The sequence below is a fragment of the Meles meles genome, chromosome 2 (assembly GCF_922984935.1).
Source record: "Meles meles chromosome 2, mMelMel3.1 paternal haplotype, whole genome shotgun sequence".
NCBI lineage: Eukaryota > Metazoa > Chordata > Mammalia > Carnivora > Mustelidae > Meles > Meles meles.
The window spans coordinates 175302117-175422259 of NC_060067.1; the positions used below are offsets into that span (position 1 = coordinate 175302117).

Below are 120143 nucleotides of genomic sequence, written 5' to 3' on the forward strand. Positions count from 1 at the left end.
GACTATAAGAATCGTTGTAGGTGACTGAAAAATTGGACAAATAAGTCTCTCCTGTCTCTAATAAACCCACTAGTGTTTTCTCCCCTTCTTCCCTCCCCTTCCCAAGGGCCCTGCTTTCACAGACAGGCTTAATCACAGAAGAAATACTCAGTGAAAAGTAATTACTCAGAACAAACACTCCTCGTGGGCCAGAGAAGAAGCCCAAGTGTAAAAGACAGCTTAAAAACAAGCTGAAGAGTCTCTAGTGATAGAATTTCAGGCCCAAAGGTGCGGGGACACACGTGGGTGCACACACAGGCGCCATCTGTCTCCCCTGGGGAAGGGACCCTCTCAACAAGTGAGAACTACTGGAAGGAAATGTGGGCAACAGAGCTCTCAGAAAAAGTTGTGAATGTTCTCTTAAAAAGTTGTGTGTGAGTCACAATGTGTTAGAGCACAAATCATAATTTCTTGTGGATAAAAGAATGTTTTTAATTTACTGGAGAAGCTTGCTAGTTAAATCTTATTGTGAATTCTTTATTAAAGACTGAAGGCAGGAATTCTTTTGTTAAGTAAATATTCAGGCCCTTCCTTGCCAAAGAGCTTTTGAAACTTTGCAGTAATTACGCTGATGTTTTCTGTGTTTATATGTTAAATGCCTGGAGCTTAATTGTTAATGGATAAATAAGAGAAGCCGCAGGGCCCTTGCCAAAAGAGGCCCAAGAGCTGGGGCTGGGAGAACAATGACTCCACAGGACTCCCCTGGAGCGGGTTAAGGGCAGTTAGGGAAAGATCCCTGGCTTCTCTCTGTGGACCCATCTCCCCGTGGTGGGGCCAAGAAAGAGATGAGAACAGAGGCAGTTCCTCAGGTGGTGGACCTGGGCCTGAACAAATGGGCCAGGCTGAGTTCTGGCCTATCTTCCTGTTTCCCCTCACAGCCAACAAGTCAAGATTTCCTGCTGCCCTCAAGAAAACCAGCAGAGAATTATGACCCTGTCATAGTAGCTGTCAACACAACAGGGGGCCAAGAGAGAGTGTCATGGCTACTTTCTCAAGGCAGGATGACTGGGTTGGAATTCCACGCCCACCACTCACAAGTAGAACAGACTATGGTAGTTCTTTCCTGGGGTCCTCATCAGCAAAATGGGGATAAGGGTACCTACCTCATAAGGATATCACCAAGATTAAATAAATTAATATTGTAGAAAAATACTTAGAACTGTGCCAGGCACATAGTAAGTACTGTATAAGTTAAATATTAACTGAGAGTTCAATAAACATCATGTTAGGTTTCCATATATTAAATTTATCTGAAACAGAGGTGCAAATGACATTACACTGTGGATCCTTTGCTGGGTTACAAGAATTGGTCCTCCTTCACATCAATGCATATTTAAATACAGGGTAGTCTTTCTAGTCTCTGCAGCATATCCTCCAGAAGATTATACCCAGGAGATTAAGAGTTTGTGAAGAAAACATCCAGATACTTCTACTGAAAGTCCAATATGAGGGCACCAAGGTGGCTCAGTCATTAAGCGTCTGCCTTCCCAGTGTCCTGGGATGGAGTCCTGCATTGGGCTCCCTGCTCCGCGGGAAGCCTGCTTCTCCCTCTCCTACTCCCCCTGCTTCTCCCTCTCCTACTCCCCCTGCTTGTGTTCCCTCTCTCACTGTGTCTCTCTCTGTCAAATAAGTTTTTAAAAATCTAAAAAAAGAGAAAAAGCAAGCCCAACATGGCACGTTCAGATCAATTCTGTCTTCATCTTAGAGCTTTTCCCCTTTAGGGTTTGGGGTCTTGGCATAATCAGGCTGGGACCTACTTAGCCTGCCAGGGTGTCTCCAGCATAATCTTAGCTCTTCTAGGCAAAGTAACTTTAAATCCAAAGTCAGCAAATCAGCTGCAAGGAAGTAGTTAACCAGAAATCTCTCTTACTATATCTGCTCAGGCCTTCTCCAGGGTTGAAGTGGGGAGGGGCCCAGATGATATTCAAGGGATACAATCTTGAGGTAGACTCTGTCTACAACTGAGGCAGGTAGTTCCCTCCAGATTCTAGTCCTTCAGATGGATAGAAGGTGGTCAGAGTTAAGTTCTCACACAGAAACAGGGAGAAATGCTCTCAAGGTTACTAGATCCTTAAAATTTCAGAGCTGAAAGCGGGCATTTCAACCCTCAGCCATAAACAGCTAATCAAGAGTTTCCATGCTTCTAGGTTCATAGGGCCCCTTGGTTCTCGGCACCACTGAACCAGCACGTACTTAGATGTGAACTCTCTCCGAGCACAGCCGTGGAGGCGCGATTGATGAGGAAGGCCCCAACTGTCTTCCCTCCTGGAGAGAGGAATTAGTCGAAGCACAGTCCTGTCCAGAATCTCACTGGATTCCCTGGACCACATCTTTGGGGCAGAAAGAGGAGCACCATCAGGGCACTTAACAGCCAAGGAAGCAGCCGCTCACAGTGAATGAGCAACGTGCCCAGGAGCACGTAGATATTAAAGGCTTGAATAAGTGCTGAACATCCCGATCCTGGCCTGATCACCCAGTCTCCACTATACTCGTTCTCATTTTTGAAGACCCACCAGGGAGAGAGCGCTCCATTCCTCCTGCAAGCACCAGGAGCGGTTTCCCTGTGTTCCTCCTAGAACCATGGCCAGGAGTCATGTTTAGGTGAAGGTAGGTCAGTGACAACTCCACACAGACCTTGGTGCTCAGTGAGCCCCTCCTTCCTCCGCCATCTCTCCCCACCTCTAGCCTGTTCCCACTCTGGGGTAGACACTTGGAAAGAGCCAAGGTGGACAGCCCATTATCTGCTTTTGGATGTGCAATATCTTCTTTCCTCTGCACCTTCGGAAACAGCTGTGCTGCTCAACTCCTAGAGCTGAGTTCTCAGGGTGTCCCAACACTTCCCTCGGCCTGGACTCTGGAAAGAGAAGGCATGCTCTCAGAGATGCTGGAGACCACACTCCAGAAGGTGCTGGAGTGTTCTATCATGTAACCAACCCTGGGGTCCCCTCATCGAGGGAAGGGCGCTGGTTCAAATGGCCCAGATATTGGAGATGCTTGAGCCAAGACCCTCTGAGGGAGGCCAGGAAGAGATGCCCAGGTCAGGAGGGGAGGGGACCCCATGGGGAAAGGACTCTGCACAGCTGAGGAGTGATCAGAAACAGAGCCTCAGACTTGGAAAAGACCTTTGGAGATGGTGGGATTCGGTCCAGGGAACTGGCCTTGGAGCATTGGAGCAAGAGACCAAAAGTAGCCACATAGGGGGTGCAAGGGAAGGAAAGGGTTGAACAGTGAACAGTAAGACAAAGAACAGGCAGTTCCAAGGAGCCAAGAACGCAAATCATTTGCAGACGCTGGTGTGATAGTCAACCCAAGCTCCTGGGGGAGTGACTATCACAGGGGCTCAGGCACATCTCCACGTCACAGTGAGTGTGAGCCTGTGTGTGTAAATGTCCCTGATGAATCAGCCTGTGTGTGTAATGCTCCTGTCAGTTCATGAGTCATCGAGTGTGTGTCAGAGCTGGTGTGAGTGTGTGTGTGCGTGCATGTGTTCCAGTGCACGAGCCCGCCTGCGAGGGCTGCCCATGCCCAGAGTGACGCTGGAATGTGAATGAAAGCCAGACAGCACAGCAGAGTGCAGAGCACTCCCAGGGTGAAGCTGTGTTTAAAGGGCACCACGCTTCATTCACACCGTATATCACACACCACATTTCTGAACCCGTTCCAGAGAAAGCCATCTGTCCCCCCTTCCTGCTGAAACCCCCCTATGGAGAGACAGTGTGAAATTCTTCAGGCTTGTGGGGCTGTTTCAGAGTCGGGGATGGTCCAATCTTAGAATCCTACATTTCAACCCCTTCGTTTTAAAGAGAGAGGAACTGTGACAGAGAATGCTGACGCCAAGGTCCTGGAGTCATGCTGTTAGCCTGTAGGCAAAGTCAGGGGCAGACCCACCAACCACCACCCTGACCACCAACCACAGCCACCTCTCACTGCCCAGACCTCCATCCCCCTCCACACTGTGCATTCTTTTTCCATTTTCCTGAGGGATGTGATGAGATCACTCTTTTTAACTAAAATGCACCTAGACCCTCCCGCGGAAAGAAACACCGATGTCCATCCTAAAGGCTGACATCCATGATTAACCTCAAAAGCAAAGGTGGAGCATCTCTAGATGGCCATACACTGAGAGTCATCTTACCTCTTCTCCTATCGCCTGACTCGCACCCCACCCAGGTCTGCAGCAGCCCCGGGGGGCTCCCATTCCTAGGTCTCTGTGTCCATCACTGGCTAGACCATTTGGCAGACTTGACACTTTGTGATTCAGAAGTTGCCTATGAGACATCTATGAATGTCTCACTCAGGGCTCTGATTCTTTCTCTTTTCACATTCCTGATAGTCATTTCACTGCTCAATTTCACTTGCCTCACAAAAATGAAAAAAATAAATACAGGAAGGGATTTATTTTAGCAGTTCTGAGGAAGGGTTTAATAGGTAGAGAGGCTGAACATATTGGGATGAGCTTTGGGATTACCTATGAATTTCAATTATCCAATTCATTCCTTCTCAGATGGCTCAGAGTGGACCTGAACTTCAAAGGGATCGCTTCTGCCACTGGATTTATTGTTCTTATTTCATATTAATTAAGTACTTACTCTATATCCAGCACCACTGAGGCCATTCAGAAGGCACAGACTCACCCCTGCATCCCTGGAGAGCAGAGATTGATCACCTCATTTATCTGGACTTCAAAGCTCTTTGACTCCAATAGCATCTTGTCACTGACTGTGGAGGTGACCGGGACACTGAGGACATAGCAGGGCAGGGTGAAGGAAAGGAACAGAGAAGTCACTGCTCCAGGTCATGTCTGGAGGAAGGTGGTCTTATATCAGAGTCCAAGTTCTGCACTCGCAGAATGGTATTTTTCAAATAGTATTCTGCTTAGCACACAGCCTTGGGAAAGTGAGTGAGGATGTTGTCTCATGCGGTGGACAGACAGGCCAAGTAAATGTTGATATAGTAAGTTTCCCTCACATGGAGCACATGGGCCAAAAGTTAACAGCCAAATGTTTCCTTGAATATAAATAAACATATTCACAAAGGTATTTATTTCAGCATTATATGGAATAGCAAAAGCTGTCCATAACTTGAAAAATCTATTAATACACTAGTTAAAGGGGCACCTGGGTGGCTCAGTCTTTAAGTGTCTGCCTTTGGCTCAGGTCATGATCCCAGGGTCCTGGGACTGAGTCCCACACTGGGCTCCCTGCTCAGCAGGTAGTCTGTGTCTCTCTCTGCCCCTCACCAGCTCATGCTCTCTCTTGCAAATAAATAAAATCTTTTAAAAAATAGATTAGTTAAATAAATGATGGTACAACTATAAAATAAAAAATAATGCAACTCTACTATTGGATATTTACCCCAAAGAAACAAATGTATTGATCCAAAGGGGCACCTGCACCCCAATGTTCATAGCAAGAATGCCCACAATAGCCAAACTATGTAAGGAGTCCAGATGTCCATTGACAGATGAACGGATAAAGAAGATATACAAAATATATATAATGGAATACTACTCAACCATCAAAAAAAAAAAAAGAAATCTTACCATTTACAATGACACGGTTGGAACTGGAGGGTATTAATGCTAAGTGAAATAAGTCAACCAGAGAAAGACAATTATCATATTATTTCACTCATATGTGGATCATAAGAAATAGCACAAAAGGGGGCACCTGGGTGGCTCAGTGGGTTAAGCCTATGCTTCCAGCTTAGGTCACGATCTTGGGGTCCTGGGATAGAGACCCGCGTCAGGCTCTCTGTTCAGTGGGGAGCCTGCTTCCCCCTCTCTTTCTGCCTGCCTCTCTGCCTACTTGTGATCTCTGTCTGTCAAATAAATAAATAAAATCTTAAAAAAAAAAAAAGGAAATAGCACAAAAGATCATAGGGGAAGGGAGGGAAAAATAAAATAAGATGAATCAGAGAGGGAGATGATCCATAAGAGACCCTTAACTATAGGAAACAGGGGTGCCTGGGTAGCTCAGTGGGTTAAAGCCTCTGCTTTCAGCTCGGGTCATGGTTCCAGGGTCCTGGGATGGAGCCCCGTGTCAGGCTCTCTGCTTGATGGGGAGCCTGCTTCCCTTCCTCTCTCTCTGCCTGCCTCTCTGCCTACTTGTGATCTCTGTCTGCCAAATAAATAAATAAAATCTTAAAAAAAAAAACTATAAGAAACAAACCGAGAGTTGCTAGAGGGGAGGGGATGGGGTATGGGGTAACTGGGTGATGAGCATTAAAGAGGGGACGTGATGCGATAAGCACTGGGTGTTGTACGCAACTGATGAATCACTAAACCCTACCTCTGGTACTAAGAATACACTATATGTTAATTAATTGAATTTAAATAAAATAAAATTTTAAAAAGTGAAACAAAACAAATTAAAAAAGAAAACAATGCAACCATGAAGAACAATGAGTTCTATCTACATACGTTGACTTGAGAAGAGATCTGTGATTATCAAGTTAAAAAAAGCAAGTTACGGAGTATGTTCTTATTTTGTATTTAAAACTTAAAAGGGGTAGACTTTATATATATGTTTATATATGTTTGTATATGTAGAAAATGTGGGGAAAATGTGTATATGTAGAAAACTGCGTATGGAAAATACGCGTCAGGTTACACAGGAATCTGCTTACATTGTTTAGAGAGTAGGGATTAAGAATGGTATTTTTTAACATACTCTATTATTTGACTTGTAAGTATGAATTATTTTATAATTTTGATAAAGAAAAATAAATTATTGTAAAATGAAGAGACAAAAAACAGGTTTGTAGGTGCTTACTGGCCATATTCAACCCTGGAGCTCTCCCCCATGTGAAATGCCTCACCCGATGTGACATTTGAGAGTTGGCAGCCATCACTTGAGAAAACATGGCACATTTTGCCTTTGCTGCCACGTCATGGAACAAAACAAGGACTTCAGCTGTCAGCTCCAAAGAAAAATACCAATTTGCATACACATATGTGACACAGATTTAGTCCATGACTTTGAGGTATCTCACTCTAAATAGATAAAATTAATTTAAAAAACTAGTGCAACTTTCTGGCAACTCTGCTCCAACTCCCCATTATTTATCCAGGACACTGAAAATTGGAATACGTCACAGATTCTTAAATCACATCCTGAATCCGGAGGAGGGATGAGAAAGAGGGTTTGCCGTAAGTGCCAGGCCCTGAGCTGGGCACTGTGCCTACATCGGCCCATCTGATCCTTAGGAGAATCCAGCAAGGTGGGAGAAAAAGGGGACATGCACAAGGGCACACACACACACACACACACACACACACACACACACATACACACACACAAGCATGAACTGGAAACTACAGAATGAAGCAAGAGGAGAAAAATAACGGAGGGAGAACCTATGCCTCAGAGAAGCCATACCTCTTTGGCCTTACAGTGGGTACCAGGCAGGCTCCCCATCTGGTCAGGAGAGTAGTGTTTCTGAGGTCCCTTGGGCACCTCAGCCAAGAGATGCTGCCTGGGTCCACTTCATCCCCTTGGGGGACTGCAGCTCTGGGTAAAGAGGTCTAAGCATGAAGGGAAACTTACTCACTTTCACTACAAGTGACTGAAACCTAACAAATCAGCTTAGGAAAGACACTGAATTACTTGGCACCCAACTAAAAATATCTGTGAGTAGATGGCTCAGTGGGAGCAGAATTCAACTAATGTCAATCAGCTCTCATTCTGTCTCTGTATTTCTCAGTTCTGTTTTCCTGTTTTCTGACTTAGCTTCATTTTTCAGGCAGATTCTTTTGACACAGCAACAAAAATTGTCCCAGAAATCCCAAGTTACTTAGTTCTCTGCCACTATTTATTGCAATGAAAAGAAAGTCCTTGTTTTCTAATAGTTTGAGCCAAAGTGCCAGGGATGACTGTCAGAGGCCCAAGCTGGGGTCATGAGGCCATTCCTTAATTAATTAAGTTGATGATGACCCGACTGACTAGTTCCAGATCCCATGGGCTAGGAATAGGGGACTAGTCTCCCCCTCCAAAATTGTAGGGATAGCACCAAAGACCAAAGGTGGGTTGCTGTGCAAGCTGACCACAGATATCCAACATGGACGACGAAACCTACAAGCAAGCTGTAAACTGAGAAACAGGTCTTTATAACTGTCATCTCTTGGCAATCCTAAGACCCTGGGACACTGCTCAACACAATGAGAGAAGTTCTGCTGACTGCAAGAACTCTCTTCTCCATGGCCAAGGTTAAGGGTTTGGGGAAATGCCCAAGAAATCTGAGAACTCTTGTCAGTGACCCTGGAACCATCAGTTCCTGACGCCCTCCCTGCACAGACTGTGGGTAATTCCAGTGGCCTGAAGAGCTGTGATGACAGAAGGTCCTTGATGACAAAGAGACCAGAAGTGTTCTGGGAAAAACTATGGAATAAGAGCCAGGTACCTGGGTTCCAGTTCAAGCTCTGCCTCCAACAAGCCATTGCCCTGGAACAAATGTCCTAAGTTCTTTGAGGTCAGAATTCTCATATGTAAAATAAAGGGGCCAGGGCAAGGCAAAATGACATTTAAAGTTATCTCCACCTTTAAAATTATGACTCTAGGTCAGAAAAAATTGTAAGTTTACAAGTTGGAAAAAAGTTATGCGTGTCTCTGTGAATAAATAAGTGAGATAATAGTAGGCTGAAGAACCATACAACACCCATTGGTCAAATCTGGGACAATCTGAACAACAAAATCAGTAATGATAGTAATGGAAAATAACCCATAGCTGAAATAAGAATCCATGAATTCATACTAATTTCCATCTATCCATTCATCCATGAGAGGGAAAAGGAAAAGTTCTTCTCTACAGTAAAATGTCAGCTAGAAGGAATAATGGAGTTGGAAAACCATCAATGAACGCTCGAACTAGCGGGTGAAAGTTTGATAAGAAAGAGGATATTTACAAAGTCTCGGGCATCTCCCCATAGATTAGTTATTAATCACAAAGGGTAAAAACAGCAACTTTAGAGTGATGAAACTTGGAAGTCACCACCTTCCCCAGTGATCAAAGGGGACCTCACCTATCCTGGGAGAAACCACCCTCCATGTGTTTCTGATACAGAGCACAGAGATGACCACAGCATCTCCTCTGCATCTTTCCGCCCAAAATACATAACCTAAATCTAATCAGGAGAAAACGTCAGAAAAACCAGACTGAGGGATATTTTACTCCACGATTGACTGATACTACTTTAATATGTCAAGGTCTAATTTGAACTCCTTTAAAAAATTTTTTTAAAGTCAACGTCATGAAATACAAAGAAAGGCGAAGGAAGTGTCCAGCTTAAAAAAGACTAAAGAGATGTTATGAAATGCAGTTCAGTGTGTGGTCTTGGATTGGATTCTAAACCAGGGAAGAAATGGTCACAAAGGGCCTTAGTGGGATCATTGATGAAACTGAACATGGACGAGGACGCACGCGTGGGCAGCTACCTGGCTGCAGCCGAAGGTGTGCGCGATCCCCTGAGCAAGACCTCCAAGGAGCCCCGAGCCGAGAGCCCCAACGCCAGCCTCCAGTGCTTCGGAGCCCGCAGGATTTCCTTCCTGTTCGGCTTTCCCTCTTGAAGCTCTCCGATTGGTTCCCCAGAATAGGCGGCTGCAGGAGCCAACAGGAATCTCTGGAAGCCGTCCCAGCAGCCCCGCACCCTGACTTCCGCCATTGACCGCAGTTGCAGCTCTCCCCGTGTGCTAACAGAGGGAGTCCGCCCTGGACCGGAAGTCGGTCACGACTTCTTCCGGGGCGGGGGAGGCCCAGACACGGCGTGAGTTCCCGCGGCACTGCAGCGGACGGCGCTCAGCTCCCCAATCAGTTAGACAAATACCCTCTGGAGAGCTGGCCCCCTCACCTCCAGCACCCCCACCTCTGCCTCGGTGCTGCTCGGGTGAGGCTGGCTCTCCCGATTAGACACACCAGGCCCCAGGGCCGGGAGGGGGGAGTGGTGGCCTCAACCTCTCTGCCTCACGCATGGTCCATGAGAACGGGGAGGCCGCCCACGCCATCAGCCACAGCACGGGCACCGACAGAGGAAGGAACTCAGTTTAAATGTATTTTTAAAATGAGAAATGGTGGCTATTCCTATAACCTCTGGGCGTCGCCCAGGCCAGGCCTCCGTACCAGAAGACACACGAGAAAGGCAGATTAGAGGGGCGCATGGCTGCCTCACTGTGACGAGCACGTGACTCTTGATCTTGGGGTCATGAGTGCAAGCCCCATGTTGGGGGTAGAGTTAACTAAATAAAACTTAAAAAAATTTTTTAATCAAATTTGATTATATTAAAGTTTAAAATATGGTGAAAGATACCTTAAGTAGGGGCACCTGGATGGCTCAGTGGGTTGAGGCCTCTGCCTTCAGCTCAGGTCATGGTCTCAGGGTCCTGGGATCGAGCCCCATATCGGGCCCTCTGCTCAGCGGGGAGTCTGCTTCCCTTCCTGCCTGCCTCTCTGCCTACTTGTGATCTCTGTCAAATAAATAAAATCTTAAAAAAAAAAAAAAGATACCTTAAGTAAAATTAAAAGCTAAAAGACTGAAAGAAAATAGTTACAACCACTATAACACAAGAATTAATAGCCCTAATATACAAATACTGTCCACCAATTGATTAGGAACAAAAAAAAAAAAACAAAGGAGAAAGGCTATAAAGGCAATTTGTCAAACAGGAAATGCAAGTGGACAATTATTGTATGGAAACACAATCAACTCGCCTTGTTGACTGCCATTAGAGAAATGCAATATAAAACAATAATGAGATACAATTATTTAACACATTAGATGGGCAGCATAGCAAAAAGATGGAGACTGCCATGCTGGTGAGGGTAGGGGGGTATAAGCATTTATATACAAGGCCGGTAGAAATGAGAATTACTAAAACATTTTTGGAGAATTATCTGGAAAAAGCTACTAAAGTTAATGATATACATACACAATGACATAACAATCCAACTTTAAAGAATTTAAGTTATAGATATAAGAGTACCAATGCATAATGAAATAGGTTAAAATGTTTACAAAGCATGGGTTGTTGTGTGTTTGTTTAAGTAGGCTCCACTCCCAATGTGACCCTGAGATCAAGACCTGAGCTGATGGGGCGCCTGGGTGGCTCAATCAGTTAGGCAACCCACTCTTGGTTTTGCCTGGGGTCATGGTCTCAGTGTTGTGAGATCCAGCCCCAGGTCAGGATGCATGCTCAGTGGGGAGTCTGCTTCAGATTCTATTCCTCTCCTTCTGCCCATCCCCCTGCTTGGGCTGTCTCTCTAAAATAAATAAATCTTTAAAAAAAAATAAAATATATAAGTAGACTATAAACCAAAAAGTATATTAAGTAAAACAGACCAAGTTTTCTGGCCCAAGTATAGTGTGTATATGAGCAATATTTATGCAAACTGACAGGGGCACCTGGGTAGCTCAGACAGTAGAGTCTCTACCTCCGGCTCAGGTCATGATCTCAAGGTCCCTAGAGCCTTGGGCTCCCTGTTCAGTGGGAGTCCTGCTTCTCCCTCTGCCTCTGCCTGCTGCTCCCCCGGGCGTGTACTCTCTCTCTCTCTATTAAGTAAATAAAATCTTAAAAAAACAAAACAAAACAAAAAAACCCTGAGCTGAGATCAAAAGTTGGATTCGTAACTGACTGAGCCACCCAGGTGCCCTTATAGCATTATTTGAAGTAGCCCCCCCCCAAAAAAAAAGAGGAAAAGGAAAAAGAAAAGACTTCAATGTTCGTAAACTGAGAAATGACTGAATAAATTATGGTACAACTACACTATTGTAACTTTCTAAATAAAAAACAGTTGAGAAACTTCTTCAAGTTCAAGAGGGCACTATATACCCTTATTCAGAATGAGCCCTATAAAAGGATCTGGTAGCAGAAAGGCATTCACACTGCAAACATGAGGGGGTGAAAGGAAGGTGGAGACCCCAGCCCCCAAGTCCTGAAGCTGCAGGGGAGAGTCCTCTCCTACTTAAAAGCCACGGCCATACACTGGAATGGGTGCACGCTCAAAGGGCATAGACATACATTGTTGACACACTCTCGTACGCATCGCTTTGTGTATCCCAGCCATACCTCAAGTGTCCCCTGAGGCTAAATCTCTGCCTGGCTCTCAAATCTTGGTGACCTGATTCCTTAACCATCCCTACCTTGAATCTGGTGCACCCTTTTACTTGTGGGAAGATGAGGATGGATACAGTGGTATGGCTGCCGGGGGCCTGGATGTAACTGGCAGTGTGCGGAAGGTAGGGAGTATGAGCAAGTGAAGGTGTGGGCACACATGTGTCCTTAGGACTGCTGTGCTAGGAAAGCTGAGGTTACGAAAGCTCTCTGCCAGAACAGAACTGCCCTCTACCCTTGTTTCTACACTATGCAGTAATACACCAAAGTCAACCAAATCTTACTGGAGGGAGGGGCACCTTTCTCTAATCCACACAGAATACCAATTGGGCAAGTAGAAACCCTGCTAATAAGTGACAAAGACAGAATACAATCCAGGTCCCATGCCATTATCAGCTGTACGACTTTGGGGATTAAAAATATGATCATGGATGTTACAACACTTTTTGAAAAGTCATAAATGGGCAGTTCTGCAGTTCTCCAGCCAACAGAGGGCTGGAAGTTATCTAATCTGTTCCCGGTCTTGTGGCATATGAGAACACAGGCCACTGGGAGAGACTGTCTGTGGTTCCCTGAAAAACATCACACCCACAGCAACCTCTCATGTTTCCATTTCTATTACATTTAGAGCTGTATTCTGTATTTTTAAGTTAATGTGTTTTACAATGTTAATAACCTTTGAGTGGATGTAGGGTGTGTGTGTGAGCGTATGTGTATGTGTGTGTATGAGCAGATATGTAGGTATCCACCCTCAATAAGATTTGAAACTCCTAGAGAACAAACATTGTCTTTTTTTTGCATCTCCAACAGTCAATTGTTTTCCCTTAGTCACTGCGATTAGATTTAAACAAAAACACTTCTCATAAAGATGAAATTAAATAATATGTAAATGATCACTGTGTAGACTTGTCTATATTAAACATGTTTCTTTCCCCTTGCTCTTCTTCTGATACAGAAAGAATAAGAGCCTTCATTCAACCATATTAATTTGAGATTATTTGTTAAGTGCCAGGCATAGTGCTGGGTGATGGAAATACAATGATACGTAGGAAATAACCTCTTCTCCTTAAGTCCTGTGGTCCATCTGGCCAGAAAAATATCCTTCATTGTAATCTCTCACATGTTATATGGAGTTGGGAATGAGGCACTTTTGGATGGAGGACAATAGAAGGGTAATTTGCTAGTTTTAATGATTTTGGGAGTTGGATGGGGAGTTGGAGATGTCAGTTTGGAAGGTGATATTTGACTAGGGTCTTGAAGGATGTATAAGAGTTCACAGAGACAAAAAAGAAAAAAAGGCAGCAAAAGTGTTACAGGCAAAGGACACAGAATAAGAGAAGCCACTTTCACTATTAAAAGTTAGCTTGAAAATAATAGAACTATGATTCATTGCCCGAGAAAGGACCCCAAATCAAGAACAGTTAATTGGAAGACAGAAGAGTGTTCCAGAGCTGGACCCTTCATCAATCATCTCACACTTAGAGATCTTCGGGGCCTGGCACTAGCCTTCACATACTTTTAGTTTAAGGATGTTTGGAGCTTTTTAAATTATGCATGTTGTTATTTTCCATTATCTAGAAAGGAACTGTTTTGAAAGCCAAAGAGCAAAACCTACAACCCCCAGGAATTTATTTTAAACCTGGGAATTTCCCTGAGGCCTGGAATTTAGTGTTCCAGATTTGGGGGTAATTGTTGGGCTCCCTTCTCAGACCCCGCCTACGTGTGTCTACTGCCTCCCCCGTCCCCATCCACATCATCTGTTTAGCAGGCTGCAGCTTTCCAGAGCCCTGGGTCAGCCTTCTCCTGGTAACCCTACCTGGGCAGAAAAGCAGCTCTATGACCCACCAGATCAAAGATAAAGCCCAAAGTGTTTACAGTATCAACTTTCCTCCCCAGAGAGAAGGACTGTATCTTTCTCTATGGCTGCAAAACCCCACTGTAGCTTTGTGAATGTCTGGTCCTGTTGGCATCCCCAGGCCCAGGAGCCCAGCTGCTGCCCCAGCCCAGCCAAGGGAGGGAGGGAGGGAGGCCACTGACAAGACGCCCTTCCTAAGAACAAAGCTATCAGCTCCATCCTTGCAGGGTACCAGTCTTACACCTCTCACACCTGCCAGGCGGGACCTTCTCTTTCTCGGTAAACTTCTTTGTCTGCCTTAGTTCAGCACCGGGCACTTGGAAGACTCTCCCATGTGGGAGTCTGTGGTTTATTAGCAGCTGGTTTTGTGACAAGACCTCAATAGATGGAATCCAGAGATCTAGGTCAATACCCTTCTTCCAACTGGACCAATAGCTTATCTGGGCCTCAATTTCCCCATCTTTAAATTGGCAATAATAATGATGTCTGATCTGGCTGTTTCTCAGGGTTGTTCGCTCCTTATAAGGATGGCAAGATGGTGTAGAAGGATGGCAGTATGGAAGTCAAGGGCTCAGCTCCTGCACGGTGCTGCCTAGATTCACATACTAGTCTGCTATTTCCTAGTTATGTCTATGTTATAACCCTGGGCAAGTTATATAACTTCTCTTGAAGCCTCAGTCTTCCTTATCTGTAAAATGGGATTAAAACAGTTCATGAGAACTATGGCTTCACATGGTCATTAGAAGGATTAAATGAGATATATAGTACTTAGAAAGAGCTTAGTACAGTGTCTAGCACATAATAAAATTTGAATTTGTCCATTATCTACTCTGTTCTTGGTGCTGTGGAAGGTTCTAGAGATGAAAGACACAGAGCTTACAGTGTGGTAAGTGAAGCAAATCAGGTTAAGTCTCCCCACACACCTCACTTCAAAATCTCACGTGTGTGTGTGTGTGTGTGTGTGTGTCTGTGTCTGTGTGTCTGTGTCTGTGTGTGTCCCCACTGCCTGTTGTGGCCCCTGCCAATCTCTCCGGTCCTTGTCCTTCACCTCCCAGCCGTGTGGGATTCCTTCCCAGTTCTTGAAGCCACCAAGCTTTCCTGCCTCAAAGCCTTTGTTGTCTGTCCCTTCTGCCTCCAACAGTGGTTCCTACCAGAAACATCAGCATCTTCTGGGAACTTGCTGGAAAGGCACATTCTCTAGATAAGAGGCCAGTTTGGGACCCCACAGGAACGGTTCTGGAGGGATGAAGTTACAAGAACTGGGGGCTGGTGCTGTGACACACATAGATTTCCTGTCCATTTCAGAAAGAGAAAGAAGAAAGCACAGGAGCCTGGAGCAGGTGACCTGGCTTAAGTGGGGAGAAACCAAGTCACTGGGGGACATTTAGCACCTGATGCAAAAGCAGAAATGTTAAGGAGGTGATTAACACCTATATTCTAATCTCAATAGCAGCTAAACACGGACTTAAACATAAACTTGGAAAAAAAAAAAGAAAATCTGGAAAGATTAACTAAAATTAGTTAAGTTAGTGATACCTTGTAATTGGGGTTTTTCTCCCCTTTTAACATATAGTTTCATTGTAGTTTACAAAAAATCCAAGTTCACCAATCTTTGGCTGTGGTCTAAATATTTGTAAATGCACAGATAATTATATTCTTGACATACTCTGGGTCTGCGTCATCCAAGCAGACACCCCCACACTCGCCTGACAAAGAGCAGCTTCCTCCCAGTGAAAGCAGAGAGAGAACCTGGGAGGAGCAGGACAGGCTCTTCAAGGTGCCATTTTAGCCCCGAGAATGAGCAAGGTCAGGGAGCAGGATTGCAACACAGGCTGGCAGGCGTGGAGGGGGCCCCGAGCCACTGATGCACACAAACAGACCTCCTCATCCGGTGACTTCTGAAGAAATAATGCAATTGTGAGGGGCCAGAGAAGCCACAAATAGAACAAAGAGAGGAAAGGAAAAATCAATACGCAGGAAAGAGGAGGAAGGGAGCCAGGCCTGACGTCTGCATCGTGCTGGCCAGAAAAGGGAACCCTGCAGTGGCCTGGGGCAGTGCCCCTTCATGTCCCAGGGCCTGGGACAGGTGCCCAGTTCCCAATCACTGCCTGGAAAGTCTGCACAAATCCCTTGTATGGTCATCACTAGTACCCACCTTCCACCTATGGGGGATGGAGAGTCAGAAAGATTATGTAACTGGCTTCAATTCACAGTATCAATAAAGGCACCGAGATTAAAACCCAGGGTCCCAAACCCTCAGCCCAAGCTCGTTCTATCTGGTCCAGGAGGGGAACTCGTGGAATAGGAACTGGAGGAGTTTGGAAGGGGAGAGGACCACTTTACCTGTGTTTATGGAGTTGGCTTCCCAAGGCTGATTCACCTGGGAAACAGCCTCTGGGGAAACTTGATTCCCTCCCTCTCCCCTCACCCCAGCACAAACTGATGTGTATCTCTGAAAGCCCTCAGTGTGAGATCAGCAAGTGGCCTTCACCAGGGCCTCAGAAGAGGTACACCTGGCTCCTTGGGATTCGCTCCTTATTCCCCCTCTTCCTGGACGGCATGCAAAAGAGAGAGGGGCACTCAGGAAAGGGGGCCTTGGCAGCGCATGGGACTCCCCAATTCTGTACTCACCACTGGGGGCTCCCAGGAGGGAATCAGGGACTCCCCTCATCCATCCACACCCTGAGCCTCTGGGACCTGACATCCCCCTTCTCGCTCTCTCCCATTCTGCAATATTTTAGTTTGAGAGTAAGACAGAACTCACTAAATCAAAGTGGTTTCCCCAGCAACAGTGGGAGAAGCAGGTTTACTTATGCCAGGTAAATAATGCATGAGCTTGGACTGAGAAATACGGCAACCAAGTTCATGTTACTAACGGGTTCACTGAACCTCGCGGCTTGGTCCTGAGCCAGAGTCCCAGGGGATAAGGTTGCAATTCACCGCCTGCCCCTCCTCGCCAAAGGAATCCTTTCTGTATTCGAGTTGTGTTTTGGGTTTTCTTTCTTTCTTTCTTTTTTTTTTTTTTTCCTGGCTATTTCGTATTCCCTAAATCAAACTGCCTCTGCCTTCAAGACCTAATGGAACTAGGCATCCATCCTCTGTGTGGCTTCCCCCATCTTCAAAGAGAGGGTGCTGGGAAAGGCTCTACTTTGAAAAGTCAGACAAGGCAGCACAGACCTGTATGGCTCCCCAGTTTGCCAGAAGATGTTTGTTCCCAGATCCAGTAGGTACACCTGACAGGTCGGCCAGGTCCCCAGGCTCCAAGGTGCAGACACACTATGCGGAGAAGAAATGTAAGCAGAACCAGAGAACATCTAGTGATCAAGATGGGGTGCTCCTCCTGCCCCCCAAGAACCGCTGATACAGAATCTACAGCTCTCCACCCTCCTCAGAAAACAGGGTGCCTTCCCTGACTTTTTGTACTCAAAAAGTGCTTCTTTTCTTTAATTTCATAAATACGAAATCACAGAATAACATAGAAAAGCTTTTTCAAATGACACAACATTGTCCCAATTGGACGCGTCCCCCTCTGCCCCACCCCAACTTACTCCAAAGAGAAACCCTCATGGAGATGACTGAAAATTCAGTTCAAGGAGACATTTTAAAACACCCATCATAATAAACTGGAAGATTTTACTGGGGGGAAAGGCAAAGATTTAGTCGCTGCACAAAAGGACTTGCAACTTTCCGGGGTCCTGTAGGAGGGTAGTTAAGTCCCGGAAGTTGTGTAAGAGGAAGTGTTTACAACAGTTGGGTGCACCATCCGACCTGTTGTCTTGTCCATCTGTCCCAGAAGATGTGTAGAGTGGCGGGGCCTCTCTTTCCCTTGTGCCCCTGGTACTTGGCCCACTGCCATGAGGGCAGTAGATACCATCTAGATGAATAAGAAAGCAAAGCTGATGGACGCTTCTAGTTCCCGTGGAAAAACAAAACTAAGAACTTCCCTCAACACAAGCAATGAGATTGAGGCAACCATCGCCATTCATGTGTCTGTTTGAGCATATTCACAGTATAAGAAAACAGTCTGGTCCAGACATTGTTTAGAACATCCCAGTGTTTAAAAAAAAAAAGAAAGAAAGAAAGAAAGAACATCCCAGTGTTAATGATTAACTATCTGTGGAAATGCTCCTATTGAAAACCTCCCTGTTTCTCAGGTGGAAAGGAAGTAATTCACACTGACAATAGATACCGCCGCACGATTTGCAGAATGAGGCAAGTCTTCAGTGAGTATCATAGCAACCTCGCTGGTCTGTGAAAATTATGGCAGTTTTGCACGAAAACCTGAAAACTGCAAAGCCAAATTGGTTAGGAAAAAAAGTTGGGTTTTTTTTTGTTTTTTTTAAAAGATTTTATTTATTTGGCAGACAGAGATCACAAGTAGGCAGAGAGGCAGGCAGAGAGAGAGAGAGAGAGAAGGAAGCCCTGCTGAGCAGAGAGCCTGGATGCGGGGCTCAATCCCAGGACCCTGGGATCATGATCTGAGCCGAAGGCAGAGGCCCTAACCCATTGAGCCACACAGGCACCCCAAAAGTTTTTTTTTTTTTAAAGAGGAAATTCTGACATACAAAGCAACACGGACGTACCTTGAGGACATTATGCTAAATGAAGGAAGCCAGCCACACACACACACACACACACACACACACACACACACAAAAGGACAAATCCTGCATGATTCCACTGGCAGGAAGTACATAGAATTGTCAACCCATATCCCTGTCAGAAAGTAGAAGGGTGTTTGCCAGAGGCTGGGAACAGTTACGTGGAGGTCATTGTTTAATGGGTTCAGAGTTTCAGTCTTCCTAGCTGAAAAAAGTTCTGGAGAGGGACGGTAGCAACGGTTGTACAACATTGCAAATGTATTTAATACCACTGACTTGTACACTTAAAAATAGTCAAGATGGTAAATTTTAGGTTACATGTATTTTACCACAATAAAAAGATGGGGGAGGGGAAGAAGGCTCTAGCAAATTATAAACTGGACAACTAAAGACCTTCAGGTATCTACTAATCAGCTTGGGCAAAAATCACATGGATAGGGGACGCTGGTGGTGCAGTCAGTTAAGGGCCTCACTCTTGGTTTGACCTCAGGTCATGATGTCAGGATCATGGGATCGAGCCCCACATCCGGCTCCACACTCAGATGGCGTCTGCTTGAGATTCTATCCCCCCACATCCACTCGTGCTCTCTCTCTCTCTCAAATAAATAAAACAAATCCCTTTTTAAAAAGATTTTATTTATGTATTTGACAGAGAGAGAGACAGCGAGAGTGGGAAGCCAAGCAGGAGTGGGAAAGGGAGAAGCAGGCTTCCCCACCCGGCAGGGAGCCCGATGCCGAGCTGGATCCTAGGATCCTGGGATGATGACGTGAGCTGAAGGCAGACACTTAATGACTGAGCCACCCAGGTGCCCCAAATCTTTTTTAAAAAATCATATGGATGAAACAATTTCTGACTTGTGACCGAAATAAAGCAAGGTGTTTAGTCTGGATTGAAATTCTCTTTAGTTGATCCAGGATCGTGCTTTTACCTCTGAGCATTACGACAGGTGCATAAGAACTGAAAACTCGCTCCCCAACAACCAGCTGAGGAAATGATGGAAGGTGTAATTGGAGGGCATGAGCACTGTCTGCCACAGGTCATGCAACACGTATAGAACGATTACACAGCGGCAGTCAGCCCTCATATGTGGGCTGATAAATGGAGAGTGCACTCTGACAGCACACACTGGAGAATGCTTTGGAAAATAACCACCACAAAATGTGCTGGGATTGAGCTCTAACAGCACCTCAACAAATCCTGTCCAACTGAGCAAACAGTCTGTCTGTTGGAGAAAATGAATAATTACTGTGGAAGTTATTGACAGAAGCACCCAAGTCTTGGGAGAAACATCACAAAACCTATTTAGAAAAAGAAAACAATGGGTGTCCCTGGCAGAATGGCTCCAGCGAGGCTATGGAACCTGAGAAACTCGTGTGCTAAGATCTGCTACCCTCTGGAAACTGGAGAGGTACCCAGATACTCACTGCCCATCGTTTGGGTATCAGGCCCTAACATGATTTGGCATCGGTTCAAAAGGCAGCACGTCCAGACGATTGCCATATCAGTATGACATTCCTGTCCCAACAACAGATCATTTTCACGTTCTTGGCTAATACAGCGGAGGCTGGCCTAATAGGTTATATAAACACAATAATGTCATACTCAAATGTTTTATCATAGATATAGTACTTTTAAAGCACTATTGGACCTTTTATCACACGTATATTTTTTTTCTATCCCTTTATTTCTGTTTTGTTTTTCCCTTTTTACTATCCCAAGAAAGCTACGGGACTAAAGAGGTGGCATTCTACAGGAGAGAAAACTAAACCCACCGGGACTTCCAGTGCCTTCCAGTCCTGTCTCTGTGACCTGGTCCATCCCTGCAGATACGCTGGGACACTCACCCCTTCATGGACATGTACCTACAGGTCAGGGTGTATTATCCAAATGATATTCTCCAACACTTTACATTCTTTCCCCTGAATCACAGCAATAATTGAGGGGGAAAACCAGTAATGTTTGGGACCCCAAGTTGCTACACAATGGCCAAGTGTCCACCTTACTTGGTGCCTGAGAGAGAGAGAGAGAGATCTGTTGGCTCTGAGAGATAGTAGAATAGACCCTCCCTACCATCCCTTGCCCTGCTCTGCCACATCCCCTGTGGGGCACACACCCCTCTAGGATGACCTTGCCCTGGGCTCTGACTCACCTCACCACAGCCCTGTGCCTCTCAATGAACTACAGGGAGTAATTTAGGAGTGTGGGCCTCTGGAGTGTCAGTCATTCGGGCCACGGGGAGAGCAGGCCCCACAGAACTGCCAAGGCTTCCGATCAGGGCAGCAGTGAGCTGCAGAGCAGACAAGGAAAGGCCAGCAGCCAGCCAAGCAGAGGGCCAAGCAGGAATTGGGCAGTGCTCACGACAAGACTCCATCCTAGGACACAGAGACCCCCGTCCGCAGCATGTGCCTGTCGCAGTGAAGAACCAGGGGAGACCTCTTTGGAGGCAGTAGGTGTGGCCTCTGCTATATTTTGAGGGGCCTGAGGAGTCCCCAGTAACTGTCAGGAAGAATTAGCCACTTGCTGTATGGCCACAGAGCTTGGGCCTTCCTCTCCTGGGCCAGATTTCACTCCACCCGCCTCCAAGCCTGGCTCCCAGCCCAGTTTTTCCAGAATTCTTTTCTCTTCTTAAAATATCAAGAGGTCCAGCTTAACTGCACTGACCCCCTCCTCTGCCCCAAAAGGAAAACCAAACTGCATTCTCAGATTAACCCCCCCACCTCTTAGACCCCAGTGCCTTGTGCTTCACCCGTCCACCTGCCCACCCCCCGACCTCAGAAGAATTCGGAGGACTAAGAGAAGGTGGAGGAATCAGAAAACAGATTTCTGGGCTCCAGGACCAGGATCTGCTCCTCTTGATGCTCCTATGGTCCCAAGCCCTTGCAGGAGGGACCCTGCTCTTCTTTAAGGCTCCTTTACCCCTTCGGAAACTGGGCACAGCTTACTTTCTTCCATATGCTTGACCGCCAGCCCAGCCGTGAGTATAAATTACAGCAGCACCAGGAAGACGGGCTCTCTTTTGATCTTGTTCATAAAGAACATGCGGAGGTACCCCGAGTCCACTTGGGGGAAGGCAGCCAGAGACGTGTGGGAGAGCACAGCCCTCCAGAGATGTCAAGTCCTGTGATGGCCGCTGTGCCCCCAGTGGGGTCCCGCCTCTGCTGGCATCGGCACCCCCTGCTCTGGGTTCCTTCCCAGGGAAGGCTCGGGCGGCGCTGCTGGGCCTCTGAGACTTTAGCGGCTAATAGGATGTAAATTGGAATGTGCTCCCATAAAGATGTATTATGCATGGACTTTCTATTAGATTTCACTTGGAAACTCATCATCCATCACCCCAGTGGGGCCTGCACAACCTCGGGCCTGTGTCAGCAGTTTCTTGTCATCCGGGGTCTAATGCCAAATTCATCTCCCTCGCTGGGGGGCCCGGGGACTCCCAAGGTTTAGAACATGGCCTGACTGGATGGTGAAGCCACTTCCTGGCATCCTACAAGGTTGTCCTGCTCCTGCTAGAAGAGGGCAGGGCCAGGCTGGGAAAGAAGTGACTGACCTCTTTAAAGATGCCCCGGTGACCCCTGGAGCACAGGTGATTCATGGGAGAGGCTTGCAGTGGGAAGGGAAGAGAGACTGAAGGGCTTGCCCCTGGGGGCCCAGACTTCAGTCAAGGAGGGTCAGAGCCACACAGCTTTTTCCTCATGGGGGTAAGTGAAGCCCTGGGTCTTCCAATAGCATTGGTCTGGAGGACTTTTCCTCCCTTACATACACACCCACGCGGACAGGCATGTCCGACCCATATCCCTGTACCACTCACATTCACAACCCCCACACATACACGCATACAACCCAGTTATAACCCCACACTTACATACACACACACAACACACACATGCTCACACTCTCACTCACATACGTACAGTATACACACAGCACACCACACTCATACACGTCCCTGATCACACCCCCCGTTCACCCCCACCCACTCACACCCACACAAATACACGCACCCTGCAACACACACACTCACCCCTCACACATCTACGTTCCCACAGTAAGCACGTGCTTATATAACACACATCCCCAGTGCCCACTCCCACACATAGTGCGCACACACATACACCCTCACACACACTCATTCACACAGAGTCATGCACGTACACAAAGTCACAATCCAGTATCACTTCCAAAGCCACAGAAGGGAACTTTCCTTCATTTATGAAAGGCTTGGGGATGCAACTTGCCAGAGTCGCTAGGAAACAGAATCTGTGGGTGTTATTGTAGCGCCGGCAGACAAGTTCCCAGGCTTCTTGGGAGCAATGATGGGAGAAGTGAGAGTCATGTTTCCTTCCATACCGTCTTCCCACCAATGGAAGGGCAGAGGGTAATGAGGCACAAGAAACCAAACAGGAAGAATCAATTGGGCATTGGAAATACGATAAACTGCCAGGTGGGAAAGAGAGGTTTCAGCCCCCGAAGACTGTGAAGCCAATAAACCCTTCAGCCACTTTGACCAGGCCTCCCCTCTATGCTAGGGCTGAGCTGGGTCCCCAGGAGACCCAGAGTCGGATCACCAGGAGGAGACACACGCCAGTTGACGTTCTAAGCCACAGTGCAGGGGAGTGTGGGATATGCTAAACAAGGCTTTCAAACCAGAATGCTAGTGTGCATGGTCCAAGAGGGGGACTCACTGTGGACTGGAGTGATTGGGGAGGAGGGGAAAGAGAGACTGTTGTGAGCCAAGATTTAAGGGTAGGATGATGGAAGGTGTGGGTGAGGAGCTTGCCTTGAGAAACTGAGTAGTAAGGGTCTGGCCCCTAGGTTGTACTGAGGCAAAGAGTCTTCCCTCATCTAAGAAGAAGAAAGGCCTCTGCATGTCCTCTTTCCCGGCTTGCCGCCTCTAAAAAATCACCTGAGATCTCTCCCTTCTCAGAGCCCAGCACATGTGTTGCCTACAAGACTTCAATTTCTTGTGGTCTCAGACTGAGACCAATTCAGTACCTTGTTAGTGAGTCTCGATCATAAATCCCTGATTTAAGAGCAGAATCCCTATCCGCCAGGGCCTGTCATATAAACTAAGAGCTACATTTGCAACGTTAGTGGCACTAAAGCCATTTCTTAATCAGGGATGATAAGGGTTCAAAGGAGGAAATGAGCATATCCAGATGGGACAGTCACAAAAGGCTTCATAGAGGAAGTGATGTCCAAGGGCCAGTGGAATGCGTTTTTTCCCCCTTTCATCAGCTTACATCTTGTCTCCCACAGAAAATTTTGTTTTCGTCTTGTGCTTCGTGCCTACCACAGAATTACACTTTAGTAAGGATGCATTTGCATTAGTGACTATGCATTAGTTAGTTCTCGATAATTTTATTACCTTGTTCATTCATTCAACATCTACTTTGCTTTGCATCATCTACTGCAATGCAAAGCAACATCTACTTTGCTTGCTTGCTGGTGGAGCTTCTAGGAATGCTTCTTCAGTCTCAGAAAGTAGGAGCCACATCCAGCCTGCTCCCAGCTACATGAAGGTGGCCACGAAAGATTGGAATGCTACCCTGGGCAGTCCTAAGGCTGCTGCCTCTACTATGTAGGTCAGAGGGCAGTCCTGGGGTGCAGTCTAGATCCTAGAATTAAGACCTCAGAGTTGTCCCATATCTTCGTTTTGCAGCCAGAGGCTAGAGATACGAAGTGGCTCTACAAAGTCCCAAAGGTTGATTAGATTAGATCAAAGGAAATCATACATTAAAACTGTGCTTTGAAAAAACAAAAACAAAAACTGTGCTTTGAAGTAACTTGACAGTGGGGAATCCTGACTGCCTCAGTCAAGGTCTCAAGGTCAACATCGACACTGGGAAGTCATACCAATAGGATGTACCCTTGGTTGTGATGTGCCGAAAATGGTACTTTCTTCTGTGACAGGCTTCCTCCCCAAGCTCTTAACTCCAGTCTCATCATAAGAGAAACATCAGACGAACCAATGGAACCTTCTACAAAATACCTGACCAATATTCCTTAAGGGGCCCAGGTCATCAAGAAACAAGGAAATTCTGAGAAAGCCATCTCAGCCAAGAAGAGGCGAAAGAGACACAACAACCAAACGTAACGTGGATCCTAGATGAGATCACGGACCAGAAGAAGGACTTTGGGGAAATCAGAATGATGTCTGGACTTTTGTTACTCATAAGGTAGCATACATTGGCTCATTAATTGTCCCAAACAGACCGCACTAATGAAAGATGTTACTAATCAGGGAAACCGTGTGCAGTTATGTGGAAACTCTGTCCTATCTTTGTTTTTTTTTCCCTGTAAATCTAAAACTGTTCTAAAAAGAAAATTTTAATTTAAAAAAATTATGCTCTGAAGCCATAAGAGCACTCTGCTCATCTTAGATCTTACTAGTGTTGATAATAGGCTCCAGACCAGTGAACATCCTGTCCTATCACATGGTTACTGGACATATTAATGTCTCTTTCAAGCTCCTCTTGGTTGTGACAGTTGCTCAGACTTTCCTTCTTTTTTGATGACCTTAGTGGGTTTGAGAAGAGCTGGTCAGGTATTTTGTAGAAAATCCCTCATTCGAGATTTATTTGATGTGTTTCTCTCGACTTGATTTCCAGTCACTGAATCACAGTAGAGCCCCTAGAGCTGAAATCCTCTTTCCCCATGGCAGGCATGAGGGGGAGGCGCCTCCACTGGCCTCCATTCTGAAGACTCTGTCGAGGGCAACTGAGGAGGCGGGGAAGGCAGGTAGAGCCCTACTCTGGAGGAACACAAGGGCTGTTCAGAAACCAGCTGGGACTGATGTTGCTCTCAGCTTCCCCTCATGTAGAAGGAGCAGCCTTCAGCAAGGATGGGTCCGAGAGGGAGAGAGTCTTGGATTGGGACTGAGTATTCCTGAGGATTCGTCTCTCCTCACATCTCCAATCTGAGGCACAACCTTCTTTTCCACAGCCAGCTTCAGTGGCCATGAAGACGGATGGGACTATGGATACTGGGGCCGGGGAGAAGTTGCCTTGACAACCCATCCTCAGGTGTGTGAGAGAAAGGGAGGGTGCCTGTGTGAGTTCTGAAAAGGACAGAGTTCTAGAATGCTGAGCTGCCTCAAAGGGTGTTGTCATCTTTATCCTCCCCCGGGTACCTTCATTATACAATTTCTTAGCCTCGGTCTTTGGTTCCAGCCACTCCTCCTGGGACTCAGCCCTGGTGAGGGGGAGGCAGCCACAGGGCACTGAACTGTGTGGGTTTGATAGAGCTGGCAGGCAAACTCAGCATGCTAAATCCAGTGGACCATTCGAGATGTCTAGACAGGAAGCCAGGCTGAGAGAAAAGCAAGGATACTCCCCTCACACTGGAGCCCAGAGGCTGCCAGGCGCGCTGCTGCCTCTGCCTCAGGAGCCAAAGGATGGGTCCTCTGGGGGCTGGGTGCTAGTTCAGGGCATGTCCCTATGGAAGTAAGGGGGGGCGTGCAAGCAGGTGAAGGAGGTGAAGGAGGTGAAGCAGACATATATTGTCATTGTCAGTGGTGGTACTCAGGTTCAGACGCGGCCCAGCGTGACCTTGAAGTGGACACTGGGAGAGTGAACCTGGCATCAGGGCTTCAGACCTGGTCCCAGCACCAGTACGGGACATGCTCTGAACATCAGGTAACACTCCAAGTAGGGGGAGTTGGGGGATCTAGAGGGTCCAGCTCGGCTCAGCCAGTGCCACCAGCGTCTAGCAGGGGACCTTGAACAGGTGAGTCTGCTCTCAATTTCCCCGTGTATAAAATGGGGCTAATTGTATACTGGCCCCATCTGCCTCGTGGGTCATTCTGAGATGCAGAGAGAATGGTATACGGGAAGGCCCTGAGTGGCGCACATGGCAGGCCCGACTGTTACGAACGATGTTTACACTGCAAGCTCTGAGACTGTTGAGATATTCAGTTCCGCTGAACTGGGAAACTTGGCTTCTTCTGGCTGTCAGTTCCTGCGTTGCTTGGATTGGGAAGAGTCTTACAGCTCATTTAGTCCAACATACCCTTCTCGTCCTTGAGCAACGCTGGAGCGCGCGATTCGGCGACCTCCCAGAGTCCCAGCACAAGCTGGTGTCTGCATGGGACGGCAGCCCCGGGCTCCTGACTCCCACCCAGGGCTCGTGCACCGCACCACACCGTGGGCTCCTGCCAGGGCCCAACGTCCATACAGAACCCCAATCTACATCTCACCTCCAGCATCAACCACCGGTCCCTCAGGCTTCATTTGCATTTTAGCACACACCCACTCTTGACAGCTTATCATATAACCAAATACCCGTGCCAGATTCTGGGATCTTTAAGGAAATACAAAAGAGTGAAAGACACAACAGAAAAGATGATAACCAAGTGTTCCTCTGGAGTTGGGCCAGCGTGGATCGGCAGTATGCCTGAAACTCCCACCCTCAATCTGTTCACCAACCTGTTTCCCTCCTCATTCAAGCTGCTCCTGAAAGCCTCTCCTCTGGGAAGTCTTCCCAGATCAACTAAGCTACTGGCAGCTTCCGTGGGTTGGCCCTGTCTGAACCAAGTACTTCCCCGGGTGTTCCTCAGCCACCTTCCACTTCAGTGGGCACTCAGCCTCGTCCGCCACTCCCAGCCACTGGGCCAGGCTTCCGTCTCCTCTCCCGGCTTCGGTGAAGGAACACTCCCCCTTCTCGGTCCCCCTGCCCCTGCCCCAGGGGGCCAGTCTGCCCTAATTCCAGGCATGTGCTTGACATATATTTGAGGTTGATACTTTATTGACTCTTGATGTATTTGCCTCCTGCTTTTATTTGGTCACGAGCCTGCCCTCTCCTTATTTCTTCATGTCTGAGACACTTATAACCCAGGGGTCTCGTTATCAAGAAGGGAGAATTGCTTGCCCCTGCCCTTCTGTTGATTCAATCAGGAGGTGACTGGACTCCATGCCCTGTGCTTTGAACAGGTTCAAATTCCAAATTCCATGTCTCATCCGCCTGGCTACAAAGCTGAGTTTCTGTAATCCAGACACTCTTCTTACTCATGACTGACAATTCTGTCTTTGATTTTTTTTTTTTTTTAACTCAATTCCTGGACAGACAGACAAGCCCATCTTTTTCTTCCTCAGAATTTCTTCTTACCCTGATCTTTTACTATCTAATGATAGTGTTGTTGTTGTTGTTTTAAGATTGTATTTATTTGGGGGTTGGGCAGAGAGAGAGGGAGAAGCAGACTCTCCGCTGAGCGGGAAGCCTGACATATGGGGCTTGATCCCAGGACCTCGAGATTACAAGCCAAGCTGAAGGCAGACGCTTAACTGACTGAGCCACCTAAGCGCTCTAATAGTGTTGTTTAAAGGGAGTTGGCAGAAATGTTACCATTGCATAAAAAGGAGGGGAGGTAGAACACCCCCACACACATACACACGCATGTGCAGGCATGTTTTGCTGTCGAATATAGCTTATCTCTTGATGATGTAAATATAAATCGTCTCTATAAATACACATGATCTTTGAACAATGCACCAAAATCTGAAAATATTAGTTGCCTCAGAGGAAGGTTCTCATTGTGGTTTTTTTCCAAGATATTATTTATTTATTTGACAGAGAGATTGCACAAGCAGGGGGAGCAGGAGAGGACGGTGGGAGGAAATGCAGGCTCCCTCCTTAGCAGGGAGCCCCATGCAGGGCTCGATCCCAGGACCCTGAGATCATGACCTGAGCTGAAGGCAGAGGTTTAACCCACTGAATCACCTAGGGGCCCCAGAAAAGTTCTCATTATATACCTTTTTCTACCTTTTGAACTTTGAAAACTTTTTTTGTAATGAATTACTTCATATATACAAAGAATGCCTGAAATCAGTGTATCTATTGAGCTAGAATAATAAATAATTCTGCCCTGCGGAACCACCATCCATAGGAAACGGAGCATTACCGGCAGCATGGAGACTTCCGCACCTCCTTCCCCGAGTCCACGGCGGTAGCCGCCATCTTCTACCTCAGTCCTGTTGGCTTGTAGGTACTAACACAAATGCACACATGCCAAATTAATACATTATTTCATTTTACTTGTTTAGAACTTTATAAAATCCTGTCACATTGTCTGTATTTTTCTGTGACTACCTGTTTTCTCTCACCATGGCCAAAGTTCATCTGCGCCGATGCTTACAACATGAATTCATTTTCATTGTTATCTAACAATCCATGGAGTGAATATACCCACATTATGTATCTATTTTCCTGGCATTAGACAACAGGTTATTTCCCATTCTTACTGCTGCAAACCATCTTAGGTCTGCTTCTTGGTGCACCTAAGGTTTGAGCCCCACAGTGGTATTGCTGGGTCAGTGGGTAGATACGCCTTCAGCTCAATGACCATTTGCCAAATGGTTTCCAAAGTAGTCGTCCGAATTTACATTCCCACCAGCTTCATGAGGGGATTTTGTTTCTCTGCCTTCTCCCCAATACTTGATATTAATAGACTGACTTTTTTTTTTGCCAACCTAGTGGCTACAAAATGTTATGATATTTTGAGCTTAATCTACATTTCTCTAGTTACCAGTAACATCAAGAGCCTCTTCTTAATGTTTATTGTCCATATTTCCTCTCCTATGACTTTGAATGTTGAAATATGTGACTATATTTACTTGTTCAAATATATATATATATATATATATATATATTAAAAGGGGCCTATAGTATCTCATTTCTCATATGCAAAGGGCCCCCCACTCTCCCCCCAAAAGACACAAACACCATATCTGAATAGTGTCACAACAAAATTTCTAACAACACATCAGTGAATGTTATGGCCTGAATTGTGTTCCGCCAAAACCCATAGGTTGAAGCCTTAACTCCCAATACCTCAGAATGCAAACATATTTGGAGATGAGGTCTTTAAGGAGGTCATTAAGTTAAAATGAACTCTATAGGGTAAGCCCTCATCTGATCTGATTCATGTCCTTGTAAGAAGAGATTAGGACACAGACAACACAGACCAGCAGATGACCACGTGAGGACACAGAGAGAAGATGGCCATCTGCAAGCCAAGGGGAGAAGCCTCAGAAGAAACTGGACCTGCCCACACTGGGGCGGGGGTGGGTGTCAGTTAAGGAAATGAGGGTCAAGCTTCCAAACAAGGTGTGCTTGGAGGACATGACACCGAAGGGCCCTTCCCACACAGGGAGTCAGTAACGTCTCTGAGACCAGGTGACTAGTAAGTAGGAAGCCTGGAACAGAGCCTGTTTTCTGGATTCTGATTCTCTTTCTACAGCGTCAAGCTGCCTCTAAACAGATTAGTGGCGGGACAAGCGAGTTGTAAAGACACTCAGCTGCCTGGGGACAAGACACAGGGACAGGGGAGTATGCAGCTTTTGAAATGAGAGAATTAAATACATCTTTAAGGTTCCCCTTTCAAGGGTCTGATTACAGCCAGGTAGATAGTAGAAAACTGGAGGGAGCGAGCAATTTTGAGAACCTAGTAGGCACCTGATCTTTCATATGCCTCAAGTTATGTAATGCTTTGCCTTAGCTCCAGCTGTAACATTCTTCTTCATCTCCACTCCACAGATGTGGAAGCTGAGTCTCAAAGAGGCCAGGCAACTGTCCAAGCTTACGAAGCTAAATCATAGCGGTGACCTTGACCAAATTCCCTAACCTCGGTATCTGAGCCAACGCCTGCCTGATTCCAAAATCCATCAGCTCTTGTTACCTAATGGATATTGGAATGTAAAAAATTTGGTTTTTTGGTTTTCATTTCTGTAAATCCAGACTACTGTCCTTTAGTACAAAACCCAGAATAAACAAGTTGTCCCGAATAGGACTTAAGGGCCAGGAGGTGTTGGGGGTGGGGGCGTTTCCTTCATATTTAATTTGGACAATGGACACTTTCTCAGCCTAAGGTCAAGTACTATGTTTCGAGCCCTGGCTTCTGACCAGACCTGCTGCCGCTGCACCTAAGCTCCTCCATAACGAAATTCTCTACTAATATAACTAGCAGTTCCTCGTGCTGTGACGCTCTTCTTTCCTCCTTCCCTCTCTGAACACTTATTTCAGAAGATAGTATGGGCCCACTTCTGGCAGAATCTGTCAGCAGAGAAGGGCGGTACCTCTGGCCACAGCACAAAGGCCTGAATGGGCCCCATTTCAAGCTGAATGATCTATTCAGTCCTCATTGATCTGCAAACTGGGCTGAGAGCCCTTTAAGCTGGCAGAGAAGCAGGCCTCAGAGTGGGGAGAGCTCTAGGCTCTTCTTTTTTTACTTTTGTTTTTTTGCCTCAAGGCAAAATGTAACTTCTGTTTTAGTCTGAGCCCCACCCTCCTTTTAGTAAACACAAAGCTGGCCTTGGTTCCCCCAGTAATGCCAAGGGGGAGGAAGGAGATCATTGTTTTTTGCTTAGGAGCCGGAGGGCTGGGTGAATCCACTCCCCAGTTCTGTAGCCTAACCAGAGAGAGAAAGCTGGGCAGGTTCTAGAATATGAAGGAGCCTTCCCCGTCTCTCTCAGCCTCTCTCTGACTTCTGGGAGCTTCAAACTCCCTCCACCATGTTCAGAAGTGTCAGAACGTAGGTCCTTTCCAATGCAACCCTGTCCTGGGGCTCTTTAAGCTCTGGGGGTTCCTAGGACTAGGGTTTCCTCTTTCCCCTCAAGCTTTGCTTCAAGCATCTTTACCTCCACCATTCACTTCTCGCCTCCCTGTTCCCGTCTGCCACATTCTTCCATCCATCTGACCTTTACAGAACGGAACAGAGTGCATTGCATTGTTAGAGACAGATAATAGGCCCAAGGGGGTGGAGAGTTAGAACAAAGAGAAGAAACGTTTTTTCCCCTCTCAGGAAGTTTAATTTAGATCAGGTGAGCACAAAGCTAAGCCAGATAAATACAGAATTTATGAGGCAGTGAGCGTAGCACAAAGCCCATGTAATGGCAGGTTGGACCTCAGAGCACTGCTGACTTGGAGTTTCGTTTCTCCTTCTCAGGGGTGACTCTGAGGAAATGCCCCCACGTCCATGACTCTGTGGTCATGAAGGGGAGTGCCAGGTTGCTGTCCTGTTTCGAAGGGGAGGCAAGGTGAACACTGCAAAGAAGCAAATGCAGGGAGCCAAAACCCGTGGCAGCGGGTTAGAAAAGAAGGACTGGGCTCCAGTACCAGACCTAAAGAGAGAGGGAAAGAGTTGACAGAAGGAGGCCATGGCACTTCCGGGGACCACGCAGCGTTCTGCCCACGTGCCCACGTGCCACGGGCCCTGTTGCACAGAATCCCTATGAAGGGAAACAGGAGGAAAACAGGCCCAGCAGGGCAGAGGCTGCTTACATGCCCCATGACCTTGGAGAAGTCCTTTGCACTTGTAGGACCTCAGTTGTCCTTCAGACTTAAGGAAGGTCTGAAGCAAATGATTCGTAAATGATCTGAGCAAATGATGCGTAGATTTTGGACAGTCCAGTTGACTCAAAGTTGACTAAATTTTATTGCCCACTAAGAATTTTTTTTCTTTTATTTATTTATTTGACACAGAGAGAGATCACAAGTAGAGCAGCAGGCAGAGAGAGAGGGGGAAACAGGCTCCCCACGGAGCAGAGAGCCGGATGCGGGGCTCGATCCCAGGACCCTGAGACCATGACCCGAGCCGAAGGCAGCAGCTTAACCCACTGAGCCACCCAGGCACCCCCCCAATAAGAATATTTTTAAAACAGCACCCTCTACTCTCACCTTAAAAAGAAAACACATTTCAGTATGAACAAAGGTGTAGAGACACAATCTGAGAATACTAAGAGTCCTTTAGAGAAATAGAGAAAAACCCACTCCACGATCTTACTCTTCTCATTTCATTGCAGATTGTTGAGAGCTTCATCACAGAGAGAAGCCAGTTCCAGAATTGGGCAACTCATAGGTGACTTCAGAGGAGCTTCCTAGCTCCTAAGAGCCTACGATTGGAACCCCAACTGGGCAAATTAGCCACCCTCCCTTGGACCCAAGCTTGGTGCTTTCCAGAGCCTAAAGCTTAGCGATGCTTACGAGTGGAGCCCGACACTCTCTGGGCTGATGATTCCCGACACATGGACTGCAAGTTCTCATTCTCCTTTAGCCACCCATCATTTCCCCTTGTCTCCTGCGGGGCAAAGGAAGCTTCCCCTGGGGGTTCTGTCACTGGGAAGTGTCCTGGTGGGGTGCTGGCGGCAGCAATCCAAGAGGTGACTCGTCTCCTCCACTAGAGGCAGTAAGCCACTCAGTGGGGAGAGCTGTGTCTCACTCACCTTGGACACCTTTGCCACGAGTGTACAGAAAGTCTTTCCATTGATAGGCACGGGTTTTAATTTCTGTACTCTGAGGTCCAGAGATTCTAGTTCTATGTGCACAGTTTTAATAGACTCTCCCCACCCCCAAGGAGGTGACAGGCTCTAGAATTTAACATCCCATCAGCCAGGGGTGAGGGGGCTGCTTTGCTCCAGGGCTGTCATTTGGTAACTGAGACAATTCGGGGAGCAGCTCCCCACACAGCCCCACGAGCCTGAGCCCTGCAGCGGGACAGCTGCCCTGGCTGCCCAGACTGCCCTGGGATCGGGATCGTCTGGCAAACTGTTTTCTGGAGAGAATACAGCCCATGTGACAGGCTCTAATGAGTCCCTTCTGGAATCCCACAATGGCCAAGTGGCAGAGGCTCCCTGAATAGGTCTCTCTCTTCTCAGCAGTGTCTGGGCGGCAACCTCCTCTCTCATTCTCCTCCTGCATTTCTCATCCCTCTCTTCCTTTTTTTTTAAATAGTATTTTTAAAATTAAATTAGTTGAGAGAGAGCAAGTGACAGAAAGAAGCAGACTCCCCACTAAGCAGGGAGCCCAATGCAGGACTCAATCCCAGGACCTTGGGATCACAACCTGAGCGGAAAGTGGATGCTTAATTGACTGAGCCACCCAGGCACCCCATGTCCCTCTCTTCCTTTCCTCCTTGTCATTTTTGTCTTTTAACTACTTCAATTCTCCTGTTCCCCTTGGACCACTTCCTTCTCCACACCCCTCTGCACTCCGTCCTTTCTATCACACCGTCTTAGACACAAAAACACCTTTCCCTGTGCCGTGTGGCCACCCTACTCCTAGATCTCATAGCTGAACAACTACTCCTCCAGGCATGCACCCCTTCTCCCTTCCCTGCCACCCCAACCCCAAGGAAACTGCTCTTAGAGCATGCCTTCCCTGCTGTTGGGAGTGTGGGGGAGTCAGCAAGGTTTAGTGATTGAAAATAAAAAGCACCTATCATGTAAGTTCATTGTAACTACTGTTGGTCCCCCCAAGTTTTTTTTTTTTTTTAAAGTTCCCAGGCACCAGCAAGATGGCTTTTCTCTGCCATTAAGAATTGGAGAGGTCAGGGCACCTGGGTGGCTCAGACGGTTAAGCCTCTGCCTTCGGCTCAGGTCATGATCTCAGGGTCCTGGGATCGAGTCCCGCATTGGGCTCTCTGCTCAGCGGGGAGCCTGCTTCCCCCTCTCTCTCTGTCTGCCTCTCTGCCTACTTGTGATCTCTGTCTGTCAAATAAATAAAATCTTTAAAAAAAAAAAAAAGAATTGGAGAGGTCTGTCATGGGCATGAGGTCCCATTTAGGGTATCTCCTAGGGGAAGGCACCTACAGACTGGCTGGCTGGCTTGGGGCTGCCAATGGGTTTGTAAGAAGCCCCACGGCTGAGGAGGGTCAGCCTCTGCCACGTCTGCCTTTTCTTCTCCATTCACCCCTCAGCCTGCACTCCCCACCCCCACTCCACCTCTTAGGAACCAGAGCTGTGGAAAAAATCAGCCCTGATGAATGGGGATTATGGGGCTCTGTGTTTTACAAAACGTGGTCAGGAAATACTGAGGGTCCTCCTTAGTTCACTGATAGATTCCCTAGAGAAGGATAATGCAATTGAGGAGGAATTGAAAGGGGTCTTCTGAAAGGAGAGGAGCCGCAGGTTCTGGCCAGGAGGAGAGAGGTGAGGGAAAGGGCAGCAGCCAGGGACAGGAGCATTGTGGACACTTCATAAATCTTCAGCTTTACATCATTCATTTAAAAGCTGGCTGTGAGGCACAAAGAGAACAATCTGAAGCCAGAGAGAGAGAGAGAGAGAGACTGCCAAGGAGTTTATTGAGAAAAAGGAATTTGAAGATCACCAGTCTGTTTCACTATCCCTGACTGTTTACCATTTTTTTTTTCTCTGCCTCAATCACTTTCTTTGATATCTATCTGCCTTTATGAGACCTGGGTGCTGTGGGTGCATTTCAGGATGAAATGCTGCATGGGTATGGTGCGGCCGATGACAACCATTGATGGTGGTAAGTGAGTATAAGGAAGGTAAAGGAAGCAGGAACCACCACCCCACTCCCACCCCTACTTCTTTAAACCCAAACTGGGATAAAATCCAAGGATACCCTGGGCGCCTGGGTGGCTCAGTGGGTTAAAGCCTCTACCTTCGGCTCAGGTCATGATCTCAGGGTCCTGGGATCGAGTCCCACATTGGGCTCTCTGCTTAGCAGGGAGCCTGCTTCCTCCTCTCTCTCTGCCTGCCTCTCTGCCTACTTGTGATCTTACTCTGTCAAATAAATAAATAAAATCTTTTAAAAAAATTAAAAAAAAATCCAAGGATACCCTTAGAATTGCTCAGTGGGATGGCAAGCCTGAATTTAAGCTAGAGCACTGTGCAGGCCTTCTTGCCTCTTGGTGACTCCCAGCACGCTGTCGAGTAGCTCAGGTCAAGACCGTCCACGTTTACTGAGCATCTACTATGTGCTGGGCACAAGGCACAGGGCTTTAGATGGATTGTTTTTTCTGTCCTCACAACCCTATACATCCATTTTGCAGTTGAGGAAGTTGAGGCCGAGAGAGGCTGTTAACCTCACCAAGGGGACAAAAGAAAAAAGTCACCAGCTGGACAGACCAATGTTTACCTAGCCCCAGGGGAATACAGGAAAGTCAGTGAAGCAAAAGGCTAAAGAGTTCTCTGCTTATTCTGTATTTTTGATCAAGGCTTGAGAAAGTCTCATTTAGATCCTCCAACAGGCTTTAGAGCTTAAATAAAAGGTCACCTGAAGCAGAAACAGGAAAAGGAGGGCAGGCAGAGGACATGACCGCTCATCAGTCCTGGGACAAAGTGCCTTCAGTCAGGGCCAGGGGCAACACAACGCACCCTCTGGACAAAGTCGGGCGTGCATTCGTGGTCCCTGTGTGTTCCCAGCAATTCCTTACCTGTCTTCAGGGCTCTGGTTCTCACTGATTTGGAAGGCAGAGAAGGGAGTGGAGGAGAATCTGCAGAAACAAACACCATCAAACGTCCTGGCTCCCTTTCCGGAGCGTCAACAGAAAAGCAGGAAGGAAGAAGATGTGAGGCCACATCAGCGAGTCTGTCTGAGTCTCCCCGCAAGAGAGGACTTGGTAGCTCCCCGGTACTGCCTGCCAGGGTGCTACCGTGGAGGGGAGTCCTCCTGCTGCGGGGACAGGCTTCGTGACAGACAGGGACATAGAAGCTGAGCACTTGTCTTCCTGAATTGTTCTCTTCCTCCTCCCACCCCTGCAATATTCAACTTTTTGCCACAACAAACATTCTCTCTAATTGTTTTAATCAGGCTTACTGCACTTCTTTCTTTTTTTAAGTAGGCGGGGCTTGAACTCATGACCCAGAGATCAAGACCTGAGCTGAGACCAAGAGCCAGACCCCTAACTGAGCCAGCCAGGCTCCCCATGCTTACTGTATTAAAAACCTTGGTTTGGAGTCACAGCTCTAACCTGGACAACCAGGGACCGGAATTAGGCTCCTGGAAAAAAGGTAGGAGGCAGGGGCCCAAGGGCTGCTTCAGAGACCTTTTACAGAGGGGAGAGAGCACCAGAGGCAAACAGGTTTCTTGGTAAAGCTAAGTCAGGAGTGGGGTAGAAGATGAAGCCACTCCTCTCATCAGAATACTGCCCCTTGCTCCTCAAAACTTCGAAAGGCAGAAGGAGATGGAATTTTAAGTGGGCAGGGGTGCAGGGTATGGAAAAAGATGAAAATGAAAAATAAACTTGAAACATACCTAGCAGAAAGCACATTTGATTTGAAAAATCTTTCCATCTCAATTCTCTGTGGGCCTATTCATAACAGAGATACGGTTACTTAAAATACAGTCTCAGCACTGGCGGAGTTGAGTCGCCCTGAAAACGCCTTCCATGTTTTTCACTAGACCCTGCTTCAACCTCAACTCCTAATTCCTACACAACCCCTCCACAGGACCAGTTGAACTCGAGCAGAGTGATTCTGAAACCTAGTGACATCCCCAAGTGACACTGAGACTTGGGCCCACAGGTGCCAGATTGCAGCTTTTTTTCCCTACCACCCCCTCCTTACACACACACACAAACACACACAGTCACAACATCATCCTATAAGGCCGAACTGTTTTTAGAAAAATGACAACCCTATTGATTCAAGCAGATTAGTAACAAATTTGTGTTCAAACTATTACAGTTCTGTTTGGTGTGGTTTAAAGATTTCTCTGTGTGTGTGTGTGTGTGTGTGTGAGAGAGAGAGAGAGAGAGAGAGAGATTGAATTTTTAAAGAAAGAACAATTTTAAATTCCCTTTGGGAGACATTATTAATCAAGAACAGTCTCTTAGGGGCGCCTGGGTGGCTCACAGGGTTAAAGCCTCTGCCTTTGGCTCAGGTCATGATCTCAGGGTCCTGGGATGGAGCCCCGCATCAGGCTCTCTGCTTAGCAGGGAGCCTGCTCCCCGCCAAATCCTTCCCAACGCCGCCCCCCCCCCCCCCCGCCCTGTGCCTGCCTCTCTGCCTACTTGTGATCTCTGTCTGTCAAATAAATAAATAAAAATCTTTTAAAAAAATAAAAAATAAAAAGAACAGCCCCTTCTGCCAAGGTGAAATGGCTAGCAACGAAAGCTCTGGAATCAGATTGTCCAGATTTTCAGCCTTGCTTCCTTACCTGACCACCTGTGGATCTGTTGACTCTCTCTGAGCCTCAGTTTGCTCACCTGTGAAATGGAACCTAAAAATTGTGTCTCCCTCATGGTTGTGAGGTTTAAATGAGATGAGCTGTGTAAAAGCAAGGTGCCTGCTCACAGAAAACATTCATTAAATATTAGCTATTGTTACCTCAAACAAAACGTTTTTTTAAAAGCCTCCAGCAGAGAGATCCAATCTAACACAGCTAATTCTATTTTCTATATGCTTCTTAGAAAATAAGCTCACATGTTAGAAACCTATCAGAGTCAAACAAGTGGAAATAGGAACACAACAGTGAATTATTAGCCTCTCTCTAGCCTGAGGAAGAAGCTTCCTGGAAGGACCTAAGAGGATCCAGCACCCATCCAGATTGCTTTCTAGAAGCTTCCAGATTGCTTTCTGAACCAATACCTGGCTGGTTGGTTCAGTTGGTGGAGCATACAACTCTTGATCTTGGAGTTGTGGGTTTCAGCCCCATGTTAGGTGAAGTTACTTAAAAATAAAACTTGAAAAAGAAAAAGAAATCCACCCCACCTGACTTAGCAAAGAAATGCATAATGACCATCCCCTTCAGCTGCTGCCCAAAGCCATGTATGGGCCGCAGGGCATTATGGGAGAGGGCTGGGCTTCTGACACAGGTGGGCCTCACACAGGTGTTGTGCATGGTCTCTGCCCTGGCTGGCAAAAAGAAAAGCACGTCTCAAAAAGACTAATAGAGGAGTCGCCAGCCTTTCCTGAACCTAAAAGCATTATCCAAACATCTGAGGTTTCCTATCAGCTTCCATGTTGTCTCTCTCCTCAAAGGAGAGGCCATTCGGCAGGGTGGTTGGGCTTGTGGCCACCAGGAGTGAGGATTAAAGATATCTTTTTTTCTCCTGGCCTTCGCGATGCTTTGTTTTATTTAAATTCAATTTAATTAACATGTAGTGTATTATTAGTTTCAGAGGTAGAATTTAGTGGTTAATCAGTTGCATATATCACCCACTGCTCATTCCATCGAGTGCCCTCCTTCATGCCCGTCACCCAGTTATCCCATCCCCCATCCCCCCACCCACCTCCCCTCTCGCAACCCTCAGTCTGTTTTCTAGAGTTAAGAGTCTCTTATGGTTTGTCTCCCTCTCTGTCTTGTGAAGGCCAGATAGTGGCTGCTTTAATGTTGTCCAAATGGGGGGGCATCTGGCTGTCTCGGTTAGTGGAGCAATGGGACTCAATCATGGGGTCATGAGTTTGAGCCCCACCTTGGGTGTAGAGATTACTTAAAAAAAAAGAAAAAGAAAAACAATTTTTTAAAGGTCTTATTTATTTGTTTGAGAGAGAGAGCATGAGTTGGGGAGAGGGACAGAGGGAGAGGAAAAAGCAGACTCCCCTCTGAACAGGGAGCCCGATGTGGAGCTCCATGCTGGGACCCTGATCCAACTGGTTTCTGCTCAGGTCATGATCTCAGGGTTGTGAGATTGAGCCCCACATCGGGTTCCATGCTCAGCACAGAATCTGCTCGGGACCCTCTCTCCCTCTCCCTCTGCTCCTATCCCCCGTTTAGTTATTTAGATAACTAAATAAATCTTTAAAAAAGAAAGAAAGAAAGAAAGACAGACCTGTTGTCCAAGTGGACTTGCACCTGGCAGAGCAGTTCTCTGTGATTCCTCTTTTTGCCTGAAGATTAAGTTGTATCACTCACTGTATGTTTGCTTGTTCTAAATACACTGTTGTTATTCTGCTGATACAGTAGTCAGGGTCAGCGTGTCTTTGAGCACGTTGGAAGAAGGAACTTCCTTTGCACAGGCGTAACTCTGTAGCAGTTCACAGAACGCCAGCCCCTGACCTACTCACAGCCAGGACACAACCCACTCAACTATACACATAACCCTGTGAACAGGCTCCTCGCAAAAAATTCAGATAATACAAATGTATGTTAAAAAGTGTGGGCACCTGGGTGGCTCAGCTGGCTAAGGTCATGATCCCAGAGTCCTGGGATCAAGTCCCACGTCAGGCTCTCTGCTCAGTGGGGAGTCTGTTTCTCCCTCTGACCCTCTCATGCTCACTCTTGCTCTCTCTCTCTCAAAGTAAATAAATTTTTAAAAAGTGTAAGCCTCCTGTAATCACATCCCAAAGAAAACCACTACTTTTAAAAAAAGATTTTATTTATTTATTTATTTGAGAGAGAGAGAGAGAGAGAGAGAGAATGTGAGAGTGAGCACACAAGCAGGGAGCCCGAAATGGGATTCGATCCCGGAACCCCGAAGGCAGATGCTTACCCACCAAACCACCCAGGTGCCCCATTTAAACCACTCTTTTTTTTTTTTTAAGATTTTATTTATTTATTTGACAGGGAGATAGCACAAGTAGGCAGAGTGGCAGGCAGAGGGAGAAGGAGAAGCAGGCTCTCTGCTGAGCAGGGAGCCCCATGTGGGACTGGATCCCAGTAACCTAGGATTATGACCTGAGCCAAAGGCAGCCGCTTAACTGACTGAGCCACCCACGCACCCATGTAAATGACTCTTAACAGTTTAATTAATAGACCTTGGCTTTGTTTAAAACAGAATAATGAAATCAGTTAGGGAGGAAAAGCCTAGGTCCACGATGAAATTTTTAAATAGTGCCAAAGGGCTTAGTCTAAAAGTCCACTTCCTACCCCTTAAACTCCTAGTCATTCAGTTCACCAGCTGTGTATGTGTGTGTTTCCTTGTAGGTAATCTACATAGAGATAAGCATCTTTGTGTGTAAGTGTCTGCATACGTGAGTGTATGTGCGTACCCATGTTTTTTTCCACAAGTGATTCTTTTTTAAGAAACATATCTTATTTTTTAATTTTAAGTAGGCTCCACGCTCAAGATGAGTCTCGAACTCACAACCCGGAGACCAAGAGTTGCAAGCTCTACCAACTGAGTCAGCCAGGGGCCCCATAAATGATCTCTCATATCCACAATACAAAACTTCTTGCTCTTTCCCCACTATATTAGTACATACAGATCCATCTTTTTCCTTTTAACAGATGTGCATTTTTGCATTTATAGATGTACCATGGTTTATTTCACCAAGTCCCTTATGGAACAGTCAAATGGTGGACATGTACACTGTTTTCAGTGTTTTGCAGCCACAAATAATACTGTGATGATTATTTTTGTATATATGTTATGTATATAGTCTTTCTATGCATATGCAAGGACATCTATCTACTCAATTCCTAGAAGAATTACTGAATCAAAGAGTATGTAAAACATATACTGACTAAATGTTGATAAACATTATCAAAGACCCCCCAAAGAGGCTATCAATCAGTACTCCTACCAACAATGGTTTCAAGTGCTCATTTTCCCACACCCTCCCAAACACCTTTGTCTTTTAAAATGCATATCTATCTTTTTTAACCAGTCTGGGGGAACACGTCCTATTTTTAAATTCTCTTCCTCTCTGACCCCACCCATTCCAATATCACCAAAAGTTCTTAACAACCCAGCAGAAGTCATCTGCAACTTTGTTAGCATATCCTTGGATGGAATCCACTTCAAAGTTGAATCCTCAATATCCCCGTCCAACCCTGGAACTTTGATCTTTGTCCCTAGGCAGGGCAGAAGCCCAGGAACCCCATCCTCTTACTCCTGGGGAGTCCTCAGAAATGCAAATTGTCCACTGTTCTGCCACTGCCCACCCGTCACCTCTCCAGTCCCCCAGGACAGTGCTTTGGCTTTTACTGGGAGAGGGTTTGTAAGTTGGAGTCAGAAAGAGGGAAGAGTTTAGGGAGCTCAGAAGAAAAGCCAAGGACAAAAGGCCAGCTAAGGTTCTTAGTGAACTTTCTGAAGGGAGTCTGAGAGCTAAACAAGAGACCTTAGCTCTTAGGATCTCTGAGGTTTTGGTCCGCTTTTATGTATGTGTTCTTGCTGTTCTCTTCCTGTTTCACAGTAAAACCTACAGGAAAAGAGGCTGCTTATCTTATGAGTCAACAACGAAGGAGAAGAGGGAGGGCAGAATATATCCTTTTTTGCAGTCGGTCTTGGGGGGACAGAGAATCTGAGGGTGGTGCTAACGCCACAAAGATACCTGGGGAATGGGCTCCAAGAGAGGTGTCTTGAGCCACAGGAAAGCTCCTTAGCTCAAATATCTCCACAGTGGCTCCCATTTATTGAGCAGGTACTATGTGCCAGGCACCGTGCCAAGTGCACTACAAGCATTATGTTGTTTAATCCTTTCAATAGTTCTGCAAAGAACAGGTCCTGTTGGGACCGTCATTACACCACTGAGGAAACAGACGAGAGGTAAGGAGCTTGCCTGAGATCACACAACCAGAAAGAAGTGGCAGAATTGGGACCAAACCCAGACCTGTTGGTTCCCAGAGACCAAGTTCATCCCTCCAGGGCAAGATAATAGAGAAGCTTCAACGCCTCTGCCTGTACTGTCCAGTCTTGTCCTCCTCAATGATCCCAGATGACTTTGTATATTTTCAGATGTTGCTGTTTGTCATCTTTTAAGATTCCAGCATCACGTGCCCTGAGTTGACTCCTCTCCTGATCTCTCCTTCTCAAACACCCTGTAGGTGCGCCTGGTGTGGCATGGCTTGTAATGTTGGGTGTCCACTACAAAACTGGGCACCCCTTGAGACTGTGCCCTCATCTCTCATGCCCTCTCTGCACCCCAATGCTGAGTGAATAAATGTTGCATTAGGGCCAGCTGAGCCCCATTACTGCAAAGTCCCTTTCCCACTCCCAGTTGGTAGGAGAGGGTGAAATGTTATTTACAAAAACACCAAGCCAAACAAGACCCTCCCTTCCCTGATATGCTGAAGCTGTGCTGAGAACAGCCAGGGGTCACCAAATGGCAGCCAGATGGTAACTGACTGCTGCTCCCTAACTCCAGGGGCCTGGGGCAAAAGGCTTGGCCACCCCCCTGCTCCCAGGGACCTGTGAACATCCACTTTGTAGGCAGAATCCCAGAGGGTTCTTCGCTCCTCCTGAATCCCATCCTGCATCCAGTCCTGGGTCTGAGGGGCTCCCAAAGCCGGCTGGAGCAGCTCTCTCGCCCAGGCCAGACCAAGTACAGATGTTGCCTGCCTCCCCTGACTTCTACCAGCCCATGTAGTGGGGGTGCTCATCTCTGGTGAGAACAGCTGAGCCCTAAGATAATGAAACTCCAGTGGAGCAGGGGAGTGCTGGGGAGAGAGGAGGAGTTCCCTTGTCTTGTCCATAGAAGAACTCTGAGGGCACAAGTTCCTTGGGGAAGAAGGAAGGGATTTTCTGCAGTGTTCCGAAACAAAGAGAACCGATGGGACTTTGGGGAGAGCTCTGTTTCCCTCCATTTCATTCAGCACCGTTTCCCTCCTCCCACAGATCCAGGAGGCAACAGGCCCCCATCTGGTTATCAGGTCCTCGAGCATGAGGGCCTTTGTCTCCCCCTCAGACATCTAGCTGGCAGGGCAAGGGGCCTACAAATCCTCCCTGACCCTCCCAGCTCTTTGTTATCTCAGAGGGAAGATTACATTTCTGTGTGGGGAGGCAAGGTGCCAGGAGTCCTCAGAGCAGTCCAGAGGCAGGCAGAGCTGCCGGCTGGCTGACCCCCGTTGCCTGGAGCCTCTCAGGGCTGCCCTGGGGAAGCTCTCCCTCCAATGGCCTGGGGCCTGTCCTGATGTGGAGGGTCTGCTTTTCAGAATGAGGAGGGGGGAAGAGCAGCACGGAAGGGGAGTTGGGTTGGTAGGATGAAAGCAACAAGCTCTCCGTTTTTCTGGAGCCATGTCTTTGGTCTGGACGGTCCATTCGTTTTCTGAGTTTCTCACCTTCTCCATTCTGCTGTCTTTGGCTGTTTCCTTGAGAACTGGAGGAAGGAGAGCTATCAAGTTGGCTGCTTGCTTTCATTTTGGTTTCTTGCTAAATCTATAGAGAAATTTGTTCAGCAGCAGACAGGCATTTAGATCATTCTCTTTCTGTTTCCATCAAGGACATATCCTTCAGGCTCCTCTTTTGGGTTCAAGATACTTCTAAAATGGTTCCAAATCTAAAAAATGAAAGGGCTAGACTGAAAACCCCGTTTTTTTAAAATTTATTTATTTAGAAAACCCCCTGTTTTACTCAGAGAAAGGAAGGGGATAGATTCCCTTTCAGTAATAGAATGGGAAAATTAGTCATTGGATATTAACATAAACACTGGATTCTCCACCGCTTGACTTCCCAATTCTGTTCCCTCCAGTCAGATTTCCTCCTCTGCTAACCTGGGTTTGCTATTCTCAGCAAGTCCAAATACATATGGAACACCTCCCGAAGAGTGTCCTCAGCTAAACAGATACAGAGATGAGCTCCTTGCCCTGCTACAGTCTGGAAACTAGTTAGAAAGAGAGAGTTAAAAAAAAAAAAAAAAAAGATGACTAGCAAAGTTAAATATCAGATCAATGGGTTAGACCAGAAGGTCAGGAGAGTTTCAGGGACTGTCAGGGCTGGGAGAGGCAGGCAAGGCCTCTACAAGGGGGAAGCACATGAGTTTCACCTTCTTTATGAGTCTTTAAATGAGCCTTTAAAAATGAGGAAGGCCCAGGTGCCTGGGTGGCTTGATTGGTTAAGCATCAGACTCTTGATCTCAGCTCAGGTCTTAATCTCAGGGTTGTGAGGTCAAGCCCCCCCACGCCCCCCCCCACACCCCCTCATTGAGCGCCACACTAGCTGTGGAACCTACTTTAAAGAAAAATGAGGAGGGCCCAATGGGTGAGCAGCTTGTATGGGAGGATACACATATCCTGATCAGGAGCTATAAGGCTTAAAAATGAGGGGAATAGGCTTGCAGGACTATAAGCCGGCGGAAGTTCCTTGATTCCACAAATGCATGACTTCCTGTTCTTTCTTTAGTTTTTAATTAACTCAACCATTCAACAAATATTTATTAAATATTTACTCCGATCAGTCAATAAATGGCTATTGAACTCCTACTATGTGAATGACACTGTGATGGTCACTATTCTTTCGCTTGCTGGTCAAATAACTTAGACCATTGCCTTAAATTTGAGGGGCGGAAGATTATCTCATTCAGTATTCCAGCTTCTGTAAGTTTGAGGGGTTGGTGGGGTGGCAATGAGGTAGAGGTCCTAAGTTCACTTACATAGTGACTTTTTTAAAAAGATTTTATTTATTTATTTATTTGGGAGAGACAGCACAAGTGGAGGTTTGCAGAGGGAGAGGGAGAAAATCCCAAGCAGACTCCCCACTGACCACAGAGCCGGTTGTGGGACTGGATCACAGGACCCTGAAACCATGACCCTGAGCCAGAAGTCAGATGCTTAACCAACTAAGCCACCCAGGGGCCCCTCTATAGTGACTTCTATTTGTGCAATACTTCAGTGCACTGATATCCATTATTTTATTTGATTCTTTGGATAACCTTTTGAGGGAGTCTCAGCCAACTGTGTATTGGGGCGGAGGGGATAGGTGAACAAGTCTTATTTTTTTTCAGATGTAGGACTTGTCCAAAATCAAACAGTTCATAAGCAGGAGACCAGAATGGAGGTGTCTTTCATACCCTACCAATGGCTCCAACGTGGCACCCTGGGAACCTCAGAGAAAATATAGACGCTTGGCTCCTTCCTGGCGCAGCCTGATTCCTTAGGTCTGAGCAGGTCCAAGAATTTGTATTTTTTTACAAGCTTCCCAGAGGAATCATTAGGGAGCCACTAGATTATAGTGGAAGGACCCAGAGGAAAGGGCATTTTAGCCACTTTTCCTCGGGTTCCACAGAACCTTTTCCTTGGGTTCTGATTAATTTCCAAACCAACAGTATGCCCAACTCCCACCATTCACTCTTTGCTTCCTAAAATTCACTGCAGGCTGAAGACTTCTGGAGGCCCAGAATGGTGCTGCAGAATTCACAGGGTCCCGCTTCCCATAGACCACGAAACCTGAACTCTGTGGCTGGGGAACCGTGGGGTGGAAGGGAAGAGTCTGAAGAGGGGATAAACCTTCTCACGGATAAAAACAGCTTGTATTCATTGAGTGTTAACTATGTGGTAGGCCCTCCCTCCATCCTCAACTCTATATGAAAAGCACTATTATCCTCTTTTTCATAGATGAGCAAACAGATTTAGAGAGAGAAGAATCATTTCTCCAAGGCACAGCGCGACCCAAGGCCTGTGCTAGCACGTACAACCTCGGGACCACAGTGTCGCCTCACCTCACCCCCCCAAATGGCTCGGTGTCTACGGCCTGAAATTCGGGCGCCCTCCTGGCAGGGGCACGCGCTCGCAAGGAGACCAGATTGCAGGAAAGGAGCGCCAGAGCTCCGCGCCGCTCAGCCGGCTCCCCCTTCTCGGGGGCCGCGGCTGGGAACTACAAGGCCCAGCAGGCAGCAGCAGGGGGAGGAGGAGGGGGGTGGGACTAGCGCGGGTGGGAGTGAGAGAGCAAGCCCTCGCGCCTCGCCGGCGCACAGCGCTGGGAGCGCTCCTGCGGGCAGTGGTTCGGCGGCCTGGGCAGCGGGCGGCGGCGAGCGGGAGTCCGAACTCTGGTCCAGCCGCAGCGCGCGGAGGAGCCCGGGCTGTGCCCGGAGCTGGGCGGCAACGTCCCGACTGGACCGAGACTCCGCTTAGCGCATTGCGGCGACCTCGCCTTCCCTGGACGCGAGCGCGCGCCGCCGCTAGAAAAGCCGCGGAGACCGAGGACTTTTGGCTGGTCCGAGGGGCGCCCACTAGGGCGCACCGACCTAGTGCTGCAGTCGGGCACGCCTCGGCGCCTGGGCCCCCGCAGGGCGATGGAGCCGGGTCTGCGAGAAGCGTGAGGCGCCGCCGCCCGGATCCGGAGAGGGGAGCCACAGGGTCTGGAGACCCCGGGCGGCGGACGGGAGCCCTCCCCACGCCCCGCCTCCGGGGCACCAGCTTCGGCTCCATTGTTCCCGCCCGGGCTGGAGGCGCTGAGCACCGAGCGCCACCGGGAGTCGAGCGCCGGCCGCGGGGCTCTCGCGGCCCCGCCAGGACCCGAGCGGAGCCCGGGGGCGGCGGGCCGGAGCTGGGGACGCGGGCGCCCGCCCGCCCGCACGAGCCACGGCGGACTCTCCAGAAGCGGAACCGCAGCGTCGAGTGAGGTAAGAGCCGCGGCGCCCGCAGATCCGGGGCGGGCTTGGCGTCCCGAGCGGCCCCCGGCGCCGGAGCCTCCCGGCTGCGTGCTTCCCCGCCGCAGCCCAGTCGGGTCCGGCGCCTCCCTCCACTCTTTACCCGCCCCCCTGCACCTCCCGATTCCTTCCCCAGCGCTTTGCGCCCCCCTTTTGTCTCCCCTCCCAGCTCCCCGCTCGCGTCGCCTTCTGCGCCCCCTCCCCGCGCTCGTCCCGCCGCTCCTCCTGCAGCCCAACTTTTCCGCCAACTCGCGCCGGGGAGCTGGCGAGGCGGCGGCGACTCCGCGGTGAGTCCTGGGAGGGACAGGGCCGGGGCGAAGGCGGCGGCGGCCCTCGGTTTCCTCGGACTGGGGAGGCTGGGCGGGAGTGGGCAGCGAGGTGGGGTGTGTGTGTGTGTATGTGTGTGTGTTGCATTCCAGTCCATCTCTTTTAGTCCACTACTGGGGACTCGCCCCAATTCAGCAGGTAGCTTTGAGTACCCGGGGTATTTCTAAGTCTTTTCCACCTCGGGGAAGGTCTGGGGGCGAGACTGGGGTGGGTGGGTAGGGGACTGAAGAGGGAAGGAAGTGGAGGGATAGGTTAGCTTTTCTGGAATAGGTTTTAAGGAGGTGTCGTCACCAAATGGCCGAATCTGCTGTAGCGGAGAGCGAGAAAGGAATTCCCTTTTCCAGAGGGGGTTATCTTCTACTTAGTCCATCTCCGAAAGAGTCGGAAGTTTGTGGAAGGGAGGGCGCCCAGCGGGTGATGTTAAGCCCCATTATGGGGTCGGGGGGAGGGGAGCGTTCAGTTCCAATCTGGTTCTAGGAGTTGGGGGAAGGGATGAGGGTTTTGCCCGGTGCGGTTCACTCGGCATCGCTCTATGTTGCTTCTCTGGCTCAGACCGTCTGCCCACCCCGCTCCCGCCTCCCGTTATGTTTGGGGCTGGGAAAAGAGGAATCGTCGTTTGTAGAGGAATTCATTGACAATGTGGATGGAGTTCATTTAACACATATCCTCTAAAGGTAGCCAGACACCTTCGGGCTGGGGTGGTGGGGGTGAGGCTTGCTTCTCCCTCTGGGCCCAGAAGCTATTGGCCCACCAAAAAAAAGACTACGGTGTCTTTCTCCCCCAACACTTTTTTTCCCCCATTTTCCAGATGTAGCAGCCGCATCTGGTTCCGTTTCACCCCACACCGCAGCCACATTAACATCCCATTCCCTCCCTTCCCCCTCACCCAAATTAAAACTGGGATACTTTAACTTGTCCTTCCCACCTCCCTCTCTAACATTTTCTGAGACTTGGAGATGAGGCTTTGGGATTTGGGGAGAAAAGAAAGTTACCCTGGATCCCAAGTTACTTAGGATCTGATGGTGGCGGTGCTTTCTAGATTGTGCCAGAAAAAGGCATCGTAGGAGATGGGGCCAACCGTTTTTTGGGGGGGGGGGGGGGGGTTGGCACTTGCGAAGGAGTCATCTGCTGGAGGTGGCCTCTTTGGCCATGGGTTTGGCCCAGAACTGGCCCTGACGGAAGTTTCTGGAACGAAAGCATTGCTTTCTCCGTCCTTTCAGTGGTAGCTGGAGCAGCCGGAGCGTCTGACCCCGTCTCGGAGTCCGCCGTCGGGTATCTGGCCGCCCGGTGGTGGCGTCACGCGTACGTTTTCCACCCTCCCATGAGCGAGCCCCCCCCCCCCCCCGGGCGCAGCTGCGGGGGGCATGTGAGGGGGGCGGATGCTGTTGCTGCCAGGGGCTCTCCCTCTGCGTTTTAAAGGAGTTACGTGGGCTGCAGCCCTTGGAAACTAAAGTGGGACATTTTACCTCTTAGTGGCTATAGGTTTGAAAGCGGGTATTGGATTGTTGAGGGTTTTGTGGCTGGCGGGGGTGGTGGGAGGGTGTGTGTGTGTGTGTGTGTGTGTGTGTGTGGTTTGGTTTTGTTTGTTTTGTTTCTGGTAATATTCTTTAAAGTAGGCAAGCACCCTATGGTCCAAAGTTGCAAGAGGGTGGGGAGAGTCGGTTGCTCTCACCCTCTTTTCCAGTCTCTTTCAAATTGAAAACACTTCTCTGGTTTCCTCCTTTGGGCGGTAGTTTTGGAGGCTGAAATGAAATCGCACTTTCTCTAGACATGGTAATTAAGGTGACTGTTTCCTCTGCAGATGTGCCCTGCCCTTTGCACCTCCGGACCAGTGCTTTTTTTGGAATCCTGTCTAAGCTGTAGAACCTTAGCCTTGAGAGACTGTTTAGCAGAAAGTGGCCATTTTCCCTGTTGGCCCAGGCTCCCGGTTTCCTCTCTGAGGCTTTAAAAGCTAAGTAGCAGGGCCCCGTGGGACGTGTCTCGGTCTGGCTAATTACCCCCGAGCCTGGGTCATCTCCCTTCCTTTCATTGACCAAGGGAGAGCCATTGCCGACCGTCTGTCCTGACGGCCTGCCTCTCTGCTGACTTGTTTACATATTTCCCCCCAGTTGGTTGGGTGGGGCTCCAGGGCTGCCGCTGACCCCTAGAGGAGCCCAGGGTGTTTGGGGACAGGGAGGTTGCTGGGACCTGGCTTCAGCTGCAATGGTTATGAACTGCCACAGTGACGAGCTCCTTGAAATATCTGTTGCATTCAGTCTTAGTCATCACCAAGTGTCAGCTTTTTAATGAGGGCCATCCGGGTGGAGAGCATCTTGGACATGTGTTTCCACTGCCTGCTTTTACCACACCGTTCCAAATGCCCATTTTTGTAGGCATTTTCACGAGTGGGATTTAGGCCAGAGTGGGCATCACTAATTTTGGTTCCAAAGTTAACAGTCTTGGGTGCTTCTTTTCCTTTGGCCTCTGGCCACGAAGGATGTTAGAACGTTCCAATAAAATAGCAAGTGAAGCAAAAGCACCGGAGGAAATGGAGTTAGGAGCATGGCAGATGCTGTTATTGTCCCACCTGTCCTGGAGATTAGAATCCATCCAGGCCTCCCTACACCTCAGCTGGCTTTAGCCCTGTTGGACTCCAGATGGCAGGAAGAGCACGCTGAACATTGAGTAGGCAGCCTTCAGCCATGGAGACCCAAGGAAAACCCAAGAGGTTTTACTTTCAGTTGTGTGCTTTGTGTTTGGGGTGTTGCCCTGGAAAAAAGGCTCCTAAAACAGGAGATTTGCTCCTGTCAGCAGCCAGCTTCTCCGAACACTCTCCTCTTTGCCTCCATTTTTAAATCTCTTTCATCAAAATGGCTGTTAGGGTAGAGCTTCCTGGAAAAGTTTGAGCCTATTGCTGCTGGAGGCAAAGGAGGTAGAATTGATTCAAATGTCTTGTTCTGAAAAAGCCTCATCCCTTGAGATGAGTTTCATTTCCTCTTGGGAAATTTGTCTTGCATTTGCTTTCCCAAGAGCTTTGTCCAAGGGCTGAATGCACCAGGGGCTGGTGGGAGTCCAGATGTGGAGCTTTAGAGAAGATTCTGGTGTTTCCAGAGAGGATTTAGTACCACACTTGGGCTAGGATATTTGCTTTCTCCCCTAAGGTTGAGTCTGTCTGAAGCAGAGAGTTCTCTCCTCACCACCACTCCTCCTTGCAATTAAAGAAGATCTATTTGGTCCTTCCCAGTCACCCAAGTAAATAGCTGTCGCCTGGGTGAAAAACTCCGTGAAGAGGGTGATGGTCCACCAGTCCATTTTGTCTTCAAAAGCAGTGTTTCCCAAAGTATGGTGGAGCAGTTAGTGTTTCACTTACTATTATTCATCTTTGGTACACTTCACCCCAGGACATTTGGACACCCCTCCCTTTTTTTTTTTAAACAAAGACTTAAAATTTAAAAATTAGTAAGTCTTATTCCTGTCCAAAGAAATGAATGTGTTCATGTTGACTTCCTTAGTTCTGAAAAATCAAAATGTTTAGAAGATGTCTCATTTGCAAGAGTATCTATCAGTTTCTGTTGAATCAGCCTTTCTTTCATTCACTTATCCACCCAGTTAACAAATGTGTCAGCATCTGCTGTGTACGGCGTGGGTGCTAAGTGTATTAGCAAAAGTTAGGCACCAACCCTGCTTCTTAAGGAGCTTGTGATCCCATGGTGCTTTGGAAATTCAGAGAACTGAGATCTTCTGCAAGAAGTCTCAGACTTGTAGAAGAGATAGCTTTTTTTAAATTAAATGAAATGTATTTACTTATTTGGCCTGGGATTTAGAGAATAAGAGAGTTTGGCCCACTAAGGACGAAGGAAAGACAAAGAAGAGGGCAGAACATGGAGATTGCCTAAAGTCATGCTGTCCCATAGAAATCGAACACGAGTCACATGCAATCTTAGATTTTATAGTAGCCACATTTGAAATTAAGTAAAAAGCAGGTGGAATTCACTTTTATTAATCAGTTGATATTTTAATGATCTGTTTGATTTAGCCCCATATATCTAAAATGCTATCTATTGAATAAAAAATTATTGATGAGTTGCTTTACCTTCTTTGTTTCCACACCAAGTTTTCAAAGTCTGCAGTGTTATGTCCCATGTCTGTCCCGTCCTGATTTACTTTAGCCACATTCCAGAGGCTCAGAATGGCTAGTGGCTACTGCCTGGGACCTCTGTAGAGTACAGGGTTTGAAGATGGGTAGTGAGAAATAACTTTGTAAAGATAGGAAGTTCGTGTCCTCCTGCCGCCAGTTACCAAAGCCTTCTGAGAGTGCTGTCAAGGAGTTACTCAAAGCACAATGTTTATAATTCTTACATGGATTAGCACTCAGAGAGGAGAGGACAGGCACTTTCACCAGATGCTGCCCATTTGATCCTCATAACCACCTGTGATCGTTCAGCAGCCATCCGCCTCCGACAAGTGGAAGAGCAGAGAGGTTGTGTGTCTGTCGTTCCCCACACCCCCACGAGGACCTCTGTACCCAGGTGGAGTGGGGTTTCAAGTCCCCAGAGACCTGCCGGGTATGGGAGAGGCTGAGCATGAAGCCAGCTGCTGGGTCTCAGAGGAAGCTTCCAAGGACACCTGCAAGGCTATAGGTCACATCTGTCCAGCAGTGAAGGAAGGAGACTGTCCCTCTGGGATTTTAAGAATGCATTAATTAGTAGGAGGAGAAGAAGGTGTAGTGAAGGAGAGGGTGGCAGTTCCAAGGGTCCCAGATAGTATGTGGTTTGGTGGTTTTGGGTCACTGTTTTCTCTAGGCTTGTGGAGTGGGGCATCTGCCCACCGACCTTCTCATTCCAGGAGCCAGTGCTGGGAGGCTGGGTGTTCTTGACATCCTTTGTTTTACAGATGCAGGCCTTGGGGCCCAGAGGGAAGGAGAGAAAGGGACTTCTGCACCTTTTGTGGGGTGGGGGGTGGGGGGTGGGAGGGTGAGCTGCAGAGAAGCACCCTATTATAGTTTGAAGTACACTGCTAGCAGAGCCCAGAGAGGAGTTCTGCAGCCAGCCCACATCTGGAAGGAAGGGGGAAGGCTTTTCCGGGGACAGAGTGGCTAAGCAGTGGTAGAGGCCTTTGGGCTGCTACAGTGAAAGCAAGCTTCATCACCTCGGGATGCTACACCTTTTCCCACTGGATATACGGAAGATTCGTTCATTACCCTGGTGGTTCCTGTGGGACTGGGGTTCTTAGCTAGGTGCACCTTTCTGGTGCATCTTTGGTTTGGGTTTTGGGGGACATGGTGAGATGTGGAATGTGGTTTAGGGCTGTCCTGCATCAAGCATCGCATCTATCCCAGGCCAGGGATCTTGCCGGCTCCTGTGTCCTAGCTGGCACATCTGTGATTGGCTTCCAAGAGTCTTCTCTCAACCAGAGGAGTGAGTGTGTGCCCATCTGCAGAGTGACCTTGGATCTGCCTGTGTCTCCCTGGTTTCTTTGTGGCACAGGGATGTTCTTTGGAGAAATGAGCTTGTACTGGACAGAGGTGGATTCCATCATCCCCATTTGCTTCCCTGTGCCCTGTCCTTCAATGTCGAAAACGCGTGATGGGAGTCCTGGTGCTTTTTGCCTACCCGCTGCATGGCCTTGAGCAAAGTGTTTGACCTCTGGCAGTCTCAGTTTCTCCACTGCCTAAAGGGGAATAACTATTCTTACACCCACAAGGCTAGAGCAAGGAAGAAATGAAATTTTAAGATTTTATTTATTTGATATATAGAGAGAGATCACAAGTAGATAGAGAGGCAAGCAGAGAGAGAGGGAGAAGCAGGCTCCCTGCTGAGCAGAGAGCCCGATGTGGGGCTCGATCCCAGGACCCTGAGATCATGACCTGAGCCGAAGGCAGAGGCTTAACCCATTGAGCCACCCAGGCACCCCGGAAGAAATGAAATTTTATAGGTATAAATTTTGTGAGTAACTGCTTGACGCATAGTAGGTATTCAGTAAATGCTCTGTCTCTTCAAGTCCCTTCCTAAATTTAGAAAATCGACAGAGAAATGCTTATTTCTCCTGTGATTTGAAATCATTAAAAAATGTTAGTAGAGCCTTGGGATGGAGCCCACGGGGCCACATGTGTACTCCTGCTGGCAAGCGCATATGAATGAAGCCAAGAATCTGGGGGGGTTTCTGCCAACCGGGACTGACTCACTCTTGGGGACTGACTCACGAGGGGCCTTGTCTGGCTCCGGGGAGGCAGGGCTGAAGTACCACATTAGGGCATGTTCCGGGGAAGCAGATTCTCTAAATAACTTGGACGGTTCCCTGGAGCATTTAGGACAAAAACCACCTGGAAGGAAGATGGAGATGTCACCCTACCTAGCCCAAACAGGGCCCCAAAAGTCTTACCAAAAGTCAGTGCATAGCAGCAAGGGTGTTGTTCCTTAACACCCTCGGGGGTTATTTTAAATGTTATTCCCACGCCAAACCTGAGAAGGGTAAAGGGCTGCAGTGGGTGCTTTTTTGAGTGGGCCCTGGCAAGGACCTTTGATGTTTCAGTATGACCTTTTTGGCCCTACTTCTAGATTCATTTCTGCTGGACATTAGCTGTCACCTTTCAGCGTTGGAGAGGAGGCTACATCCATTTCATGGATGCATGTACCCTGAGGTCCTTTGTAAGTTGGGGAGAGCTGTGTTCTATCTGCATGGGAAGTTGATAGGACCAGAGGTCCCCATGATGCGTGCAGTTTTAGAGACCAAAAGAGAACCCAAGAGACCACTTATTTCAGCTTCCTGGCTGCATAGGTCTGGAGAGGGTCAGTCAGCAGGGTACTTGGCTCCTGTTTCCCAGTCCTTGGTTTGTTCCAGAATTCTTCACCTTCTTTACCCCTCATTTGCTCTAGAGGAAGTGCAGTCTGTCCTGGGAGAGACACTAGCCCACTCAGGCCTCCTGCAGCCCCCCATGCTCTGGAGCCCTTGCCCACGAAGTGCGGAACTCTTTGGGACTTTCTTTTCTTTCTTTCTTTTTTTTTTTTTTAAAGATTTTATTTATTTATTTGACAGACAGAGATCGCAAGTAGGCAGAGAGGCAGGCAGACAGAGAGAGAGGAGGAAGCAGGCTCCCCGCTGAGCAGAGAGCCCGATGCGGGGCTCGATCCCAGCACTCTGGGATCATGACCGGAGCCAAAGGCAGGGGCTTTAACCCACTGAGCCACCCAGGTGCCCCCTCTTTGGGACTTTCATGAGCTGCTTCAGTTGCCTAGCACACACACGATTGTGAGGCTTTTGCCTTGGAGGACTTCATGACACTTTTCCCACCAAGGCTTGCATGTTGCCCAAGCTCAGGAATTAGTTTTAGAGCTGAAGCACTGTTTTGTCTAATGAAGGCCTATAACTCCGAATGCAGTATTGGGGGCAGGACCACCGTTCTCTTCGTGGTGTCTTAAGAAGTAAGTTATTGCTGTGAGCGCCCTTCTGGACAGGGTGACTATGTGACATGCCTTCACTTATTTTTCTCTTTGCCTTCCCATCTCCCATGTGGACCTTCCTAACCTGTTGGTGGTTTCTTTTCCCCAGAGTCAGCTTGAAAAGGAGGATCAAGCTCAAGACGGTGTCTCCATGGAGATGTGGAGCCTGGTCACCAACCTCTAACAGCAGCACTGGGATGTGGAGCTGGAAGTGCCTCCTCTTCTGGGCTGTGCTGGTCACAGCCACACTCTGCACCGCCAGGCCGGCCCCGACCTTGCCTGAACAAGGTAAGGCATGGGCAGAGTGGTCGCTCTGGACTCAGGGCCTCAGAAACACAGCCGGCCCGCTGGACAGGGGTGATGTGTTGACAGGGGAGATTCCGGCCCAGGTGGAGCAAAGGGCTCCTTTTTGTAGGAGAGGCTTCCACAATTCCTGAGCTGGTTTGGGCCTGCCTAGAAACATACCCAGCTCCAGCAGGGGTTGGGGTCACAAAGACTAGTGACAGCCATTTGCCAGAGGTGACATGCTTAGGATGGGTTTATGCTTTTCTCTTCCTGAAAAAGAACTGATGGGGATCCAAAAGCTGGCTCTCTCAACTAGATGATCTATAAAATGGGGCACAAGGGACCTATGAGTTTGTTTAGAACCTGAATCAGAGGATGTTGAAGGATGTGGGAGCTTGGTAAACACTTCTGGCTTCTAGAAAATTGTTCCAAAGACCCATCTTCTGTGAGGGTAGGCAGTCATGGCCGAGGGCCTGCCATTTTTCCTTCCTTGACCATATCCGACCATGTCTGTTGGGAGGCCTGTGGGGCGGTTTGCTTTGGAGATGCACCGCTGGAGGAATGTTGAAGAGATGGAGAGCCAGGGAGCATTATGGTGCGTGGGCGCTGCTGGAGAGCCATGGCTTGTTGGAAATTCAGAGATTATTAGTAATGGGAAGGACCTGCCTGTAGGATTTACTGGAGTTGTGAAAATACTTCATGGAAATTACAGGTGCAATGCACTTTCAGGGGTCTGTGAGAACGCTCTGTGAGAACTGACTGCTGCCAAAGGGTCCTGTAGCTTGTGACTCAGCGGCTGATCACATCAGTCTAGAAGGTTGGCAGGCAGCGGGTGAGAGACAGGTGTGCACGTGATGTAGTCACTGAGCTGAAAAGGCCATCGGTCTCAGCTGTCAGGACCCGTTGGAGTGATAAATCATGAGTGAGCATATTTGTCCGCTCACAGAGTGGTAGGGAGGGCACATGGGACTTTCTGGAAGGTGCACTTGACCAGAGCAAGCAGATTACTGGTGCATTCAGTAACAGAAGTGAACGTTAGACGTGAGCTAGACCGTGCCAGAGACCCAAAGTGGGAGAGATCATCTCTGCCCACGGGGAGTCTATTGTCAGGGAGACAGATGCAGAGGGAACTAAGTGTAAGGTAGACCCTGTTTAAGCCACGCAGTGGAGTCGTAACACAATGGGAACGCAGAGGAAGAGGAGAGCAGAGCCGCTGATGTGGGTCAAGAGGGGTAGGTGGTGGTTTGTTTGGAAGGGAGGAATGGAGGGCATTCCAGGTGGCCTGACATGAGAAAGGGTACTGAGGCTGCATGTATCAGGTGTGTACAGAACCGACTTGCCTGGTGAGCAGGAGGTGGTGGGAAGTAACACCTATAGAGAAACTGGGCTTTTCGCATATGGGGGGCCTTGACACCCTGCTGAGGAAGGAAACTGTACTGAAATCTCAGAAGATTTTGCGCCGGTAGTGATGTGATCAAACTTTCAGAAAATTAACTTGGCAGTTGAACTTGAATGAATGGGAGGAAGGCATCTGTGTTTGAATCCTGCTCAGCCATTTCATATCTGCATTACTTGCTTTGATACATGACTCAAACGCACTGAGCCTTCATTTGCTCAGCTTTAAAATGGGTATAATAATAAAGCATGAAATGAGGTCATTCAGATAAAGCAGCTGCAGGTGAAGTTTAGGTAGTGAGGACAGCTGCTCCCACAGCTGCTGGATAGACGTTTGTTTTGAATGTCCAGCTACTGGGGGGAACCAGGGTGTGCGGCGTGAGTTTGTGAAGGAAGGAAAAACTAGCAGACACTATAGAAATAGAATCTACGCATTTCCATAGGTTGGCTCTCAACTCCGGGAGACTAGAGACAGAGACAGAGTAACATGAGAGTCAAAGGGCAGGAGGTTTGTGAGGAGTAGAGATTTGGATCAGCCACAGTGTAGATAGATGGTAACAAGGGAGTCCAGGAAGCCGGGAAGGCTTGGATGAGGTTTGAGAATATGAATTTCCAATGGGCCCTTTAAGTACCTTTTTTAAAAAAAACAAAAACAAAAACAAAAAACACTTTCTCTAAAAGACCCTTTTGCGCCTGAGACCCGGAGGGTGGAGAAGGTGAATGGTGCGGGTCTCAGGCCTGGGCACCTGTATTCAGGAAGGGGATGGCCAGGGGTGCAAGCATAGGAATTTTAGGGTGGGGATGAGTGAGGGTCCCAGAAGCCGCTGGTCATGGATCCAGACTTAGAAAGGAAGGCCAGGCAGTGATGGGCGGAACCAGGGGGCCGAAGGTCTTGAGGCGGCACAGGCCAGGAAGGGCAGGGAGGGGACAGGGGAGGTGGAGGGGGCTGTTAGGAGGCTCTGTGCAGTGAAGACTGAAGTTAGACCACTGGTTGTTTTTTTTTTTTTTAATCAACTTAACTGAGGTATAATTTACATTACGATTTTTAAGGGTACAGTTCAGTGTGTTCTGATGTCCTGTCGGTACTACCCCAGTCAAGAGAGCGAACATTTTTGTCACCCCTCCCCAACCCCCCACCCTCAGGACTTGACCGCGTCGAACGCGGTCTACTTTCGGTCACTATAGACCAGGTTTGCCTGTTCTAGAATTTCATACAATGGCATTACGTGGCGAATGTGTAGCCATTCCCCTGTGGATGGCCATTTGGGTTCACGGTTTTGGTTATTATTAATACAACTCCTGTGAACATATCTGTGTGTAAGTCTGGTGTGGGCCTAAGGTTTGCTTCATTGCCTTGGTTTTGATTTTGGCACCATTTCTCACTGTTGACTTGGGAAGGCTCCTCTGTGTGGAACATATACAAAATATGACAATAATGAGCTCTGCCCCCAGGATCCTTGTGACTGTCAAGTAAGAGTGTATGCAAGGCTCTTAGAACAGTGGCCAGCCCATGGGCTGTGAGCAGTAAATGATGGTTGTGGGTCCTTTGTCCTGGGACCACACAGAACACACCACATGGTGAGGGCCTTGCTGTTCCTGGGTGGCATGGGATGCCTCAGGATGCAGATGTGGAAGTCTGCACAGTCCCCATCTTGGTGCCGGGCGGCCCCTCACGGAGTTTATCCCTCTGGAGCTTTGTGATGGCAAAACCCATGCCCCACAGTCTTCAGAGAACTGCTGGGAAGTCAGAAGGGAACATCTGCCTCCATGCTTTATAAACCATAAGGTACCTCACAGATGTAAATTCTCACCATATAGTCTTGGCCCTGCTGATTATTAAATAATAATGCTGCTGCTGTCCTTAGAAAAGACTGTAATCTGTGTCTAAGGGGTTTGTCCAAAAGTTTAAACCCAAAACTCGGCTCCCACAGAGAGCTTTTTCCCCTTTAGAAGGACCTTGCTGTGAGAGAGAGAGAGAGTGTGTGTGTGTGGTGTGTGTGGTGTGTGCGGTGTGTGTGGTGTGTGCGTGCGTGTTGGGAGCCCCTCCCCCAATCTGCAAATGCTCCTGAGGGAGTGGGGAGGGCCTGGAGTTTCTGGCTGTCCTTGGAAAGCTGATTTAATAAGGGTTCCAGGAAAACCAGCCTCCCTCTGTCCCGCCCTCTCCTTTCCTTTCTCTAGTTTGGGATCTTAAAGAGGCAAAGCTTGTTTCAGATCAAGTCTGGAGGGGAAGGGAAAGGAGTTGTATGGATGGACAGAACCTGGGTCGTGGGTGGAGGGGCAGAAGATAAGCCCCAATTTGAAAGACCTTTTCCACTTGAGGAGGGTTGTGTCTGTGTATCTTTCTCTCCTTTAGAATAAGACTGGAAAAGCGAGTGGGTGAGTCCAAAACTGGCTGTTAGGCTGCCTCTTGCAGTTGGGGGTGGGAGTCCTGGAACATGGGTTAAACACCCCAGACCCCCTTGGTCCAGGGGGACAGTACGAGACTTGCAGTCTCAAAATACTTGCCTACATACTCGGAAACCTGCAACTAATAAGCGATTTAATGGGCTGGGGTTTTACAGCTCCTCCCACCTACCCAGATTTGAAGGAGTCTGGTGGCTGGGCGAAGGGGGAGAGGTTAGACTTAATGGAAAAGCCGCACGTTTCCATTTCTGGCTGCAAGCCCCCTCAATGCTGATGCTGGGAACCACAAAGCAAGGCTTTGTCTGTGTTCCACGGAGACCTGTGCCCGTGGGGGAGAAGCTCGAAGCGCTGCCAGAGACGCGGACCTGGCTTCAGGTGGTAGGACCCCGGCTGCCCCAGGCCACCCCCCAACGGGTCCCACAGCGGACTTGGGCCCCAAGGGGTATGCATTTCAGCCTGGGTGCAGGGGCTACAAGTAGGCAGCGGAGGATATCTCCATACTGGCTTCAGACAGGCTGCTGCGATCCGTGTGGTGGGTGGCTGCCCGGGGACCCACATCTGGGGGCGTTCCTCCACCCCATCTGCCCCCAACATAATTTCTTCTTGTGAAAAGAACCTGTTTACGTCAAATGCACACTAGATGTTCAAGAGGAGTTTCTACGCCCTCCGCCAGGAGGCGAGTGAAGTGATGTCCAGTGACCCACTTGGGGACAAGGGTGGAGGGTTGTAGGTCAGAGGAAGGCACCTTACCCACCAGGTCTCCCCAGAGGATCCGCTCTGCCCCACATTCTCTTCCCCAAGATTGAAGGCTCGATTGCATTTGGAAGGGTGCACTTGCCAGTGTTCCAGAGCTGAGCTGAGCGGGGTGGGGGTAGGGCGGACTCAGTGCTCCTGGGCTTATGGGAGAACGCGAAGGAGGAACACTCACGTGTCCCGCTTGACCACGCTGGGCAAGTGCAGCGAAGCCACTCCAGGGCTGTGTTCTTGGCTCTGGCTTCTGCATTGCTACACTATTAGCTTCACTGATTTTCCACTTTGGCTTTGCCAGCCAGCTCCCCGAAGTCAGGGAGGAGGAATTTCTCAGGGAAGAACAAATGGCTGTCCAGAGCCCTGCTGTGGGTGGGGGAGGGGAGAGAGCCCAGACAAAGAACCAGGCCCGGATTTTGTCACCTGGTTTCTGGGACTACCTGGAGGCAGGCGTGGGCAGGAACCGCAGAGAGAGTACCAGGGATTCCTCTGGAGTCTGTGGCCCCAGCCTGTGGGTGGGTCAGCAGGGCTTGGCCAGGGTGCTAGCTCCCAGGCAGGCAGAAGCAGTGAGTGATGGCTTGTGTCTGGGGCAGTGATGGATGGCCTCGGGAGAAGTGAGTTCTGGGGAGTCATTATCCGGGAGGGCGAGGTCCAGGGTCAGAGAGCCTGACCAGCAGCTGTGCCCTGTTTTCACAGTGCCTTGTTCCTCCGGGACCGCTGGGGGCTCCAAGCTCCCCCTCTGGACACCACCTTTGCCTCTTGCTTCCTTCCCCAAAGCCTGGAAGTGAGACTGCTGTGTCCCTGCTGACCGGGGAAAGTCCAGCTGCTCTGGCGCTCCTGGTCTCCAGAGTTCAGCTGCCCAAGCGTCGCTATTCATTCTGGAAAGATGGCTCATTTACAGCTTACTGCAGACATTCTCCTCCCTCTGTCCACCCTGCCCCCCTACCTCAGGCCCCAAGTGGTTTAGCTGTAAGCTGGGTGCTCCTCCTGGGCTCTTGAGGGCCTGGAGTAAATCCCAAACTGTTTCCTCTCAGGAAAAGCCTTCTGGAGTCTGGGCTGCTCCTGAACTTGGAGGTTTGCTCTGATTTCCAGCTGGCAGCAGCCAAGTAGGGGAGACCATTGCTGGAAGGCCCCAATGGTAGGCTTGTTACTACCTCTTCATGGTAGCGCCTATCCTCAGAGCTCCCCTTCCTAGTTCTGGCTCTGCTTGGACTCTCGCCTTTCCCCTCGTCAAACGAGGTGCCCACCAGATGCGTGTTCCTTGCATAGTGTGCACTGTTGGGATGAGACGTCTGTCCAGTTAGTTGCAAGCCCTGAGAAGGACTGGCTCTGGCAGAGCTTGAAACTCACTGCTCCTTGCTTATCCCATGTACTATGCTGCGGCTCAAGCCTCCTGGGATGGGTTGTGTAAAAGGAAGTGAATGTTGGGGCAGCTGGCAGCGCCATTTGAGTGACTGTGGCTCTAATTTCCTGGCCTTGGATGTGTAGGCACGTGGAGCCTCAAATGGGTGAGAGGGTCAAAGAGTTCTGTGAAGATGGGCCTCAGTGGTTATAAGCTTGGGTAGGGGAGAGGTTAAAATCCACCAACACTGAACTTTCAGCTATGTCATCAATGAAGAAAGTTGAGTTTAGAGCTTACCCCTTCCCAAATTTTCTGTAGGATTGAAAACTAGCCTCTGGCTAATGGTCCCTTCAGGATTTGTTCACAGACTTCACAGATTTAACTCACTCTCTCTTTCTTCTCCTCCTCCTCTCCATTCCCCTCCTTTCTTTCCTTCCTTCTTTCCTTCCTTCTCCCCCTTCTTTCTCTCTTCTATCCATCCATCCATCTGGCCAAACAAGACTCTTCTTTTTTCCTTGTTTTATACAATGTATTTATTCATACATAACCCTTGTTTATCTGGGTTGCTTCATAGGAACTGTTCATCATTACCTTTTTCTCCTTCTGCTTTTTGTAATTCCTACTCTTAACTGAGGGTTTAGCTTAGATTTAGCCTAAGGCATAGCTTGAAGCCTTCTTGTGGCTCCAGATTAATTACTCTTTTTATTTTTATTTATTTATTTATTTATTTTGCCCTTTTCTCTGTAACTTTAACCTAGTACTTGGCTTTACATTATGTGGAATTTTTTTTTTTTTTTTTTAAAGATTTTATTTATTTATTTGACAGAGAGAGATACAAGTAGGCAGAGAGGCAGGCAGAGAGAGTGAGAGGGAAGCAGGCTCCCTGCCGAGCAGAGAGCCCGATGCGGGACTCGATCCCAGGACCCTGAGATCATGACCTGAGCCGAAGGCAGCGGCCTAAACCACTGAGCCACCCAGGCGCCCCATTATGTGGAATTTTTAATACTTCGTTTTTTCCTCCCATAGAGGAAAGTTCTGGGCATTCAGAAAGAATATTTTCATTGCTCTTTTATTATTTTTTTAAAAGATTTTATTTATTTATTTGACAGACACAGATCACAAGTAGGCAGAGAGGCAGGCGCAGAGAGAGAGAGAGAGAGAGAGGAGGAAGCAGGCTCCCTGCTGAGCAGAGAGCCTGATGTGGGCCTCGATCCCAGAACCCTGGGATCATGACCTGAGCCGAAGGCAGAGGCTTGAACCCACTGAGCCACCCAGGCGCCCCTTCATTGCTCTTTTAAAACATGGATATTTAGGGTGCCTGGGTGGCTCAGTTGGCTAAGCATCTGCCTTCAGCTCAGGTCATGATCCCAGGCCCCACGGAGACAGAGACCTGGCTCCCTGCTCAGCAGGGAGCCTGCTTCTCCCTCGTCCTTCTGCTCCCCCCACCCCCGCCTTGTGTACATTTTCTTTCTCTCAAATAAAATCTTCAAAAAAATAAAACATTGATACTTGTTATGTCATCGAGGTTCATCGTAGGAAATTTAGAAAATACAGACATATGAAAAGAAAAAAAAAAACCTTAGCACTCACATTACCTAAAAATAATCACTCTTGGGGCACATGGGTGGCTCAGTCAGGTAAGCATCTGACTTTTGATATCAGCTTAGGTCATGATCTCTTTTTGAGACTGACCCCTTTGTGTGGGGCTCCGTGCTCAGCGCAGAGTCTGCTTGGGATTCTCTCCCTCCCCGTTTGCAAACATATACCTCTCTGCTCTATCTCTGGTAAATAAACAAATCCATAAATAAAAAGAATTACTGCTAACTGTAAATCTGTTTCTTTAGACTATTTTTTCTTGCATTTATACAAACATGACTTCTCAGAAATGGGATTTATATGGTATATATGGTTTTTAACTTAGGCATATAGTAGGGTTTTTTATTTATTTATCTTTAAGTAAGCTCTGTGCCCAATGTAGGGCTTGAACTCCTGACCCCGAGATCAAGAGTTTCATATTCTACCAACTGAGCCAGCCAGGTGCCCCAAACATGTAGTATGTATTGCCATGCAAAGAAAGTTTTTTCACTGTGCTTAATAACTATATAGTATTCCATTGTGTGGGTGTGCAAAATGTATTTATTTACCCAGTCCTCTACTGTTGAACATTTAGGTTATTTTCAGTAGTTTCCACTTAAGTGAGCATACTTGACAAATAAAATTTGTCCTTGTAGCCAAAGATATCTAAATTCTAAAAGTTCTGAACACATACTGCCAAATTGCCCCAGAAATGTTATGCCAGTAAAGATCTTTTAAAATAATAATAAATATTATTTATTGTACCTTCACACTGCATGCTTTGCATTTTTGCATCTTTACTCCAATATCATGGCTATAGGTTTTATTCCCATAATCAGATGAGGAACCTGGGATCCAAGGAGTTAATAAGTAACTTGTCTGAGGTCATAGTTGGTGAGAGATGGAACTGGAATTCAGACTCAAGTCGATCTGACTTCAGTATTTTTTTCCAGCATAGTAAACTGTGTCCCTGTGTCAAATTGGGTTTCCCTCCCAAAATTCAGGCTGACCAACATTTGGATTTAAACATTTGAATTTGCTTGGTCAGCCCGTCTTTATCTCACAGGAATCAGGCTCTACCTCCCACCCTCCCTTGCTCCCTTCCATCCTCCCTCCCATTCTTTTTTTTAAGATATTTTTTATTTGAGAGAGAGAGAAAAGGAGTGGCGGGGGGCAGGGGCAGAGAGAGAAGCTGACTCCCTGCTGAGCAGGGAGCCTGACTCTATCCCAGGACCCCGGGATCATGACCTGAGTCGAAAGCAGATGCTCAACCAACTGAGCCACCAAGCACCCCTCCACCTCCCTTTCTGGGGTGGTATGAACATATGTGTGATTGGGGTAAGGGCAGCTGGACATGCTTGCCTTATGCCATTTCTTACGTGACATTCTTTCTCCTCAGAGGTTATGTGTGGGTCATAGGTCTCTGAGCTGCCCTAATGGAAGGGGTTCCCTAGCCTAGAATAATCAGTAGAACAAAAACTGCATTGAAGCTGCATTTTCCACTGCAGCCCAGCCCTCCTGCTTGGAGGAGGTCTAGGATCAGAGGTTCCCAAAGTGTCAGATGCCACATGGGAATTTTCTTTGTAGGTCACACTTACTCTGGAATGTAGTGGGGTTGTGCAGACACATAAACCACCTAGATTGCTTCCCAAGTGCTTATGGTCCAACGTCTGATGGGTGGAAATAAACATGTCAGGCCAGAGTGCTGATATTGTTTTGAGGCTACCAGTATATATATCTGTAAGACAGGAGGAAATATAGAGAGGAGGGAGAATCTTGAAAATTTTGGTTATCTTAGTGTTTACCTTCAACACATTAATGTTTTTTTAAAAGATTTTATTTATTTATTTGACAGAATCACAAGTAGGCAGAGAGGCAGGCGGGGCAGGGGGATGTTGGGAGAAGCAGACTCCCCGCTGAGCAGGAGCCCCGCTGTGGGGCTCCATCCCAGGACCCTGAGATCATGGCCTGAGCCCAAGGCAGAGGCTTAAGCCACTGAGCCACCCAGGCACCCCAACACATTAATGTTTTAAACAAAAATATATATTGTAATGTAGATGAACTCATCACAAAATAATTTTTAAAAATATTAATTTGTGGTCTGCTGTCTGAAGTATGCCCCCAGGAAAAGGGCATAGATTTATTAAAAGTTGTTTGGTAAATATTTTCTTCCAGTTCTGTTGGTAACTCTCTGTGTAACCTTTTGGGGGAAAAGACACTGGAAGTCTTGGAAGGGCCTGTTACGTGGGAGGCTGAATGCCTTCCCTGCCCCTAGCCTCACCGCGGGTGAGGCCCTGACCAGTATTATTCTTACCAGACATTTGCAGACACAGTAAATGACCCATTTAAGAAATGTCATCAAAAGACTGGGGTGCCTGGGTTGCCTCAGTGGGTTGAAGCCTCTGCCTTCAGCTCAGGTCATGATCCCGGGGTCCTGGGATCGAGCCCCACTTTGGGCTCTCTGCCTGCTTCCTCCTCTCTCTCTGCCTACTTGTGATCTCTGTCAAATAAATAAATAAAATACTAAAAAAAAAAAAAAAAGACTGTGTCAAGTAAAGACATAAAACCCAGGTTATGAGGACATTTGAAACCAGAGGACAGGCCCTTTCCCTAAAGCAAAGGGACAGATTGACTATCCTTTGTGGGTGTGTCTGTACATCATGAAGGCAGAGGCTTAGTTTTGCCTTTTGTTCACGTCAGCATCTTAGAACATCTCATTTACACATTAGGTGTTCAATGAATACTTTCTGAACAATGAATCCATGCATGAACACAGGGAACCATCCATTTTTTTTAAGTTACCTAAAATTTCTCCTTTTTTAAAAAAGCATTTATTTACTTGATAGACACAGCGAGAGAGGGAACACAAGTAGAGGAAGTAGGAGAGGGAGAAGCAGGCCCCCACGCTGGGATCATGACCTGAGCCAAAGGCAGATGCTTAAGAACTGAGCCACCCAGTGCCGAAAGATCCCTAATATTTCTAGTTTGCAAAAGGAGACCATGGGAATAAAACCCTTGTCAGCAGAAAGATAAGGAAAACACCGTGAGAAAGAGCTATTGCTGCCACGTAGGGAGCACTTTATTTCAGCCTTTGGAGTGGTTCTTGGGTGAGTGAGGCTCTGCATTGCCTGGCTGGCGTGTCTAAACCCAGAGCTCCTGGTTGTGAAGCTGGGTAGCTCTAACATGTTCCCTGCAGGTCCGGGAACCACACACTTTGAGAACCACTGGGGTCAGTTAATCTCTCAAAAAAAGTCATAAGGTGGGGGTGCCTGGGTGGCTCAGAGGGTTAAGCCTCTGGCTTCAGCTCAGGTCATGATCTCAGGGTCCTGGGATCGAGCTCCCGCATCTGGGCTCTCTGCTCAGCAGGGAGTCTGCTTCCCCCTCTCTCTGTCTGCCTCTCTGCCTACTTGTGATCTCTGTTTGTCAAATAAATAAAATCTTTAAAAAAAAAAAAGTCTGTAAGGTGGGTGCTGTTTCCATTTCACTGTTTAGGCATCTGACTCAGAGGTCAAACAAACAAAAACTTGCAGAGATTAAACCCTCCGGAAGTGGTGGGATTGAGACTTGAGTCTTGGCTGGTATAGTGCCTACAGCCCTAACCCCTGGTCTAGAAGGTGGGCTATCAGGGAGGCTGGACAGAGAAGATTAAGATTGGCAAGGAGGCAGGTGGGAGAGGGGAAGGAGCCCTGAGTCTTTGTGGGGGGGGCACTGGGGGGGTGAGAGGGGGGAGTAGGTTGGTCTGAAATCTTTCCTCCCAGGGAAGGAGGTTCTCTTCTCTGATGCGTGGGGCTTTAAGTCAATTATCACCGCCTTTGGAATGCTGATCTGCTCTCTAGCCCCTTAGAAGGGTCCTTTTGCATTCAGAAATCTCTGCTCCTTTATTGTCAAACTTGAGAATATAACCTTGGGAATTAAGGTTTATTTTCCTTTGGTTTTAGGAATTAGCTCTTGAACCTTAAGAGTCAGGTTCCTTAACTAACTACTGAATGAAGTTCTTCCTCTGGCATTCCAAACCTTTATCGATGTCATTTGAGCAGTCAGGACTGGTACATCTGGAAGTGGCATTTCTTGTAGGATTTTAGCCCTTCTCCACTACCCTCTGGCTCCTGCTCCATTTTTTAAAAATTTATTTGCCTAGCTAGTTTTCCTGCGATGATACGTCATGAATCAAAAAAGGCAGTGAAATAAATTCTTCTAGAATACCTGGGCTTCCAGGTTTTTTCTTTGCCAGTCACAGCCTCTTGGCAATTCTCTGTCTTCCATTCTAAGGTTTCTGGTAACAACACGAGTCCCAGAGAAGACATGAAGAGAAGGTGCCAGTGGCTGGAGCTCTGGGACCAAAACAGAAGTCCCTCTTCTTAAGGCAAATTATCTTGAGGTCTCTTGCTTTCCCACCAGAGGGAGCTGTGTGCTCAGGGAGGCACCAGGGGGCGGCAGTGAGTGATGCCCACCTCCTAAGGCCCAGCTGAAAAGTAGAATGTTGGTTAGAGCCAGAGCATCTCAGGCTCAGAGCATCTCAGGTCAGTCATCCTTCCTATTTCACAGGTGAAGAAATGGAGGTCCAAGGCTGGGGCGGGGAGGTGGTTAGAGATGATTCCACCATGGGAGTCACGCCATAAGTGGTAGGGCCAGTCGTCTGAGTGATTTTCACTCAGGTATTCTTTCCGCCGTACTCAGCCATTACACCCGTGGTTCAAGAAGAGTTGGGGACTGTGGTTTTTACAAGGATTTCAGATCCGGGATGTTGACAATGCCCAGAGTAGTTCTCTCTCCCCCGCAGGGTTCTGGTTGTTCAGGATCCCCCAGATTGTCTGAGCAAAGGAGTCCTCAGTGTGGATATTGGTCCCTACCATCCCCCAAGCCTTTGGTCCTGTTTTTTTTGGACCGGCTGTCTACCCGATATAGTATCTCTGGTAGAAAAATCCCTGAACCGTGTTCTTTCAGTTTCTTAAAGAGCACTAAATGCTCGCCTTTCAGGGTGTGTGTGTGAAGGAGAGAGAGGAAAATGAATAATATATGGTCCATCCACGTGTCCCTCTGGGTCCTCACTGTCCTGCAGATCTGAAACAGACCAGTGGCCCCAGATTTTTAGATTTCATGGGCCAGTACAATCCCCCCCCAACCCAGGTTTTGGGAACCTACATAAGGTTAACAACCTGTTTGCCATGTAAGAACATTTTTTTAAAATCCAGCACTGTTCACTGCTATTACCCTTGTCTTTTTCTTGTGGTAAAAATATACGTAACATAAAATGGATCATTTTCACCAATTTTGAGCGTACAGTTCTATGGCATTAAGTATATTCATGTTGTCGTGCCACTCTCACCACCATATGTCTCCAGAACTTTCTCGCACCTTCTCCAGTTGAAACTCTTGTTCCCATTAGACATGAGCTCCCCATTGTCCCCTCCCCCAGCTCCTGGCAACCACCTTTCTGCACCATTTCATTTTAAAAGGATGTTTATCACCTTTATTCTCATATTGTAAGATAAGAGGCATTTTTTTAAAAAGATTTTATTTGAGAGAGAGAGAGCATGAGTGGGGTGGAGGATGGGCAGAGGGAGAAGGAGAAGCAGGCTCCCCGCTGACCACGAGGGACTGGCTTGCGGGGCTTGATTCCAGGACCCTGGGATCATGACCTGGGCCCAACACAGGTGCTTAACCGACTGAGCCACCAGGGCACCCCAAAAGGCATTTCTTTAACATTGAGGAAAAGTAACCTTGTGAAGAGTCCATTCTTTGCCCCCTGCAGCCTGTGGTGACTCCAGGATACTGTATGACTTGGACCCCCCATGCCAGGATCAGATTGGACTGGGAGGGGAGATCGCAGGTACTTTGGGGTGCTGAGAGCCTTGGTGAAGTGTGCTTTCCATCATCCATTGAGGTTGGGGGTGCAGTGAAAAGGCAAATTCTGGAACAGCTGAGTCTTCCACTAATTCATCAGCAAGTTTAGGGAGCTGCAACTTTCTCCTGCCCAGCTGCTGGTGCTTCCTTCCCCAAAGAAGCTCTGCTGAGCATGGGGGAGGGAAAGCCCTCCGAGGGGCCCTAGTAGGGGGTGGGGTGGGGGCGGGGAGGGCAGTACATTCTTTAAGGAACCTGACCTGACTTTAAGGTCAGAGCCTGCAGAGTGGGAGCTGCAGGGTTACCTCTTCCCTGTTGATTCATCTCACTCTCCTCCTCCCCCACCCTTAATGATCTTTCCATTACAGAGCCCAGACCAGGAAGTGCATGACAGGTCGCAGCTGCAGACACATGGCTGGGAGGCCTGGGCTTCGGGCCAGTGGTGGGAGGGTCTGAGCTCCCCTTCCAGCAGGGGGACTCTGCGCCGCAGGCATAGGCACAATCACACACACACACACCAGCAAGCTCAGTGGAAGGTGTTCTGTGTTGTAACAGTTGGTGCTGGTTGTACTTTTGCTTTGAGTTCAGGATGTGATTTTTTTTTAACGGATTTTATTTATTTATTTGATACAGAGAGAGATCACAAGTAGGCATAGAGGCAGGCAGAGAGGGGGAAGCAGGCTCCCCACCGAGCAGAGAGCTTGATGTGGGGCTCAATCCCAGGACCCCGATATCATGACCTGAGCCGAGGGTAGAGGCTTAACCCACTGAGCCACCCAGGCGCCCCCAGGATGTGATTTTTTAATAAAGGCAGGAGTAGACTTCCTCCTCTGTGTCCAGATCACCTGGGCTTACAGCCCACACAAGTGGTCCTTACTGGGTTTGGGGTTCTTTGGGGGGAGTTTTCCATCATTACACAGAAGCTCTTTAGCACCTTTTCCTAAAATAGGACCCATCTAACGTGGCTTTAGAAGCTTCCCGGGTGTCCAGGGGAGTTAGTAGGCACAGTTTTAATATCTCCGAAATGATCCGTTGTCCTCTTTGATTCTATCAAAATGCAAGGTTCAGAACCTCCTTTGGGGGAAGGTGTAGTTGCAAGCTTTGCAAACGCCCGGGCCTGACTTCAAATCACAGTGAATGAACAGAGCTCCCTTCATCTGACCGTCTTCATGGGGGATGGCTCCTTCCACCAAGTTTGCTCAGGAAATGTTAATTTACCCTAAACTGTGTCCTAGGGGGGCAGTTGTCACACAGGAGTTTCTGTCTCCACCGCCAGCTGTGTTGTTGGCTTTTTTCCCTGAATCTGCCAAGGCCGGATTCCTCTGGTGCCAAATGTGAAATGGTGACACAAATTTCTAGGAACTGGGAGCATAGACGCCCTTCCCCACCACTGCAGGGCATCTCCCTTTGCTGGGGGGTGGGGGTGAGTGGGTTCCAGGCTTCCTAGCAAGACTTCGGTGAACTTCCTCTTTCCTGAGCAGCTCTTTTCTTCCTGGTAAGGTAGGCGGGAGGGAAGCAAAGCGTACCGAGAATCGCTTTGGGAAATGGATATAGGAAGAGATTTCTCCCCGGCTCCGGACTGAGCGTGTCAGTAAACACTTGGCGTGAGAGCTTTAACTGGGAGAGAGGAAGAGAAATTTCTTTTAAAACAACTCTTTGGGCACATTCCTTTGTTAATCACTTAATTACAGTCCTTCTCCCCAAGGGGAGGGCACCCGGCCTGTGGTGGGAGGTAGGGGGGACATGGGGGATGCTGGTCCTGAGAGGGGCACCATCCCCAGGAGGGAGGAAACCACAGGTAGGAGGAGATATGGGATAGAAGCCAGCGCACGGGGTCCAGCCCTGGGCTCCATCCTGATCTGTCTGAAAGTTTGCATAGACCTCTCTGAGCCCAGGGCACTTCCGACCTGGGTCTCCCAAGTGGGGTTCTGTGCGCCTGGGCCTCCTCTGGCCCAGCTACTGGGGAGCTGTTTTGGGGGGTCTGTTTTGGGCGGGCGCAGGGCCCTGGCTGAGGCTTTGGCCAGCGCAGGCGGCTCTGCACTAAATTACAGTGATGAGGTGGGACACACAAAAGACTGAAATCTTTTTTTAATAAAAACAAAACAAAACTCCGGCCCCAAGCCCCTGGGCTGCTGAATGGCGATGGCTTCCTGTCAGGATTAGCCGGGCTGCCTGGGCTTGTGTGCACTGCCTTTCTCCTCAGGAAATACCTTTAGTAAGCCCCGGTGGGGTCCCCATGGCAACGCGCGAGGGGACCTGCTGACAGAGGCCATTCAGCCCGCCATTGTTCCTCAGCCCCTTTGTCGGGAGCTGTATTGCTGCCCCTCTGGCAAACACAGCAGTTTGCACCGTTTTGTCAGGCTGAATGTGGAGTTTTTACATTTTAATGGGTTCTTCTGGCAGTGGCCCATTTGCATGCAAAATGTTCCCTCGTACTTCTTTCCCTTTTCCTATTTAAGGAAAAAAAAAACTTACACTCCAAATCCCCTGGGTTGGGGGACTGGTGAGTGCTGCCCCATGAGGGTGTGGGACCCTGCTAATTGATTCGGTGTGTTCTGTCTCCTCTATCACACATGCCTCTGCTCCCCCATTTCTGCAGCTTTCCCCAGATGTTGGGGACATCGTGAGTTCAGGGAATCCCCTGTTTTTAGGGCTTCCTCTCTGCCCCAACTCTTGTGGGAGGATAGTTGTTCCCCAGGATTTCAGTGAGATCCGTGCTCCGGCCCGGCCTTGCCAGGCGAAAGTAAGTTTTCAGTTCCATTTCAAAGCCAAAATAACGTAATAAAAACCCTCTGCAGAGGGTTCCCGGAGCCCTGCCGTGCTGTTCTGTGTTCCTTTTAAGTTGCCTTCAAAGCCACCCCAAGTTCCTCCCCCACCCACAATTGCCCCCTCATTTATCTCTGGGGAGTTTGTGCCAAGACTGTAAACATTGCTGGACCACCAGTTCCCCCCACGTTCCTGAAGAGAATGGCCATTCTCCCCTAATTTTCTTGACCCAGAAATCCAAAATCAAAAGGGTTTCATAGGGATAACAGAAAATGTGACCCCGAGACAACAAGCCCGGGCTTTGTTGGGGCGGGTTATCCTCTGGAGTGCAGGATGTGGGTGACAGAACAGAGGCTAGAGAAGATGCGCGTTTATGGACCAGCCCACAGCCAAGCAGCTTAAGTGCAAGACGAGAATCTGTATGTCTTGGGAGGGCACATTAAGAATAGGGTTGAAGACTGCAGTTCGGGGAGTGAATTTTCACGACTGGAGGAGTGACGGAGAGAGCAGAGGGAAAAGGCACTTTAGGAGGAAGCAAAAGAAGAGGGGCAGGGTGGGCATTGGCTTGGCTGAGAGATTGGACAGCTGAGCTTGGGTGGGAGGGTGGCTCCAGATTCTGGAGGAGGAAGAAATGCACCAAGGGCCTAGAAGGTGTGAGGGCATGGAATGCGGGTGCCTGTGCAGACAAGTCATGGTTTGAGCACTGCACCATTCACTTCCCCCATGAAGATGGAGAGCTGGCCCAAGGAGAGGGTTGGGGAGCCCCCTTTGCCTGATGTTCTTAATTTTCTCAGCAAGTCAGGCAGGGGTCATCAGAGGTCATCAGCCCGGCCCGTAAACTATTCAGAGGTGAGGGTCTCAGGAGTCAGAGAAGGTGTCTGGTGACTGGTCCAGAATGGAGCCAGGGACATGGGGAGGGGAGGATGGTGCTGTCTACCTGTGGTGAAAGCCACATGAAGTACCTCGAGTGGGTCACCTGTCACTCTACCCGGTGCTGGGTGAAAATTGAGACACTGGAGGGGCCCAGGCCGGGCATTCCCAGCATCGAGAGCCAGTGCTGACCCCTGTTGTGTGACTTTGAGAGAAATCCCTGAATCTCCGTTTTTCATACTTAAATGGGAATGAACATAAATAAACATGCCTCTTTTTTTTTTTTTTTAAGATTTATTTATTGATTAGAACGAGCAGTGGGGAGGGACAGAGAGAGAGAAACAGACTCCCTGCTGAGCAGGGAGCCTGATGGGGGGATGTGGGGGGATGCGGGGCTCAGTCCCAGGACCTGGAGACCATGATCTGAGCCGAAGGCAGATGCTTAGGAGCCCTAAACCTGCCTTTTTTTTTTTTTTAAGATTTTATTTATTTTATTTGACAGACAGATTACAAGTAGACAGGCAGGCAGAGAGAGAGGAGGAAGCAGGCTCCCTGCTGAGCAGAGAGCCTGATGTGGGGCTCGATGCCAGAACCCTGGGATCATGACCTGAGCCGAAGGCAGAGGCTTTAACCCACTGAGCCACCCAGGCGCCCTAAACCTGCCTTTTGAAGTATCAAGTGCCATACCAAAACAGGGCACTATTCTTGGTCCCGAGCCTGTCACTATCATAGGAACTGTCTCCTAAGAATGACAATGTTCATGGGCGCCTGGGTGGCTCAGTGGGTTAAAGCCTCTGCCTTCAGCTCAGGTCATGATCTCAGGGTCCTGGGATCAAGTCCCACATCAGGCTCTCTACTCAGCAGGGAGCCTGCTTCTTGCTCTCTGTCTCTGCCTAATTGTGATCTCTGTCAAATAGATAAATAAAATCTTAAAAAAAAAAAAAAAGAATGACAAGATTCATATATGGGTTTGGGCCTCATGATAGGCCCCATTCCCCTACCTGGCATAGTGCCCATGGCTGGCAGAAGACTCCACATTTTAGAATCCAGCCCTTGGCTCTGATGGGATGTACCCAGGGCAGAGCTGCCTGCTAGGGAACAGTGGCACATTTCTGGCCAGTCGGGCCATCAGAAAATGCTACCTCCTGTTGGCTTGTTGGGGACTACAAAGCCCTGATATTTTGGAGGAATATAGGAAGGGAAGAGGGACTCAGTAAGATGAACAACATTCATCTTGTTCCTGGATGTGAGAGCTTGTGGGAAACACCGCCCCTCCCCCCTCCTCTTTTTCTAGCTGGTTCCCTGAGGATTGCTAAAGTGTGGGTTCCTGATCTGCTCTTGGTTTTCCCTGGGGGATAGAGAGGCTCTGTTAGAGAAACAAGATGGGACTGGTGATTGGTCTTATGAATCCCTTTTATTCTCTTTAAAAGGGGGTCCTGGATCCCTCCTACCCAGCCTTCCACAGTGCGCCAGGAAGCTGCCTGAGAACTGAGGCCACCTCGGTCTCATTCACGCAGCCAAGCAGGAGTTTTTGTTCACTCCTGGTTTCTGGGGAGTTGACCAAGGTGTTGGCAGTCTTAACCTCTACGGATATTCAGGTCCATCCCTAACCCTAACTTTCCCGTGCCCAGTGATGAGAACAGGGACCCTGTGCCTCGAGCATCAGAATGCAGAGCATCTTTTTCCACAATGCACTTTGAACACATGCACCTCAAACCTGTAAGAGTGAATGTTGTGATCTGACCCTTGGCCCAACACTTCCAGTCTCAGGCAAGGTCATCACAGAATCCAGATAGCAAATGTCCTCCAGCCTCTTTCCCCCCTCATCTCTTGGGAAACAAGATGCTAAAAGCAAGTAAATGTTCTGGTTTGCCGCTTTCCTTACAGCACCCCCATTCCAGCTAATCAGGTTCTCCAAGGTTGGAAGAACCATGGCTTCAAGGGGCCAAGCGATAAACTGGGTTTCTTTCCTTCATCTTCCATGACCAGTGCAGTAAAGGTGTCCACTCCTCTCTTGCTACCAGAAACCTAACAAGTATAACCCTGGCCCATTGGTCTTGACCAGAGAAAGGCCAGCTCAGAGGAACTGGGGCCATAGATACAAGGGCCTTTCCCAGTGGGGACATAAATGGGGGACACTAAAAGACCAAAAGGAGAATGGAGGGTAGGGACTGAATTGTTAGAGGCTTCCGGTGAGCAAGGACATCCTGGCATCAGCCACCATAAATAGGACTCCCCCAGGTCAGGACTGTTATTCAGGGCAGCGATGCAGGCAGGCAGGGCCCAGGAAACCAGCAATTGCTTGGTTACCTTTCCATCGCCCACTAGAAGAAAGTGGCATTATCCCTGCTTTGTAAATAGAGATGTTGACACACAATCAAGAGCACTCTTAGCCATGAAGAAAATCTACCATAACCCAGGAGCTGTGGGCTGATTTTTGGTTCCTCTTAAAATTAGCTTTTCCCAGGTGCTAAATTCAGTTGAAGACCTCATTGGGTGTTTTCTGTCTTTGGCATTGTTAGGCACTGTGGGAAAATGACAACAGGCAGTTCTGCTCTGAGTTGGTTGCTGTTTCTTAGGAGAGAAAGACATGGGCACTTGGGACTGTTTAGGAAACAGTAAACCCAGATGTCCATCAACTGATAAACAGGTTCGTAAAATGTAGAACATCCATACAGTGGAATATTAGTTGGCCATGAAAAGGAGCGAAGTAGTGAGACGTGCCACAGCATGGAAGAACCTTGAAAGCGTTACGCTAAATGAAAGAAGACACTTGCAAAAGATCATCAGTGTGTGATTCCACTGATGCGAAATATCCAGGCCAGGCAGATGTCTAAGGAACAAAGCAGCAGTGGCTGGCTGTGGGAGGGGGTTTCTTTTGGGGATGATTAGAATATGTTCTACAGTTAGATTGTGGTGATGGTTGTGTAACTCTGTGACTATACTTTAAAAAAAAACTGAACTTGTGTGCTCTAAATGGGTGACTTTTATAATATGTGAATATATCTCAACAAAGATGTTTTTAAAAGAAACGATACAGTATGTAACCGAGTGTGAATTTGTGTGGTTTGTGCAGAAACTGTGTTACAGTTAGGGTAGCAACACTGGGGCCAACAGCAGGCTTCCTGCCGGCTTTGATGGTGCACTTTGAGCAGTGTCGGGCAGGGTAGAGTGGGGGAGGGACTAGAGCATCACAGAGCTGAAGGTCTTGAGCCAAAGTCAGTTTGTGAGGAAAGAGCCCAGTTGGTCTGGAGAACAGCCAGCCTTGAAGTGGAAGGTAGGGAGAAGAAGGCTCTGTGGGGGAGGAGAGCCTTGAATGCCAAGCAGGGGTTTTGATTCTATGGTGCAGGATCTTCTTCTTTTCTTTTCTTTTTTTTTTTAAGATTTTATTTATTTATTTGACACAGAGAGATCACAAGTAGGCAGAGAGAGGGGGGGAAGCAGACTCCCTGCTGAGCAGAGAGCCCGATGTGGGACTTGATCCCAGGACCCTGAGATCATGACCCGAGCCAAAGGCAGAGGCTCAACCCACTGAGCCATCGAAGCAACCCTATGTTGCAGGATCTTGATCAGGAGAATAAAAGGGCAGAGCACTCCAAGGCTTAGAGCCTCCGTGGGAGTTGGAACTCCAGTGGCAGGGAAAAGAAAGCTGGTCCTTGAGACTTTTCATACATCCCTGTAAGTTGTGTTGAGATGACCGGGAAATTGGGGATCCAAACTAGAATCAGCCAGAGCTAGTCTCAGGCCAGTGTCCCTTTGCTTCTTTCTCTCGGGGAAGTGCCCATGTTCTCCTTACCACCTCTTTTGTCCCCTGGGCCTGCCAAAAGAGGCTGTGATGCCAGAGGCTAAGAATTTGAGTTTACCGAGTTGACTGTTTGACCAACGGCTTGTACAGATTAGGAACTGCAAAATATTTAATCAGTGAGGTCATTGGAGGGAGTGGAGATTTGATCAATAGGAGTGTCTCCTGTTTTCCTTAAGGGTCAAGTCTGAACTGCTTTTCTTCTCCCTTCTTTTGGCAAAACCACAAACCATTAAAAATGGAAAGAATAACTTTTTTTTAAGACCCACAAAAGCTTATTTTTAATCAGTTGTGTGGTCTGCTCACCTTTGTGGTGTTCCTCTTGACCTGATTCACAAAAATATAAATGACTGTTAGCCTAGTGGCTTCCAAACCCTTTTGAAGCAGCGCCCCCACTTTTGATGACTCACATATACCCAGTATTTAAGACAGCCCTTGGGTTGAAGAGGGTCAGGGCCTACTGCCTTGGCCCCTCTGAGGAAAGCAGCTGTTAGTCCCGGGTGCTGGCTGACGCCTGAGGGGCTCATTTCCTTCATTTGTAAGGTTTCTGGCAAAAACCTGGATAAACTCCACAGAGTTGGTTACAGTGAGGATTGGAGAAGGAGAAAAGAAGGTTTAGAAAGGAAGAGGAGGAGAGAGTGCCTGTGTCCTTTCATGCATTGTTCACAAGCATTTATCAGGCAACTCTTTGAGTGCCAGGCACTGTACTGGGTGTCATCCCCGTCCTGGGAACTCAGTTGAGAAAGGGGACTTTCCTTCAGTGTGCAGTGCAGTGGGAGGGCGCCTGACCCAGACTGGGAGCTAGAAGAGGCTTTGAAGCAGAATCCCCAGCCAGGCAGAGACCTGGAGGGCAGCTGAGAGCCGGCAGGACATGGGCCCCCAAGGGCCCTGGGGTGTGGGATGGGAGTAAGTGTATGTTTCAGGGGCTCCTACTTTGGGGACCTGCAAGGAGTCCTGGCTGAGCCCACTGATGGTTAACTGGGGTGTGGGGGGCTGAGAACGAAAGAAGGCTCCAAGGAGACATAAGTCAGGTGGCGGATAGGAGCCAAAACAAGTGCACTTTTTTTTTTTTTTAAGATTTTATTTATCTGACAGAGGGAGATCACAAGTAGGCAGAGAAGCAGGCAGAGAGAGAGGAGGAAGCAGGCTCCCTGCTGAGCAGAGAGCCTGATGCGAGGCGGGGGCTTGATCCCAGGACCCTGAGATCATGACCTGAGTCGAAGGCAGAGACTTTAACCCACTGAGCCACCCAGGCGCCCCCAGGTGCACTTTTTTTGTGGGCAGAGGGCTTCGATGGGCAGAGATGCAGGGAGGGAGCACCCCTGAGCATCCTGAATGGAAATAGGAGTCGCATTTCCCCCTGGCTAGTAAAGAGGGGGTGCCCAGGAGCAGGTAACGGTCCAGGACAGTGGCCTCCAGGGCGTGCCTGGCCTCAGGCCTTCTTTCTCGGTGCCCAGTGCCCAGTGCCCAGTTGCTGGTCGTGAGAGGGATGGATGGGTGACTGGGTCGCATCAGATCTGTGAGCCATGGAGCACCCGGGATCCAGGGCAGGAGAGGTGAGGGGGAGCGAATGTGTGTGACAGTGTGTTGGGGGTGGGAAAGGCAGGGGCTTGAGGCGGGGGGGGGGGGGGGGGGAACGGCAGTGGGACGAGGAGAAAGGAGCTTTGTGTGCAAGGGCTGCTGTAGCCAGAGCAAGTGTGGGCTTGGTGGCAGCTGCAGGCCTCCGCTCCTAATAGACTCAAAAGCTCTCAATCCTCTGGCCTGACACCTGTTAGCCAGAGGTTCCCCTGAGCTGACCTCTCCTTGGGCCTGCTCTTCCACATACGCGTCTTACACGTTGGACTCACTGAGGGCCCAGACCCCTCCCTGCCGGATCACTGGACCCGAGAGCCCCTGCTGACAAATTACCTTCTCTCTCCTTTAGGTGGGGGCTGCTGGATTTTTAAGGGACTGGGTTTGCTCAGCTGTTACTAGGGAAAGTGCTGAGGCTGGCCTAGCCCAAAGGAATGGGGTGTTCTCTTGGGAAGTGACCACTCTTGGCAAAGAACCGAGTGTGCAGGGAGGGACATTCTGGACACAAAGAAGCCCTGGTGTGGGGAGTTTGGGGGTGGGGGGGACTGGCCTTCCTCCCTCCCCCCTACCCCCCTTGAATGGAGGGAAATGAAAGTCAACTGCTTAATGCTGCTGTGGCTGCTTCCTGGCTTTGCCTCTTTCTTCTTTTGCCCTTTGTGGGGGAGTCGGGTAGAGAAGAAGAGGTAGGGTTCCAGGGGCCAGCTATCCCCCACTGACCCCTACCCCTGTTCCCTCCTCCTAGCTCTGTAGCCCCCGGGATGTCGCAGCTCTCTCGCCTAGCCTAACTCCCTTTGTCTCTCTCCCTCTTCCCTCTCCCCCCTTCCTGCCCCATCCTCTGTTCCTCTTCCCGGCCCCCATGGGTGGCTGCAGCCCAGCCCTGGGGAGCCCCCGTGGAAGTGGAGTCCTTCCTGGTCCACCCTGGTGACCCGCTGCAGCTTCGCTGTCGGCTGCGGGACGATGTCCAGAGCATCAACTGGCTGCGGGACGGGGTGCAGCTGGTGGAAAGCAACCGTACCCGCATCACAGGGGAGGAGGTGGAGGTGCGGGACTCCGTGCCTGCCGACTCTGGCCTCTACGCTTGTGTGACCAGCAGCCCCTCGGGCAGTGACACCACCTACTTCTCCGTCAATGTCTCAGGTTGGTAGCAAAGCCTGCCTTCCCCCTCTCCCCAGATCCATCCCTCCCACCCTCTCTGCTGGTTTCAGGGGGAGGCGAACCTCCGCCCCTTCAAGATCTGCCCCCATTCTGCTTCGGAAACTGCTGCCCACTAACACTGCTCCCCGCCCGCCGCGTGGCTTAGCTCTCAGGGGTGACCGGCTGGTGTAGGCCTCAGGTCAGAGATCTGGCCTTCCGGGATCCGCCTTAGAAGTGACTGCTGATACACTTGGGTCAGTAAGACACTGATTTTTTCCACCATTGCTTGCCCAGATCTCCAGGTGCTACCTGGGACTCGGCCAGCTTCCATTCTGTCATTCCCTTGCCGTTTGGACTTGGTACTTGGCTCAGGGGTTAGAGCCCTGGACTGTGTGGTGAGGTGGGTCCCTACTGTGATGGGAAGGGATCCAGGTGCACCGCCATACTCCCAGGCTTCATGGAAAACATCTGTCCTCCAGCTTCTGGAGCTGTATTAAGGGCAGCCAGGGAACCCCAGAGCTCTGTGACTTTGGGAATCTGCCTACTTCTAGAACACGACTTTTATACAACTCTAGGGTTAAACAAAGAAGAGCTGAAATTTTCTTTACACCATGTGTGCAAATTCAGGGTGAGGGCTGGGCATCACCCCTCCTCCAGGCATCATTTAGAACCTGCCCCCAGTTGAAGGACTTGCCTCCCTTATGTCCCTCCAGACCCCCAAAAGCATTAGGAGGGACTGGAAAAAGATCCGGCATGAACGCTGTTTGGTGACCACATGTGTGTCAAGCCTTTTAAAAGGAGTGGATCCTTGTGGAGAAGTGTTGGCAGCTGCGGACTGTGGTGGGCTCCCTCTCTGCTCTGGTTATGAAGGGCAGCCCCAAACGTTAGCACACGTGTGGTGGAAAATTCCCAACTAGAAATTGTTTGGGCCGTGGCTGTAGAAGTGGCTTCTGGCCGTAGTGTGCCTAGACCTGTCTGGGTTTCTCAAGAGGGAGACACATAGTTTCCCTGGCTGCTAGTCCCGAGACCCAGCACATGCGGGTGGTGCTGAGTTTCGAGAACCTCTGAATGCAGGGTGGAATGGAATTCGAGAGGACCAGCTGCCCCTGATGGAACTGGCCAGTCTCGAAGCCTCTGGACAGAGGGGCACTGCACTGGGATGGGGAAGGTGGGGGACAGGCATAGAGCATGCAGTTCTATGACGTTTCCATCCTGCAGAGAGGCTGTCACTGAGGGCAGGATGGGACTGGGGCCCAGTATGGGGACGGGCACCTGCAATCGTCTGTAACTGGACTGGCCTTCATGTCCACGGCCAGCTGTTGATATGGATGGAAACCTAGTGAGCCCTTTTCCTTCGAAGGGACCTCAGTGCCCCCTTCTGCTTCCCATAGATGCTCTCCCCTCCTCGGAGGATGACGACGATGATGATGACTCCTCTTCAGAGGAGAAAGAGACAGATAACACCAAACCAAACCGTATGCGTGAGACACTGTTTCCTACCTTACAGCCCTTTGGGCCGGGCATTGGGTTTGAGAGGGAAGGGGGAGGCTTGGATGATTGTTGGGAGAATGGAAGGAGAGGACACATGGGGTCATGATGTTTAGCCCTGGGGTCCCTGGGGTGCCCTGATTAGAGCAGGCACTGTTCACAAGTGCTGGGCTGGAAGGCAGGACACCTCCGGGTCCTGGCCTAGGCTCCTGCCCCTGAGCTTGACTGGCCCCCTGCCTGTCTTTTCTTGGCTTTCCCCGGGCAGCCGTGGCTCCATACTGGACATCCCCGGAAAAGATGGAAAAGAAATTGCATGCGGTGCCAGCTGCCAAGACTGTGAAGTTCAAATGCCCTTCCAGTGGGACTCCCAACCCCACACTGCGCTGGTTGAAAAATGGCAAAGAATTCAAACCTGACCACAGGATTGGAGGCTACAAGGTACGTGTGTGTATATGAAAGTTGGCATAAGAGGAACAGGGAAGCTACTTGGAAAATCCTTATTATGTGTCATTAATTGTTTAATGATTTCTAACTATAAAAGCAGTTCACTTTAGAAAAATTTCAGGTACAAGAAACTGCAAATGAAGCTTTAAAATCTTTTCGATCTTGGAGCGCCTGGGTGGCTCAGTGTTAACCGTCCAACTCTACTCAGCTCATGATTTCAGAGTTGTGAGATCAAGCCCCTCATCGGGCTCCACAGTAGGCATGGAGCCTGCTTGAGATTCTCTCTCACTCTGCCCTGCCCCCACCTTGTGTGCTCACTCTCACAAAACAAAAACAAAAACCTTTTCTGTCTTTTTTTCTATGTATATGGTTTTTATATAATCACACTGTGTATATAATTTCTTGTCACTTGTTAACATAACATGAGTCTTTCACCATGTGTTTGAGAGATAATTTTTCATGGCTGCATAGTATTTCATTATTAAAATGTCTCATAACATAATGACCTGTGTTGTGGTATTTGTCATTTTCTGGTTTTTCACTGTTGTAAATTATATTATGGTGAATATCTTTGTACATAAATCTTTGTCTATGTTTTTAAAGATTGCTAGGAGTGAAGTTACTAGACCAAGTATAAGAATTTTTTTAAGCCCTTCATGCATATTTTGCATCACCTTTTTCTCCTCCAGTAATTAGTTAATTTTACTCATTCATTTATTTCTTTTTATGTGAACATTTCCTGAATATGTGTCTTTCCAGAAAGTGTACTGGGCAGTAGAGATCTAAGTACATCAGAAAGATTTAATATTTTATTTATTGTGATATTTACTTTAATGGAGGATGATGTAATGAGCAGGAGTGTGATTTTATTTTTTAATTTTATTTTATTATGGTAACAATTACTTTCCCAAAAGAAAAAATTAGTTCATTTCCCCATAGCAGAGTATGGGAATGGCAAGTTCCCCATACCTGAGCCAACAACTTTGATGAGAAAAGTACCTCACTCTTCTCTTATGTATTGTTCTGCTTATTAGCAGACTTCAGATTTTCATATATTAGTGAGCAATTTTTGTTTCCTGCTGTGTGAATTGTCTGTTTGCATCCTTTGCCCATCTACGTCTCTAGGAAGAACTTCTTCCTCCTTAATCCCTTCTTTAGACTCTGATCATCCTTCTGTTCCATCTCTCCTTGCTGCTTTTTTGCCATTAATCTTGTACAAGGAAAGCAGAGATTGGGGTACGTGGCTGGCTCAGTTGGTGAGCGTGCGATTCCTGATCCCAGGATTGTAAGTTTGAGCCCCACGTTGGGTGTAGAGATTGCTTTATTTTTTTTTTTTAAGATTTTATTTATTTATTTGACAGATCACAAGTAGGCAGAGAGGCAGGCGGGGTGGGGGGGGGCAGGCTCCCTGCTGAGCAGAGAGCCCGATGTGGGGCTGGATCCCAGGCCCCTGGCATCATCCCCTGAGCCGAAGGCAGAGGCTTTAACCCACTGAGCCACCCAGGCGCCCTGGGATTGCCTTTTTTTTTTTTTTTTTTTAAGATTTTATTTATTTATTTGAGAGAGAATGAGTGAGAGAGAGCATGAGAGAGGAGAAGGTCAGAGGGAGAAGCAGACTCCCCAAAGAGCTGGGAGCCCGATGGGGGACTTGATCCTGGAAGTCCAGGATCATGACCTGAGCCGAAGGCAGTCCCCCAACCAATTGGAGCCACTCGGGCGCCCCTTGGGAAAAAAAAAAAAAATCTTGGGGCGCCTGGGTGGCTCAGTGGGTTGAGCCTCTGCCTTCGGCTCAGGTCATGATCTCAGGGTCCTGGGATCGAGTCCCGCATCGGGCTCTCAGCCTACTTGTGATCTCGCTCTGTCAAATAAATAAATAAAATATTAAAAAAAAAAAATCTTTAAAAAGAAAAGGAAAGCAGAGATCAGGAAAAATAGGGAAACGTTTTAAAGTAATTTATGCAACACTTGCTGTGTGCAAGGCACTGCCATGTGATATAAGGCAGTGTTCCTGACCACAGAGAATTTCCAGTCTAACAGGAGGGCATGTATCCTTGAACACTTGTCACAAAAAGTGGGCTGTGATCAGGGGGACAGAGGGATAGTGAGAACCATTCTGACCCAAGGTTGGGCAGAAGGAGAGGGTTCTTAGACGAAGAGGTCAGAGGCATACTGGGCTGAACTCCGGGAGGGGCAGAGTGGGAAGAGCCTGGTGCATTTGGGAGAAGGCAGGGGGCACGTAGGTCAGATAGCAGGCAGCCCTGGCTGTTGCAGGCGGATGTCCAGAGTTTCTTGTACCTGCCTGCCCATGTGCCTGTTGGGTTCTTTCAGTACACATGGACCGGGGGCGGGGTGGTAGGGCGGTCTCTGCCCTGTCCTGGCCCACATGCCGCAGGGGGCCCCGCGCTGGGACTGGAGGGTAGGTGCCACCGGGCGCTTCTGCCTCCGTTCTCCTCCAGACCTGTAGTGGAGCGCTCTGGCATGTCTCCCCTCAGGTCCGTTATGCCACCTGGAGCATCATAATGGACTCCGTGGTGCCTTCGGATAAGGGCAACTACACATGCATCGTGGAGAATGAATATGGCAGCATTAACCACACCTACCAGCTCGACGTCGTGGGTAAGAAGGCCGCGGTGACAGGGTGAGAGGAGCTGCGAGGAAAGAGAGCAGGGCTTTGAGAGAACGGCCAGAGTGTCCAGGCTGGCACAGACACCTGTTAGCTCTTTCACCTGAAGCCGGTTTCGTGCCCGGTTTGTACATGTAGTCGAGAGGCTTGGACGCTGCTCTGGCTCCTGAAAGGTGAAAGGTGTTATGGCTGGTGTCCCGTGAGGGCTGACCAGAGTGGGGGTCACATGGCATTCTGGTGGCTGCTGCTTTGTGGACAGTCTGCTGGGGGGGTGGGGGCTTGGGCCCCGGCAGTTCCCATGGGCCCTGCGAGGTCGGCACCCTGCTTCCTGCTCCACAGAAGAGCAGATGGAGGCTCAGTAGTGCCGGACTCCAGCCCCGTGCCGACTGTGGGGCGTCCAGGAAACTCGAGGAGGCCCAGCACGGCTCTTGGTACTGCTGCGACAGCCCCTCATTCTCTGGAAATCTTACGGGAAAGAGCTGCCCCGCCAGCATTCTGTCTTGCCTTTGAGGATATGGCATAAAGAGAAGCTTCTGGTCCAGCTGTAAAGGACCAGAGATTCGGCTCTGCTGGTGAGCTCTGAGTGCTGCTGGTGCTGCTGTTCTTGGGCCACACTTGCAGGAGCAAGTCTAAACTCCTCTGTGTAATTTTTGTTCAGGAGGACTGGGGGTATGACCAGAGTGATAGGGTCTCTCCATTTAAGGCAGGAGAGATTTCTGGTGCCCGTGAAAATGGATGCACGGCCGTGCGGAGGAAGACCTTCTTCCCTCTCCCAGCTCAGAGTCATGGGACTAAGGCTTGGCAGAGACTGGAAATGCTCTGCTCACTGGAAAAGCCAAGGGGAGCTCACTTCTCTTTGGTGGTCTTGGGGACACCCTCTGTCAGCACCCCAGCCAGAAGCCGGCCATGGCAGGGCCTCATGAGTCTCTCCTGTCTCTTCCTTCCACAGAGCGGTCCCCTCACCGGCCCATACTGCAGGCAGGGTTGCCTGCCAACAAGACCGTGGCCCTGGGCAGCAATGTAGAGTTCATGTGTAAGGTGTACAGTGACCCACAGCCCCATATCCAGTGGCTGAAGCACATCGAGGTGAATGGGAGTAAGATTGGTCCAGACAACCTGCCTTATGTCCAGATCTTGAAGGTAATCTAGGCCCCGGTCCCTGTGGGCTGGGTGCTGGGAAGGAGACCTGTATCTCCCTGGTCCCCAGTGGCTATGGTCAGTCTTAGTACCAGTGACTGGAATGCATCACTTACCCTTCAGGCACATGCTCCGTTTTTTTTTTTTTTTTTTTTAGTATATGTGCTGCCGAAGCGAGCACGCATGCTCCGTTTTAAATAGGGACCTAGCCACATTCCCCAGAGCTAGTGACAGGTCACAGAGTGACCGTGCAGTGGGAACTGAGGGGTGGGGAGGCCACTGCTGGTTTCTAGAGAGCCATGAGAGTGACTTTGCTCAGGCTTTTGGCTCAGCTATTTTCAGGGAAGGCATTTGGACTCCTGATTTTCCATTGCCCAGGACCAAAGCCTTTCCAGCAAGCGTTTCCCAGCTTCCACCCTATCTCCAAGTCACATCCTTTCTGGCGAGTGAGCGAGCGATAAGGGCACGACTCTTAAGTAGTGTTGGAAAAGCAAGGGGGGGGCTGCAGGTAGATTGTAAACAGCATCAGGAGTAATGGCCTTCTCTTCCTTTTCCTCTCACTCCCAGACTGTCATTGTCCCTGAATGCTCCACTAATCCCGGGAAGGTAATTGCCTAATTCCCCCAGTGGATCTTGCAACAAGAAGTAACTGGGGGCTGGCTAACTCTGGTCCTAGAGTTAGACCTCCTCCTCCCCTGGCTTGGCCCTCCCAGAGTTTTACGGCCATCCCTTCTCTTCACTACTGGTGCTGAAACCTCTGTGTCAGAGAACGAGGCCGTGGTCTTGGCCCTTGGCTTTTGGCTCCCTTCAGAGTCCCTGCCCTAGACCCGGACAAGTGGGCCTGACACAGACACAACGTGTGACTGGGGGCAGCCATTTTCTTTTTAAGTTTATTTTTTCAGTCAGATGCTTTGGGCCTTCGAAATCCAGTTTTGCCCTACTGAGAAGGGAAAGATGGTAAATCTCACTATGGTCTCCCTTGCCTCAGCTCCCTGGGCCTGCCTTAACCTTACATGGGAGCGAAGTCTGGCCACGTCTCAGTGTGTGCCCCACTGACTGGCTTGTCGTTGGTTTGTTCTAGCATTCGGGGATTAATAGCTCGGATGCGGAGGTGCTGACCCTGTTCAATGTGACAGAGGCCCAGAGCGGGGAGTATGTGTGTAAGGTTTCCAATTATATTGGTGAAGCTAGCCAGTCTGCGTGGCTCACTGTCACCAGACCTGTGGCAAAAGGTAATGGGGAGCTGGACGGGGCCCTGTGCTGGGAGTGTGGTTCAGGCCCCACGCTGCTGGGGCAGATGGGGAAGCCAGCACCCGACTCTCCCTGTCACCCTGCTGTCTTCTAGAGCCCAGAGCCATGGAAAAATACCCGGCCTGGGAGGCTGCTTTGGTTCGGTCCTGTGTTGTCTCTTCCCTCTGTGCCTTGTGTGTGCTCCTTGGCTGTGTGTGCATTTGTGGGCTCAGTCTGGCTGCGTGCTGAACAACAGTACAGACGGAGGTTTGAGTAGTGGAGAAGAGAAGGGGCCGGGCGTCCCCTTGCAAACCAGCAGGCTGTGTATGTGTATGCGTGTGTGTGTGCGTGTGTGTGCACACGTGCACGTGTGACTGCAGCACCCATCCATCCCTCCTGTGTGTGCCTTCTGACTTTCTTTACCTGAAACCAAACAGCCCCCGCCGCCGGGCCCCATTTCTCCATGCTGCCCGCCGCCCGCCCGCATGCTTGGACGGGCCAGGGGCTGCCAGCATCTGGTGAAGGGTCGTAACCAGCCAGCAGCGTCTCAAGTCTGCAGAGCCCCTCCCTCAGGGTCTCACTGTCTTCCTCTAACAGGTCTCGCTGCCTGGTGGTTTTTGTTTGTTCCTTGTTGCAAAGGAGACGCTGGGGAGCATTTCTTCCTCCGGTTTTCCCCCCCTTCTCTTCCTCCCTCCCTTTCTCTGTGTGTCTCTGAGAGGTCTCATGTCCTGTGCTTGTCCATTTTGCTTCCGTTGTCTCTTCTAGACTGCCGGAGTTAATACCACCGACAAAGAGATGGAAGTGCTCCACTTAAGGAATGTCTCCTTTGAGGACGCGGGGGAGTATACGTGCTTGGCGGGTAACTCTATCGGACTGTCCCATCACTCTGCATGGTTGACCGTTCTGGAAGGTATACACTGTACTTCTCCTCTCGATGTCCTGCCCTCGCCACGGGCACGGGGGGAGCATGCATTGTGGGGCTGGGGGAGACACAGAGCCGGGAGAGGTAGAGGAGTGGGCTCCTGGGGCCAGCAGGTGGCCCTGGTGATTTGTCTGAGAGCTTGAGGGTCGAATCCCCTCGGGTCTCCCGGGAGCTGTCCTCATTTTGCAGGAACACGGAGGCCTCCTACCTGCATACCCACATCTGGCTCTCCCCCTTGGCCAATGCAATGCATGCGTGGAATCTGGAGCTAACCTGCAGCCGGGCTCTCGTGCAGGGCAGGCTCCTTCCCTCCTTGGGCCCAGCAGCCTTCCCCGACTAGTCTGATCCTTTTTTGCTGGCTCCCAGAGGCCTGGGCCTCCTCCTCTAACCGGTTGTAGGCATTCTGTAAAGAGAGGCTTGTTGCTTATCAGGAAGAGGGCCAGCCCCGCCGCGGTCCTCTGATCTCAGGAGGAGAGGCTCCATCCACCCAGATGCAGAAAGTGGAGCTTTAAGTGAGGCCTGACTCTGGAGGCCATAGGGGACTCCGTGCTGCCCATGTAGCCTCTTGGGCTCCCGGAAGGGAGGTGTGTGTGCTGGGCTGGGAAGGAAGGAGCCTACAGCCTGCTCAGGTGGTGGGGCTGGTCATCGCTGCCTCTTGAGTGTCCTGCACGTGGGTCTGGGCACGTTGCTGACACTGCCCTCCTCTCCCTCCCTCTCTCTTCCTCTGCCCTGCCTGGCCTGCCTGGCCAGCAGGGTCTGATCCCTGCTTGAGGCAGAGAAGTGTTCTGTTTTTATCCCGTCGCTGTCTTTGTCCTGTGTGTGCTCCCACTTGGTTGTCTTCGTTTGTCCATACCGGGGAGAGAGAAAAACAAACACTTCCTCCTGTTATCAGCTCTGCTCCCTCCTTGTTGGGCTTCCGAGGGTTCCTTGAGGCTCCATCTGGGGTCACACTGGTGCCTCTCTGGGGAGGTTCCTGGAGTGCCTGCCTCTGTGGCTGGCTGGTTTCTTTAGAAGAGAGCCATGCAAGGAAGAGGGGCATTCAAGCTGGTGGGGAAGGGGTGTCTGGGAGGCCTCCTTGTCTCGTGCATAAGGGAACAGGAGTTTCAGCTGGACGGGCTTTTGTGGGAGCAGGCTGAATTCTAAGTGGAAGGTGGGAAAAGAGAAGAAAACAATGCCCCCTCCCCAATTTCCTCCTTCGGTTTTAGGAGTTGGGGCCTGAGTAGAATCCTTAAGCGCAGCAAAGTGGACATGATCATCTCAAGCAGTCCAGACATGGTGGGAAATGAAGTTAGCTTTGACTGTGGTTTAGCTAGGTACAAATATTTATGTGTCTGACCTGACCCAGGCAGCATAGGCAGAAGACGAGGACCCAGGACACAGCCTGGGTCCCTCCCTCTTCTCCTTCCTCGAACTCAAAATATGTTGCTCTATGTCAGGTGCTGTGGCACATGGAAATGGAGAAGATGCCCCTGGGCTGTCAGGGACAACAGACTCCTAAGTGGTTCCTCTGTCCCATGTGAGGGGTTACCCACAGTGCTGGGGCCCTGCAAAGAAGGACCGGGTTTCCATGAAGAGACTGAGAAAATCCTTGTGGGGTCCCTGGACCCCGGCAATCCCAGCAGTCCAGCTGAGCAAGGCAGGCTCCTGAATGAATGAAGATGGGCCTTAAGTGGCAAGATAGTTCTAGTCCATCCCGCTTGGGGGATTCGAGTCGAGATCAGGAAGACTCAGAGATCACAAGCTGACTGATCTGCTCAGTGCCAGACCTCAGTCCAGGCTGGGACCTGGCTTGGTTCTTTTCTGCCCTGAAAATTCTCAAGATGAAAGGAGGTGGGGTGGGCTTTCCTAGAAGCTGGGACCCTGGTGATCTGGGCCTTTAGAGCCTGCTAATACCCTGTTCACACTGACTCAGCCCTGGAAGAGAGGCCCGCGGTGATGACCTCGCCCCTATACCTGGAGATCATCATCTACTGCACGGGGGCCTTCCTCATCTCCTGCATGGTGGGCTCTGTCATCATCTACAAGATGAAGAGTGGCACCAAGAAGAGTGACTTCCACAGCCAGATGGCCGTGCACAAGCTGGCCAAGAGCATCCCTCTGCGCAGACAGGTAACAGAAAGTAGATAGGGGATTTGCACGCTCAGCATCCCTTCTATCCTTGCGCCCCCCGGAGGCTCCTCCAGGACCTTCGGATGCGCTGCCCTCTCTTCTGTCCCCAACCTGCCACTTTTAGCTTTGCTTCGTAGTTTCTGGGCCAGGAGCAGAGTTGTCCTAAGTGCTCCAGGGTTGGGTTCCAAGCAGTTCTAGCCCGTGAATTTGGTGCCCACCATACCCCAGCTGCAAGCCCCCTGCTCACCCGGCATATGGATGGGGAGAAGGTCCTACCTGGGCTGAATGTGCAGCTCTGGTTGCACTTTTAAAGGGTCCCTGAGGGCCAGTTAGAGGTACAGAGATAGGAGAGGACCTAAGGCAGGTACCAGGATGCCACCCTCCTCTTGTCCAAGGAAATGGAACAGAGAGGGTGAAGGTGTGTGAAAGGAGGGAACATTCCTTCGGAGCTGGGCTGATTCTGGAGGGTGCTTTGGGAGTTAGGAATCCATAATCCTGGATGACTGGGTGGCTCAGTAGGTTAGGTGTCTGCCTTCTCAGGTCCTGATCCCGGGTACTGGGATCAAGCTCCATATTGGGCTCCCTGCTTAGTGGGGGGCCTGCTTCTCTCTATGCCTCTGCCCCTCCCTGCTGCTCCTGCTCTCTTTTGCTGTCTCTCTCCAAAATAAATAAATAAAATCTCCAAAAAAGGGGGAAGGAATGCATAATCTGAGGCAGGGTTTTCACAAAGAATGGGGTCAAGAGTAGAGTTGTGATTGCGATGATAGGTTACAAAATGTCAATCTGGAAGAGAGAGATTTGGTCTGCTCCTGTTAGAGGTGAGTGAAAAGGCTAGCTGGCAGCAAAAATAAGTCTTTTTTTTTCTTTTAAAGATTTTATCTATTCATTTGACAGAGAGATCACAAGCAGGCAGAGAGAGGAGGAAGCAGGCTCCCTGCTGAGCAGAGAGCTCGATGCGGGGCTTGATCCCAGAACCCTGAGATCATGACCCGAGCCGAAGGCAGAGGCTTAACCCACTCAGCCACCCAGGCGCCCCCCAAAAATAAGTCTGTTTTTGAACTTAGATCCTCAGACCTCTTGTGGTCTTTCTACCACTCTGTGTTGGAGAAAGAATGTCAAAAAATAGACACATACCCCTGCCACTGGTGGAAAGCCCTGACGGGAGAGTTGTGGGAATCGGCTGCGGCTCAGTACCCCCACTCCCCTCCCCCACCCCGTCCTCGCTAGAAGGGTGACCCCACGCTTCCCTGTAGGTGTCGGCGGATTCCAGTGCATCCATGAACTCTGGGGTTCTGCTGGTTCGGCCCTCACGGCTCTCCTCTAGTGGAACCCCCATGCTGGCCGGGGTCTCTGAATATGAGCTTCCCGAAGACCCTCGCTGGGAGCTGCCTCGAGATAGGTAATACTTTAACTCTCAGCTTCAGAGGAAGGCTCCCCCCCGCCTCTCGGAGTGAAGGTGTACCAGATGCATCCAGAAAGAGTAGTTGACACTTTCTGCTCTCAGTTGGGTGAAATTTGGAGATGTGGAGATGGGATGTCCCTCCAAAGCTGAAATTTTGCCAGCCCCATCTCACACCACCCTTTGTTTTCCCAAAAGGCTGGTTTTAGGCAAACCCCTGGGAGAGGGCTGCTTTGGGCAGGTGGTGTTGGCGGAGGCCATTGGGCTGGATAAGGACAAACCCAACCGTGTGACCAAAGTGGCTGTGAAGATGTTGAAGGGTAAGTGATGTCTCTGTCCTTGCAAAAACAAGCCTTTCCTTGTCCAAGCAAATTGGACCACCATTCTGTGCAGTGCCCTGTCACGGTCCACATGCCACATGGCCCGCATAGCATCGCCTGGATTCATCATTCTGAACCCTGACATGGCCACATTCTCACTTTGTTCTTGACATCAGTCTGGGCTGCTGTCAGGGGTTTATTCTAGATACCGTAGCTAGCTGGTTTTTCTTACCCGTCCTCCGCCCCACACCCTAGCACCCCACACCTGGAGGCCCCCCGGGCTGTTGCCAACAACTCTAGTAAGGGAGAAGGGAAAATTGATTGGAGTGTGAAATGGGGAGGAAAAAGAAGCAAGTCCCTGAGACCAGGGCCGCCTCCGGCATCCACCCCGTGTCCCCTCCCTTCGCTTTTCTCCTCTTGTCCTCCCTTCCGAGTAACTGAGTCTCGTGCCCTCCTGGTTTGTGTGTAAAGCCGATGCAACAGAGAAAGACCTGTCAGACCTTATCTCGGAAATGGAGATGATGAAGATGATCGGGAAGCACAAGAATATCATCAACCTGCTGGGGGCCTGCACGCAAGACGGTAGGTGCCAAGCTAGGCCAACTCTCCCACCCCAGCCAGCACAGGGGCTCTGCTGAGAACCTGGGCCTCCCCCTCGAATAACAGTGTGTTTCGGGGAGGAGATCGTAATCAGTGACCCGGCATTTCAGCGAAGCTTAGGGAAGGGGGTTAGGAGGGGAGACCAGTTCAGCGGTAGCTGGAGTTACCTCTCAGGGTCTGGGCTGATGCCTACTGGCATTCGTCTGAGAAGTCAGGTATCTAGACTCATACACATAGTGTGTGGGTAGAACCGGGTGAGTCACTATGACTTAAGTTAGCCCCCTCCCAGCTTTGCTCAGGAGCTTCCTGGAGTACGCTGGGAAGAATCATTTTCCTAGCTTTGCTGGGGTAGTGGAATGAATTTCCCAGGCTCCCTGAAGGTGCAGATAGGCCTAGGGAACAAACATGTGGTATGCAGTTGAGGGTGGGGCTTCCTGGGGCCAAAGCTGAGCTCCAGCATCTGCCTGCCCTCCCTGATGGCAAATCCGCCCCCCCCCCCCCCCGCCCCCGCGCTCCCAGGTCCTTTGTACGTCATCGTGGAGTATGCCTCCAAAGGCAACCTACGAGAGTACCTGCAGGCCCGGAGGCCCCCCGGGCTGGAGTACTGTTACAACCCCAGCCACAACCCAGAGGAGCAGCTCTCCTCTAAGGACCTGGTATCCTGCGCCTATCAGGTGGCCCGAGGCATGGAGTATCTCGCGTCCAAGAAGGTATGGCATCTGAGGGTTCCCCTGGGTGAGGCAGGGGTGGGAACAGAGCCTTCCAGGTACTCTGGTTTATGACTTTGCGTCCTCTGGTGGGGTTGGAGGCGACTAGAGTCATGCCTGCCAGTGCTCTCTTAGGCTCTCAGGGACATCGGAGTCTGGAGAGCCAGTGTAGGGTGTAGCGTTCGGGTGGGACTGGATATGGTTCAGATCTGTGTGTTGCCACTCAGTATAGCCCCAGGCAGCTACTTCTAGGTTTCCAAACACAAAGAAAGAATGACAAGCCCTGTGTTGTGGGGTGGTTGTGGGGCAGGATGGAGTCTTGTGTGATGGTATGAAGTCCAGTGTGGGTACTCGGGAAACGGAGGCTTTGTCTGAGCCCCAGTGCAGTGCAGATGTGCTGCAGCTGGGGACCAGGGCTCGAGAGTGCTCTCCTACGCCGCCCGGCCCGAAGCATCCAGGTTCAGCCTTCCTGGGTGCGAATCCAGAGCTATGAGTTGGGAGGAGTGGCAGGGGAGCCCCATGCAGAGGGCTTGCTCCGGTGATTCAGGGTCCTGGAGCTGGATGTGCTCGATGGCTGCCTTTCAAGTGGAAGAGCGAGGGACCTCCCAGCCGTGGCCTGGAAAGGTCCAGGGGTAGTGGTGTGGCAGGAGGAGGAGGCCCCGTGCTGCACAGGGCAGCGCGGGTGCTGGAGCCGAGGCCCCCGGGCAGGCTGGCGGCTAGCGGCCCCTCACCCACACCCCGGCCTCTGCTCCCCACAGTGCATACACCGAGACCTGGCTGCCAGGAACGTGCTGGTGACCGAGGACAACGTGATGAAGATCGCAGACTTCGGCCTCGCGCGGGACATCCACCACATCGACTACTATAAGAAGACAACCAACGTAAGTGCTAAGGACAGAAAGGCATGGGTCCTCTGCCCAGAACTCCATTGGGCTTTCTCCTACTTCCTTCTCTGGGCTGGGGCCCAGCACAGGTGGCCTTGTTTGAGAAGCGGTGTGGTGGGACGAGCCCAGCACATGTCCTCCTCCCCACATCTGGTCCCGTGTGTACACCCCCCAACCGCACCCCCCCCCCCCGCCGCCCCCACTTGTCCCCACATCACTGGGGCTTGAGCTACCCACAGTCTCCCTATGTCACTTACAGGGCCGGCTGCCTGTGAAGTGGATGGCCCCCGAGGCCTTGTTTGACCGGATCTACACCCACCAGAGTGATGTGTGAGTTTCAAAAGTGGCAGTTGCCAGGGATACATGGGATAGAACTTTCCAGCACAGTAAAGTCTTGGGTGCCCCTCTGGATTGACAGGTGTCTGCTTCCCTCTCGGAGAGAACAAAACAAAACTCTGCACGTGTCCACCTACTTTGTTCACTTGGTAGAGGTTGGAAGGCCAGTGTGAGCTCCAGCACTGGCCCTCGTGTTCCCCGGAAGCGTCTGTGCCCCGGGAGGGTGGGGTCAGGTTGACACGCCACCGGGGAGATGGAAAGGATTCTGGGCTGGCCTTGCCCTGTGCCCCTGAGACCTGCTGGCTCTGTGCTCCTCCACAGCTGGTCTTTTGGGGTGCTCCTGTGGGAGATCTTCACTCTGGGAGGCTCCCCGTATCCTGGCGTGCCTGTGGAGGAGCTTTTCAAGCTGCTGAAGGAGGGTCATCGGATGGACAAGCCCAGTAACTGCACCAATGAGCTGTAAGCGTGGGAAGATGCCTGAGGTCCTCGGCCAGGCCCTGGGGAAGGACAGAGGGAGAAAGGGGCCTCGCTAGATAAAGCAGCTCTGCCTGGGTCCTCCCTGCCCTGACTCGACAGTCCTCTCCCAGGTACATGATGATGCGGGATTGCTGGCATGCGGTACCCTCTCAGAGACCTACCTTCAAGCAGCTGGTGGAAGACCTGGACCGCATTGTGGCCTTGACCTCCAACCAGGTGAGGCTGTCCTATCCTAGCCTCGGCTGCCGTCCTCTAGGCACGCCTCTGTGAGTGCGCACTGCGGTGGGGAGGAGAGTGCCAGATCTTCTGTCTCTCCTTGCACAGGAGTACCTGGACCTGTCTGTGCCCCTGGACCAGTACTCTCCGAGCTTTCCCGACACCCGAAGCTCTACCTGCTCCTCGGGGGAGGACTCCGTCTTCTCTCATGAACCGTTGCCGGAGGAACCCTGTCTGCCCCGACACCCAGCCCAGCTTGCCAATGGTGGACTCAAACGACGCTGACTAGCTCCCCCATTCCCCCTGCCCAGACTCCATTGGCCGCTGTAACCCTCACCCCCTGACCCCTCCCTGTGGGACTCACTGCCTTCCCCTTTGCCCCTTTCCTGCTGGCAGGAGCCAGCTGCCTACCTGAGGCCTTCACCCTCCCGGAGTTCACCTCTCTTCCTCCTCTTCCTCCTCCTCAGAACCTGCTTGTGAGACAGAGGAGCAGAGCGGCAGGGCCTTGCTCCCGGCCACTTTGTGCCCTCCCACGTTTTGGACCAAGACCCCTCCCCGCCACCTTGGCACAGTGCCTGGAGGCTAGGGAGTGGGAGGTGAGCAGGCATGCCGGTGAGAGCGGACCGAGCTTTCCTGTGTTGGTTTTGTCTGCTTCCTGTGTCCCATAAGCCTGAGTTCTGGTAGCGGGGGCCTTGTCCTCAGGGCTACAGCGGTAGCGAGGGGAGGTCAAGCGCTCCAGGACTCCGCTGAAGGCGGCCTCTGCTCCAGAGAGATGGTGCCAGGGGCTTATTAATTCTAATACTAGTTTGCTTTGCTGACCAAATACCTGGTACCAGAGGATGGGGAGGCGAAGGCTGGGAGCAGTGTCGTGGCCCTGGGGCCCAGCCCCACGCTGGGGGCTTTGTACATAGCTATGAAGAAAACACAAAGTGTATAAATCTGAGTATATATTTACATGTCTTTTTAAAAGGGTCGTTACCAGAGATTTACCCATCGGGTAAGATGCTCCTGGTGGCTGGGAGGCATCAGTTGCTATATATTAAAAAACGAAAAAGAAAAAAAAAAAGGAAAATGTTTTTAAAAAGGTCATATATTTTTTGCTACTTTTGCTGTTTTATTTTTTTAAATTATGTTCTAAACCTATTTTCAGTTTAGGTCCCTCAATAAAAATTGCTGCTGCTTCATTTTTATATGGGCTGTGTGACAAGGGAGAGAATGTCAGCTGAAAAGGAGCGAGCCTCATGGGCCCTGGGGCTGTGTCTGTGCCAAGGGCACCCAGGATCCCTGCAGTGCCTCCTAACCGCTTCCCCTTAGGTCCTGCACCAAGACCTCCGGGACAAACCTCCTACCTCTCCGATGCTTTTCGGAAAGGCAGGAAGAGACGACGATGTCTGTGTAGTGGGCAGGAACCTCAGTGTACCCGAGGCGCTGGGCCCTGAGCCAAAGTCCAACTGCCGCCCTCAACCACAGATTGTTTCCTTAGAGGAAACTGATGGGGTTGGGTGGGGTTGGAGGGTCAGAAGGGGAGCTGGGGGCCTACCTGGGAATAGCCAAGGGGTGGAGCCAGAGGGATTTAAAAGGAAAGCTACGAATTACAGGACCAAGGGCCTGCAGAAATTCAAACCCAGATATGCGTCTCCCCCTTTATGTGGGTGTGGTTTTGTCTGTACTTTGGTGTGAGGGAAAACTTGTCACCTAAGATCAGTTTGACATTCGGACCCCTTGCTTCATGTCTCCCAGCTTCCTCCAGTCATGCTTCTCTCACGCGTCGCCCCCCCCCCATTCTTCCTGTGCCTGTGACCAGACTTCATGTGTTGAAACTATCGCAGATTTTGGCTTCCTATAGTTCTTCCTGTATAAACTCCACCCCATCCCCCAGGAAAGGGGAAAAATTCTCTGAATGTTTGGTGTTTGGCTGCTTGGAAATTTTCTTTCTCTGCCACCTGCTGGTGATTGCTGCACTCAGCATGTGGGTCGCTGATCCTCACACCCTCAGCCCTGAACCTGCAGGTACTCTGCCCCTACCCCCCAGGCTTACTCTCTGTGCAATTACCACGAAATACAGAAGAAAGTTCAGTTCGCTTTCATTTCTGCAGGGCAAACGGGATTGCTGCTTTAAGTCTGCTTTCTGGGCTAGCTCTTTTGGGGGCAGCTGCGGTGTTGGCCACTGTTGTAAAGTTCTCTCTTACCCTCGTGTCTCTCTGTAAATATGCATCTGTCAACATATTACACTTTGTGTTTGTGTTTAAAGAAGGTGTAATTTGGTGAACAGAGCCAGGAAATGAATTTCTGCTCTTAAAATCATTTGCTTGGAGACCTTAGAGTGGTGTCTTTCCTTCTAAAATACTGACGATCATCTCGCCTCAGCCCTGCCTTGGAGCAGTGTTGTGTGAGTGGATGATTTCCATGCCTTAGGGAAGGTGCTGGAGAACATAAGGCGCTGTTACTAAGACCATCGTGTCCTTGCTGTTACCACTCCAATCACCCACAAATTCCCCCAGAGATGGAGCTGGCGGTCTAAAATAAAAGATAGTAAAATCGACCTGAGAGAAAATGAAATGGCCATTTTACTTAGATAACCAGATGGGGTCTCCTGAGGAAAGGAGTGCAGTCTATCTAATGAAGACGTCGTGCCGTCAGAGGCACTGAATCTGTCTGGTTTCTACAGGGTTCAAAGATTAGGGCCTGGGATCGTCATGCCATTAATCAATACTGCCTTTCCACCTTTTCTAATTGCCATAGACTGGAGAGCGTCAGTCCCTAGGCACCACTAATGTACTATATTGATCCTCAAGTGAGGAAGATTGACCTTCAGATGAAGCAAGAAATCTGTTTCCCTGACGGCGAAGCCGCCATGCCTGGCAGTCTCCACTGGGAGGAGCCAGCAGGCCAAGATCTCAGTCAACGTAGGGGGCTGCGCCACTCAGCTTCCAAGTTCCCTAGGCCTGACCTGACCTCCGGGGAGCTCACTGGTAGTGACTGGGAAATCTTCAGCCTAGGTTTGACAGCATGACAATGTATTTATTTGATGTCACCCATGTGACTGGTGCTGTAACAACTGAAGGACAGAATTACCTGTGGCACAGGTGTGGGTCCGTAAATGTCAGGTGCCACCAACACCTCCGTGTTGGGGCGAAATGCTCTCTGAATGGGATGCCGGCCAAATCGGACAGCACCACTGGGTCTGGCCTTAAAAGCTGCCTGCAGTCGCACCCAGTGGGGTGATTCACAGATGGCACAGCAAAGCCTAGGCATTTGCAGGGAAGGAGAAAGCTTTGTAGCACGCTGGCATAGCCTCCCACCCCACCCTCTCAGCTGAGGAGAGCCAAGGGGACGGAAGGTTAGCAAGAACCCAGCTGTTGAGGAAGATTCAGTCCGGGGCAAGGTCCCTCCAGGTTGGCACCTAAAAGCCTTCAGGGCCACATATAGGACACTTCCTCCCAGATGTTTGTGTTGGAGCAGAGAAGTGACCCATTTAATGACCGTGCTGGCGCTGACGGGGCACCCCTCTTCCTAACTCCCTCAGTGACCTCTTGTTGGCAGCCTGAAGTCAAATGCTACAAGCCAGGGTTGTGCCCCAACCAGAGTCCGTTGGTAACCATTTACCAGAACACCACTAGCTCGGTTTCAGCAGGGGCTAGATGTAACAATCCCATAGAGCCCATCAGCCAAGGGCTCAAGGTGATGAAACCAAAGAAACATCCTGACTTCTCTGACCTATGATCCAAAGATCATCCAAAGAATGGGAAGAGGGGTATGTCCAGTGTCTCAGATGCCTTTATGTAGAAAAAAGGGTGAGGGCCAGCCAGCTGGAGCCAGAACTGACCAGGGGCCCCCTGCTGTAAAGCCAGAAAGAACTGCAGAACAGCCCAGCAGTCCTTATAAATCATTCAGCCCAAACAGGATTGAACAAGTTAAGTAACTAATCCCTTGGCCACATTCAACACTTGAAATGTGAGCTAATTAAAATAAACACCCATGGTTTTAAAAATGGGAGAATTTATTGTGAATCACCTTGCTAGGCCAATGGGGGGACCCACCGAATGCTTCATAGTAGGGATTCATCATTCTCAAACTGGAGTCCCGTTAGCAGGCCAGGGTGGGGATTTTTCTCTGGTGGAGAGGAGGCTTAGAAAGCATCATAAAGTACAGATCTTGCTGGGACGCGCTGATGACAGTCCTCACTTAGGTGACCCCAGAGAGGAAGACTGGAGTTGCACTTGGTTTCAATGACTCCTATCTAACCGCTTTCAATTTCACCGAGAGCAAAGAAAACCAATCTCATCACCCACAAACCGAAACACCTCTTCTTTCTAAGCACTCCCCAAGGGAAGAAAGCTGTTGGTCAGCTGCACGGCAAGGTATTAAGTTTTATCAGGACTGACCATCCTTAAAACCCCGAACATAAGTATCTGAACATAATACTCGTTACTGGGTAGCACAGGGATTGTGTCAGACTCTTAACCACCCCGATGACTAACAAATGGTCTTGTTTGTGAAAGACACACACACCAGAAAAGCATACACCCAGCGCAGGCAAATGGTTACGTCTTAAACCCGTAATTATGTTTCCTGGCAAAATGGTGGCTAATGAAAGCCACGTGTGCTGGAATAGTGGCAGCCTCCAAGATTCCTGCAGGCTCCGCGGGCCCCAGAGGGGGAGCCTCCGAGTAGCCAAGCAGCAGCCAGGCCTTGTGGATCGCCAGTCTGTTGAACTCCTGTTTTCTTCTCCAGAAAGCTTTTTCTTCTTCATATATGAAAGGCCTTACTGGGGAATATGCCCATTCCATCCCATAAAGGTACTTTGTTTCCAGGGCACTATTTTTACTGATGGATCCCTGAAAAAGTTAGGTAGTCTGCGGATGGTTTCGGAGTTTCCAAGTTCTTATCGAATCTAAGGTGCCAAGCGGATTCCATTATGCAAAAAAGGTCCTCCCTTAAAGGACATGCACACGAATATGAAGCTGTTCAAAAATAACACGGGGAGGGGGCTTCACACAGTTTAGTGGGATGACGTCATGGTACAGAAGAAGGTGGCTTTGCAATTATATTTCTAAATGGTCTGAACTTGTTCTTACTGCTGACATCATCTGGAAAGGTTACAAGGCCTCAAAGGACTGCCCCAAGGACGGCACGGCTGATCTCTGCTTAAACCAGACACAGAGCATCTGTCTGAGCTGGGTGGTCCTGCGTGGATGCCACCGTTGCGGGCAGGAAGCTGACAACAGTGAGCATCTCCCATGGTCCTTAGGCACCTTTAGAACTCGCCTTGCTGTTCTGCATTGTCTTTTGTGATTCGGCTTGGAGTGTCTAGGTACAAAACATAAGGATTTTAGGCACTGCTCACAGCAAGATGTGGAAGTGCCTCAAGAGTCCCTTTACTGTTTTCTTAATGAAATAATGACAGAGCACAAAGTCAACTCCAAGTTTGCAATCTACCTTAATAATAAAATTTTAAAAGACTTGCAAGCAAGGACCTTGGGTGTCCAGCCCTGGGTGTCTATGTGTTGGCTGGCTCTCTTCTCTGGCCCTTGGGGGCCAGTAGAGCCGGTCAAACTCTCCCAGGACGCCCCTGCCACTTCCTTGTGTCAGGCTTTTGCCCTTGTCCCAGATTCTTTCACCCAAAGGGGAAAAGTGGATAAATAAGTAATTTCTTATTTACATACATTTCTCCTAAGATTTAAATTGCTTTCCTGCTAGTATTTCCTGACATTTGAAGCCTGTGCGAAATACACAACATATGGGAACTATTTCCATCTGGCACAAAAGAAAATAAGAGTCTGCCTATATTGTAATTAGCTTCTAGACTTCACGTGTTGAGGCCTCATCCATGACTGCATTGGTTGATAAGCTGGGGTTTTGGGGGTTTTGGGGGGGGCTTTTGGATAATTGAATTTTAAAAATGTAGTGGTTACAACACGATGAAAGTTCAGCCTACAACTTCCTGTTTGGATGACAGGAAGAAGCATGTGGTGTTTTGCAATAGTAACAATTCTAGATCCTCACTGCCCTTAAAAATAACTAGACCAAAGGTGTTCTTTTTTCAGATACTCACAGCTTCTTTAGCAGAAGTGATGGGTCCCTTAGGTAACGGGATAGGTGTCGATGGTGTTATGGGGGATGACGGAACCGGCGGCAGCTGTATAAATTCTTCATCCTTCACCAGCAGAACTGAGAGTTGGGTTACTGATTTAAAACAGAATGGGTCTTAGATCTATAGTCACACTGCCGTGACCCCCAGGAACGTGTGACCCCCAGGAACGTGTAACCACCACCTCTTCCAGGACAGGATTCAAAAGGCTAAATCTGAAACCTAATTGCATAGAGCCAAATGTTAACCTAATATTACAATAGTACAATAGTACTAATAGTACTATTATTGTACTAATAGTACAATAAATAGTCCTGATTAAAGAACACCATGGTACTGAAGTTCAGTTTCATTAAGACTTAAAAATGGATAAATTGGGGCACCTGGGTGGCTCAGTGGGTTAAAGCCTCTGCCTTCAGCTCAGGTCACGATCCCAGGGTCCTGGGATCAAGCCCCACATCGGGCTCTCTGCTCAGCAAGGAGCCTGCTCCCCTCCCCCCGGTCTGTCAAATAAATAAATAAAATCTTAAAAAAAAATAATAAAAAAGATAAGTTAACTTATTTTCATATTGAAACCTAATTAATCAAATGAAAAGTAATAGTCTAACCTTAGTTCCCTTCAGTGGAGGTGCTAAGTCCACCAGCGTCTCCTTAGATCCATGAGAAGTAGGTGATTCCACAGGAACATCTGTTTTGGAAGACTAGGAAGAGAAGTATTTTATACGAACATCAGCTTTCTGCTATTCCTGCAACTCAACTTTTACAGTAGTTAATGCTTTCTAGCACAACTTGCTTTCCACTCACTGAATCCCTAACTTCTTCCAACTCTGCCCTTTAGGAGAATGTAGGAAGCAGGCCCCTGAAGCAGCAACTTAGCATTGATCTTGGAGTTTTGAGTGGCCCGCCCTCGAATGAGATTCAGTCCCGGGGTTGGGGTGCTTGGCTGGCTCTGTCAGTGGAGCATGCAACTCTTGGTCTCAGGGTTGTGAGTATGAGCCCCATGTTGGGTGTAGAGATTACTTTAAAAATAAATTTAGAAAAAAAGTCTGGTCATTAAGCTACTGATTTGCCAATTCTGGTCCGGTTTTCAGTCTGGCAAAAAAAAAGTTGCCTTTTCTCAGTTACTCATCAGCTTCTAATAGTATTAATACAACTTAGTCAAAATCGATATCTTTATCATTTTTGGTGTCTAATAATCGTAAGTTTGTCCGATTTATTAAAATGGTGGGTGCTGCTTAATAGAAGCTCCTGCAACAGGAGGAAAATGGAAGACATGGTATTTTGAGAACAGCCAGCTAACCTATCTTCAAGGATTACCATTAGATTTGAAAAGTAAATATGTCACTGCTCTTTGGAAATAAGTAATTGTTTTGTGTACTTGGGAGGGACAAGAGCTACATATATCCTAAATTATAGTATATTTAACTTGATGTCCCTAAATTCTGTACAGAACCTAGCATGCTACTTATTCTCATTCTGTATATATGGAAAACAGAAGTTTAAAAGCATGGACTAAAAAAAGAAAAAAGCAACGAATAAAATGCCTCGGAGCTTGTCATTTTGTCCTTAATTTCTAGGTCTTTCTCAAACATTCCAGAAAGCAACATCTGGCTAAAGTGTCTATGCCCCACTAGAATAATTCCGAGAACATAGATTAAGCTCCGAGATATTGTACTATCCCAAGATTTCCTTGCACCTGAGAGCAGTCTAAGAATGACAAATTTGGTCGGTCTTAAAGACCAAATATAGAGTAAGAACCAGGTAGGCTGCCTTTTAGAAGACGGTCTGGGTTCCAGAAGTGCTCCCACTCTCCCTAGAATCCTTCCTGGACAAAGCCCAAATCTGATTAGTCTCTGGAAATACGGAAAGGCAAAGCAAGAGGTGTTCCCCGAAGTGTATTTTTCATGCTGGACTTCATATCATTTCCCTTAGCTTGTCCAAGGAGTCGCTAGCATAACTAAATGAAAACGGATGGGTCCCCACTCCAGAGAACTTGGATTCATCCGCTACACCACACATGCAGCATCTTCCTCTCTCTTTCTCACTTGTGCAGATCCTGACTTAGACATGAAGCCACAAAGCAGAGAAGTGAGAGTCCCCTTCCGACCAGAGCAAGATGCTCTAGTGATTGGGCCAATCCCGGGTTTTACGGCAAAATGCCGGGGGTGGAGAGGGGGTGGCGGGGAGCTACTGAATTAAAGGCAACAAAAAATGATTAAGAAAGTGAGTGGAAGGAAGACAAAAAGTTTACATTCTAGACTGGCCTTTCGCCAGTTCCAAGTTAATAGGAATCTAGACAAATGAAATGGACATGAGAAACGAGGAACCATTCCATCTCAGAAGAGCAACAGGCTGCTAATGAAGACTAGATAGTTCAGGAGAAGGAATGAACTGGATCCCTAAATCGAGCTGGGACAAAGACAGTAAGAGCCCTATAGCTAGAGTTAGCTTTAGCAATTTTAATTTTTTTATGGAATTTTTAAAAAGATTTTAAAGCCCACTGGACCAAGTGCCAAAGGATACTCAAAAAGAAATGTCCACCCTAACTGCAAGAGGAAATAAGACATTTGTGGAGAGGCCCCAGTTATGGAAATCCAGATCCCGGGTACTCACCTCCCCACTTAGTGGTATCTCGATTGGCTCTGGCTTCACATCGATCAGGTAGAAGGTTCGTGACAGAAGCAACAGAGAAGGAGGGACGTTCTCCTTCAGGTGGAGGTCCTGCCACTGGAGATGGGAGGAGAATAACACAGGACACAATTCCAGCATGTTCAAACTGGACATGACCCAGCATCACCAACCACTTCCCTAGTTTCATCAGCTTCCCCAGGCACATGCTGGGGAGCAGCGGCAGGACAAGGATAAGAACACTAATCTCCTGGCTTCGGCACCAGTGGCTGGAGTCTGTAACCCCCCTCGTGACAGTGGGAGCCTCTCTTGGAGAGGGAGCGTTCCAGTCACCTCTCAAATCCACTGCGGATCGAAGGAGCGGAGGATCTTCTCTTGGACACAGAGCAGGTAAGGGGAAGAATAAATAAGCCTCACTCATAACCAAAGAAATTAAAATGAGAATGAGATGTAATTTTCAAGTACCAAATGGCCAACCTTTAAAAAAAAATAGACACATAGATATATACGTATATACATAGGTAGATAATACAGGTACGAGACAAAACTCATTAAGTAAATAAAATATGATCAATAACAATAAACCTGCCTTCTACTCCTATCCTTTAACCACCGTGTTTCCCTCCCTAGAACCACTGTCACTAGGTCCTTCGTACTCTTCCAAAGTATCCTGTGGATAAATAAACACACATTTGTATGTTTTTCTTCTCCACAAAAAGGGCGATATATACACACTGTTCTGTCCTTTGCTTTTTTTCACTGAAATATCTTGGAGATTGATTCATATCCGTGGCTGTGGAGCTGCCTCCTTTTTAACCATCCATAAAGGATCCCATTGTTGCATGGAAAGGCCATAATTTGATTATTCTCCTATTTATGAACTCTAGTCTATTTCCAGTCTTTTGCTATTATAAATGGTGCCGCAGTGGATAATTTTATAGATATGTCATACAGTACAAGTGAAATTTCTAGCTCAAAGTGAATGCATTTTTAAATTTTGAAAGATTCTGTGGAGGTTTTTAGTAGCCCTAGCCCTCAACAACACGGTGTGTTATCAAACTGATCTATGCCAACTTAACAGGTGAGTGTGATATCTGTTTTATCTTCTTATGAAGTTAAGATGTTTCATATGATTATCATCTTAGAGTTTCCCTTCTATGAAATCCCCGCCTGTATCCTAACACAGGAATTTCTGAGTAATACATAGTGCTGAATATCACACGTTGTTGGATTGGTATCCTCACTCCTTTGTGGGAAAAATGTACACTCTTTCAAGAAAGCTATTTGACAGTATGAATCCATTTAATATTCTATGTTCAAGAAATAAATGATTTTAGGGCACCTGGGTGGCTCAGTGGGTTGAGCCTCTGCCTTTGCTCAGGTCATGGTCTTGGGGTCCTGGGACCGAGCCCTGCATCCGGCTCTCTGCTCAGCGGGGAGCCTGCTTCCCCCTGTCTCTCTGCCTCCCTCTCTGACTACTTGTGATCTCTCTGTCAAATAAATAAAATCTTTTAAAAAATTATATAAAAAAGAAATAAGTGATTTTAAGAAACTTTCCCTACAATATGTTCATCTTCCAGCCAGAGCAGGTCCAACACGTAAAAGGAAATAGCTACCTGACGTGGTTTCAAAGTCACAACAGTGGCCCCTATTCCAAAATAATTTGTGTATGCTTTATAGAATTTCTTAGTTACAGGAATGAGAATTTCATTTTTTTAATTTATTTTTATTTTCTTTAAAAAGATTTTATTTATTTATGACAGAGAGAGATAGTGAGAGAGGGAACACAAGCAAGGGAGGAGCTGGAGAGGGAGAAGCAGGCTCCCCCGCCCACCGATATGGGGCTCCATTCCAGGACCCTGGGATCATGACCTGAGCCAAAGGCAGATGCTTAACTAACCGAGCCACCTGGGGGCCCCAAGAATGAGAATATTAATAGGAGATACTGCTTTGATTGAAAACACTGATGCTCTGGGTTGCCTGTGCTCAGCCGGTCAAGCATCCCACTCTTGGTTTTGGCTCAGGTCATGATCTCATGGGTCATGGGATCAAGCCCCACCTTAGCCCCACATCTAGCTCCGTGGTCAGCGGGGACTCAAGCATGCTTAATATTCTCTCCCTCTGTCCCTCCCCCAACTCATGTGTGCAGGTGTTCTCACTCTAAAATAAATAAATCATGAAAAAAAAAAACACTGATGCTCTTAGTTGAAATATGCTGTCAGTGGGAAAATATTAAACATCTGTTGCCAAAGCTAACACTTTATATTGGCTTGGGGTACTAACTGGAAAGTAGTCCCAGGTAAAGCCCTCAGGCAAGGCTTAGACCTCCAGATGGATTCACACACAACAGGCCTTGGAGTCAAGAATTTTGCCCAGGCCCTTAAAATACCCTGAGTATGTAAAATTCTAAGGTGGCCCCAAGATTCCTAGTCCCTAGTGTACCCACACCTTCTCCCAGTTATTCAAACATGAATCTAGGCGCTGCTGTGAGGGATTTTGCAGAAATAATTAGGACCCCAAGTCAGCAGATCTGAAAGCAGGAAGTTATCTGAGGAGGTCTCACCTAATCATGTGAGGCCTTTAAATCTGGAGCTAGAGTTCAAAAAGGGGAAGTCTGGGATGTGAGGCCTATGGGCGGCTAGAGTGTGAGAAGCTCTCCTTTCCTGGCTTTGCAGAGGGACGGGACCTAGAGGTAAGGAATGCAGGGGTCCTGCAGGGCCAAGGAGCCTGGGGCCGACAGCCAGTGAGGAAATGGGACCTCAGTCCTCCAGCTGCAAAAGACTAAATTCAGCCAACACACTGAATGAGCCTGGAAGTGGAGTCTTCCCCAGAGCCTCCAGAAAAAACACAGCCTGCACTTCTGACAGAACTTGTAAGCTGGGGTGCCTGGGTGACTCAGTCGTTAATCGGCTGCCCTCAGCTCAGGTCATGATCCTGGGGTCCTGGGATCAAGCCCCACATCAAGCTCCCTGCTCAGCAGGAAGCCTGCTTCTCCCTCTCCCACCCTCCCTGCATGTGTTCCTCTCTTGCTGTGTCTCTCTCTGTCAAATAAATAAATAAAATCTTAAAAAAAAAAAACTTGTAAGCTAATAAATAGGGTACTGTTTTCAGCCACTAAGTTTGTGATAGTTGTTTATGCAGCAACAGATCCAAAGGCGTATGTCATACGTTATCAACAATAGCCAAGTTATGGAGAGAGCCCAGTGTCCATCGACTGATGATTAGATAAAGAAGGAATAGAATAATACTCAGCTATCAGAAGGAATGCAATCTTGCCATTTGCAATGACATGGATGGAGCTAGAGTGTATTAAGCTAAGCGAAATAAGTCAGAGAAAGACAAATACCTTATGATCTCACTCATATGCGCAACTTAACAAAGAAAACAGATGAACTGCTTGGGGGAGGGGGGAAGGAGAGAGGGAAACAAACCAGAAGAAACTCTTAAGGATAGAGAACAAACCGAGGGTTGATGGAGGGAAGGGGGACGGGGGATGGGCTCAATGGGTGATGGGTATGAGGAGGGCACTTGTTGTGCCAAGCGCTGCGTATTGTACGTGAATGGTGAATCACTGAATTCTACTCCAGAAACCAATAGTGCAGTGTATGTCAATTAAGTGAAACTTAAAAAAAGAAAGAAAACTGATAGAGTACCCTGTCTCCATCAAAAATAAATCTAGCTTCTTCAGCGTCCCACTGCTCAATTAAAGAAGGCAAATTAGGTGGGACGGCTTGCCTGAAAAATAGAAATCAGAGTGAGGTCTACAAGGCACAGAGGACAGAGTTCTAGTGAAAAGGGCCCCGGAGAGCTGCGACTTGCCTCTGTGAGCTGCTGTCTCAGTTGTTCCTCAGTGAGACCCAGGGATCTCATCCCCCGGGCCCTGCAGGCTGCTTGCAGTTCTGACACACTCAAAGCGCTCACCCCTTCTTTGGCAATTACCTGGAAGTAACATAAAGAATGGTGTTGGCCCTTTTGGTTCCAGTTTTACTGAATCCCAAATTCCAACAAATCAGGGGCAACACCTGTCCTCTCGCTGGCTAAAGGTGCAGCAGCTGAAAATGAAGGGAATTCTGCCAACTGTTATTAACAGTATCAGAAATAGTCCCATAACTCCTCTCCAACACTTTGTCACCAAAGTAATCCTCTCCCCTCTTGATGCGTGTTTCCCCTTCAAGCAGCTTTAGGATTCATTAAAAAATATTCCACTTGAAAAGCTCTCAGGGTACCATTTGCTGGATATCCCAGTGTTGCCCTTCCCCTTACCATCCTCCTACCTCCATCTGGGAACGGCCCTAACTCTGGTCCACAAAACTCGCTCGATACATAATACGGTTTCTGCTTGGTGTGACCCAAAACTAGGGTACTTCTGGGACCAGTATTGTTTATTCCAAAATTCTGAAAGCAACAGCTGAAATCTAAATGAGGCCACCGGGATCATGCTTCCTCAGTTCTGGGAATCTTGCTCCCTCAGGCAGAATGCTTGAAAGCAGCTGATTCTGATTCAAGAAACATTCTTTCCATTTTTTAAGGAGTCTAATTAGTAGTTAACGATGCCTTTCCCCCATCAGATGTCTAAGCTGGGCCCTCCCTCCCTGCTTTACACCTTGCCACTCCTTCTTATCAGGTTAACTCACCCAGCAGAATATTTATGTCAGCACCAGCTCTGAGGAAGGGGAGCTGAGGTGTGAGGGCAGAGCCCTGTCCTCAGCAATGGAAGACTCAGGAAACTCCTGGGCTGCTGTTCCTTCCAGCGGGTACTAACTGATGTAGATTACTAAATCACTAACTGCTTATGAGGGCATTCTCCAGAAAAGTGCGTCAGAGTATGACAAACAACTCCTAAAATGAGTAATCCAGGTTCAGATTGTCATGGTAATGATTGTTTAAACTGCTCAGTGGTTTGCCAGAACCCGTCCAGCGACAGATCTAAGAGAAGATACTGCTCTTTATCACGAAGTCACCCTAAAGGATCTCCCAAGCCGGGCTAATTCCCTGACGGCTACAGTTCAGCTCTTACTTCATCGTCTGTTTTTATAGACTTTAGTTTCATCAGAAGTTGAAAGCGGAGCAAATTGTTGGTTCCAAAGGCCTGCAACTCTAGAAGCTTGCAGAGGGCAACCAGCTGAGGTCGATCTAGGTTCTCCAGGGTTAGCTGATCTTCAAAGAGTTTGGAAAAGCGAACTATCTCCTTTGTGCTGGGCTTGTGGCCTGTCTGGACCTAGGCAGTGGGACAAAGAGGTTCATTAAAATGTATTTTGTAGGGCTCCTGGGTGGTTCAGTCGGTTGAGCATTAGGCTCAGGTCACGATCTCATGGGACATGGAATGGAGCACCAGGTTGGGCTCTGAGCTCAGACGGGAGTCCGCTTGAGATCATTTCTAGCCCTCTGCCCCTCCCCCCACTCACGTACACTCTCCCTCTCTAAAATAAGTGAATAAATCTTTTTTTAAAAATTATCAATTATAAAATGTATTTCTTAATTTAACTTTCTCTGCAGACTATTTGAAATACACACCAAAGCCCGTTCATAGACTCTGTCTTACGTCTGGAAATGGGCCCTGTGGGACCAAGAGGCATAAGGAAGTCTCCAAGTCGGCCTAAGTCAACTGAAAAATCAGTAGTAGTTCAGAAGTTTGACTCTAAATCTACGGTTCTTTCCAAGAAGTTACCGACATCTTCAATACATGACTGCTTTAAGGTAGGTTTTTGTACACACTACTGTAAATATTTGCAATATTGTATGTGTATAACTTAGATATTTGCCATCAGAGACTGTGAACAATTTGGACGATCCACAAGGACATGAAACTTTCATATAACCGCCAGACTAGAAGTTGCTTCCACAACCTAGGTGTGTACCTAGAAGTGTAACCACAAGAGACTGACACCTGTTTGACATAGGAGGAGAATTGTATGGAGTCGTCTCCCAGCTTGGCCCTGTTCCTCCTTGCCATTTCTGTAATCGTTTCTTGAAGAAATTTTGCTAGTTCCAACTTCACAGCCATTTTCTTTTTCTGTTTTTCCTCCTTAATAACGGAAGAGGAGAAAGTTAATCAATCCTTCAGGATTACAACTTCTTAGATAAAGATGAGAGGAAAAGAATTGTCACCCTTGTTATCGTTCATCCCTCTTTTGCAAGTTAATACTATTTTCAAACCTAGTTAAATGGGTTTTGTGAGAACCAAATAAAAAGTAGTCTCTATCTGCAACTTGCCACCTTAATCTTACCCTTTATCTCTTACTAATACGATGACCATAAATATTTGATAGATCCAAAATATCCCCTCAATGGAAGGTTTTGTCATTATTTGGAATGAGATATTATCTCTTAGCCTGGAATAAACCATCTCAGCTGCTAGATGAGCCAGCACCTGATTCCAGAGTGGTCCCAGATTTTGTGTGGGCCACAAACAAAGAAAACTAGGAAATTAACTCTATGCTAGAGTAGCATATAACTTCAGTACAAAACAGATACAATTAATTATAATACACTGACTTAAGTGTTATAACAGATATGAACAAAGTACTACACAAAAGAGAATTAAATGTACATTCCTTTTATTATTATTATTATTTTTTAAGATTTTATTTATTTATTTGAATGAGAGAGATCACAAGCAGGCAGAGAGAGAGACAGAGAGAGAGGGGGAAGCAGGCTCCCTGTTGAGCAGAGAGCCCGATGTGGGGCTCGATCCCAGGACTCTGAAATCATGACCTGAGCTGAAGGCAGAGGCTTTAACCCCTGAGCCACCCAGGAGCCCTATTATTATTATTTTTAAAGCAATCTCTACTCCACAGGTGGGGCTTGAACTCACATCCCTGAGATCAGAAGTTGTATGCTCTACTGACTGAATCAGCCAGGTGCCCCTAAATGTATACTCTTAAGATATGATGTTAATGTGTACTTCTAAAACCTCATTTATTATCAGAAATGCAGTGTGGTAGCATTGTCAAAATAACTGTAGTCAGGGACATCTGAGTTGCACAGTCAGTTAAGCATCCAACTCTCGGTCTTGGCTTGGGTCGTGATCTCATGGTCATGAGACTGAGCCCTGCGTCAGGCACCATGCTCAGTACAGAGTCTGCTTGGGATTCTCTCTTCCCTTTCCCACTGCCACTCCCACTCATGTGCTTGCTCGTTCTCTCTCTAAAATAGATAAATCTTTTAAAAAAATTATAACCATGGTCAGGACTCGGGGATGGAGAGGAATAAGATTTTCTATGTTTGTTTTTTTTTTAAGTTGCCCAAGAGATTCTAATGATTAGCCAATCATAGCAATCATGAATTTTTAGAAAAATCTTAAAAGACTCAACCAAGAGGCACCTGGGTGGCTCAGTGGGTTAAAGCCTCTGCCTCCAGCTCAGGTCATGATCCCAGGGTCCTGGGATCAAGCCCTGAATTGGGCTCTCTGCTCAGCAGGGAGCCTGCTTCCTCCTCTCTCTCTGCCTGCCTCTTTGCCTACTTGTGATCTGTCTGTAAAAAAAAAAAAAAAACTCAACCAAAAAAAATCACACAATGCCAACGGCAATACCATCATTAGAACCCATTTAGTTATCCATTTCCTATATCCATATCCATCCATCTATTCATTTATTTATTGAGCATCTACCTTGCACTAGGTACTGGGGATAAATTGAGCAAAAACAGATAAGAATTCCTGCCCTCATGGGACATTTAGTCTAATGGGAAAGACAAACATTAGTGATTAATGATCACCCAGTAATTCCACAAATTAAAGTATAGCAAATAAGTACTACGAAAGAAAAATGCATGGGTTCTCTGATCTGACATAAATAGAAAGTCTTGCTTCTTCCCACCCCCCACCCCCACAATTTCCTCCCCCCACCACACCACCTCTCTCTCTCATTTTCTCATTTGCTTTAGTCCATGGAAAGAAAGAGAGAGAACGTATCTTCTAAAGCTATAGCCATGGTGTGTATGTATGTATATCTGGGGAATGAGCAGCGTTGAGGAATGAGGAATCTTTAGATAAATCACTTCCTTTCTCCCCCACCTTCCTGAATTCATGAACACATTCCCTGGAATCCCACAGTATTAATTCTAGGTCCTGATTATCTTAAATGTAAGTAAACTAAACCATTGCCAGTCAAATATGCCAATTTGATTCTATCCCTTACATGTACCTCTAATGTATCTTCAAGTTTTTATTCTTAATGCCACTTTCATAAATTAATCCTCTCCTGTGCTACTGTAATATCATGCCAGCCAGAAATCGGGGAAATCCCTCCTTTGGCCCTGTCCTCTTCGATGCTTTTAGTCAGCAAAATCGTTTTTTCTAAAATACACATCTAACTGTGTTACCTATCCTCTGCTTAAATTTACCTTCCATTATTCATCATGGTCAAAGGCAAAGTCTAAATTTCTTAGAGTGGTAGACGATTTCCAACCTGACCCCAACATATCACTTCTCTCTCTTCCCTGCTCCACCCACAAAGAAGCACTCAGTGTCTCAGATTATGTCCAACTCTTTCACACAAGTAAGCCATTTTAAGTGCTACTCTTTCTATCCAAAAAGCCTTCCAAATGTTGCAGCAAAATTCTACCATTCTTCTAGTCTCGGTTGCATAGTTACCTCTTCTAGAAAACATTTCCTGATCCGATTTAAAAGTTGTCCTGTTTGTCTTCTCATCATGTGGTTGTGCCTTCAGACCTTGGTCCAGTAGAGTGGCACAGAAGGGAAGGAACAAAGGGGCCCCCTAGTTTTCCCAGTCTGTCACCATCACAGTGACCATCCAATGAGGAAGTGTCTTCTCCAGGACTACTCTCAAGTATGAAAGGGTCTGTCTGGCTAAATCATCCCCACTGTTCAACTAGTCACTGCAATAACAGCTGATTTTTTTCCCTATATTTTTTTAATGGTGAAAAACAAGTTAAATGCAATGGAAAGGGGATCATTTTTTTCAACAAATGATGCTAGAAAAACTTGGTATCCACACATAAATAAGAAAAAAATGAATCTAAATCCCGGTGTTCCACCTCTTACCAAAATTAACTCAAAATGGGTCAGAGACTTAAATGTAAAACTCAGAACTATAAAACTTTTAGAAGAAAATGTAGGAGGAACGCCTGGCGGGCTCAGTCAGTACAGCATGGGACTCTTGATCTCAGGGTCATGAGTTCAAGCCACACATTAGGTGTGGAGCCTACTTAAAATTAAAAAAAGAAAAAGAAAATGTAGGAGAAAACCTAAGTGACCTTGAATTTGGAAACGAGTTTTTAGATACAACACCAAAAGCATGATCTGGAAAAAAAAAATACTGATAACTTATATTTAATTACAAAATCAAAACATTAGCTCTGTGAAAGACAGTTAAGAGAATGGACAAGCCACAAGCTGGGAGAAAATACCTGCAAGACAAATATCTGTTAAAGGACTTGTATCCAAAGGTATTAAGAACTCCGAAAAGACAACAATTAGAAAATGAACACCTCCATTAAAAAGTGGGCAAAAGACAGATACATCCCCAAAGAAGACATACAGGTGGCAAACAAGCATATGAAAAGATGCCCAGTATCATATGTCATCAGAGAATTGCAAACTAAAATAACAATGAGAAATCACTTCACACCTATTAGAATGGCTGATATTCAACGCACTGACAACACTGGAAGCTGAAGGGAAGGGAAGAATAAGAAGGGAAGACAGAGCTACGGGAACTCTCATTGCTGGTGGGAATGAAAAATGGTACAGGGACTTCAGAAGACAGTTATTTTTTTATGAAACTAAACATAGTCTTACCATACAATCCAGTCATTGCTTTCCTGTGTATTTAGGAATCCAAAGGAGTTGAAAGCTTATGATCATAAAAAAACAAACCCCTGCACACAGATACTTATAGCAGCTTTATTCATAATTGCCAAAAACTGGAATCAAACACAATACTCTTCAACAGGTGAACAGAGAAACACCCCCTGGCACATCCATACAGTGAAATACTATGCAGTGATAGAAAGAAATGATCCATGACAGGATTACGCACTGTATGATTCCAATTCTATGACATTCCGGAAAAGGCAAATCTATGGAGACGGTGCTTGCCATTGGTTGGGGGAGGTAGGACGAACAACAGATGATGCACAAGGCATTTTTAGGGCAGTGGGTGATGGTAGATACCATGACATCATGCATTTTTCAAAACCCAAAGAACAGTACAACACAAAGAGTGAAGCCTAATGTAAAGTAGGAGATTTAATTAATACTATCTAGATATTGGTTCTTCAATTGTAACAAACAGATCACATAAATGCAAGACATTAACAACAGGGGAAATGGGGGGAGTATCCAAGACCCTCTGTACTTTCTACTCAATTTTTCTATAAACTTAAAACTAAAGAATAGAGCCCATTAATTTTTTTTTTTTTTTTAAGTTAAAAAGTCCTACATACCTTTTTGGATTCACTTTCAAAAGTTGATGGCAACATCTCTGGGAAGAATTTCAGAAATGCTGGTAATAAGAATTCCATGAAGGGTACAACTATGAAAACCATAAATGGAACCAGGCGGAAGAAATCAGCAGAAGTCCTCAAGAGCTAAAGAATTAAATGCATATGCAATATTCATTATTTTAGGACATGCCCCAAACAAATATACATAAACCAAAAACGCCTGCCTTGGTCCTTGAAGTGTTAAAAACCCTAGACAGATTTTCTGCAGCTGTGTATAAAATGGAAAGGTAGGGTTTTCCTTTTTACCATTGCTCTGAAGTAACATCTATGAGATACCTTCAAGGAAATCTATGACGATCAAAACATATTGCTGGCACCATCTATTGTTAGCTTTCATCTATGTTAGCGGTCTGTACTTTAATAGCATCTGTCAAAAACTGATTTTTCAAATGCATATACTTAATATATTAGCACTACTTTCTATTTCAGGTGCACAGATCAAACCGGGAGCTTCTCAACCCCTTGCGGAGATCAGAATGCAATTATAACCACTTTGTAGGCAAATATGCACAAATCTCAAGAATCTTGCCTTAAGGTTGTACAGTAAGTCCATTTCAGACAAATAATAAACTCCGGAAGAAACTGTGGTTCTCACCATCAGTTACTATTCCTACTTTGGGATTTTTAGGATGAATTCTCAAGTGAGTTTAAAACTTGGTTCCCGAATAGTTCAATTTAACTTTACATTTTCTGTCTCAAATATGATTCGTGCCTACCCTTCGTCTCTCTCGTCTGGTCAGCACCTGTCCGTGCAACAACCTCCAAACCATTCTGGCAGCAACTTTGGTGTCAATCCATAGCAAGTAGAATCCATTGTAATAATATTTAAGTTCATCCATAATTCTTTGTCTATAAGATCGCTTTTCTTCCTTGATCTTCGTGCCAGTTCCTTCTGCGGGCTGGGGGCTTGTCGCCTGAGGCTTTTTTGGGGTTTGCTGCAGTTGAGGTTCACCAGGGACCTCTTGTAACCAGCAAGTTGATGTGTGCAACTTCTGTATTATTCTAGCTCGTAGGTGAAGTACTTTATTGCCTGACTGATTAGAATAGGAGTACTTCTTGCTTACACAGTTCTTGATGTATGTTTTATTTAAATGGGAATCTGGCAAGTGAAGAAATGCAAATGATGGGGAATAAGAGCTGGTAGGATGGACAAAATAGCTAGGGAATCTGGAATAAAGAGTTGACATCCTCTGAGTTGAGCACATACTGTTACCAACTTAAAAACTAAAGAAATCAATATTTATATGGTTAAAATAAAACAGCAGATTTTAAGCTATATTTTAAAAGCAGATGATATTCACAAGTGAAGGAAATATAACTTTTCACCCCAGTTAAGAACAGTGTCACTTTATGTTTGAGTGATAGACTCTATGAGAAATATTAATAAGTTAATTCCTAAAAATAATTGCTATGTTACAAGTTAGAAACTCTGGAATTATTCCTGTGCCGGGGGCCATTCTAATCTCTGAACTGTTTCAATTTTAGTATATGCGGTGCTGACGTGAGCACAAAACTCTGCAACTATTAATTTAAAAATCTAACAGCAAACATTTCCACCAGGGGTTGTGTTTGAGAGTGTCATCTTTATCTATTATCATAAAACAGGTGGAACACTTGCATCTTTGGTTACTCTGCTGACAACAGGAATATTGCTTGAATAAAACACTTCACAGCCTCTGTGGAAATTAACCAAACACATAATACTGGTTTATCTGTATGGTGCCCGTGGACTCCCTCAAATGAGAGACATTTATGTCCCAAATGCCCTTCACCTACAATTCCCTAAGAATGTCAGGAATAAGAACTAAAATTGGGCACCCCAGCTGGGGATCTCTATATTCTAGTTTTGCAACAGCTCACAATCTTCAGTTAAATTAGCACATCAGATTGTTTGAAAATAAAAATAAGACCCATCTAGGCAAAGAAACTTCCTGGCAAAGACATTTCTTCTGGCAAAGAGATGGCTTTTCCATTCTTTCAGACTGTTTTTGAAGCATGCCAAGATAAAACACTTTTTGAAGGGCCAAAAGGGAAAATGTACAATGTATCTGGCACATAGTAAGTTTTCAGTGAATATTCTTTAGAATAAATAAGTGATAACAGGTCTTACAAGCACAGGTATATGCCCAGGCTTGGCTTGTTTGACAGCCATTTTGCTCATTTTTCTATCTAAGGGCCCCATGTAACATTCATCAGTTACAGAGGTGTCACTCTTCTCTCTTCCCTGTGCCATACATCTAAAGATTACTCAGCCTGAGTTCTAAGGCATATAGAAAATAGGGGGTAAGTTTAAATACAATAAAATGTCAGCTTCCCCAAAAGCAGTAGAGTTAAAGCCAACAAAGCTTTCATTTGTTTTGGAACAAGCCTATCTTTTTACATATATCTTTCTGGTCTAGAAGTTCATATAAATATTGCAGGGTAAGTGGGGATTCCATGGCTTACCTTGTCCGGATAATAGCTAAGACTGTTTTATAACTGTAGAAGGCCATACTTAATATTTGTCTCAACTAGTCAACACCGGAACCTAGACAGAAGGATTAAGTAAACAATTCAGTATTTTAAGAACACATCAATCATAAAGATACCAGGATTTCAGTTTACACTACTGCAGAGGTAGAAAATTTCCATATTCTGTTCAAGGTGTAAAATCTCTCTCAAGATCATTTCCAACAGTCATGAATGTTTTCTCAGCTTGGATTTGAGAATTGTACTTTGAGTTCCCAACAAATAGAAATGATCTCTAACAACATGGTGCTCATGATAGTGATATGGTCTTTAAAGACTTTTTAATTTCTGATCAATAACACCTAGTAACCTACTTGAATGGTTGCCAGGTATTTTTTTTTTTAAGATTTTATTTATTTATTTGACAGAGATCACAAGTAGGCAGACAGGCAGGCAGAGAGAGAGAGAGAGGGAAATAGGCTCCCCACTGAGCAAAGAGCCCCATGTGGGGCTCTATCCCAGGACCCTGAGACCATGACCCTAGCCAAAGGCAGAGGCTTAACCCACTGAGCCACCCAGGTGCCCCGGTTGCCAGATATTTAAGAAGTTAAGCAATACACACTTATTTGTAGCCTAAAAATACAGGTAGGATAAAATATCCTGGCTTTGTTTCAGTTAGCTTTTTCCCATACTTGGCCAAGTTGCCCCAAATTTTAAAGATTAAAAGCAGGGGTACCTGGCTGGCTAAGGTGGTAGAGCATGCAGGGTCTCAGGGTCTCAGGGTCATGAGTTCAAGCCCCATGTTGGGCACAGACCCTACTAAACAAACAAAAAAAGTATTCACTGACCACATTTATGTAGCAGTGAAGATAATGCATGGTACCTACTAATAATTCAAGTGGAGGTAAATCGGTTTCCTGTACTGATGATTCTCCAAAGAGTCCAAACTGAGCTATCTTTAAACAAGCTTTATCAAAACCTTTCTCCATCCTGTAGTCCTTTTCAGCCAAGGGCAGCAAGGTGTTTTTTGGTAGTATCTCTTAGCGTCAACTTTGCTTTCCTGCAGCTGGAAAAGGCGCAGACCAGGGTGCTCTCCTGGACGGAAACCTCAACCACAGAGCTGACATTTTGAACGGGTGTTCAAAGAATACTTCGGAACACCTAAACCCAGGCTAAGGGAGGGTGGTCTCCTGCTGGAGGCATGCCACACCCCTCAGGCGGTTAACCTGCTCTCTGGCCCCTGAGCACTCCCGCCCGGAGCGGTGGGTAACCACTTCCTAGGCGGGGACGGCCGGGAGCCCCGCCTGCGCCTTCGCGCCGCCCACGCCCACACGCGGGGCCCCAGGCTCTCCCGTTACCTTGCTTCTGGCCCTTGACGACACAGGGGCAAAACGCGCCGTCGGCTTTTGTGCACGCAGTGTGTTGGTGGACCGTGTTTGAGGCAGCGGGGTGTGGGGGGGGGCGGTTCTTTGTGTTTGGGTGCGGGGATGGTGCAGGCACGGGGAGGACAACCTTGTTGGCGATCCAGGTTTATGGAAGGAGGACAAGGAGAAGCTGGACGCCGGGTACGGAAGAGAAAGGAGGAAGCGAAGCACGGAAGGAGGGGAAATGGAGGTTGAGCTCCAAAGCTGGGGGGCGGGCAGGGGCACGAGGTCATGGGCTTAAGGCGAGTGCGGTGGGGAACTGGAAGCTGTCCGGAAACCTGGGCCCTGATGGGAAGAGCAGGATGCGGAGGGAGTGGGGTCCGAGGAAAAAAGGCAGGCGAGGTCCACCAAGTAACAGCCTAAGGACTTGGCCCGCCTACCCCTACCTCCTCGGGCCGGCTCCCCGGAACGGCTCCCTCAGTCCTCCAGCCCCTTCCCAAACCCCCCTCGCCCAGCTCCCCAGCTAGAAGGGCCCCAGGCCAAGTCTCTATGGCTCCACCTCTTTCCTACCCCGTTACGTCACTCTGAGTGACGACACCACCCACCAATGAGCTCTCAGATTATGGGGCGGGTGGGCGCCCCTCGGTGCGGGAGCCCTGGAGGTAGCCAAGGTCCAGTTCCCACCGGCAAAATGACCTCTCTGTTGGGTTCAGTTTAAGCAGACTCTGTCCTGCGACAGGGGGCAAGACTGCCGCTTTTCCGCCTGTCTCCACTCTCTGGCATGTGGGCTAACGTCCCCGAAAATGCTCACTGAAGGCTAGATTAAAGAACCTTTCACCCTACCGATAGCGTAATATGCCTGATAGTCGCCATGGTAACCATTTTAAAGTCACGAATTACATCACTTTGATGTACTCTCCCCACCACCCCCTACAAATCAACAACTGCCGGGGTTGGGATGGCGCGGAGAGCTCTGCGGAGAGGGAGTGGCAGAAAGGGCGGGAATAGTTAGGAAAACATCGCTTTCCCTTCTCTGGGGACTAAGAGTGGAATGCTGTGAAATCCTCATATGGAAATCTGAATTCCACTAAAGTAATTTGCTTTATAAATGCTCGCTTAACAGGTATGGTTTGTGATAGTAGTTTGTGGAGAAATCTCAAATAACAGTTAAGATATATATTCTAGCAACTGTGCGGTGACGTAGGTACTCCAGGTTGAGGGCACTTCAGTTCCTAGGTTGGGTAACTGAGCCGTCTTGGAAAAGTGATAGATATAGAAATGTTCTCGCTCTCCTGCTATCTCTACCCATCCGTTTCATCTGGCTCTAGAAAGAAAACAAAATGTTTAGTGGACCCACTTGGGCTACCAGACAACAAGGAATCGTTTTCACAGGGAGAGTATTTAACACGTGAGCTGACCACAGAACTCACTCATCTGGGCTGCACGTTTGTAAGAATGAAAGATGGGAATTCAGTTTCAGGTTTTGTGTTGTTGTTGTTGTTTATGTAGACAGCTTTTAATCTACAAAGCATTTTTCGGCTAATAACCAAATAGATCAACCTTGTTAAATAGGCAGAACTTTTCAGTTTGGCCACTAGAGGGCCCTTTGTGCATGTTGGATGCCCGAGTTTCCACATAAAGGTCTCACTTCACGTTCTACGTTTACTAGAATTAACAAAATCTACAAAGCCTTGGTCTCTCTCCCTTTCCTTTCCTGAAAATTTCCGATGGCAAATTTTGAGCTTTAAGAGTCTAGATAGTTATAATTTTCACACTAATTCCACAAATTAATCACCGTACAAACATGAACATGTACTTTTCTGGAAAAGATCATAAAGATGCAAAAATATGCCTTTCAGTTCCCTGGGAGACATTTTATACCAGGAAATCTTATTCATGCATTGTATTCATTTACAAACAGGCACAGTAAAATCATTAAGTATTCATAAACCAGATGAATGATTCCAAGCTCAGTATTGGAAAGATGAGCTAGATTTTCTACAACAGTCAGGTGTCAGCAATCCTATTCCAAAAAGGGAAGGGTTAAGAACCTTCCTGTTGAAATCCATTCGTTCAAAGCAATCTTTGCTTTCTGCTATCAGGTCTGGCAATTTTTTGACTTTCAAGATTAAGTGATGTATCATGTAAGGAGTTTTGGGATATAATCTTTGGAAGAGAAACAAAAAATTCCTTTCTCTTTAACTCTAGCCCTGGGAATTGTGTTAGATTGCTGTCTTAATGAATTGTTTGCTCATTTTGTATGAAGACGACAAAGTGTGATCTGAACCTCAGAAGATATTAGATGCTAAAAATGTACATTATTAATTTTAATGGCCATTTCCCTAAATATAGCTCAAGATCAAATGTTATTAACAGTATATTTTCTTATGTTTCACAAGAAGAGATTATATATCTACCTCTCAGAACTTTAATTTTAAACTCTTGTCAGCATAGAAACAGATTAAAATAAAATCCCTGGGGACAACTTACCAAATTCTCCTCAAGAAAAAGTCCAGATATCTGGTCAAGGCAACAATTTATCAATAAAACAAGGAATATGCAGGAAGATGGAGAGGAAGGATGAAGGTGGAAAAGATCATAAAAAAAAGATCAATTTAATTTGTCTTTCTAGGAGACATAATCAAACAAACATAATCAAACAAGAGGTATGTGTCCCAGGGGCACCTGGATGGCTCAGTACTTAAGCATTTGCTTTCCACTTAGGTCATGATCCTGGGGTCCTGGGATGGAGCCCTGCATCAGGCTTCCTGCTGGAGGGAAGCCTGCTTCTCCTTCTCCTACTCCCCCTGCTTGCTCCCTCTTTTGCTGTGTCTCATCAAATAAATCAATACAATTTTAAAAGAGGTCTGTTTCTAAAAAGACATTTAAAACAAACCAAAATGTGCTTTTTAACTGATTCCTTTAACTCTTGGTACTGCACAAAACAGGTACTACATAAGTGTACGTTTAGAAATAGTTAATGAATAGGGCACCTGGGTGGCTTAGTTGGTTAAACATCTGCCTTCAGCTCAGGTCATGATCCCATGATCCCAGGATCCCAGGATCCTCAGGTCATGATCCTAGGATCAGCAAGAGGCCTGCTTCTCTTGCTCCCTCTGCCTCTCCTCTTGCTTCTGCACTCTCTCTCTCTGTGTATTTGACACAGATAAATAAATAAATCTTTAGGGGAAAAAAGGAAATATTTAATGATTAATAGTAATGGGAATGCTTAATTCTCAATATCATCTATAGTATAATTAAAAGGTTTATGTTTTTAAAAATCTGAAACATAATTAGTAGTCATTAAAATAATTGATCTGTAGGAATCTTTTAATTTCTTGTTTAAATGATATTTAAAGACAAAGATATCAGAAATTTCCTGCAGCGGTGCAAAACAGATCCAGAACTATAATGTCAATGCAGAGTATAACATCTAGTAGTGACATAGCTTTATTATTCTCAGAACAGAGCACAGAGGATAGGTTTCCTCATCTGATTGCTGTTGCCTGTTATTTCCTTCGTAGGTTCAAGTCTCTGTGCCGCAACGTTTTTCTTTTTTTAAGGTGTTTTTTTTTTTTTAAGTTTTTATTCGTTTGACAGAGATCACAAGTAGATGGAGAGGCAGGCAGAGGGAGAGGGGGAAGCAGACTCCCTGGGGACTCCATCCCAGGACCCTGAGATCATGACCTGAGCCGAAGGCAGAGGCTTAACCCACTGAGCCACCCAGGCGGCCCTCTGTGCCGTAGCGTTCTAAGTCATCACCACCAGGCCCCAGGAAATACCACAAAATTTTGCACACTCCGGCAAGGCTACTTTACTGTGTCACACACCTTTTATTGTTTAACATACATTTCCTAGGATGGGGAGATCTCAGAGGGTTACAGAGAATTTTGACTCTTGTTTCCTCCGCTCATTCTTGCGAGAGCTCTCTCGAGGGCAAATGCCCTCCCATCCCTCGAAGGGAAGGCCTGGCAGTGAGCAGCAGAAGGCCCCGGCATGTGACGGGCACGGAGCCCTCTCGGTCCCTAGGGGTCCGGGCTGCAGTCTGCGCTGACGTCCTCCTCCTTACCCACAAGCCTCCGGGCCCGCAGCGCGAGCAGGAAGAAGGCGTTTGGGGCCCGGTGCCCGCCAGGGAGGTCAGCGCTTCCTCACAGCGACCGAGATGCCGCCTGGGCTTGCGATTGTGGGGCGGGACGGGGGTG

At 48.2% G+C, this 120143-nt stretch overlaps 2 protein-coding genes across 11 annotated transcripts; one reads left to right on the forward strand and one right to left on the reverse strand.

Moving 5' to 3' along the window:
- Positions 1 to 46414: 46414 nt before the first annotated feature.
- Positions 46415 to 94133, forward strand: FGFR1 (fibroblast growth factor receptor 1). 9 transcript variants are annotated; one of them, XM_045992145.1, is made up of 18 exons: positions 46415 to 46547; positions 54429 to 54607; positions 77788 to 78054; positions 79443 to 79532; positions 79805 to 79977; positions 82476 to 82599; positions 83556 to 83746; positions 85739 to 85883; positions 87808 to 88010; positions 89258 to 89403; positions 89602 to 89723; positions 90195 to 90305; positions 90843 to 91033; positions 91789 to 91911; positions 92174 to 92244; positions 92572 to 92709; positions 92838 to 92943; positions 93052 to 94133. In XM_045992145.1, exons 2-18 carry the CDS (start codon positions 54517 to 54519, stop codon positions 93226 to 93228), a joined length of 2469 nt encoding a protein of 822 aa, XP_045848101.1. In that variant the 5' UTR covers positions 46415 to 46547; positions 54429 to 54516; the 3' UTR covers positions 93229 to 94133. The 9 variants fall into 9 exon arrangements, with proteins under 9 accessions (XP_045848101.1, XP_045848109.1, XP_045848119.1 ...); XM_045992153.1 differs by having other exon boundaries at positions 87808 to 88004; XM_045992163.1 differs by having other exon boundaries at positions 79443 to 79526.
- Positions 94134 to 94283: 150 nt separating this feature from the next.
- On the reverse strand, positions 94284 to 116422 carry LETM2 (leucine zipper and EF-hand containing transmembrane protein 2). Of its 2 annotated transcripts, XM_045992233.1 has the most exons (11): positions 115936 to 116422; positions 114575 to 114656; positions 112846 to 113296; positions 112070 to 112213; positions 107550 to 107687; positions 106680 to 106880; positions 105482 to 105601; positions 101648 to 101761; positions 99643 to 99735; positions 98999 to 99100; positions 94284 to 98253 (listed from the first exon to the last, which is right to left on the reverse strand). In XM_045992233.1, the coding sequence occupies exons 2-11, from the start codon at positions 114619 to 114621 to the stop codon at positions 98191 to 98193; spliced, it is 1473 nt and encodes a 490-aa protein (XP_045848189.1). In that variant the 5' UTR covers positions 114622 to 114656; positions 115936 to 116422; the 3' UTR covers positions 94284 to 98190. The 2 variants fall into 2 exon arrangements, with proteins under 2 accessions (XP_045848189.1, XP_045848198.1); XM_045992242.1 differs by lacking the exons at positions 112846 to 113296; positions 115936 to 116422 and having other exon boundaries at positions 114575 to 114658.
- Positions 116423 to 120143: the final 3721 nt, after the last annotated feature.

Bases quoted from the DNA above. Each gene is read 5' to 3' on its own strand.
- FGFR1 (XM_045992145.1), top strand. From the start codon at position 54,517: ATGTGGAGCTGGAAGTGCCTCCTCTTCTGGGCTGTGCTGGTCACAGCC. The intron at 54,608-77,787 runs GTAAGGCATGGG...GGGTGGCTGCAG, and splicing joins CCCGACCTTGCCTGAACAAG to CCCAGCCCTGGGGAGCCCCC. The intron at 89,724-90,194 runs GTAAGTGATGTC...TTGTGTGTAAAG, and splicing joins GGCTGTGAAGATGTTGAAGG to CCGATGCAACAGAGAAAGAC.
- LETM2 (XM_045992233.1), bottom strand. From the start codon at position 114,621: ATGGCCTTCTACAGTTATAAAACAGTCTTAGCTATTATCCGGACAAG. The intron at 106,881-107,549 runs GTGTCAGTCTCT...CCCACTGCCTAG, and splicing joins TCTCCTCCTATGTCAAACAG to GTCCAGACAGGCCACAAGCC. The intron at 105,602-106,679 runs GTAAGAGCTGAA...TGTTACTTCCAG, and splicing joins CTATAAAAACAGACGATGAA to GTAATTGCCAAAGAAGGGGT.